The sequence below is a fragment of the Engystomops pustulosus genome, chromosome 1, assembly GCF_040894005.1.
Source record: "Engystomops pustulosus chromosome 1, aEngPut4.maternal, whole genome shotgun sequence".
Classification (NCBI taxonomy): domain Eukaryota; kingdom Metazoa; phylum Chordata; class Amphibia; order Anura; family Leptodactylidae; genus Engystomops; species Engystomops pustulosus.
In genome coordinates, this window is record NC_092411.1 from 177,062,425 (window position 1) to 177,206,603 (window position 144,179).

Genomic DNA, 144,179 nt, shown 5'->3' on the forward strand with positions numbered 1-144,179 from the left:
ACTGTGCTGTTGATATAGATGTTACAATATTGTTAGAAATTATCGTAAAGATGGTATAAATAAGAAAGGAAGAGGGGGAAAACTTACTAGTGTTTTAAGGCTCCAAATATAATGGAGGACACAGAAGAGCTACTGATAAGTCAAATAAATGAGACTCAAAACATGGTGAAGTACTCATCATGTGAGACTTTAACCCCTAGGCGCACCAGGATGTTATAGTACGTCCCCAGGGCTACATGCTAAGCACACGGGACGTGCTATAACATCCTGCTTCTGGCACCGGTTCACGAACGGGGCCGGCACCAGAAGCAGCGGCTGTCAGCTGTCTATCACAGCTGACAGCCTGCGGTAACACCAGCGATCGGAGCCAACTCCAATCGCAGGTGTTAACCTCTTACATGCCGTGGTCAAGCATGACCGCGGCGTGTAAGGGTGTTTGCGCTATGGATCGGATCCCCGCACCGCTTACCGGGGAATTCAATCCACTTCTGGGCAGCTCCGAGGACTGCCATGTGCCCCGGAGCTGCCCGGTCTCCCTGGCAGTCAGACCCCTTCCGGGTCTGACTGTAAAGTTTCTGAGCATGGGCGAGCATGCCAGACAGTTTACACTGCTCTACAATAAAATAGTATTGTAGAGCAGCGTATTGAACTTGAACCAACGATCAGAGCATCACTGGTTCAAGTTCAAGTATGCATAAGTAAAAAAAAATGAAAAACACTGAACACTACACATTAGCCCCTAAAATGTCACTTTCCCATAAAAACACTTAATAAAGTATAAAAAACACGAAAAAAAACCCCGCATATTTGGTATTGGCGCGTCCATAACAATCTGTATAATAAAACAGAATCAATACTGGACCTGCACGATAAACGCCGAAGAAAAAAAAACGCAAAAACGTTCCAAAAAAAAGATCATTTTTAATTAATACCCTATAAAAAATGCTCTAAAAAGTGATTTAAAAAATGTTATGCACTCTAAAATAAGCCCACTCAAAAGAGCAACTCTCCTTGCAAAAAATAAGCCTCTAACTAGATTTGTCAGCCGAAAAATTTAAAAGTTATGCATATGAAAAGATGGTGATGCTAAAATGACCAAGATTTTCTCCAAATTAGTTTTTATTCAGTACAATTGAATAAAATACACAAAACCTCCACATATTTGGTATCGTTGCGTCCGTGACAATCTGCATAATAAAACAGAATCATTATTAGAACCGCAAAGTGAACTCCGTGAAAAAACCCCCCAAAAAAGCTGCAAAAAAAAAGATAATTTTCAATTAATACCCTATAAAAAATGCTCTAAAGAGGGATTTAAAAAATGTTATGCACTCTAAAATAAGACCACTAAAAAGAACAATCCTTCTCGCAAAAAATAAACCCTTAAACAGATTTGTGAGGCGAAAAATAAAAAAGTTATGCATATGAAAGATGGTGATGCTAAAATTAACAACATTTTTGCCAAATTACTTTTTATTCAGCAAAAATGGGAAAAAATAAAAAAATCTATATAAAAAATGAGGTCTTTTCGTAATCATGACGACCCATAGAATAAAAATAATATACTATTTTTATGGTATGGTTAACGACCAAAAAGAAACCATAAAAATTTTCCTAAAAATTGATGATTTTCATTTCCTCCACCAACAAAGAGTTAATAAAATCTCACCAATTAGCTATAAATGCCCCAAAATTACATACCAGAAAAGTGCATCTCTTGTGGCAAAAGAAATAAGCCCCTATAGGTCCCTATGGGGCCGCGTCCTTAAGGCCAAAAGAGGCTGAGTCCCGTAGGGGTTAACTATACTGATATGGACTGGTGGGGGGCAGAAGGCTTTTTAGGAATTAGAAAAAAAGATAATTGCCTGTCACAACTGGCACAGGGGGGGGGGGTTGCACGCCTAGACCTAATTTTTGAAAAATTACAGGTTTGGGGTCTTAGTAACAGGGCCTAAACAGGGACAATATTCTGAAATATAAAAGCAAAATAAATGGAATATTCTGTAAAGGTCTTGCGAATGACATTTACCATGTGGGAATGAGAACAATAGAAACAGGAAAAAACTATGTGGTTAACTAGTACTGTAAGGTGGGCAATAAATGGTAAAGATGTTTAAGCTACTAAAACAAGAAGGTGAGGTGTTACAAGATTATATAGAAAAAAAATAAGCAAAATAGAGACAAATAAAGAGACAATAGAAAGAAATATTGCCTAGAAAAGTTAAAATAATCCCAAATTATTTTACAAATATATAAACAGTAAAACACTAAAAACTGAAAGTGTGGGACCCTCTGCAGAGGGTCATTTTGAAGTGAAATGGGGAAATGTAGAATCTATTGAATATCACCTTCTCTACTGTATTTTTCATTTTTACTTTCCCGTAATGTTATTTATTTTAACATGCCGTGTAAATGTTAAAAATTTTTTTAAAAACGCACGTGCGTCACATTCTTGTGAGCTCAGTTTTTTCGACTTTGACTGTGCACTCAAAATAACACTTCAGCTTTATTCTTTGGTTCGGTGCGATCGCGGTGATACCAAATTTATACAGGTTTTATTGTGTTTTAATACATTTTCAAAAATTAAACGAATGTGTACAAAAAAGAAAAAATATTTTTGCCATCTTCTGACGCTAATAACTTTTTAATACTTTGGTGCATGGAGAAGTTTGAGGTGTCATTTTTTGCGAAATGTGGCGACATTTTCATTGCTACTATTTTGAGGTCTGTGCGACATTTTGATCATTTTTTATTTCATTTTTTATGTGATGTAAAAAGGTGTAAAAGTCGCATTTCGGACATTTGGGGGCCATTTCCCGCCTTGGAGGTCACCGCCGCCCGTTTTTATATTTTGATAGATCGGGCATTTTGAGACGCGGCGATACCTAATATGTTTGTGATTTTTACTGTTTATTATGTTTTATATCAGTTCTAGGGAAAGGGGGATGATTTGAATTTTTAATCTTTTATTAATTTTTTTATTTTTTAAACTTTTATTTTTCTTTTTTTCCCACTATTTCTTAGACCCTCTAGGGTACATTAACCCTACATGGTCAGATCGCTCCTACCATATACTGCAATACTTCTGTATTGCAATATATGGCATTTTTGCAGGTCATTCATTACAATGAGCCACTGGCTCATTGTAACGAATCTCCAGAAGCCATGTAGCCCCGTGTCAAAAGAAGACCCGAGGCTACCATGGCAACCGATCGCCGCCCCCCAATGACGTTCGGGGCGCGCCGATCGTAAAAAATATATTTTAAACGCCGCCGGTGACTTTGCCGTCGGCAATGACAGGGTTAATAGCAGCGATCGGTGCAAGCACCGACCGCGGTAATTAGCGGTGTGGGTTTTCTGCAAAATGCAAAAAACCCCATCTTTGTATGAAGAGGACTCAGCCAGTGAGCCCTCTTCATACATCCCTTATACCTCTGCACCGTAGAGCTACGGCGCAGAGCGTTAAGGGGTTAATGCATTTTGAAATTATGGTTGTTTATTAGAGATGCTATTCTGGAGTAACTCACTGTACATAACCTTATAACACAACATCAGCAAGGGTTTATGAGGGATTGGTCCTGTCAGACTAATTTGATCAACTAGTCTAGACAGGACATATGGAAGGGGTTTTGATGTTATTTATCTGGACCTCTCCAAGAAATTTGATATAGGGACTGAGGGAAAATCTGTATATTTGGGTTACCAAATGGCTTAGTGATAAAAAAGTGAGTGCCGACATAAATTACACATTCTCGTATTTGGTTTAATTTATCGGTGGGGTGCCACAGGGGTCAGTATTGGGGCACCTGCTTTTTAGCATTTTTATTTATCACCTCATAGAAGGTTTACACAGTATAGTTTCAATATTTGCAACTAAGCACTGTAAAGTAATTAATACTTTATAATATTACAGAGGGATTTGTGGAAACTGCAGGCCTGGGCTGACAAATATCTGATGAGGTTTAATGTAGATAAATGTAAGGTAATGCATTTGGGTCAAGGAAAAGAAAATTATATTTCAGTTTGACTGATGGTAGATGTCCAGCATTAGATACCTGTTTCTTTATGTGCTAATTGGAACAGTTTTTAGTGTATAAAGAAATGGCATATTAGCTCAAATAGCTTAAATAAGCCAAAGGAGCTCAGGCTGACGTCACCTGAGCACTTGTCAGCTTCCACAGGTTTTAATTTATTCCAACTCCCCCCCTTGCTGTAAGCCTACTACTGCTCCCAGCCGAGGAGCTAGGAGCCGACCGGTGACATCAGAGCCAGGGCGTGGAGAGAGCAGGGCATGCGCACTCTCCTAGCTCCTTCTCTCTGGATTTTCAAAATCTGAAGCATGTCACTTTATGCTGTAGGTTTTCACAGGCATTGTAATTTTTTTTCCTAAGATCTTGACATCCAGTCAATTGCAAATCCCTCACATTTTTCTCACTTGAATATGTGTGCCATTTGGTATGCTGATAGGCTTGTAACCCCTTTTGAGGTTGCAGATAGTGTAAAACATAAAGTTTTATTTATATGATAAGGTTGAATATGGTCTTTTTTGGATTGTGTTTTAGAAGTCTGCCAAACCTTTCATCTGCAATCGTGTAGAACTGTAAGTTCTCAAAATGTGTTGTGAATATTTTGGGAACTAAAAATCAATAATAAGTCATACCAGGATCGTTTCAACATGTGCATGATTTGCAAACCCTCCAATAAATGTGAAACATGAGCATGCCTTCACACCAACTTGCACAGAATATATTTATTTCCTTATTAACTTGTAAATGTCATTTTTATGGTGTACAGTACATATCTATTTGTTAAAACCAGATTCTTGTCATTTATATTGCACATTGGAAGAAGTATTATATGTACCTTACTTTAGGTCCAATTCCAAGCAGACTAAGTGAAATACAATCCCGTTTCTGACCAATAATACAAGATGTTCTTGACTTGACAGGATTAATAGTCTGTTATAATTTCTTTTCCACAGGAAATTAGGCTTAAATTTATACTAAAATTTGCAGCATGTTTCTTATTCTGTTTATGATATGATATGATAGTGTTCCAATGTGTTTTGTGTGTATAAATTGTTATGAGGAAAGCATACACAGATTTTAAGATAATAAGAGCAAAGTAAAGTGTATGTATTGTGGTACTGTGAAACATGGGTAAAGATACCAATGAACAATTACCACTATACAGTTAATGTTGAGTCTATGATGTATCAATGTATCAACTTAGAATTGTAGATATTCTTTAATTTACTAGCCTTCTTTACCCCTTAGGTTATCTACATACAAATTAGACTAGTGTAAATAAGAAGGATATGATATTGATATTCTTCTCTTTTTTATGAAAAGCAACACTTAGGCTGAATACTCAGCTTTCCGAAGCCTTCAACATTTTAATGACCTGACCGCATTTGTTGTCCCAAATAAGTACAAAAGCAGCCAAAGAACCAATGCATATCACCAGGGGCGGACTGGGAATTTAAAGTGGCCCTGGAAAAAACTTTAAAAGTGGCCCCATTCTGTGGGCAGGGTCAAAACAAGTAGGTGTGACCTTGTGATGTGGGTGGAGTTACTAAACTCCATACAAACTGTTTATAGATGGTCTAAATCAGAGGTCCCCAACCTTTTTTGCACCAGGGACCGGCTTTAAGCTAGACCAGTTTTCCATGGCCTGGTGGGGGCGGGGCTTTGGTCATATGGGGTGGGGTTATGGAGGGGTGGAGCTTATAATATAAGATATCAGGGAGTGTCCGGACCAGATCCATCATATTGGTTTGGTGTAAAAATAAAGCAATGCAAAATGCATACAGCGTATCGCCATTTAGTTTAAAATGCATACAGCGTATCGCCATGTAGTATAAAATGCATGCAGCGTATCGCCATGTAGTATAAAATGCATACAGCGTATCACCATGTAGTATAAAATGCATGCAGAATACCGCCATGTAGTATAAAATGCATACAGAATACCGCCATGTAGTATAAAATGCATACAGCATACCGCCATGTAGTATAAAATGCATACAGAATACCGCCATGTAGTATAAAATGCATACAGAATACCGCCATGTAGTATAAAATGCATACAGCATACCGCCATGTAGTATAAAATGCATACAGAATACCGCCATGTAGTATAAAATGCATACAGAATACCGCCATGTAGTATAAAATGCATACAGAATACCGCCGTGTAGTATAAAATGCATACAGAATACCGCCATGCAGTATAAAATGCATACAGAATACCGCCATGTAGTATAAAATGCATACAGAATACCGCCATGTAGTATAAAATGCACACAGAATACCGCAAGCAGAACAGATGCAGAAGCGTGATAAACACGCAGAGGGATACACTAATACACAGCATACACATTGGTAGAGGTCTAGCATGCTAGAAGCCTTTGCTCAGGCATCTTCCTGGTGCAGCAGATGCACTGGGAGCAGAAAGTAGAGACTTCAGATTCTTAAAGGGCCAGCACACTACTGGAAAAAGCACAGTTTGCCAGAAAGATAGTACATGGTAGATGGTAGTAGGCTATATGTGTAATAAAGGTAAGCTCAGCCAGGCTTCATTATACATACACTGAGGGGAAAGTATTAAGACTAGCTCAGTAGTGCAGTACCTCTTCCGGTATATCCACCCTGGTGTAGGTTTCAGCTGTAACCTGGGCTTGTGACCTGCCGCAGGATATAGATAGATATATATAGATTTGTTGGACTAGGCAGGACAGCCCTATGACCTGCTTTGTCACATTGACGTTTCAAAAGATTTAACTTCTGGAAAGCTTTTACCTGTATATCCACAAAACATGATCTTGCCACATTTAAAACTGTAGATTTGGGGTACAAACTGCAACCTTATATTCTATGAAGTAGCATATGAATGATCTTTGTTGTTAAAGCATTTCCTGAAATTGATATAGAAATAAAACATTGGACTATACCACTGGCTTCTATGAAGGGAACTGAGTGCAGTTTTGCATCGTCATGCTATGACCAACTGTTGATGCTGGCAACCAAGTTAAAGAAAAGAAGAAAAACATTTTCTGTTCCCTCTAAACTTGAAAAAAAACTTTTTAAATCTAATTTTAATCTTAATTTTGTTAGTGTAGATTAAGCCTCCATGTACTTATAAAGGATATGATCTAGTGATAAGGATCTTATTGTAGACTAGTGAAGTGAAAGTATTGCTCATTTGTAATGTTTGTTTATCTTTAACATTGGTAAATAATTGTCACCTACTGAGAGAGGTCTCCAGGACAACCTGGAAATTCTGGAGAAATTTAGCACCACTTGGGCAATACCAATCAACCTAAATAAAACCAATATCATGGTGTTCCAGAGGTGAAATGTAGGAGCAGCCAGGTTTCCCTCCTTCATGCTAAACAGCTGCCCACTGACCTACCTGATCTGCCAATCAGGAAGCTTCAAGCAAGCCACCCTGGTGCTCAGAGACAAGGCCTGCAGAACCTACCATGTTATCAGGAGACAATTGTACAGACTTAAACCTCCAGTGACTGTCTGGGAATAATTTTCTGACAGCATCATATCCCCTATCCTTCTGTATGGCAGTGAGGTCGGGGGCCCACACACATACTCAGACTGGTTAAGTTAGGACTCCAGTCCAACCTTAATATTTCACCTGAAATTCTGCAAATACCTTCTTCAAGTCCATCTGAGCACCTCAAACAGGGCACTATTATTCCTGGCTCACCTACAGAACAGCAGTCCAGATTCCTTCCACCATAAAACCTGGCAGCAGCAGGGGGTCCCTGACAATCTGGGAACCCAAACCCAGCCAGACACAAACATTGACCAATCACAGAGAGACTACAGACTGGCCCTGTACCTGGAGAAACTACCGGACCCAAGAAACCCCAAAATCCTGAGCCCCTACAGATTGAGCGCTCACAACCTGGCCATGGAGTCCGGGCAGCACAGACAGACATACGTGCCCAGGGAAAGCAGACTGTGCCAACAGTGCCAGGACCAGGAGGCCACCGAGAATGAGGTTCGCTTCCTGTTACACTGCTCCAAATACTCAGCAGTGAGGGACACTCACTTCAGGAGACTCTCAAATCTCCTCCTGGGTTACAGCTCCATGGAGGAGGAAGAGAAAATCTCCATCCTGCTGGGGGAAACGGAAACCACAATGGCCTTAGCAACACAATAATTAATTGCCTACCATAGGCTAAGAGACGTGTTATATACCATGGACTGAGATATATATAATACCATGGACTATAATAACCCTCACACCCCATGTCTCCATTCATCCTGTTCCCCGTGACCATGCACCCAACCTTATTCACCACAATCCCATATTTTATAAATGCTTTGGCCATGCTAACTTGTATTTGGTCCGACCAATAAATCTTCTTTGAATTGAATTGAATAATTGTTGATGACAAAAACATTTTAGTGGTCTTGGGTGCTGCTTTGCCTATAGAACTTACAATGAAAATCTGTAAGTATTTCTTGCCTTACTTACCCTACCCTAAAAAGAAGCTGTCACTGTGACAGACCCCTTAAAATTAGAGCTTCAGTGTGATTCCACCACTAAACAGCGCTCCAAAATGTCAAACTGAAAAACTTAGTTGCAGTCACAGGGCACATGGCAAGTTTCCTCCCCATAAAACCAATATATTGGCGATTAGCCCTGATAACACTGATGTACTTATTTTAATGTTTATTTACATACTTCCAAACTCTCCCTGAAAATCAATTTTTAAAAATACATGACTCTTACTCTAGACAGTGCGGGATGGAGAAGGGAATCTAGAAATACAGAATGTCTGCACGTCAATATTCTAGAAGAATGATGAAGGAAGTTATAGCTTGGGGAGGGATGCATTTGTAATTTAGCAGGGCATAAGACTCATTATTTTGCAGCATGCAGGTCCTATTACAACAAGATGATCATTGTTCTGTTGCAACGGGAAGGGAACCATGTAATGTGTTATTTTCCTGCAGTGCAGTAATATGTACAATATAAGGGACAGATGGGTAGAAAATGAAACCTCTAGTTAAGCGATTTTACTGTTTTCATGCTAAGCAGCAAAATAAATATGTTGTTTGTGGCTAACTCATGCAGATCTTGTACTGTCCCTCAAATAAAAATGTAGAAGAGAAATATACTTTACAATCCTGCCTTACTTCAGCTGCAATTGAGAGGTACCTTGAGACTGGCACTCATTGTGGATTCCCAGGTATGTGTCTCTTATTCTTATCTATATTTCATACAGACAAAGGGGGAGATTTATCACTGCAAGGAATTGCGATTATTTTTGCACCCCCCCCCCCATGTTGGAGCTAGCAAAAGGCTAGTGTTAGCTAGGCTAACAAAGAACTGGTATCGCCTGCACCACTTTGATACAATTTCCCCAATGTTATGATATTGATGGTTACACCCTTACACACATAACTTTGGCTTATATTACTCTTTATAGACACATATGTTATATACATAAGTTACATAGGTATAAGTTATATATCATACATAAGAAATTGATGGACGTAATAGACGTAAAATAAACTTTTTCTCAACCCAGGGAAGAACAGAGCAGTTACAGTACTTAACTACAGCAGCCACTATGGCGAGACAATGCAGCTGTTACTATATCATTAAGTGCTGTTTATAAAGGGAAATGTGTCAACACTGATAACCACAGGTATCTATCAGTCTCATACACAGACTGTTAACTCTGACACAGTCTTGACACATTCAAGGAAGAACAGTAGCCAAATAGTAAATCAAGGACCACACTCTTAGTGGTAAACTGTAAAATAATTATGTTAAATAAATCCAAATCCAATAAATCATTAGATGAATACAAGGACACATAATGATTCCTTTCAACATAAATCAACGCATATTCAATGCATTTTACATTCAGATTCCCCAGTAAACAATTCTCTTTGGATTGTATATGCTTTGAACCACTTACAATTTACAATTAGGGCCTGAAGTGGCTACCCATATTCACCCATATGTACAGTTTAGAAATGGGACAGGAGAAAATGGTTCCTCACAAGGTGAATTTTGAAAAAATATATATAATCTCTTTGGTTCTCTATGCTCATACAGGTAGTGTCAAAACAGAGTCGCACAAACTGTAATGTGTTGTCTGATTCCTTATGGATTACGATTTTACCCAGAGATGTTGAATTTATAAATGTTGTCATTATATCAGTATTTGATGCCTAGGATATCTTTTGTAGAAAGGGGAGACAACCCCAACCTTTCATCTACAAAGGATGAAAAAAAAGCCAATGTCAGACATTTTGTACACCTAACACATAGTTATATTTCTCCAAAATGTATCACCTCCTTTAACACATATCTTTGCTTATCCAATAAACAGAAAAATGACATAAATGAGCTGATGGTCGCTTGCCAAAACATGATTTATTATGCTAGTGCTGGATTGGATTAGGTGGAAAGTATTCTGGAATGATTTGAAATGAGCCTAGACTGAATCTTTTAGGTGATAATGTCTACAACTCCATATCCCTACCCCCTCCCTTCCCTCTCTGCCTCCCCCCACCCTCTACTTCAAGTTAGAAACTTTTGGATGAAGAATGTGGGAGGTTTGTGCTTCTTTCTGCACCCACTAGAGGACACTCCCCCTGCCCAATTTGGGTGAAGCACTACCTTTTTTTCCTCTAGTCCCAGGGAACACAACTTTACTCCTTTCCTTTCTGTCCAGTCTCCACTAAACAAAAGAACCTCTGGACACTTTAGCACTCTCCAGGACCTGAAGGTATATATAGACATATATCTATCTTTCTTTCTCGCTTTATCTGATCGATTGAGATAGAAAAAACAATCTTACAGCTGAAATGTGTTTTAAATCATCTTCATATACAATTAGCAGATGTCTTTTTCTTAAGATAATATGAGACCCCAATTCCAGTGCATTCTACCGCCTCTAAACAATTATAGGAAGTTTAGCAACTTTTAAGCCATTCTACATACTTTTAAAGCAATGATTTCATGATATTACATATTACAGCAGGCCATTGTTCATATCCAGATGTGAGAAGCTAGCAGCAGAAGAACAGTAGGTTACTATCAGTAGAAATTTCTCCTTGGTGTGTAAGCAGTTTTAGATGTACAAATGACAATAGTGTGACAAAAATGAAACATCTGGCCACGCTTTATCCTTAAGATATGAAAAACTGTAATATATAGTGTTCTCTGTATTGTCGCTACATGAATAATTCCTGAAATACATCATGACTGGGATTTTATTCTGACCAGGATAAAATATTAATGTACTCTGTGGAACGCTTTGTTAGAGAAAGTCTGGATTTGTTCAATCTAACTCTACTCTCTCTCCTAGTATCCTGTCTTGCTGTTATATGTGCACATAGGGGGAGCAGAGACTGTGAATTATATTTCTGCATTGTTTGATCATACTCCAAGTCATGTCTTTTGTCATGTTTTGTGTTCTGTAACATATATGATATATCCTATCTACAGTAATATTTTATAGAAAATGTACTTTTATGTATCATCTCACCAAATTAGTGATCTTGCTCTCATGGTTTCATACTTGCAGTTTTACATTTCACCATTCTGTAGGTCGCTCTATTGTTCCCTTTCCTATCTCAACCACATTCAGCTGCATTCAATTCTTAAAGAAAGAAATACATTATATTGGTTTTTTTTTATTTTGGTAAGTAGGGAACATCACTGCAGTGCAGTTTAGTTCTGAATTGTTACTGTTTTATTGCTAATACCTGTTTAGCTGTGTCAATTCATACTAGTATCCCAGTTGTCTATCCGAGCAACACTTGTATAACCTTTGCTAGATTGAATGAAAGGATTTTTCTTTTCAAAAAAAGCGCGTTGTGCGTGATGGCAGCTAAGTTTAGATATTGTTGCCGTTAGCAAGTGGAAAATAGTTTCAGAGCAATCTTGGTGGGTTTAAATGAATTCTGTCTGGAAGCCCTAGATCCTTGGATATTAAAATAAAATGATCAGTGAATTAGTTTAGATAATATACAAGGAAATAGGTGAACTGTTAAAATGAGAATAGTTGTCTTATAGGAATCGCTGAATACTATTACAACATTTATGAGGTTACGTGCTGCCATTTTATACCAATTGTTCCTCCTATATAAGAATGTGTACACAGGCATGACTGTGGTATCTATCATCTGTATTACATGTTATAAATTAGATTTATATCTGTATATGATAAGCATGCTCTGTACTATACTGTGAGATGTTTGCAGTCTGGGGGAGTTAATGTGAAACATATTTGCCTTCTATGGTATTACAGTTACAGGGATTAGAATTGAAACTCTGTATATAGACCATGCATCTTGGCTTTATAATGAGAACAGCATATCATAAGATATTCAGAATGTGCAGAATAAATAGGCAGCTGCTATCTTTTTCTGGTGCAGTGTTAAGTTCTTCAATAACTTTAATGTCATATTATAGCTGGACCTAGGTTTTTGTTGGATGTAGAGTTTAAAATGCTGCCCTGACTCTGTATTCGAATAACCAGACCAGGGCTGATAAATCTACAACAGTGTTTCATATTGAGATTTAGCATGAGCATAGTTGGCAGGGTAAAGGTGAATTTATCTGTAAGGAATAGGACTTTTTTACAGTGTGTTTTGCTTGAGTACTAAAAATAAATAAAAATAATCTGTACTCACACCATACATTTTAGGTTCTGGCATATGGCTTCGACTGGTTACCCTTTTTTAATAGCAGTATGGTCTGGGTGTGGCCCTCCCTACTTCCATACTCCCCTACTGTGCAGATGGTTCCTCAAAATGTTTTCTTTGCATTGTTAATAATGGATGTCATTGTGGTATATTTGTGTTTTTTTTAATTGATCAAATGCTTACAGCATTTGAAAGTTACTTTGTATGGAATCAGAATGAAATCTCATTTGTGGCTTATTAAGATATTGCATTGGTTTAAATGACTAGAACAATTACATTTTTAAAATTTTAGTTCAGTTAAAGGAAATCAACCACTTAGTTTTGTTTTGAGCTAAAGACACGGACTCATTTTAATGCATATACAGGATCTTCTTTTCTTTAGCCACAAATTATTGTTATTCTTGAGAAAATGTAGTTTTAAAATTATGCTAATTAAGCCTGGAGCGCCAGAGGCTAAGCAAAGGCATTCAGTGCTGCTATTTTCATGCCTCCTTCTTCAACGTATAACCTCCTCTTCGCACGCCCCCAAAGTGGCTTCGCTCACTGAAGACAGTGAGCAGCTTGCTGCACTGTGCCAAACTTTCCCAGAGCTGGCTAGTGTCACCTGCCCGCGGAAAGGGTCATTAGAGGGAGGGGCGTTGAGAAGCGGAGGAAGGAGGCATGGATAATCAAGGAAAGTAGGAGCGCCAAACGGCTTTGATTAGACTCTGGTGCTCCAGGATCTCTAATTAGCATATACATTAAAAACACTGATATGTCTGCGACTTTAGCTTAAAAGTACAAAAGGCAAGTGCTTGATTTCCTTTAAATCTTTTAATTAAAAAAGTGGCGCAGTAATTCAATCGTTTTTGTTGAAGTAGAAAGGGACAACAGTATGACCTTGCCATAGGGCAGTTCCTTTTAGAGAAAAAGCCATCTTCTTTGTGTAAGCAAATAGACATCAATCAGTCTAAATGTGTACATAAAAACAGGACCACTTGTCCCAGATCATTCTCACTGGCTGAACAAAGGTACTCTAATGAACAATGTTTCTCTTTCCTCTGTTAATACACAGTCTGAGTACTATGGCAAGAATTGGGAGTACATGGAGTGGCCTCCTGTAATGTATTTTAAGATCTTCAAGGTTTTCTTTTGAATGAATGAATAAAAAAACATAGAATGCTAATTTAAAGAACTAATAATATAATTCACTTTATATCAAGTGATGGTACATAACCTATATGTTTTTTCTATATACCTACAGTATATGCAGAATTTTAAGGGGTTGTCCTTTTCCAGAAATTGTGCCTCAACCCAGGACATGCTGTGTTTGATATTACAACTCACGGCCAAAGAAGTGAAAGGGAATAAACTGCAATATCATGGCCAGTAGACATATGTGGCCCTTTTTTTGGAAGAAATCATCCATATTTTCAACCATACTTCTGAACCAGTAGTAACTATTTTAGTGTATAAAAAAATAAAAAACAAACTATATATAAATTGGGTAACATACAATACAGACGATTCACCATTTTGCTCCTTGTGATTGAACAATATTATATCTATAAAATAACCATTTTTAGGATGTTAATTGCCAGCCTGAGCTCCTGGCAGTGATTGTCTTAGCATAAATGGCTTATAAATATAACCTCTGTAAATTGGTCACTGCATCTCTAGACCTAAGCTTATCAATAGTTTCCTACAATGGTCTCATCAGTTTGAATAAACTGGGCCTGGTTGCGATCGCACCCTTGCACCCCCTCAAGTTACGCCCCTGCTGGACCTCACCACATAATCCATGTCTATGTTTTGTAATGAATCTGAATGCATCAGAAAATATGTCTCCAATTGAATCAAAGTTTGCTGCTCAAGAGGAAATTGGTGCAGCCATATAAAGGTCTGTTCAGCGTAAAATCACTTCTGTCATTACTTCCGTCAACATCTTACCAACAATATGAGGAGTAGATTTTTAGAAAGGCTAGCCTGAAAGTTAGAAATGCCTGGGTTTAAAAAACATCTGCAAAGAGTTTGTATGTTCTATACGCGTTTGCGTGGATTTTCTCCGGGTCCTCCGGTTTCCTTCCTCACTCCAAAAACATACTGGTAACTCGATTAGATTGCGAGCCCCATTAGGGACAGTGATCAATTTAGCAAGCTCTGTTTATCGCTGTGTAATCTGTGTGTGCTATATATAAATAAAGAATTTTCATTTTTATTATGCTGCTCTAGATTACAATTTGGGCATTATTTCATTAAAGTACAAGTGTAAAGTATAAAAACTTTTGCCTAACTCTGCCCTAAGCAAAAATAAGCAATTCTCTAATTTACTATAATTAGCTATCTTCAGGTGTTTAGCTGCTAGCAGAGGTTTTACATTTCCCCCCCCCCCCCTTAGGTTGATCTTCATTTGCCATGCTTTCTGGTTGCGATGGGAAACTGTATAGTACAGCTAGAGATGACAGGAGGCTTGTTGAGATGGTCTGTAGCGCCTGTAGTGATGTCATAAGCATGTGATAAGTCAGACCTGCCAATTACAAAAAGGCTGTCCTTCCTTATTTGAAAGTACTTAGTTTGATGCAAAGGACCTGCATGTCACAACCAGGAAGTGCCCACCCACATCAGAATTAGCTGAATCTGAATCAAATTTTTTACATACCAGATATATCTCAGTCTAGGAAAAATCCAGCAGCATGATACAGGTATCCTTGAATTTTTTATCAGAGGCTCTCCAGCGGTGCTAACACTAATATAACACTTATAGATGCTGAAAGGGAGGGAGATAGTTCAGGCGGACATATCTTTGGTTCTATAGTTCCTAGAACCATATTAAGATAATAATCTCATCTTTCAAATCATATCAGACTTGTGGTTCTGTGATCTGTATCTGCATCTTGATTTTCTAACTATGTATTTACCTGCCTGTATCTAACGTTCTATAGATCAAAAAATCATTGATGTGATCTGATAGATAAGATTATTATCTTTAAACCAGGTTCCAGGTACTATAGATCACTCCAACCACTAAAATTGCCTCATCTCAGGCAAAGTATGATTCTTCTCTACTCATTTTCGCAGGACTTGACATGAAGTTGCTTTTGTGTGGCATCCTTTTTTAGCATAAATAAACATGGCACTAGCTTATGATAAAAAAGCAACAAACAGCTGAACACATCACTTAAGATTAATACAACTTTCACAAAAAGAGATGTGAAGTAAAATGCATACAAAATCGTATAACATCTATTAAATTCACCTCAAACCATCCAAAAAAACTATTTAAAGGTAAAACAAAATACACAAATGTATACAAGGAAAACACATAGCTATGCAATCCCAGTAGCAGAGGCTGCCATAGTAAGATCTCTAAATCAAAGGTAGACAAATCGGCAAATGGCAAAACAAGTAATAAAAAAAATAACTAAAAGACACAAAGAAGGAAGGAACATTAGTTTAAGGAGATACCAAAGTGTGACTGATAGTGGCTTCATCAGGGTTTTAAAAAGACTGTATTCTATCTGTTATTCTTGGTTAAAATGATTTTTTGTGTTTTTTCCCTCCATATCAATATGACCTTAGTTCATTTGAGCAATCAGCATTTCTACATTATGTTAACTATCATATTTTTATTACAGCCTCTGCAGGAGTGCAACAGGACTGGAGATCTCTATGCTCAGGAATATAGTTAATCTTCCTTCATCAGATCAACTGTAACAAGCAATCCAAAAAGTAATTAGGGAGATTGGACACATCCTCAACCCATATCATCATGGGGGTGATATGGCTGGCCAAATTTATGCTGGGATGTACTGCTCTATGGTATGCGGAACAAGCTCAGAGCCAATTGGAACTTGGTGACCAGCAAGTGGATAGGTTTGCTGGCTATGAAGACAGGCAAGCACTCAGGGTGAGGAGAAGAGGACAAGACACGCTAAGGGGGTATGTTATTGATATTTTTCTATATAAATATATATTAGGAAACAATAGACTACTCATAGTAGAATGGATATATTGGAGGCCACAGTAGTGGTGAATTGACTGAAATTTAAATCTGCCGGTATTCATGGTCACGGGCCACTTTTTTTGTCAGCCCTGCACTGAAACTTTAAAAAATTAGGTTACTAACTAAGAAATAGGGCCACTGGATACTGTTCTAATTTCATAATGATCAGGCCACGATCTACAGGACATCAAAAAATTTAATTTGCTTTTAAGGATTTTATCCACATTACACAACTTTAGTGCAAAACACAGTGTGTCTAATCCAAACCCTGCTCCATAATCCACCGGATCTTTCAGTGATAGATATCCTAATATTTGGTGGCGTGGGCACATTTGCCAGCACTTTGTGCACGCAGTTCAGTTCTAGGCAAAGTCCAGACTGGTGTAAAGTGGTGCGCTTTATCCTGCGCCGGGTCACTACTCCACCGCCACCGTGTGCCTATTGCTATATCATGTATAGTACCTGCAGGCTGCAAGCTTTGAATTAGCAGACATTTGGCCAAGTTTACCAAATACCATATCAGTGATGCATATTATCATATTTGCATGTTGGTTACAATGCAATCTATGAAAGCTCTGTAAATCACACACGGACTATTGCACTTTGACTATAGAGACAAAAGAAAGCAGTCAGGTTTACACCTTTCTGAAGCCATGTCTGTTCTGTGCAGACTCCAACCCTAAAAACGTTTACAAATGCATCATACTTTTCCAGAAACTGTGCCAAATGATTTCTATTCCATAAGTATGGTTATCCCCAGCGTGGCTGTTAAAACAGTACTGCAGTATGCAGTCATTACACCTGGAAACAGTTTCATGTGTATAAAATGTATCTGCTGAACATCAGACTAGGGTGGAGCAGTGGGATAAAGTAGTCAATTTCTTTCAGTTCTTTTTAGCAGTTTTTGGATTGCTTTGCAGTCTCAAACATTAGTTTATACTTGTCTCCATCAGTCTCCATCTGCAGGATCACTGTCTATGCTGCAATTACAAAGAAGGTATTGTTAAACATACAATGTAACTCCTATAAATATAATATCAATGCTTTAATTGTACCGGAACCCAGCAGTGGCCTAATCACTTTCCTTTCTCTGGAATCATTTGAAATGGCATTTATGGTCTCTATGGTTTAAGAATATAAATAACATTTTCAGTGCAATACAATCAATGCAACAAGTAGATAAAACTACATCTGGTCATGTTTTTGCGACATGATAAAAATAAAATATCAAAACCAGACCAAAGTTGCATCCAACCGTTTAATATGTAGTATCAGTGTAGTATGCTTAGCATTTACTTCCATATGCAAACAAAAAAATACAGCAATAACAGCTATATGCTCCTCCTCTCCTCTCTCGTGGAGCTACAAACAGTCAAGGGTTGATCCAGTAAACCCAAATTGTATAACAGAAAATAAGCTCTGACCAGAGCTCTCGATTCTCTTGCTTCCGTGTGTCCTTCTTCTTCCAATATGTCACTCACAAAATAGAGTAGTTCACACTCCTCCAGCACAAATTCCTGAATCCTCCGATAGGAATATACTGCTATTCAGACCAACACTCCTGCGTTTCTCCTGTGACCTCCTCCGTTTGCAACATATGTTGCAGTGGAACGCTGGAAGAAATTCACCTGCAGATAGCATAGTACAGTTTAACACTCAGGATTTATTTATATTAAAAATATACTCACAAAAGAACAATAAAAATGTGCATGTAAAACTCCAACATGGGATGCCAGCTACACATTCTCGCACTTCCATATGCATCTATATTTACAATTTTGAAAGCTTCTAAGCTCAATTTTCTAAGCATTTCCTGCTTGTTCAGTTAGTATGCAGTATTTGTTCTAGTGGTTTGCATCCTTGGAAGTTCTTTCTTTACAGTAATGTTGATTAAGATAAATGTCTTTAACTGTATAACACTAGGAGTTGCAGACACCTGGAAATATGCAGAATTTAGCTTTTTGAAAAATTTAAGATGTCTGATAATTGTTGAAAGGAATTGAAAGGTCTTTGTAAGGCAAAGTTCACATCACTCCATCTCTGCTGTCTATTTAGCACCAGATGTAGCCAAGCGTGACACAGGGGTGGGACTCCCCTTTTAGTAGCCCCAAGACTGTTAGTATTCCTCTAATTGAGGTTTCTCCTGGAGCTGTCAGGCATGACCAGATGCTCCTATCTCTGATCATGGGTAAAACCTGAGGGCATTCAAATTTCTACCCCTATATACGTGAAAGAACAACCGTGCCTTGCAAATACAGTCTTTCGTCTTAAAGTGTTTAGACTACATTAAATGTGTTCAGACTGATTGGATGTATTAAAGAGCCCTAGACTATAGATTACATGAGTTAAGTTCATGTAAATCTGACATCTTATACAAAGCCACATGAGAGGAATACTTTCTAAAACGTGTATTTGATTAAAAAATGGTTGGTGCAAAAAACACATCAAAGTTCGTAATTCTTCTCAGCTGCTTGTCCCTTATAAGACCTTTTTCAATTGTAAAAGTAGTTTTCTAGAATGTCTATGCACAATAAGACCCCAAAAGCACAGGGACCCTAATAGTATATGGAGCCCTCATTATATATTCATGGTGCCATGGTGAGGTTTACACATTTAGTTTTAAAAGACACTGGCAGGTGTGGCGCAAGGGGCTAATGAACTGGCGCAGGACCGAAAAGGTTTAGAACTGTCTCCACATTCCAGCTTTTGCAGCTCTAAGCGCAGCAAAAATGTTGGATTCTCAAACGGTGCCCAAGTTGTGCTCCCAAAAAAAGAAAAAAAAAACACCAATGGTTACTCTTTATACATAGAAGCCGTTTCCCCAAAGTCTGGACAGAAAAAATGTTAAAAAAAAACAAGGTGTTTGTTTCTTTGGGACATGAATCCTGCAATATGTGCGAGGCTATTGTGGTATTGTAACCACAAGTACTGTGCACAGAGCTTGTCCACAGAGATTGTGATAGTTGACCTCCTCACAAGTGTAGCAAATTAGGTATTTTCATGACACATTAATGTTCTCTCAAGCAGTCACAACGTAAGTAAGCCAATGGAATGTGACCCTTTCATTGAAGGTTCACAAGAGGCTGAAATGTATTACTTAGGATGTTACAAAAGTGTTGATCAACAATGAAAAAAATGTATGGTTTATGTTTAGTGAAGTTAATATTAACGTGATGATTTCACCTAAAATTACAAATACTGCTCTGTCTTAAGCTGCCATTGTTCAATAAAATAAACATATTTAAAATGACTCCTGGACTAGCCATGAACTCCCATTATCTTCCATATGACTCATTTCTTTAAAGTAATATATCTACAATATGTTGTTATAAGGCCCATCATACAGATGCTACAAAAGTGCCTATGGCTGTATAACTTGATATCACTGGACCTCTGAGTGTCTCAATAAAGCCTCAATGCAGATGTCTTACTTTATACTGTGTTACTTTATTTTGTATTTTCTTTTACATAGAAGGCAAAGTTTTCTATATTATTATATTTTGTATTTTAGATCTAGAGATTTATATAGGTTGTCCATCAAACTACACAGATATTAAAAGTAATTGGTATATTTTAGCTTACAGTTGACTCAGTACAGTAATTACTGAGTAAAGTATTAGACTGCAAACACCAATGAGACATTGGGGGGAATTAGTTAAGACTTGTGTTTGAAACGCCAGTCTTAAAATGAATTCCACTGGGATCCACCGCCCCGATCTACTAAAAAGTTATGGTCTTGTGAAGATTTCAGCTTTAGTGTCTTCCCATTTTCCTGCCCGCCCCACTCCACAACAAACCCAAAGTGGTGTGCGGGTCTGAAAAGTTACATGACAGATAAGGCTTTGCAGATATTCCCCATTGAGTCGTGCAATGGGCTATCAGGTCTCTTTAGACATCAATCTAATAATAGCCAAAATATTGTAGACAATGTGGCTAGAGTCTAGTTCTCACATTCTTAACTTCAGATTGTTTTCATGACTTCCTTGTCAAGTTTTATTTTATTGAATTTGCCATTGGACAGTGTTTACTTTGTAAGGCACTCATCTCTTTTCTTGCTAGAATCTGCACATTCAGTAAATTATCAGAAATACCTTGTTTTACTTGGGTCTAGAGATCAAAGGCTTCCAAGGAATAGTGCAAAGAGCTGGAGTAGTTTTCTTGAATTTATGTATTTATGTTAAGTTCCAATTTACTACATGAAACACTTTCCATCCAAATAGTCTTTCTGATGTGGTTGACTCTTCTGGTGAATTTAGTGTTACTGGCATAGATTTCAGTCTGACCAATCCTTACGGTATTAGTCCAGACACATTTGTAATAAAACCTTGAAGTCTTGAAGTGTGACTTTTCTAAAAAGTTACATATTGCAAAAAATACACAGCTTTACATTACATCCCAAGAGACAGTCAATCATTTTATTTTAAAAACTTCTACACTGTGTTGGATACAAGATCAGGAGGGGCAATGCATGACTGCCCCCTCGGGCTCTAGACTAGGCATAACATGTTGTGACAGTTTCCTGGACAGCTTTTTAAATATCCAAGATCCTGAGGGTTGGTCTGAAGAAACTATTGACTTTAGATTTGAAGTAATTAGGGAAACATCTAAATAAAAGCAATGTTACATACATATACAGAATCTTTCGACTAGTTGTTTGCAGCTGCTTTGTGGTAACAAAACTACATATAAATGTCCCAATATAATTACTCACATATATTCACGTTTTAATTATATTATACAAAGGAAGGTTTTTAAATTGTCCACTTTTCATTAGGTTTCCAGCTATATGAATTGTAATTTTTGAGTCAACCCAACAGAAGTGTTCCTTCAATGCCACCACAAGAAAAATTAAGCATAACCATTTATGTTAAAACTAATAGTCTACCTGTGTTACTAGTCAATGAAGAGTAGCTTCAAAATTAGTTAGACAATCAGATTTCACTGAATGCATATACTAGGCCATTTACATGAGCATCTGCTGTTAAAGTGACATGTTTTACAGGCCCCCATTTCAGTAGAACAGCAATTAGTGCACATATTTAGAATAGTTGCATGTTCACCCCACTGCCTGCATTTACATTGTGCATTCAAGCATTCAGATATTTTTTGGCATTCTGACACTTGTTTGCTGTGTCTTCCTCTAACTTGGGTAACAAATGGCCAGATAACATAAGTATGCTGCTAACTAAATATTATCCATATTTATTATTAATTATGGACCATATAGTTAGCTCCATAAATATTTGGACACATAATGTTTTACCTGTTTACTGAAACATATTCAAGTTATAGTTACTGTATGTAATGGGCATAGACGAAAAGTCCAGACTTTCAGCTTTCATTTTATGGTATTCACTTTAAAATGGGATGAAGGGTTTAGAAGTTTCAGCTCAGTTTCACATGTGCCACTCTGCTTTCAAAGGAACCAACATTAATTGGACAATTGACTCAAAGGCTGTTTCATGAGCTGGTGTGGGCAATTCCTTCATTATGTTATTATCAACTAAGCTGATAAAAGGCCTGGTATTCTCAAACTGTGAAAACAGAAAATAAAACATCAGAGAAATTGCCGCATTATTAGTAGTGACAATATCTACAGGTTGGTGTATCCTGAGAAAGAAAGCACTGGTAAACTCATCAATGCAAAAAGACCTGGACACCCACAGAAAACAACGGCTGTTGATTATTGGAGAATAATTTCCATGATATAGGTCTTCAAAATAGCCAACCAAGTAAACAACACACACCAGGATGCAAATCTACCATAAAGAGAACCCTCGTTAAAAGTAAATACAGAGGGTTCACTGCCTGGTGAGAGCTGCTCAAAGTCAAAGGCGTGGTACAGATCATGATCCAAAGCATACCACATCATCTATAAAACACAGCAGAGATAGATTGATGGCCTGGGACATACATGGCTGCCAATGACATTGGGTCAATAGTGATTATGTCACACCATCAGAAGTAGCTGAAGACATACTGGGGTAGATTTACTAAGATTAGTGCAACTGCGGAGGGTGCCAGATTCATGATTTCTGGTACCCGTTCTTCATGAATGTGGTGCACCCAGCACAGCTCCAACAGAGTGCATCATTTTTTGTTGGTGCATCTTTAACATAGGATGTGCGACACATTTCTCTCTAGTTTGCACCGGAATGCCCATTTCAGTGTAGAAGTTTTTGTCGTTTGAAGCATAATGCAGCCGCACCACAAAAGGGCCATGGGTGACACATATGCGGTGTGGCACGTCTTAAATACATTTGCAAGCATTCTGCACTAGAAAGAATGTGCAAAGCCCGACAGAAAACAGGCACACACTCTTAGTACATGTGCCCCACTGTGTGCTCCAATCCAGCCATATTCAGCCAAATTGATTGGTCAGCGTTTCATAATACAGATGAACAATGACCCAAAACATAAAGACAAAGCAACCATGGGTTTATTAAAGCAGAAGTGGAATATTCAACCCAATTGAGTCACGTTTCACATGTTAAAGACTACACTTCAGACAGAAAGGCCATTAAACTAACGGCAACTGAAAACCAATGTAGTTAAGGCCTGGCAAAGCATTAAAAAGGAGGAAACCCCAGCATCTGGCGATGTCCATTAGTTTAAGCTAGGCATTCGTTGCCAACAAACGGTTTTAAACCATGTATTAGAAATTAACATTTTATTTGTAATTATTACATTTTTCCAATTACCTTTAAGCTCCAGAAAGAAAGGGATTGTGTTTTAAATGCTTCAGTTCATCACATTTTGATGCAATCATTTTGTTTAAAGAAATGAATTAAAGCTCAAAGTCTGGACATCAACTGTATCTGAAAAGTTTTGTTCAGAATTCATTGTGATACTGTACAGAACCAAAACTAGAATAATGTTGTCCCTGTCCAAATACTTATGGACCTACCTGTATAATCAGTATATTCGAATGTCTGAATTAACCCTTTTATGTACAGATGGATGGAATAGTAAAAGTGTCACTCGTCACCTTCCTGTCAGTCTGTTATGGTCACTTTTGTGACTCCAAATCAGTTCCATGGGGCTCTTATTGTTTCTTATTCATTTCTGCGTGTACCATTCATGAATAGGACATGCCATGTAATCTTACCATTATGGATGGAAGTTTTTACTAATAGAGGCTACAGTACATTCAGGAAATAGGAGATAAGTATTATTTGGACTGTCACTGGAAGGTCATTGTTACTTACAATATGGTTCTTTGAGGAAATTGTTGCTGATGTAGCTCAACTGTACTAGCAAAATGATAGCATCATGGCTGACATCATTGTTATTTTGTGAATTACAACAGGAGGGCTTGCACTGAGAGTACTGTGGCTCCCATTGTGTGCTATGGTAAAATTCTCAAAGGTAACCATATTACCTCCAAATCAGTATGTGACACAGCATTAAAGGGAATAATGTAATAAAACTTAAAATTAGATCATTTTGTATAAATTTTTTCACATTTCATTGGGGTGGGGTTTTGTTGACAGTATGAACATAGGATTATATTTAGTATACAGGGTTAAAAATAACTGTTAAGAAGACCTGTCAGGTTGATTTGGGACCATAAACCAACTACCTTATGGACCTGTGGTTTAGGGTCTCAAATCAACCTTTATGAGGGCTGTGGGTGGAGGAAAAGAAAAAAACAAACTTTTATACTCACCTAGATGTGAGTCCGATGAGGCACCTGACTCACATCTAAAGATCCCAAGCCGCTGCCTCCTCCTGCAGTGAGGCAAGTGAAGCCGGGACAACAACCCCGCCTCATTGCACTTGCGCTACACCTATGGTGCTTGCACAGTCAAGCCGGGATGTACAATGCCAGATTCACTACCTGAAAAGCACCGGCGCCAAAAGACTAAGAACGTTTGTGTGTATAAATTTTGAGGGGGTTTTGGCACACCATTCAAAAATCATACAGGGTGATTTGGGACACTAAATCATCGGTCCATAAGGATCTCTGGGTGGTTTAGTGTCCCAAATCGCTCTGACATGTTCCCTTTAAGATACAGGCTCAACATATTCTGAGTTTAATTCATGGTCACTGCAAAGGTGCAGGGAAGATATAGGATCTGCAGAGGTAGATCACTATTTTATGTCTTTCTGGATGTGTTTATGCAACTTTTCAGGTGCAAGGCAGAGATGTTTTCAGATGTACTCCACTGCTGTGCAACTTTTTAGGTGCAATGCATAGGCTGGGTTCACATTCTGTTTTCGTGCATACATTGTAAGGACACATCAGGGGGATTCCGACATGTCCTTGCAATGTAAGGCACAGATGTATCTCATTGTATGCTTATACAGTGGGATGTGTCGGCCGGGAACCCCTCTTCCCCCTGAATGCAGGGGGAGGAGTGTACATTGGCAATAGCCGGCGATTGGCTGCTGCCGAAGTAAGGGTTGTTTCTCAAGTGATGTCTATGTCCTAATATGTCATTGGGTCCCCTCTTGTATTCACTCAGTGGGGCCATGGAGAGGGATGCAATACGTCTTTCCATCCTGCCTTTATTGGCGGATATGACCCGATAGCGGTTAGACGTACACGTCTATCACTACATGTCAGTGTATACGCTCAGCGTACCCTTTTTCCAGATACTGCCATGCTTTTTTCCTGCCAAGTTGAACTTGTGCATGAATAGTTGTACATATGTGTGGTGCTCCTATAAAACTAGACAGAATTGTGATATATCCCCCAATATGTGACATCAGTATACAAGTTTTCTTGTATTAATTGTATAACCTTCTTTATGAAAGAGTAGGGCTTTCTCTGTAACACTGAGCATTACAATACAGACGGTCCCTTACGTAAGGACACCCGACTTACAGACAACCCCTAGTTAAAGACGGACCCCTCTGCCCATTGTGACCTCTGGTGAAGTTCTCTGGATGCTTTACTATAGTCCCAGGCTGCAATGATCAGCTGTAAGGTGTCTGTAATGAAGCTTTATTGATAATCCTATTACAGCAAAAAAAACTCCAATTGTCACTGGGGCAAAAAAAATATTTTTTGTCTGGATTTACAATTATAAAGTATACAGTTTAGACTTACATACAAATTCAACTTAAGAACAAACCTATGGAACCTATCCTGTACGTAACCGGGGGACTGCATGTATTACTTTGGAATAAGATGGATATATTAGTTAATGCCTCATTTAAAATCATTTAGCAAAACGATATTCTTTCCTCAATGCAGGTCAAAATCCTGGAGAGTTTTTTTAATAGATGGAGAGATTCAATTATAGTTTAGTAGAATGAGGTTGACCTATACGGACAAGTCTTATGGGGCAGATTTATGACAACACTGACAGTTTTGTTGTGCTTGTTTTTGCATCTAAAAAGTTGCATGCTCGTAATAACGCAGATTTTGGAGGAAGGGATGCAGACATGTAATACTTGCATAGAACTTCCATGACCAATAACAGCTGATCTCCAGGGGGTTGAATAAACTATTCTTGATCACATTAATAAGTAGATTGTTCTCTATAGCAATAATGTGGTTCTAATTCCTGGATGCAATATAAGCTTTACATCGTATCCACATCTGTTCAAAAGGAGAGAAAATATGATTACTGTATCTAGGTAAATTTGGCCCACAACCTTCTGTGAATGTATACTGATAAAGGGAAATCTGTAGGATATGCAGGACCCTCACTCCATCCTTTAGGAGTCCTGTCAGGATTTAATTTGGTTTTCTCACAAAAATCCTAATCTAAATTATATAAAACAATATATCCCAAAACTCAGCTGTTCTTCCTTTATCATAGCCTAATCTAAGATATTCTTCACCTCATGCAGAGAAACAAGCCATTTTAGAAACATGTCGCATATGGAGTGAGTTAAAATACCTATGTTCATCTTCTCCATTTATTCTTGCCCTCAGATGAATGATGACCTGTTATGATCCCTTAACAAAAAATCAAATGTCCTGTGCATAAAAATACAAAACTTCTATGTGCCTCCATATTATTTCTATAACAGCTATACAAATACATATGCTCACACAATACGTTGTGATGCAGTTGTTTCCTTGATATATTGAGTGGCAGAATAGCATACGATTTAACCTGGTTATGCAAAATGGAAGACACAAGTCTAAAAGTCTTCCTCGTTCTCTCTTGTATGCTGACTTCTTTGCAAACATTGTGCAAACATGGGGTGAACACAGTCATATGGATTTTGGATCCCTTTAGAATTCCACAATCCCACAAACAATTGTGGTTATTTTAACCGACCCTTCTTCCTTTTTCCGTGAAGATTGTGAGTATATCATTTCTAGTAATTGGCAGCGCTTACATGACTAAGGACTTTCCGAGCATATATGAATATCAGCACACGCACATTACTCAAAATGGAAATTACAGGTCTGTCTAAAACAGCTGTGTCTGGCCCTCTTCTCACATAGCTTGTGGGCATGGATGTTGAGCGCGCCCAGGCTTGCTAACTAACTTCAAAGCACATGGAAGCTTTTGGGACATGATTAGCAAAACATTTTCAAGAACAATGGATCTTAATTTGGTCCCTCTACACTAAGTATACTTAGATTAATTATTTTTCCTTCAAATTTTTTTGATTATTGAGAATTTTGTTTGCTGTTGTTTTGTATAGCTCTTTTATTTATTAGATGTGTAATATACTAGTAAATTTATGAATATACATACTGAATTGCCAAACCAATCTACAATGGGAATCTTTATTTATATTGCGCTTTGCAAATTAGAGGGGCAAATTGTTTATGAATCATGGGGGGCATATACAGTAAAATAAGACATTACGGTGCAATACCATGGTCATATGACACAATAGGAATGAAAGCCCTGCTCCTAATAGCTTACAATCTCTAATGTATGCAATGTTGTTGCTCTGTTTTTCTTCATAGATTTTTTTATATAAAAAGCCCAAACAAAAAGGCAATGGGGAGACTCTTTTTGCCTTCTCCAATAATTTTCTGGTGGAAAAAGCATATAAATGTCCCCCTCTTTGCTCTTTGCAAACTTCTCCGACCCACACGCAAATGTTGAAGAGATTGGGTGGGGAGCAGGCAGGTAGAAGGAGAGCAGGGGTGTGAACGCGCAACCCGCCACATTTACTATAGTCTCCTCTGGAAACTCGCAAAGACTATAGCAAATGGTCTACAGGTTGGAATTGGCGGAGTTTGCACTGGTATCCAGTAAGAGGCTGCAGACTCTTAATGGATTTGAGCACCAAATGCCAGTCTTAATTAATTCCCCCTAATGTTTAAAGCAAATCCTCTATCAAAATCAAGAATGATAAACAAGGGGCACTTACTAATAGATCTAGACACAGTGGTGTACAATTACCGTATATACTCGAGTATAAGCCGACCCAAGTATAAGCCGAGGCCCCTAATTTTACCACAAAAACCTTGTAAAACCTATATATTTTTTACTCGAGTATAAGCTGAGTTTGGGTTTTCAGCACATTTTTTTGTGCTAAAAAACTAGGCTTATACTCGAGTATATAAGGTAATTACCCATCACTGGAGTTAACAGAAAGTGCATTCTCCATGTATAATGCACTGTGCTGCGATTCACTAAGATCATGCGCCCGATATCCTGCATGTGTCACTTCCCCGCTCAGGTCAAGCGGAGTTCACCTTCTTCTTCCTTGTGCATTGTCTTGTGACACAATTTGAATCTTAAATCCCGCACTGAGTCCGAATCAGTCAGATCATCGTGCAGCACGCCAAACCCCCCCCCCCCCCCCATTTAAAGCATGAAAGCAAAATCCGATCACGTGCGACACAATCCCAGCGCAGACACCTGTTAAATACCTGTTAAAGCGGCGCAAATCCCGAAAAAGGTGAGCAGCGCGACCCTTAGTAAATAAGCCCCAGTGACTTTGGCTTTTTATATTTATTGTCCATGGCCTAATCAACTTTTAAAATTATTCAAATGAGCCAGAAAGATTCTTGGGAGCATTTGCAGAGCCCCTACGTGCTACAGCTGTCTCTACCTACCCCTTAACCCTGTTCTCCCAGCACTTCCCCATTCCTTTACTTGATGTAATCTCACTGCAGCATACAGCGGGAGTGTGAAAGTGCACAAAGTGCACAATGCAAAAGCCTGTGAAGCTACAGCACGGAGGGGTTCTGGTAAATTTAAAAGTTGATTTTTAGAAGGAAGAGGCCATGGATAACATACATAAGAAGATTACCACTGTCACATGAGTAGATACCCCTGGTTTATCATGCTTGATTGTCTTTAAAAGTTGAAAAGAAAATACATGGCTGCCCTATAATGTCCTCCATAAGGATATTTTCAAAACACAGTGCCGAATAATGTATCAATTATGGAACTCCATATATGTGGCTACATATATTCCTTTATATAACTCTGCCATGTGAATGAGCTCCTTAAATGGTCACTAACTTTTCAACAACTAATAATACAAGAAAAAAAACCTACGGTATATATATTCTCAAACTAAAGTTTTCCTTTCTCCATGATTTTGACTCCTATGATCTTTTCTCTCACCCTCCTAATCTACTTTTCACTCTATGGATAATGGAGGATCTACAGTGAATCACAGAAGCAAAGTTTACCCCCAGCAACTAAAAGTGCACTGCAGTCTTGCAGACAGAGAATGGCTGCTGTAAAATGAGGTCCCAGAAACAAAGTTGTACATTCTACTGTAGGCAATATTAAAGTTATATGTCTGTGTGCACCTTACTACTGTACTTGTTATACATTCCAGGCTATTTTACTTAGTAAGCATATTCTTTCTTACAGTAAGTTAGCCACTATAGTGAACGCCAACAGCATCATTTATGATCACACGAGGGAGAGAAACCTATGGATACCATCAATGAGATAAATAGCTTGTCTGAGCAGCAGGATGTTTGCAATGAAAATAGGTAAACTTCACAAGAGTCAGAGGGTAGTTTTTCTTTAGTGTGGGTTGTGTGGATGTTGATACACAGATGTTCGGCTCTGCCTGTGATATTATCGGTGTTACAAAGGAGATGTGGGTGAGAGATCAGCACCCTGTGGGTCTTTGAAGAATAATGTTATGTCCTCTGCCTGGCTTCTAGAATGTTTTGTCATAATTACTTCAAAGTGGGAAGACACAACAATTTATGTTTTATAGAAAAGTCTCATAAATATCTTAGCTCAGTAAATGCATCCATTGTTAGCAGAAAGTTACATCTGTATAAAATTATAGAAATAAGGTCTTGTAAAGGCATACTGAGGGATGGGATGATACTAGTTTTTCTAATTTTAACCCTTTTATCACTTGGCCATTTTGTGTTTTTGTGTTTCCATTTATCACTCCTAACCTGCAAAAATGTATACATTATTTATTTTTCCATGTAAAAAGCTGTGTGTGAGCTTGTTTTCTGCAAATTTTACTTCATAGTGACAGTATTTAACATTCCATGTCATGGGAAGTGGGAAAAAAATTCCAAACTCGGTAAAAATGGTGAAAAAACACATTTCACTGTGTTCACAGTAGGATTTCACAGAGATACCAAATTTATTTATGTTTTAGTACATTTAAAAAAATTAAAACCTACTGTACGAAAAACATTTCTTTCTTCACCATATTGATGCTAATAAGTTTTGCATACTTTATTGTTTGGAGCTGTGTCAGATTTCATTTTTTACAGGACTAGTTTTCTTAGTTACCATTTTGGGGACTGTATAACCTTTTCATAACTTTTTATTAATTTTTTTATATGTTGCAAAATGGCAAAAAAGTTTTGTCTATTTGGGTGCTATTTTCCATTACGGGGTTCAACACCGGGAATAATTATATTTATTATTGTTATTACATATTGATAGATCGGGAGTTTTGGGACATGGCAATACCTGACATGTTTATGATTTTAATTGTTTATTTTTATATTAGTTCTAGGGAAATGGGGTGATTTAAACTTCTAGGGTTATTTTTTTTAAACTTTTTTAATTTTATTTTTATTTTATACTATTTTTCAGACACACTAGGGTACTTTATCCCTAGGTTGTCTGATTTACCCTTCGATATTCTGCCATACTACAGCACACTTAACACTGTCTTGGTTGATTAAATCAGTGTTCTGAGAAATATCTGTATCTGTATTTCTGCTGGTTAGCTTTTAACTTTTGAAGTTGTGTTTTACCATGCAGACATTCTGGGCAGTGTGTAGGTATATATGTCCTGGCTATCATCATAGTATCATAGTTTATACGGCTGAAAAAAGACACATATCCATCAAGTTCAAACTAGGAAGGGATTGGAGGAGGAAGGGATTTATGGTAAACATAACCATCAATGTTATTTAGGTGTAAAAAGGCATCTAGCCCCTTCTTGAAGCTCTTTGCTGTCCCTGCTGTGACCAGCACCTGAGGCAGGCTATTCCACAGATTGCCAGTTCTCATAGTAAAAAAGCCCTTTCGCCTCAGGTGATTAAACCTTGATTTCTCTATTTCAATGACCAATTGAGGGTCTCTTTATGGGGCTGTTAATAAAAAAGTAATCTGATGGGTTGCTATTGGCAACACTGGCAATTAGAGTCAAAACATTGGTTGTCCTCATGAGGGCAAAACATTTTCTGCAAGCCTCTTTATTTTTTGGGTCTGCATTTACATTTACATTGTGTTTTGAAACACAATACAACAGCTGAGGAGTGGACATTTGTCTAATATTTGTCTAATTACATAGCTGTTAACATTTGAGTTTACAAAACACAATGTGATACAATTAGTTAACACAGCTTTAACATTACATTGCAAAAAGCAAATGTTAACAGCCACTGTAATCATGCAAATCTCCTCCACTGTTGCATTACATTTTTAAAATATTATGTAAATGCCACAAGTGAACTAAAGCTTTATTTAAAAAAGGAGAAATGTGAAAACAATCCAAGTATTAATTTCCCTAATGGGGATGATGGCTACCCAGAAAGTGGAAGCCTCCAAACAGTAGTTGATGTAGCAGTCCATACAATCTGGACCACAGAGGCAAAAATTTATATTCATAAAATATTCATAAATCTTTCCATCGCATTGTATCTTTGTGTAGTCTCCACACCTAGTTCTGACTTACAATGACTAATGCAAAAAAAATAAATAAATAAATAATTGAGAAGAAGCTATACTGGTGATCAATGATAAATGTATTTTACTTCACTAGAGTTTCGCTGGCTAAATATACACATGATTATATCAATTCACTCATTATAGGTCAACTCATTTTCCATATTCTTGTTGCTTACTGCATGAACTTGCTGTGTTCATCCTCTACATTATATTTTTTCATGAACAGATATATGTTTTTAAATCTATTTCTGCCTAAAACCTGGTGTGATGACCACATCTACAAGCTTCACTAAAGGTAGATGTGTTTGACAGAACTCACATGGAGCTTTTAGATTACAGCTTTATCAGCTTTGTGTTATTGCTTGTCTCGTTACCTTGTTTTATGTTTAATATATCTTTATTGGTTTAAACAGATAAGGGGGGGGGTACAAATGTTAATGGGGAAATTGATGGAACAATGGTTGTTAGATAGTTATTGGACAAATAGTTATTCTCCTCCCCAAGCACCAACAAAACTAGGTGATTGTGAGCCGCCTCTATTAAGAGTTTGTAGATTTCTAAGAGTGGTCGAGTCAGGGGAGAAGGTTGACAGAGCAGAGATTCTACGGTATCAGATCTGAACCAAATTGATGGCCGAGAGAATTAACAAATGAAGACAACTGAAAGTAGGCCATCCAAGAGATTGGAATGTCTGGGTTAAGTTGCAGGGCTTAGAGTGTAAGAGCTTTGCTTTAATACCCACCCATTGTTTCATGGTACAGTGGAATTACCAGTCAAATAAATGTAAGAGGATGGCAGATAGATGATGGATTTTTATGCCTGGGAGAGCAGCCCCGTCATGTTCTTTGGGTCTTGTAAGAGTCTGATATCCAATCCTTGATTTACTACCTCCCCAAACAACTTGCCCAAATGTGGAGCATAAGCAATGGAAAAAAAGAGCTAGGGAGAACGATAGGTAGGGCGTTTAACATTTATAAGAATTGGGGTGAGGGGCGTATATCCATTTGTAGGACATGAATGTGTCCGAACAGGGATAGGTGCTTCCTATTGTAATAATTCCCGGAGTATGGAGAGAAAAGAGATCCAAGGGAAAAACATAAACTGGAGTAAATCATCTGCATAAAGAGCTCTTACTGGGATCTTACAACAGGCCCTGACCTTGAAGAAAATAAAATGACCTGACAAGTTTATCAGTGTGTCCGGTACTTTGTAGGATAGGGATAGATTGATGGGGATGGACACTACCCTGGACTCAGTTCATGCTTTTGTAGAATTTGACCTTTTATAGAATTAGACTGTGTTTCTGGGGTACATTAAGACCACTTACATTAAGGAAGCAAAAATAGATAGGTGCCATCTCTGGTGGGTGTCGAAGGAAGAAAGAGAGAGTGAAGCAGGGGGTAGACGTAGTATAGGAAGAAATAAGTAAGGAAGAGAAAATGAAAAAAGCATAAAGAAATTATAAATGTCACAAACCTGTCCTATAACAGCGCAACCACAACCAGACATAGTGCTAGTTGTCAGACTAGGTAAGCAGTGGTGAACTAATACTGCGATGGCCCTGCCTACTGCAGATAAAACCGCCCTAACAAGGGTGATGCCACTCTCAGGAGCCCAACTAATGGACCTTGAGTGACCCTGCAAGGTGACACAGAAAAGTTTACTTTGTCTGGCAGCTGCTGGATGGTGGAGCAGACAGGTAACAGGAGTTAGACCAGTGTTCACATTAGTACACAGAGTCAAGCAAGTCTAAGACAGGGAAAGAGGTGTCACACCGGGACATACACGATACTGATGGATAAATGCCAGATACAGATACAGTCAGACAGAACCAGGTCAAAACACCAAGATGATGGCAAAGGTACAGGATCATATAGCAACAGAATGGTAACTTAATTCTGATACACAGGATAGCAAACAAGCAAAATCACTAGATAAAGCAAAGAGAAGACTGTAATAACCAGCACCCTCTGAAGGGACAGGGCAGGATATAAAGGGAGCAATGGACAATGCCTCCAGCACTGATTGGTTCAGCCATCAATCACTCAAGCTATAGCTGAACACAAAACAAGCTCAAATTCACACCTAGCTTTCCCTGAGGAAGATACTAAAAGGAAGCTGTCCATTAAGGCAGCCTAGGGTGTGGTAACAATTACAGAAGCTGGAAATCTGATCACATTCAAAGCAATTTCTGAGTTCTGACAATATCCTCAACCAGTTAGAGCACTTGGAGAAGCCATCAAGCAATAACAACTAAACACCAAAAATCAACAATGAAAGATGGAAATACCTAAATGGGAAACAAACTTTCATTATAGAGAGGATCCCCCCTATACCGGGGTTTTCCGCTGCAACTGTAATGACTGCTTAAAGAAGAACAACACAGTCACACTAATATAGGAATCATCTAGGGAACTCTGAGGGAGGCAGAAGAACTACTTCAATCTCTTGGTCCTCAATTGAAGGAGGAGAGGGCGGTGATGGATCCTCAGATACCCCTTCTTGGAGGATGTCTGTTGTATGAAGATGGGATTGTCGGCCAATCAGACACCGATACAGACGGTAGATTCAGAGCTGCCATGAAACCTGGAATATCATCCGGTGAGTGAAAAGATAAGTTTAAACCAGTGTGGCAGATAATCAAACAAAAAGGAAAACCCCCAATTATAATTTTGTGCTTGCGAAGGATCTCTAGCACAGGTTTTAGGGGTCTTCTTTAGGGGGATTTCCCTTGGAAAGTTGTCGGAATTTCATCCTGGGGCTTGGAAAGTTACTAAGGCTTGTTCTTTCAGCATATAGGAATGAACTCAGCACATAACAAGAGCTGGAATCAGCTGAAGGATGTGGAGTTAGAGAACAATGAGCCCTGTCCAATTCAAAAGGATCCATATCAACACCAAGAATCTCATTGAATATTTGCAGCAGGTTTGGAGGGTCAACATGTTTACGGAGACTCCTAACTCTCAAATTATTGTGATGTCCCTGGTTTTCTTCATCATCTTTTAGGTCAAATAGATGGTGGATTTGGTCAGTATGAGTTTTTAATACTGCTTGGAGGTCATTGAGCTCACTCTTGATTAAGTACCAGTGGTTCTGTCAGCTACAGCTTGTAAGTTAGATTGTAATGTGTTCAGTTATGACCTGTAGGCTGACTCCAATCTGGAGATGTATCCCTTCATATCTTGTCTTGTGGGTATAGCCCTAAGGTCGGACCTAATCTCAAGGAGTGGGTCTGGAGCACCAGGGTCTAGTGCTTGTATAGAAGATGATGTGGAAAGCAAGCAAGCTTGAATGGATGTTGCAGGTGTGGGAGGCAGATTGGAAGAGCACCGTTGGGTGAAAATTCCCCATCTGGTGTGCAGAGATGACCCGAGGGATAGTGGTGTCGGTGCAGCATGGGATGAGGTGTCGGCAACACTTTGTCTCTCACCTCCATGCTGCAGTGCATCCACATGTGCTGGGTACAGGGCATGGGAAAAGCAGTCTCCTGCCATGTTGTCTTAATCCAAAAAATCTGCAGGCCAGGAGGCTTCAGGGAAAAAACCTAATGCTGCTGCGGGTCATCATCAATGTCAGCAGAAGTCTTTCCTACCACCATATGAGGAGAGGTGACTGTATCTGGCTGGGTCATAGTAGCGGATTACCCCTTGCTGGTCAGGAGTTACATCCTTGCACTGCACTGCGCGTTATATAAGCATGTTGACATGTATCTTAACCATACTTAAAGAACAGCCACTGGAACTGTGTGCTTTTTCCTATATTTTTGCTAAGGCAGAGTTGATTTTATGGTGTTTGTATCATACTATATAGCATAAATTACTCCATTGTTTTTTAATATTATACTAAGAAACAGGAAACAAACCTTAAGATACACTGAAGCATAGTTGAAGACATTTGGCTTCAACTAGTGTGAAATCATCTGAATATATATAAATCACATTGAATATTGAATGACAATAAATGTTTGTAATACATTAACAATTGAACTGTAAGATTTTGAAGTTGATGTGTTGAAAGCAAGAAAAATTGGAAAGTTTAAGGAGCTCAGCGACATCTATGAGAGTCAAATTATGTTGGGTAGATTACTGGTTTAGGGCACACCTTTTACGGAATATATTCTCACATTTTGTTTGTTATTTTTTAAAGTGTCTAAAAACCCTTTTAAGGCAGGATTACTTAATAGTAATTTATAAATCTATAATCTATAAATTTCCTGCTGTTGTTTGCTAAGGAAAACCCAAACAAACATTGTGGTTACCCGCCACAAACATCAGGGTATTTCAAGTTTTTAATGAAACATTTATGAAAATATAATTTCCCCTTGACAAAGAGTTTTACATTTGCAAACACTGTAAATATCCAGAAAAACTCTAAAAGTCAAAGGTAAAAGCAGCGACGATTGCAGCACCAGAAGACTTTTTAAACTTATGAATAGACACTTCTTGTGACTCTATATGGTACTTTATGATTAATAATAATAAAAAACATTTATGAATACAGCACCATCATATTCTGCAGCACTTTACAGATCATATATAATGCAGAAATATTATTTTTTATTTAAAAAAAGCAGGATCTTCTTTATACTGTTTTGTTCATTCAAATACTAAATCTAACCAGAAAAACCTTTTGGTGCCAAATGCCAAGTCCACTAAAAGGCACAAAGCGATCTTTACAGAAATATTTTTGTATTCTGTTGTGTGGAATTTTATTTACCCTTATTGTAGGTAAATTACATCCTAAACTACCGGTACTTGAAGGTCAGCAGAGCAATAAAATTATTTCCATTTTCTTTGTAACTCTATTTTTTGCAACTATGAGGGACAATGGTTATTTTAATTCATGTTAATAGGTTTCAGCTCCATAGTCTCCTGATACATCAGAAACCTTAAATGAAAAAAATGACCATAACAGACATAATTTTACTATAAGCTGGATAATAGCACATCTGGAAGCTATTAAAACAACAATTTTTGTGGTAGTGAATGCAGCTTTATAACATTTTTCTGTGCAAAATGTCAAATGAAAACTTGTTTGGCCCAGAATTTGTTTTATTATTGAGATTTATTTATTTAGAGTGAAAAAAAAATGGACACAGGACTATTGCTTACACTTACAAATGACCATTGTAAATGGGAGATGCCAATTACGACTGGATAGTTTTATACTGCACTAGATTCAGCATCCAGCACTGACAAACATGGCGCAGCAGAACACTGGTTGTACTCTGCACTGGTGCTAAGCGACACACTGATACATCTCCTCCATTGTGCATAGACATGGAAAGAAAAGGATACATAACATTTGGTTGGTTAGAATTAGTAAAAGATGTCACTATTTAAAATGTTACTAGAAAGAAAAACTTAAAATACAAGATTTCATCTCCTCCTCCATAGTCTTGTTTAAATAGACCATGAACAATGATAGTGTTTTAGCACACAACCATTAGGTACCGTCATTTGTTGACTTTGGTCTGTATGAAGTCATGATATTGGCGAGACCTTTCCTACACCCTTTAAAGACTGTGCAGTGAAGCAGTTTTAAACACAAGAACTTTATTTTATTTCTGGCATGAAATTATGTTATGTGGCAGTATACCAACATCAACCTTCTCAGTTGTTTGTGCATTTCTCTTGGATAATACAAAGAGTTAAGGCCCCTTTAAATAATATACCATTATATTTTTTCTTTCTAGACCAAATGTTTGTGGATCTCGGTTTCACTCATACTGTTGTCCAGGGTGGAAAACGCTACCAGGCGGAAATCAGTGTATTGTCCGTAAGTATGGACTTATTGTCTTATTATTATTAAGGGGCCTATTGCGAAGTTCACTTTTAGTTAATATTGTGGTCACATCTATACTTTACATGTTACAGCTATCCAGATTTTTACTAGCATGTCTCTCCTCAGATTCACCCTTTTTATAGTTCAATAGGGTTTTGAATTGTAATAACCTGTGCCAGCTGATTTAAGTATAATGACCTAGCTCACGTGTCTGTTCCTTATCCTTTCTTACAAAAAGCATGGTGGTCCTGTATGTGTTTAAAAGTAAACCTGTCAGCAGAAATTGACCAAATAAACCACTTCCACTATGTTGTCAATCAGATCATGTTTCTTTGATTGTTTATCATGCTGGTATCATCCAGAAATTCTACTTGTAAGAAATAAGTGGTTGTATAAAGGCAAAAAGCTCAGAATGCCCTCTCTGCTGGCACTATGATCTTTTACCAGCCCTTTGGAGAGCCAGTTACTAATGTTCCAGGACACAGTAACATTAATTACAGTGTATTGGACATTCTGAGGTGGGGAGAGCTTGACTTCAGTGCTAAAATCTCCACCTCCCTGACTTTATATAAACAATTTACCTCTCATTTCAAAGTTGATTTTCTGGATGATTCCACGATGCTTCTCCATGAAAAGGAACAGGATCGGGAAGGTGTTAATCTGCTTCGCATCATACTGGTAATGGTTTATTATGTCATTTTCTGCTGACAGGTTTCCTGTAAGAAGTGGTGTGTATAAATATTGCTCGAGTTGTAATTTCTAATACTTTGGCTTCAAATGTCTGCAACACTAAAGATTTCCTTGTGTTGTTCCCTAGAGGTGTTACAAATATGCCATATGTACTTATTTATCTAGACAAAGGCCTTATATGGGAATCTTTCAGCACTGGGCCTTGGGGATGATTTCCTGTGCTTTGCTTTTGCAGGTGGTAAGATACTGTAGTTCTCTTATTACAGGAGGTCATATCAACATATGTATCCACTTTAGAGACACATTAACTTTAAGCAGCTTTATTAGATTGTAGCCTCACCCTCAGTCTGACCTTTCTGTTCCGTAATGCACATTCAGAATGAGCATTTCTAACCTCCTAAAATGGCCATATTTTAAATGCAACCTTTTGAGATATGGTATATAAATAATACTGCAATAAAACACACATATCAACCTATTTAAGTTATTTGTAATCAGAAGGGGGTTGAAACATATTCTACAGATATGAGAGAGAAGAGCGTAGTATTAATGTAATATATATATATATATATATATATATATATATATATATATAGTGCACATTTTTTATGTACCTAATTGTATAAATTGCATAAATAAGTCATAAAGTTACAAATTTGATAGGAAAAGACAAATTATGGCAAACCTTACAAATATCCACACACCTCATAAAAGCTTGATATACATGAGCAAATACAGCAGAAGCAAATCCGCAACACTGATCTCCATAATACACGAGTTCTCCATACAGAATTTCAGAGATTGATTTGCTTGTGTAACTCCCTAGTAACCATAGTGTGCATCAGTTACACCAGAGACATTACAGCTCTACTCTGTTATTTAAAATACCAGCTTCACATTTGCTGATAACTAGATACAAAATGATTTAAGTGAAAGTAGCTGCTGGAAATCTGAGGTATAACTTGAGGCTTCTGTCCCCAATGCAAGTACCAGGCCCCTATCTATAATGTATTTTTTATATGTGAAGAAAACACCTTAGGGACTTCGTCAAGGCTCCTGGGTCTAGAACCCTCTATATCCTTTCAAGTATCTTTCCTATCTTTCCTTCTGTAGAGATCTGTACAGTCATGTTTCAACTTTGTGAAGTAGTTCCCTATGCAGATTCCCTATGGCTACAGGAGCTGCTTCCCGTTTGTGTCTTAATTTTGTATGCAGCTTCACCATTGAGGAAGCGGGTATAAAGCGGCTATTGGGGTAGGCTTCCCTACACAGCCACAGTAGCCTCTGAAACTTATTTGCATATTATGCTATTAAAGTTTATTGTGCCAGCAGCTGCATACAAGATTAAGACACAAACGGGATTAGGCAATCTGCAGCACTTGAAGGTTAATTGACTTCGGCAGTGAGAAGTCTTCGATTTCGATTCTTTATTTTTCTTTTTTTTCTTTTTTTTATTCAAATTTTTATTTTCATTATACCAAAATATAAAACCATACATCTCAATAGTACATTTATAATTCAATACATCTCATTTACAAAACATGATAGCAAAAAGAGTTTTTCTCTTTTTTTCCCCCTTTTTTTGAAATTCTTTATTTTTCAATCCAAGGTTCATAAAACACAATCCATCCACACCATCGTATAGTGGGAAACCAGCCTACTTAGGCAATCTGCATTGGGAACTACTTCACAAAGTAGTTTCCCGGTGGTAGATTTCCTTTAAGGAGGAGATTTAAAGGAATACAGGAGCTAGGTAACATTTAAAGGGATCATACAGAATCTCACTTATAGGTCTTTCATTGCAAGTAAGCTTAATGTTTATTTGTAAGTTAGCAGAAACCACTGCTCTGCTCCCTGAATCATTGGGGGAGATTTATCAGAGATTTTACAGTATGCCAGTTTTCTGCCTCACAGGCCCTGAAATAATCACAATTACTAGCAAATCACCAGTTATTGAGGTTTTGTCCCCCTTAAAGCCACCTCCAAGCCAAGTGGCCGTGGAGGGCCCTGAAGGGGACAAAGTTGGTAGCAGAGTGGGCCGGTGAGAGGCATTCTTGCCTGTGCACTCTCTGTAGCCTGTAATAGCAATAGCCTCACCAAATACATCAGGAGGCCACAACCTCCTGGTATATGCGACAATGCCGTAGGGCCAGGGAATTCCCACCTGCATATGATAAATGACCCCACTAGGTTTAAGGCCAATTTTCTTAACATATTTATATAATCAATATTATTATTACATGAAATTTTGTTTTGCTAGGTTAAGGGCACATTTGTTACAAAATGTTTAATATACATTTTTAAATATGTATCCAATAGCCAAAGAGGTTAAAGTTACCCTACATAGTTACCCCTTTCCTGACAATAATAGTGCTATAACCTTTATGTTAGTGTCACCTTCCATTTAGAGGAAATGGAGCTCACAATTCTTCATATTTATACAGAACAATAGCCATGTTTGGGTCATGAATGCAGGTAAAGTTAATGGCACTAGAACATTTGCAAACATTTAATTTATAAACTTTGAATTGCATTATTGTATTGTATTATCCTTCTGTGTATGCATAAAGATGAAGTTCTTAGTGAACTATTTTGTTCACTAATAGTAAGGTTTGGCACCAGGTATATGAAAAGGGTCAGACTTTGAATTTGCTTTTGTTTCCTTCCATTTAAACCTAACATAAATAATTACATAAGCATATTAGAAATAAAAGAAATATAAATTGTCTTCTGTTTCCATTCAGCAATCTGCCGGAACTCATGTGGAGATGGATTTTGTTCACGACCTAACATGTGTACATGCTCCAATGGACAACTTTCTACAACTTGCGGAGCTGGTGCAGGTGAGTGAAGTAATAATATATGGATGAGAAATAATTTCTCATTTATATAAAGTCAGTGGGGGGCATTTATAAAGAGGTTTTTCCATTTCAGCAAATTAATGTTATTGTTTGTGTAAGGAAAATTTATAAAATTTTCTGATATACTTTCTATATCAGTAACTCATGGTTCCTCAGATTTGTGTCCACTGATAGTAAACATAGCAACTTCTTAGAGAATTACAGCAAGCAGAGATCTAGATCTGTTAGGAATTGATTCAGAACATATATTGGAAAATTGTTTAATGTTTAATTATACAAACAGTAATATTTATTAGCTGACATGGGAATATCCCTTAAGGATTTATCCACCAGTTTTCTGTAATAAGAGAGATTGCATAAATAGAAATGCATTATAATAAATGTTTAATATTTCAAGTTTTAGCTACAGCTTTCTATTGAAGTGCTAAGTTTTTGCGTACCAGGCCAACCTGACATTCACTCAAGTCTGGGATTTGATCAAATATTCAGCTCATTTAACCTCACTAATCAATTCAACACAATACTAAACAACTCTCATTTCCAACTAAAACATTTAATCTCTTTTTTCCTTGGAAACACTATCTCCCCTCTTACCCCATTTGAGATCAATTATCTTTTAAAGTATCCACAGGCTAGTGACCACATTAGTGTGATTTAATTCATGCCTCCTGTTTAGCAGCTTTCATCTGCATCCAAATAGGAATGTGTTTTAGGCTTCACTCTCCCAGATGTCCAGTAGGCCTTGATCTGGGGAAAAAACTCTAATTGTTCCCAAAATATGCTTGTTCTTCAGACTGATTTATTGATGGTACTTAGTACATGTTAGTATTGTGCATGCATTGACAGGATAATCTGCTTACTGTTTTGGAGGCTTCTCAGCAGATGAAGTTATATTGAATGCCTCTGGATCAAGATAAACTATCCTGTGCACCCTGTCTCTGACCACAATCTATACTAATATCCCCATATCTTAAAGGGCAGCACAAGGGCAGAACCTTTGATCAGTTTTAATAAAGAAATATAGATGGCATTTAAGTTGATCACAATGTCAGCTAATTGTTGAAAATTGTTATCACATATTGCAAAATATGTTTATATCCCTCTATAATGTATCCTACATCAGGACTATTTTCATTTAAAAATATGCAACCTTTATTAGTTCACATAAAAATAGAGAACTCTGGCATTTAAAACTAGTGCACTACACACAAATAACACCAAGGCGACACTGCCATGAAAAAAGGATGTATCAATTCATATTTCTAAAAGTATGTACAATGTGCAATACAGTTCATATAGCTACAGATATGTGCAATATACAGTACAATTCACATATCTACAGGTCCGTAAGTTCAATCCACAGGATATAGAACAATTTGAAGATTTCTACCTGGTTATATTACTACATGTACTAGTATTGGCTATGTAGTGGCTATTGGCTATTTTGCCAGTCATTTTGGCTAATTAAGATGGAGGTCTACTGATGTAATGCATGGTACTACTTGTGTACGTGTCGTCATCCTATTTTCCATTTTTGTTAATATGTCCCTCTATAATGATAGATCCAAATATTTACAGAAACAGTGCTGCAGTTGTAGGTATTCTTAAATAAAGTTATTGCTTGAAAAAACAGTGAATATAAAGAAAAAACTTGATCGTGATAGAAACCTGAGGCTTCCTAAACAAGTGTTAAGTTTTAACATCTTTATTCTAAAGTTCTCAAGTGTTTTCAATTAATGATGAAACAACCCAAGACCTTTCTCATTATAAGAAATGACATATGAGCTCAACACTTATGCATCCACTATGTAAATGATATTGATGTTGAATTACCTAATTGTTATAATTCATGAAGGCTAATGGGATAATTATGTTGGGTGCTTTTTATTATGTACAGTTTATATCATTTACAGATTTAGAATCATTTTGAAACCACACTACTAAACCCAAGTATAACTCAATCACATAATCCTTTCAAATAAGGGGTTGTTGTAATCTACTGTACATCACCAGGAAAAAATGAACATACACTATACAGTAATAGCAGTCATAAAAATATACAACTGCAACCTGTGCACGTAACACAAGGAATTACTGTTTTTGATATGATAAAAAAGCATATGGTTTCTCAAAATACTCTGACTCACATACAAATTCAAATTAAGAACCAACCTGAAGAATCTACCTATGGTAGCTTCTTAATTTGAATTTGTATGTAAGTCAAGAGAATATGTTGTAAGTATAATTCCAGTCACAAATTTATTTTAGTCCCTGTGACAATTGAATTTTCACAATTTTGGGTTGTCAATCAAGGATTAACAATAAAGCATCTTTGCAGACACCTTTGAGAACTCTTAGACCCTTTGCACATGAACGCGTGAAGGCTGATGCTATGCTGAACCAACATGCTATGGCCGCACAATTTTCAGCTGCTTCACAGCCCCCATAGAGCTAAAGTCCAGTAAATTATCAGCATTCAGTGGTCCGTCTGTAACTAGGAATTGTCAAGTGTCTTCGTAAGTCAGGAACTGCTTGAATAATGTAAAATGGTAAGCATGACCCCATGTCTTCATTAAAACAATGGATGACTCTAGTCTCCAAATAAGGAAGAAGTTAGAGGGTAGCCCCCTAAGTTGGCCAGAACTGTTTATATGTGGTTCTATATAAAATTAATTATTCTAACCATTTGACAAATTTAAGTAAAATAATCAAAGAATTCAGCCTTGCTCCTTTAGTTTATTTTCAGTTATTTTTTCCCTTAAGAACATAATACTTTTTTTTACAGTATCTGAAGACTTTAAATTGAATGTTGCTTATTGAAACCCGATTTTGGTCTCAGAGTCTCAACCCATTCTCCAGTCTGCACTAATTAAAAGAATGTTTCTTTTGGCATAAGGCAATAGAAGCCTTCAGGAAACAGAGAGTGTGTCTTTAGGCAGAATTCAGAGAAAATGCTCCCCCATGAGCTATCGGGAATGCTAGAAAGCAAGGCAGGAGGGATTTAGCTAATTTGTATGTCATGGATATCAGGAAAAGTCACTAACTTGTTAGTTTGGAAGAACCTACTGTACACAAAGGCAAAATAGTCAGTCCTTTATTTTGAAGTGTGCTTTTTAATCTCAAGATATCTATTTAATGGTATACTTGTATAAAACCAGTGTGATATTGACTAGTCTGACTAAATCGAAACCCTTTGTGTGCTGTAATTAGGTTCAAAATCCTTTATGACATTTTTGTTACAATTCAACACTAAGTTGAAGTTTTTCTGACGTAAGAAGCATGAAAAAAGCGAATACATTTGTAGACATACATCTGCATGTAACCAGAACTATATTAAAATGGTTATGCTAAACAAAATACCTAAACCTACTTTGCATTTCTTCGATTATTATGTATAAATATTATCTCAATCATAATGCAGGATGGTAGTTAAATAAGAGACTGCACCATTCATCAACATTAACATCATACTAGACAAAAATATAAAGCTCCATTTTACATATGGTTTTCTCCTTAATATTGTAAATAGTGTAAAATATGTTTACACTAGTGAATGCAACAGGTTATGGCCTAAAAAAGGTGAAGACTACACATTGAAATTAAAAACCACCATGACGTTACTTGGTGTGAGCCACCTGCACACACACAGCACATGGAAATAGGCCTGTATGTCAGATCGATCACATGGACTGCACGCCTTGTACAGAAGGGGAGTCCTTGCATTATACCAAAATATTATGCAAGGATTTCCTGTCTGCCAGCTGGACCTTAACCTCTTAATGATGCACACCGTAATAGTACGGCGTGCATTGGGTGTGGGTGTATAGAGAGGGCCCACGTGCTGAGCCCTCTCCATAGCCTGTAAGTCTTTGCTTCATATTGCTAGCACCGATCGCAGATGTTATCCTGCCGATCTCAAAGATGGAGGCTCCACCATCTTGGTGACGATCGTCGGTCCCTCTGACGTCATCGGGAAGCAGCGATTGGCCACCATGACAGCCTCGGGGGTTCCGAAGACCCGAGGTTATCTCGTTTTAACCATTTCATTAAAATGTGCAATTTTCACATTGCAATGAATGAGAAGGAAAATCCCAATTCCTCTGCGTTTAACCCGGTAACAGAAAATAGCTCCCAAAGTTGAAAATGGCACTTTTTTGCCATTTTGAAAAATATAAAAAATTCTATAAAAATGATAAAAGATCATACAGTCGGGAAAAATGGTAGCTCTAAAAACGTCATCAAAATTTGAAAAAAAATGACACCACCCACAGCTCTGTACATCGAAGTATGAAAAAGTTATTAGCGACAAAAGATGGCAAAATCCCCAAAAATCTTTTGTACAAGAGGTTTTAATTTTTGTAAATGTATGAAAACATTACAAAACGTATACAAATTTGGTATTCCCGTGATTGCACCGACCTAAATAATAAAGAAGACATGTCATTTGGGGCACACAGTGAAAGCCGTGAAATCCAAGCCCACAAGAATACGGCGCAAATGCATTTTTTCACATTTTCACCGCATTTGGAATTTGTTTCTGCTTTCCAGTACACAGCATGGAATATTACATACTGTCCCTATGACAGAGCTCTCTACATTTAAAAATAAAAAAGTTATAGATTTTGAAGGTAGTCAGTAAAAAAATGGAAATGAAAAAACAAAAAAGGGCCAGGTCGTTTAGGGGTTAATGCCGGAATGGTACAGTCGGTACTGTAGTCCTTTACAATATTTTTCTGCATATGAAATAAATTAGCCATGAAGGAATATATATCCTCTGCTGTTTATTTTCACCCAGCTTGCCTGGGTTTTCGACTAAGAGCTCCATTATGGTGAAGGAACAGTTTCCATAAAATACTAGTGAATCCAGAACGATACACTTGTCTGGTTTTATTTTACGGTTGTTATTATCTCATTCAAAAGGGGGAGGGTAACACATTTTTTTTTAAGACTGAGGCAATATTTTTTCATGGCCCATAAGCTGCAGAATTGCAGTAGACTGCCTGTCTACACTTTCCCTTTTATTCCCACCAGGACATGAAAATGAAATCATTAAGATTATTGTGTTTACAAGAGCTAGTTTAAAATACAAATTTGTAGGGCTGAGTTCACACAATTGTTTGTATCTATCCTTATTCACATCAGTATTAAATTGAAGTGGCAGGTCTTCTTCCTTGGAGCACACTTCCAGAGCAGTGCAGGGGGCGCCAGATTTATGAAGACCATGCACCCGTTTTGATTAATTTGGCGCACTCTGCACACTACACAAGAAAACTGTACATAGTGCAGACTGGGCTCGTTTGTGGGCCAATGTGTTTTATCTGGTGCACAGCTGAATGACCTACAGTATTTGTAGATGGCATTTTAGATCTCAAATACCGTAATTCATTTAAAAACTTCTGCTAAGAAGAACTCATTTTTGAAAAGCATCTAAATTCTCCAAATCACTGTAACAAAATGGAAATTGTGGTAAGGACATAAATTATAAGATTCTCACAACTTTAAAAATATGGAGTAAGAGTATGTCTTACTGCATGATCAATGGGATTTGAAAGGGAGTTGTTCTAAAGCCCCTATACAGGGACTGACAAGAATAACAATAATTGGTAACTTAATTGGTAACAATAATTAATAACTTTCGGTCATGATTGTTGTTTGCTGGTCTGCTGGATTTACATACAGTACATATTATATGCTTAGTTGGTAAAAATCTATTGGCAGATAGTATGAGGTTCTGGGGTAGACTCTAAACTTGGACCACCCATGTAGTATGCTGAAAGACTAAAGGATGGTTCATACAATTTATGTAGGGCACATAAGATGTGATGCTAAATACAAAGTGTAGTGGTCCATTGGCCATTTACTGGACAACTGTCTACTGTTAACCCTAGCAATTTTTCTTTTCTGAAAAAAATTAAACTAATCCCAAATTACTTGCATACCAAATTGGACTTTACAAATGTGATGGATTTGATCTAATTTAGGAATCACTCTTGGGCCCTATGCACATGAATGCAAGTGCAAACATGTTACAAACATCAGATTTTTTCCGACCCAGCTGACGGCGCATGCACCACACCCTGAATGCAAGGTTTGGAGTTTATGTGCCTCTACCAAATGACCTCTGTACATGTTCATGTGCATGAGGAATTAAATTGTTGATTAAATTAGAAATGTATATGATTCATTTCTTGCAATTTAACGTAGATTCCTAACCAAGCAATAATATGGAATAATGTGAACAAAGAAAATGGAGCAATTACATTATTAAATGATTACCACATATCTTCCTATTCAAAACTGATACATATAACCAATTTTTTTGAGTTATTATTATTATAATTATTTCACCTTACACATATGCAATTGTATTGTATCTGTTAACAGCACTTGGAGCAAAATGGGTTAAAGCAATGTGATGGCTGGATTTATTCACAATGATTCAAGAAAATTTTGGCTCAGAATATTTCCACCTACACAATCCAACTTTTTTTTAATATATATGTATTTTTTGGAACATATAAAAAGAAAGAGATTATTTTAGTCCTAGAGAAAAGTATTAAGCTGCAGCTGTACCAACAACCTGTTCCGAAAACCCTAGGGATTTTTTTTATCCTTACAAACCTTCTCTGCTTTTTCCACAAACAATTGACCCTGGGAGTTCCTAGCTGTGAAATACACTACTTCTTTACATTTTGCCTTCATCAATCTTAACCAAAATGTTTTGGGATTGAATGGCGCCTGAAGTCAGTCTACTACCAATACCAATTCTGGCTACTTTTCTTGCGATAGTATTTTTTAATCAGGTTTCCTTTTTCTCTATAAAATAACTAGTATGTATGTATAAGTATGTATAAGACACAGAGCATTTAAAATGTATTCATTAATTATTATTAAAATGTGTGAAATTATTTCAGCTCTGTGCACATGTTTGACCACACTGTCAAAATTCATCCATTTTAAAAAAGACTGCAAGTTTAAAAAATAAATCTACTGAAAACTGGAATGAGATATATGTCTGACAGGATCATAAAGGGCATGTGTAAAATATGTGCACCCAGGTAATCATATGGTGAAGGCTGATGTGAGACACATGTGTCCCCTGATTGCCCCTCCTAATAGAATGCCATCTTGAATTCTGTGAACTCTGTGGGGTAAAATTTCAGGAATGGAAATCACACATCCAGTGAACAAAAGGATTATGTGCATCTAAGAGCAGATATTTTCACGGCATAGTCTGCTGGGGGCCACAAAAGATCTTTATGACTTCTCTAGAGAATTCCTAGGATCAGGAATGAATTGTATTGCTTCTTAGGTAACTGACACTGTAATGAAATTCAGCTGTGTATACCCCCTGTGTGCTGCCTGTCTCTGGATGCCAGAAGGCCATCTAGGAGCAGGAGCTTATATCTATCCACAAGCTTCAAATAAGTTAATATGCTAAAAAATAAAGCACTGCACAGTCTATATAAGCAAACCATTTAGAAACCAAACTCCAACCCAAGACCCACTAAAAAAATTTAACATAAATACTGAAGTTTTAGTTTAGAAAATAACAACAATATTAACACATTTTGTCTTTAAAGAAAAATACAGTAGCAGAGATTTAAAGGAAACCTACCACTTGAAGTGGCAGGTTTCAGATGGAAATACCGAGCACCAGCTCAGGGTGAGCTGGTGCCGGAGCTGATTTTTGTTAGTGTTTTAAACCTTATAGCCGGCGCAGGGAGGTACGCGCGACCGTGCGCGCGGCTCTCTTTCACCTCCTATGTAGCCGCGCGCATGGTCGCGCGCATGGTAAGCACCGAGCGCCTACCTCCCTACGCTGGCTATAAAGTTTAAAAAGTGTTTTAAACCGCAATACAGCGGTTTAAAACACTAACAAAAATCAGCTCAGGGTGAGCTGGTGCTCGGTATTTCCATCTGAAACCTGCCACTTCAAGTGGTAGGTTTCCTTTAAATTATATCTTCACCGCAGACTACCCCAGCATCCCTTAGATATTCCACTAAAAATAGAGAGCTAAGAGAGGCAAGTCCTGGGATGCCTGGTAATGGAGGAGGAAGCCTGCATTCACTTATTACTAGTCAGGAGATCTCTTTACGACTTTTATCTTGCTGGGTCTGAAATGGTTAATCAGAGTTGCTGGGTTGGATTGGCTCTTATAGATGCCCTAGTTACACGGGAAAAAATGAAAGATAACAAATCAAAACAAAAAAAAAAATTAAAACGTCCCCCACTGGTCTTTTATTACCACTTTGGGTACAAACCAAGTTAAAAATCATGAACAATACATATATGTAAATATGTAAATAAAGTAATTTATACACTTATACACCCAATAAAATTGTAAAAAATCCCTATGTACACTATAAAAAAAATTGACATTTTTGCCTGTTCGCCACGGACTATCCCACACAAATAATGGTAATTTACAGTTAATTTATACATTTAAAAAATGCACGATATATTACAAAAATAAGCCTTTTTCAACCTTTTGTAAATGTACCCCCCCCCCCCCAAAAAAAAATCTAAATCCTTTAACATTTGTTAACTTTTTGACTAGACTCATGGATCCTTATTTAAGTTTTGGCCCTTAAACCATTACATATGAAAATTTTATAAAAAAGCCAGTCATTAAAGCTGTTAAAGGCCTCGTCATTAAGGGGTAGTGCATGTTGTTTTGCAAGACAGGCATTGTTTATAAGATCACTTTTAATTTATTTAACTGTTTATTATTGGTTAAATGTAAAAATTTCATTGCACCAGTTTTTTATTCCATTTACCTATCGCTTACGACAATATCAAATCCATAGTTTATTTGGATTCATATACATTTTTATTAATCAACGTATCTTTGTAGATAAATCTCTATATGCCAGTGCATTAGAGTCGTAACCCAATAAAGCTCTTATTTGGGAAAATTCTCCCATAGACAACAGTCCACAGCTCACTGGTAATGTTCTTGCCTTTCATAGTAGGGGTTTTATGGTAAATACTTCAATAATAGATTGTGTCAGCGGGGAATGCTCCCCAATATGGGGATTTACCCTGCATAATCAGGTTATAGGATTCGTGCTCTGCTAACGGAACCCTACTAGTCCAAAATCGACTTACAGTAATCTAAAGTGTACTACAGGAACCTCATCAACTGGAACCAGGGTGTGTGCAGGCAGAGAAAACTTGAGTGCAGCCCCTGGAACGTGTGTAATAGGTTCACCCTCACTTTACTATAGCATTCCGTCTATGGGGAAATTTCTTAGTGTGAGATACACTGGGATATATGTAACACAGTGTATACAATTCATTTGGAGATTTACGCTATAGAATGGATTAGGGATACTGCACACTGCTTTGTAGCCATATTCAGTACATGATCTGTTGCATGATGGTCACTCTTAGCCCCCTATCGGTCCTAGTGGCTCATAATAGGATCTAAAGGAATATCCATCAAGAATCCAAACTAGGCAACCTCTTTCAAGCACATTTGTTTCATGTCGCCTGTCCATTTCTCACCTATTTCCCCACTAACACTAATACATAATTCTTTTTTTTTTTCACCTAGTTATGAATTGCAATGTGCGCTGTATGAATGGAGGATCGTGCAATGAGGACTCATGTTCCTGTCAAAAAGGATACACTGGAACCCACTGTGGACAACGTATGTATACAGTACATATATTCTTATATTCTACGATTTCCTTTATTCTCTACTATACGAGTATTTCACAAACATTATTTCAAATGGCAATGTCTCTGGTTTGTTCTGGAATATATATTCTCATTCAGAAATATGCAAGAATTTGATTGATTTGCCTAGTTTGTTCATCACATTTATGGTCCTGTGGAATGACTTTAAATAGCTTTCACAGTTGGCACTAATGGGGAGACTATTTTAACATCCACATATCACAAGAGAAAGGATTGCTCTAGGTGGAGCTACATGTCAAGCATTCCTCTTATTTTCTATAGGGCTGCTGAAGATTGCCATTGCCACGTGCTCAATGCTACATATGAATAGTCGAATGGGACCAATTTTCTTATAAATATTGAGGATCCCAGTCAGACTCCACCAAACTGATTCTTTATTCAGTGTACACAGAGTAATATAGTACAACCCCTTTCCAATAGTCCAACACGGCTTGACATTTCAGTTCTATAACCAGTTACCTTTCTGGGACAGCACATGTCTAATGCAGATATAAGCAATTTAGTTGAGAGATTACATTTGGTAAGGACACTGGCCCAGATATATTAAACTGGCTGCATTAAGGCCGTTTGCCTCAATTTTTATATATCTGGGCCATTGAATTTATGGTTTCTGGGTACCTTCTAAAACAACCCCTTTTAGGCTAGCCTCTCATTATTCAAAAAATGTACATGTTTCTCCAAGGTAGGATGGATAACTATGGTTAGGTCATGTTTATTACTGGTCTCAGAACTATTCCATCACTAGGACATAGAAATAGTTTATGAGTTTCAGAATTACTGGGGTCAGAGTATATAACTAATATACAGTATATTATAATTAGGTAAGAAATAAGGAAATATGGTAACGGAACTTTTCTGAAAGGAAAACATCTGTTATTTATGAATTATATATATGCAACATTTTTAAGGGAATGTTAACACCTGGCAATTAAATGGATACATAGTAGGAAATGTCTGTGTAAAAGCCTATGTACCGTGCACCTGTCCCTTGTATCATGGCCCATTCCACAGAACTTATTACATGTAGCTCATATTTCCAGAGTACAGTGGCTTAAATAAATTACATTTTTGTGTAATATAAATAAATTGGTTTCCATATCTGACATTTTTTACAGCCTGCTCTCGACTAGACATATGAGCCTGTGGGGACTGAACCTGGTCATAGTGGCTTTGGATTGCAGCCAGTTTCAGGCATCTAATTAGTCTTCATCCTCATTTGATCATACTATCCAAGTCTGTTTTTTCACAGCATTTTTTTAGGTTCATCTTGGCATTAATCTGGGGTGCTGTCAAGCCTGGAATCCTTATAGAAAGGAAACCATTTGTTAAATAGTACCACAAAATAATAGGAAAGACTGCAAATTCTCATGACCAGAGACGGGAAGGGCTGGGAACATTTCCATACCAATTTCCCATGGCCAGAAACTCTGAAAATGTTTAATTTCTCACATATACACGGATCAGTACAATTTCTAGTGTTGTTTGACATTCTGCCTATGTGATAAGTTAAGTCTTACTTATGTACAATTCACAGTCAGTTTAAAGTATTTTGTCACTGTATGAATTAAAGGAATTGAGTTTGTATTATTCTACAACTTTGTAGAAAAATGTTGTAGCTTTTACTTAACTTAAATATGTTTTGCTCATAGTTTTAAAAGCAAATTAACCCACTATTTGTAGTAAATATTGTAACATATCTCAATATCAAAATTTTAATAGGAGAAATGTAAATTATACTTGGAGTTAATCATTAGTTAATCCAAAAAAATAAACTTAAGTTGAGTCTAGTCTAGCCACGTAAAACCCTTATATTCTCTTATAAGTCAAAGGATAGATATAGTATTTTGTATCCTATAGCATCTGAATCTACTTTTATTTTTCTAATGTACTTAACCCATGACACAGTTTTCTTAACTGGACAAAAGGGTACAATTTGTTTTTAAGCAAATGTCTAAAAAGGTTTGAGTTTTGTGTATAAAACAATGTATATATTGATACTTTCAAACAATTAGACAATCAGACTTTCCCTACATCATATGATGATCAACTCGTTTTATGCAGATTTGACTACCACAGATTTAACCACAATGTTAATAGATAACGTATATATTTGGCCCAGATTAATGGGTGGGCTGCAGCCACATTCAACACCAATATTTCACTTTATGTGTCATGTTGTAGAATGTTTTAATGCTATAAAACACCAAACCCCTTTAAGAAATATATCTACAATATCATAGATGTAAACAGATGTAAAGCTTATATAAACTAAAGCAACACTGAAGACTTAATTGGAATAAGAAATTAAAAAAACAATTCTTTAAAAATATTAACATATACTAAGTATAACTACGTAATCTGCCATATACCACTGGAGGTGTCTTATTTCTTTCTTTCTATTATGAAATTCTCATTAATGTTTTGTGAATGCACAAAATGTCTTTAAAAGGATTTACTTTCTTAAGCAGTATCTGGTGATTGTTTTGTTTATTCGAAATGTCATTGTACAATTATGCTATGATAAAATTAATATTACATTGTTTCATATTTTTACCGTATAGCTGTATGTGAAAACGGTTGTCAGAATGGAGGACGTTGCATTGGGCCCAACAGATGTGCCTGTGTTTACGGATTTACTGGACCTCAATGTGAAAGAGGTAATTTTTTTCATGCAGTAATGACAAATATTCTATAATGCACTATATATATATATATATATATATATATATATATATATATATATATATATATATATGTGTATGTATCTAGTCATTGGGACACATGTATCATAATTCTGGCTTTTCTTGACTTTCCTGCTGATCAGATGTAACTTAACATTTTTTCCTTATTGATACATGTGGCGTTTGGTCTGTAGTGAATTTGCAATTATTCAAAACAAAAGTCCCAAAAAGTCTCCAAAACTCGCAAACAGTCCTAAGAAAATTCCTACATCTTGTCAGGGGCAGCCATAGATTTGCGCAAAAATTTGTGACCTTTTTGCAACTTTTTAAAAAAGTCGCAACATTCACAACTGGATTAAGGTGATAACTCAGGGAACACTGCAGAAAACTAGACAATGGTGAACTTTGAAAGGCAGCTTTGGGTGCAAAAATAGTCGCATATGAGCACAAGTCTCAAAAATTAAAGAAATAGCCAAGCCAAACATGTGCCCCAAGTAATGTGCCAAAAAATAAATTACTGATTCTACAAATGTTTTGGTAAATGATCTCTAATCGAAGAGACATTAATATATTTTTCTTCAAAGAATAAACTCCAATATACATAAGAAGTGTGTCTATTATACTATACATGACTACAAGTAAAAGGGTTGACCAGAAAATCATTCAAATGTAACTGTTGGATAGACCTTTAAAACCTGATTCTTGGGGGCTAACTCTTCACGGATGTGGTTTTATTATGAATATATTGCTATTGAGATCCCAAGAACAGTAGTCATTTGATCATGGAATTTGTAAATATTTAAAATATATGCTAATAAACAATTATTGGTACACAGAAATATGGATACTAAGCCTTTTTGTGTGAGCATCTCTATTCAAAAGCTAATACAATATGGAAGTTGATAAATGTAGTGATGATCTCACGAGCTTCTCTTCATACATTGATGCAGCATGGGGCATAGTTATAAATGTCCAGAAGGGCTCTTACTTATGTAAAATAGCCTGTGGAAAAAAAAAACTATTAAATAATATTAAATGGAGAATGTGCATATACAATTTACATATACATTTTACCCTTCAGTTTATTAGCTGTTCACATCCAGAAATGTTTTTTCAAGCAGATACTTGCTTCTTCCTCAGTGGATTCTTAGTGCTCATACAGTCAAATTCGCTTACAAATATTGTCTAGCTGCTGCACATTTTTCACATAAAAGCCCCCCAAAGCACCTTGTGTGTGTCGGCCATAAAGCAATCCTTTTTACTTAAACTGTACACGAAACCATTTGCCAGTTCATTGCAATTTGACCACAACAGGATGTTAAAACCATACTGGGCAACACATTTCTGCACAAACCTTTACAGACATCTTGCACCTCTTTGTTCTTGTTTTAAAATAATTGACCCATTTAGGAATGTAACATTTCCAATATTATGGATCGTTTCTCACTCCAAGACAGGATGTCCTCATAGCTATAACAGTTTGTATATTAATGACTCATTTTCAGATGAAAACCTAAATGAGGCAAAAAATGGTGAAATGATGAGGCCCATCACAACATATGAGTGGCATTTATTTTTTAGCCTGTGAGACACGTAAAGGGAGCCTGTAATATAGGAAGTATAATCCAATTTCTAGGCTGGATGACATGCAGATGGAAGAGCTGAGCAGATAAATATATGGCTTTGTGGCAGTAATCAGTATTATTTGTCATTTATTTGTACCTTTTTATCTATGGTGAAAAGTCAAGGAGGCAGTGCTATCTATCATTGACTGCCCTACTGATAGCAGTGCCCCACGGTTCCTCAGCAAAGAAGGGCCGGAATATAAACCGATAAATGGAAAGGTATTTTGCATTTTCATGGAGACATGTTTCCTTTCACTTAAATTGCACTTAAAAGCATCAATTTATCTTTGCCTTTAAAAGCTCAGACTCAGTTCTAAAATTTGCATCCCCTTTGCCCTGTAATTCCTATAAAATTGTTAAGTGATTGCCAAAAACTCTCCACTCCATTTGATCCTTTATCCTAATGTTCTTTTCATAACTTTGTGTCCTTTATTTCACCCTATTTTTAATTTGATAATGTTGCTCTTTTCACTTGCTGCTCTGTCCACAAATATTTGACCTTAGACTGAGATCCTCAAGAGATAGAGTTGGTTCAGTTAAGGTATTTAATGGATTTTATATTTTCCATAGGGTCAAACATGTTCATTTTAACTGACAAAATACACAAAATATCTTTAAATGCAAGAAATATAACAAGCTATAGAGCTATAACTTGCTTGACATAGTATAAAATGGTTAAGTTCTGCCCTTTGGGTACTCCCAATTCATGGAAGAGACCACAAGAAAATGAGTATCAGTCTACATTGGTTCCCAGGTAGCATATATAAGACAATTTTTATAATAGAAGTAAATGGATTTGTTTTGGAGGGATGGGTAGCTGCTTCTTTCCATTTTATAATAAGTGAACTGAAGAGTACTGACAAAAATGCTTTAAATGGAAATCCTAAAATAGATAGCCATTTATGATTTTTGCTAATATAAAAAGTAAGAAAAACTACATTTGAGTACTTTTAGGTGAGGAAATAAACACACATATAAACAATACCTATTGAGAGTTATGGCTTTATTAAAACACATAAGTAACAAGTAAAAAAATGCTTTTCACATTTCTCAGTCACAAAATAAAAGCCCAAACTTACAGTTATAGAGAAAATAAGTGAAGACACAACTCTACTGACATACATTGGATTTTCATTTGTTTGTTTTTACAAGCTCTGTGCATAATTCACATCTTTTTTCTATATAGAATTTTGGTCATTTAGTTATATTGCTTTTTTTGCAATGGTTTGATGCCATGAAAATTGTACAATTGGTGGTTGACACCTATCTCTGCAAGCAGATTGATAGAATATAGGCCCCCTTATCCATGAAGGCACCACCTCCCTGACTTTGCAGTATGTAGAGCACAGAGCTTCTTTACACTAATAAATGAAAAGCATTTCTTAATCTTTGAATATAAAAATATATTAAACTATACTTATCTTCACGTTCTCTGTAACACGGTGCCTGCAGATCCGACTACACTCTTATGTATTCTCTTTAGACTGTGCACGACATTGATTATATTTTATGTAAATAAGGCAAGACTTTTGTACAGCCATTTCCAATTTCTTACATATTTTGATTAATCAAAACCTTTTCTTGGCAGCAAAAGGGTTTATAGTCCAATTTTTTGGGAATCAAAAGGCTGATACAAGCACATGTCAAGATACAGCAATTCATTAATACGAAAGGGCTGTTTGAAAAAGAGCCAAAGAAAGCATGCTGTACATATGTCTGTAGATTATACAACGTGTGTTTTTGTAGTGTTTTTGCAAACACTGCTGTTAAAATTTCTGTCTCCTCCTTCCACAACCACAACCCCTACGCAGAAAAGAAGCTGCAATGTGGTATTGTCATCAGGCAGGGCGAGAAAGAAGCCTGTTTATACAAAGCCCCCATAGGAAGGCATGTGGACACCAGCAGCTGACCTTCGGACTGTAATTCTGACTCTCAGGAAATTGATTAGTCAGTGGTCTGAAGTGTGTCTTTCCCATCTCACTGTGATATTTTCTCCCCAGGCTTGCGGTAATACCCTGCTGCTGTTTGTTACATTAGCCAAAGCATATTGACCTGCATAAACCATAGGATAAGCTAATCTCAACAGAAAGAATTTGCCTTTCTAAATGCACCATGGCGAAACTTTTCTCATCTCTTATTTAGTGGGACATTGTACTTCTGAAAACATATTGGAAAGTAAACATTAGCAATCTTTGGCTGCATAAGGAAAACCTTTCTGGGTTAGCTTCATTGTAGCTAGTTCTGCTGAATGGTGATGTGCATTCCATTGTGCTGACATCATATCTTGGGGCACGGAAAGGGGAACACTGTAGTCCATATGTTTAAATCCAAGCATACTTTTTGCTAATGGGAGGTGTAGACTAGACTTTGTGTCATCTAGCTTTAGTCCCGAGAGTGCAATAGAACTAATAGGACACAACTCATTAGTGCACAACATTGTGGAAAACACAGGCTGTAACTTTATTACTACAGATAGGCATGTTGCCCTTTTAATTTGCAACTTTACACATATGGTTTATATTTATTGCTGAATGTGTTGTCAATGATCTCTGGTAGTGAGGGTTTCTTTCATTTTTTTTTTCTTTTGGGATTTTTTAAACCCTGAAGAATGTCTTTGAGCCTTGACTTGTTTTAGGAGACAAAACAAGCTCACCAGCTGTGTATATACAAGGACTAGTGGGCCAAGCAAAACAAATCAAAATAGAGAACAGGACATGAGATGGTATTACTTGCATGTTTCTGAATGGTTCCTCTACCAATCATAGGACAAGTATGCCAGCATTTACATTATTATGCCATTTAGTTGCCCACAAGTGACGTCAACAGTATATGTTGTAATGGTCTATTGAGATATTAAATCCATATTGACCAATCATTGCTCATATTTTATTTGCATTTTATAATCAGTAAATGCTTACCCTCACAATAAAATATTTATCGACTTCTTTAACAACTCCCAAATGGCCATTATCTTTTCATGAAACATTCTCTCCTTTCACCATTTACTTGTCCCCTCTCGTGCCCTCTCCCTTCATGATAAACAATAGCAACAATATAGAGTCAATTGTTTAAATGTCAGGTTATCGGAGAATGAGTGTTTAACAGAGAACTAGTCAGTAAGAAGTCTTTTAGGTAAAAATACTGGTCAATTCATAGGCAGCTGACAATCATATCTCAGCTCATTACCCTGCAGAGGTTTGCAACATAATAGATTGCAATTAATAATAATGAGTTGGACTGGATGGGAAAACATAGTATAAACCATTAGAATGACGGATGGAGGATGAATATTATAAAAAGATGATAGATTCAAAACTGTTTAGACTACTCCATGGTGCAAATGTATGTGTATATAATAAATGATAGATTGTAAATGATGCATTGTCAGCACACAAATCTTTTATTACTGTGATACCACATGTACTGTACAATAGAAACTACACTAAAAGATATGCTTATACATATTGTGTCCCTTTGACATCTAGCATAAACAGTCACAGTACTAACAGAATTAAACGATAGACTTGTTTATTCACTATACACTCACATACACGCATACGGATTTATATCTGTTCCATATCACATTAAAGTGCTACCAAAAGAAAACAGAAAGAAGTCATTAATAACATTAACAAATGCATTACTGAGTAGTAGTTTCCATATTTTAACAAAGTTTAATTTGTATATAAACAATAAGGTTTAATAGTTTTTTTAATTCCGAGTAATCCATGATTTCCCCGAAAATATGTAAATACAGATTTCCAAGAAAACTACCATAACATTTTTCTTAGAACATATAAAAATATATGAGATAAGGCAAATCTGCACTGTTACTATCCTGGCATACAAACATACACTAAACTGTAAAACAAGCATGTGTAACAGTACAATGTAGAGTATCACATGCACGATCTAGTCCTTAGTGCATGACAATAGACCATGCTTTCATCTTTATAGGAAGTGACCAACCTTTTGCACTTTGTGCCAACTCTGCTCGTGTAAGATTACCAATAATGATCCAATTTAAATCCATCATATAATGACTTATCTCCTCTGTATCTACCATCTGGAATGTATAAATAGGTAGAATCTCTGTCATAACCTTCATGTCTTTCATCTACAGAACAAGAGTTTTTTTTCCCCTGCATGTATCTGTATAATATCTTACTGACATTCAAGTTTTTGAACCAATCGCATCAAAACTGACAAATAAACATGTAACATGAGGCTAGAATAACTATGAGATTTAGACATTGTAGTTTTATGTGTAAGATTTTAGGTTTTGGTTCTTGGCTCTTGTGTACACTCTGTGGTGGTATGGAGGTTAACCACCAGGGTACTGGCACCCAAAAAGCTTGAAAAAGCAACAATGTTGTGAGCACTGCCAGAACCATCTGTTTTGAAGCAGTTATATAGAAATTCACTGCCATCAACCTCATATCCTACTATTATGCTATTATCGATTCTGCAATATCTTCAGCATCATGAGGGGTATCTAACTGACTGCTGGTGATCAGCCACATATAGAAACCAATATGATTCTCTACTGCAAATCCTTACTGAAATGTTTATGCACAGAAAAAAATGTTCAAAAGATCAGTAACAGATGATTTTATTTCTCTTCTATTGCTGGGGGCCCATGAATGCTGATTGATCTGTCTCAGCATAAATGTAAATAGCCCTCAGTGTATTTATTTTACACTCTAGAACAAAGACATGGATAATTGCTCTTATGTCATACAGAGCTCAAATAACTCCAGGTCTGATTTCCATCAGTGACATGCCACACTTACTTCATAGTGCCCTTGCAAGTTGTCAAAGAGTGTGTTTGGACATATGGAGACACCATTATTATACATATAGAAAATAGAGACAGGAACATAACTTACAGTATATTCAGTTCCTCAGTTACTAGTGTTTTTTTTTAAGTTAAGGACCATTGTGAATTCCTCAAAACTGTCAACATGAAGAAAAATATGGGTACAAACCTATGCTTTTTGTCTTATGCCTTGAAGACGCTAACCAATAGGTATGCATAGTGAGCTACAGATGAAGTATCATGACTGGTGTGATAAACCTCCCCCTGTATTTGTTTATTTACAATGACTAAGGCATCTAGAAGATTTTATAATTAAAATACAGGGAAGATCACCATTAACTCTATCTTTAGTTTTTTTCTGAGCAATTTTAAAGGGGTTGTCCGAGAGTTCCGAAAAAAAACTATAGGTGGCCGGGAGCAGGCTGCTTAAAACAATAAAGATGTACTTACCTTCTGGTGCCCTCCGGTATCCAGCGCTGCTGTCGCTCCGGCCGGCCGTGGCCGGGTACGCCTATCCGTCCCTATACACAGCATTGTGTATGGGGGCTGGAAGGTTGTCGGGTCCGGCCGGAAGCTGAATGCAGCGCCCGGACCAGAGCAACAGCAGCGCTGGATACCGGAGGGCACCAGAAGGTAAGTACATCTTTATTGTTTTAAGCAGCCCGCTCCCAGCCACCTATAGTTTTTTCCCAAACTCGGACAACCCCTTTAAAGTGCATTTACTACATATTTACATACAAACCTGAGTTCATATAATGCAAGCATATTGCTCTGTGTACAGAATATCCTAGATAGACTATGTCTGGGCCTGTTCTGAGGATGACTGCAATGATAACGTTAAAAGATATATTAGTGATTATTGTTGAGGGTGATGGATGTGTCAGATTTTGTTCCCCCCAATCCCTTTTCACCTCATACTTTCTCAATGCTTTTAAAAAATGAGTACAACAAAGAGAAGAAGGCACAAATAATTAGTATCACAAAGTGATTACGTGTGGTCTTGGAAAAAATCAATCGAAACTGAAAGAAAATTGAAGATAACACAGAAATTTAATGCTTCTTAACCATAGGTGGTCACACTTGAACCCACACCAATGTATGTTTCAGTGGATTAAGTCTTCATGTGATGTGATCTAAGACAAACTAACAATCAAAGAAATAGCCTCTGAGCTAAGCAATGTAAATCTGAACAAGCTGGAACCTAACTGTCCATGACTAATCGACCTACCAGGACCTTAATCTTGTTTTCATGAATACTATCATAAGGTCCTGAGAGGGAGATTGGTCTTGGGCACTTATGATCACAGCCATTTTATTACCAGGAATGGCTGCTGATGTAGTAAAAGACATTTGTGAACCTGGGGCTTTACTTAACATTTCAAGAAAGCAGTGCAGAACTTTTAATGGATGTATATTGGTAAATTACCTTATATCCTGACCCCCACAGTTACACATAAATTACAAAAAAATAGGTACAATGGCCAACCCCTTTAAAGATTGATTTGGAAACATTGTAAGACAATAGACCACATGACATATTTCCGTTGCAATCAATCTTCTGTAAGAGAAAGATTCACTTCTTCTTGCATTCCTGATGATGTTTTAGTGTTAAAACACTTGAAGGATCCCAGATGTGCTAGCCTAGTGTATGCCTCAGCAGCCTAGACATGGTCACAGATTCCTATACCATAATTTCTCAATGGCATGAGCTCAGTGTTAGACACTGATTGAGGGGAGAGGGAAACTGTGAGGGAATTACTCTGCTTCTACATCTGGGATATTTTACTACCCAATTAATACAGCCCTGGGAATTGCTACCATGGTGAACTGATAGCAGGAAAGCGCAACAACCCCCCTCCCCTGTAGTTTTCTCCAGGGCTTTTCCTGCTTAGACTAACTCCTTTCCGTGAAGTTCTTATGAGACAAGAGGAACTGCATTAGTAGACATAGGACAAATGCAATGTCTAACAGCCACTTAAAATTCCTTTCTCTTGATTAAGAAAAATAAAATATATATACGAGACATACCAGCCACTTGCATTTATATCTTTTCCTATTCATTAAATTTCCAATGTTTTTGTTGGATGCTGTCCATAAGCTTTAGAAAATTCTAGTATTTAAGATTCAGTAACATAGTATCAGATAGGAGATATAACAGCTTGAAAGATATTTTCAGATGAAAGAATAGCTAAAAAATCATGCAGATGATAATAGTAAAACCTGGAATATATTAAACAAAATTCCTTCTTTTATCCCCACCTTTCTTTCTTATAAAAGCAGTTTGTTTAAATCAGCTTTCTGTCCTGTCCTTCACTGACATCTGAGAGATTAAGGAACCTGACAATGCTTCAAATGCCTTAACTATTTATGAAAAATATGCAAATATGTTTTACAGGATGGGATAAGTAAAGTCATGCCTATTTTATCTACCTTGTAAGGCAGCTCCCTTGACATCAAGCATGACCTATAAGAAGCCTTATGACATGATGCAGGGTTAAAACCAAACCATTCCAGAAGGAACAGACACCCAACTGTAGACAGCACTGTTTCAACCAGGTTGGGTCTCTTCAGTAGAGCATAGGAAACTGGTTTGGCTGTTTGAGAGACTCTTGAATAGGGTCCGGAAGTGAATTCTGCTTACGGATACTGCCAACTAAGGCAATCGGGTAGGTGTGTGGAGACTTATAGCCATGGATGCTCCACTAGGGAATACCTGGAAAATATGCAAATAAGTTTTCAAGGATAGGATAAGGAAAACCACGCCCAGTGGACAATCCATGGCTATAAGTTTCTACACACCTACATGGTGGCCTTAATTAGTAGTCTTCTTAACTATTTATGGAAAGTCAATGGATGGTATAATCTCTTTCCAGAGCTGAATGATTAAAGAAAACCTGTCACCAAAATTTTACCACCCTGACTAATAATGCCTGCTGATACAGGGTTACAAGTCCCCCCAAAGACACCTAAAATTAGCTGCTAGTGAGGCACTGTACCTTAATTACAGCCATTTTACTGAAATGCAATTTAGCTTTCCTGACTTATGTCTGTTGGCTCTGACTCTTCTCTCTCCCAGGCTGCCAGTGAATCACACCCCAATATTTTGATTGACAACTCTGTGTCTCTTCTGCCTCCTTGTTCTTAGCACCTTAGGAACACAGAAGGAAACAGGAAGCACACTGCTCCATTCCCATTGTCACTGCAGCTAAACTCCTCTTAAAATTATAAGGACCACCTCTACAACAACCTGGTGACAGAGAATGGAGCTGTCTACTTTCTCCTAGTATCAGTTGCTAAAAACAGCTGATATGTGGGAGTGCTGTATAGGATTCTCACAATCTGGTCTTGATAATATATTATAATAATAATAATCTTTATTTATATAGTGCGATTATATTCTGTAGCACTTTACAAATCATAGGGAAATTATACAAATATCTTATACAAATAAAATAAAACATTACAGAGTACAAACAGCCTTATGGAACGTAGGAGTAAGGGTCTTGCTCGCAAAAGATTACAGTCTATGAGATTCTATTTATAATTTTGTGGACCATGAGCACAAAGACTGTTGACAAACATCATTGTTTTTCTTCTTTATGTTTTAGATTACCGTACTGGACCATGTTTCACACAAATCAACAATCAAATGTGTCAAGGACAGATTAGTGGCATTGTATGCACAAAGACATTGTGCTGTGCTACTATTGGTCGTGCCTGGGGTCACCCCTGTGAGATGTGTCCTGCTCAACCACACCCATGCCGCAGGGGATTTATTCCAAATATCCGAACTGGAGCTTGCCAAGGTACCTTATTACAATACATATGCCTACTGTCTTTTTTCTCTATATTGGAGCCATTTTGTTTCTGGTATTTATTCTAAACATATAATTACAAAGTTCCTTTGTTACATGCAGATCCTTGGTGTCAATTGTTATCTTTTTTACTTGATATTTATATTTTCAAACACTCAAACTTGTGTTTTATAAATTAATTTTATATTTGGATGGGTTTAATATGGATATGAAAAATGTTAAGAGAATATTCTTTTTTGCTTGATATCATATTGTTTGTTTTGGTGTGCTGGCTCCCAAACCTCCTATTCTTTTATTTTGTAAGAATGTTTTTGTGATAATCACAGATACCCCATGTGAATATAGTGTTGATGTCTTCTGGGTGTCCTCTGCCCTTTAAGTTCCCATTATAAAAAGGTATGAAATTTGAAATAGATCCCAAGAAAACTTGACATATTGAGAGTTAGAACCGTGCATTAGGCACAAAGCAACGGAAGCCAAACTAAGGCTACATTCACACAGACGTGTGCCCGCCGTACCACAGCACGGCAGGCTCACGTCGGCTCCGGGGAGAGGAGGAGGGGGGACATGTCCTATCTTTCTCTCGGCTACGGAACGATACGTTGCCGCACATGTGGGCACCGTGCACCCATTGCCGTGTATGGGAGAAGTATATATGCTGTATATACATCGGCCGTATATACGTCCCCCATACGTTCGTGTGAATATAGCCTAAACTGAACAGAGCAGTAGTGTGAACTGAGATTTACTTTATAACATTTGAGGAAAGGAAAGTTAAACAAGTAATTTACAAGTTAATGATGGTTTTTTACCCCAAACAACACATGAAAGTTTCCCATTTACTGCCATTTTAAGTAAATCCATGTGAAACCACAAACTTTTGTGATGTCTTAGAAAATATGTAGTTAATTGCTCTACTAATCAAAGCAAATTGAGTGTTGTTTAGACTTCTCTTTCCCCCACCTACTGAGTGGCAGGAACTGGCCAATAATCACACGCCTGGAAATGTCATTTCTGTGTGACTGCGTCTAAAGGTTTTTACCCATAGACAAGAAACTAGCCAGCAAAACGTTAGATCTAAAACATGAACGCTAATGCTAGTCACCTTAAAGGGGTGTTCCCATTACAGCAAATTAATATTATTGTTTGTATTATAAAAAAGTTATACAACTTTCCAATATACTTTCTGTATCAATTCCTCATAGTTTTCTAGATCTCTGCTTGATGTCATTTAACCCCTTCACGCTCCGTGGCGGATATATCCGCCACGGAGCGCAGTGACTTAGCGCTCAGTGGCGGATATATCCGCCACGGCGCTTATGCCGGCTCGGCTATGGATCAGAGCCGAACCGGCATCGGGAAACACGGGGTGCCGGCTGTAACTAATAGCCGGCACCCCAGTGTAACACCCGCGGTCGGAGTCGGCTCCGATCGCGGGTGTGTAACCCGTTAAATGCCGCGGTCAGCACGACCGCGGCATCTAACATGTCTCTGGGGTGTCTTTCCCCCACGATCGGCCCCCCCGAACCGTTTTCGGGGGGCACCGATCGCTGCTATGGAAGTGCTGGGGTCCGATCTGGTCCCCAGCACTGCCTGCAGGCACTGCCAGTAAGATGGCGTCTGTGACGTCATCTTACTGGCATAGTGCCAGCCTATGCAAGTGCATAGGCTGACACTGATAATACTCTGCAATACATGATTATTGCAGAGTATTATCATGAACAAGCAATCAGATGATTGCTTGGTCATTTCCCATGGTGGAAAAAGTGAAAAAGTAAAAAAAAAAATGTTATTCAATAAAAAATAAAGTAATAAATCAATAAAAATGCCCATAAGCCCCATAACATATAAAGAGACATATAACCCCAAAAAAGTCTAAATCATAACAAAAACCCCACATATATAGTATCACCGCGTCCGTAACAACCCGTAGAATACAAGTAAATCATTATTGAACCCCCACGATAAACGCCGTAAAAAAAACTGCTATAAACCTTCCAAAAATTATGATTTTTAGCTATTCAATCCCACAAAAAATGCTATAAAATGTGATCAAAAAACCATGTGTACTCCGACATGATACTGGTGCAAAGTACAACATGTCCCGCAAAAAATAAGCCATCAACCAGCTCCGTAGCCAAAAAACTAACAATGTTATGCCACTTGGAAGATGGCAATGCAAAAATGATAGATTTTTCCCCACATTAGGGTTTTGTTTGACAAATTTAGTAAAACGTAAGAAAATATATTCAAGTCTGGTATCCCCATAATCGTATCGACCCATAGAATAAAGATAACATGATTATTAGTCTATACGGTGAACACCAAAAAAAAAAAGAGTAAAAAATCCAGTACAGAATTGATGCTTTTCTACTCCTGCCCTCAAAGAAAGTTCCTAAATTTTCAACAATAGGTGATACCAACCCCAAAATGGTAACAATGGAAAAAGCATCTCATCGCGCAAAAAAAATGGCATCACATGGCCCCAATAACGAAAAAGCGAAAATTTTATAGCCTTCAAAAGGGGCCAATGAGGAAACTAAAATCCTGGCAGCTGTAGGGTGCTCCTTCCCTTCTGCGTCTCGCTGTGCACCCATAACACAAGTAATGGCCACATGTGGGGGGTCTTTGTACTCAGGAGAAATTGCAGAACAAATTGTATGGTGGGTTTTCTCTTTTTATATTTTGGAAATGTGTAAATTTTAGTGCTAAATGAACGTATAACCGACAAAATTTGACCATTCTAAATTTCACCTCCATTTTGATTCAATTACTATGAAGATCTCAAGGGGTTAACAATCTTCGTAAAAGCGGTTTCTGATAGCTTGAGGGGTGCAGATTTGAAAATGGGTTGGTTATATAGGGGGTTTTGATGCTAAATATGTAAAATTTCATTTAAAACTGTATTTATCCCCAAAATAGTCAATTCTGAAAATCCGGAAAAGCGATATTCTTTTTGTAAGCCGCGTGACATCAAAATAAATTATCCAAACATTTCAGAAATTATGAAAATGTAAAGTAGACAAATGGGAAATGTTATTCAGCAACTTATTTAGGTGGTAAATCTATCTGCCTGAAAACGCAATGATTTTGAATTTCGAAAATGGCAAATTTTTAAAAAAATTTATCATATTTCCTTTTTTTTGTAAGTAAACGCAAAACTTATCAGCCAACATTTACCACTAAAATGGAGTACAACATGTGGGGAAAAAACAGTCTCGGAATCGCTTTGATAAGTAACAGTGTTCAAAAGTTATAACCATATAAAGCGACGCATGTCAGAATCCAAAAAATCGGGCTGAGCCTTAAGCTACAAAATGGCTGCGTCCTTAAGGGGTTAATAGAAAGCTTCATTGTTTATTTCCAGTGGACAGAAATCTGACCATGGTCACACAGGTGCACTCTCTGTATGATACTAACGAGCCGTGCACCTGTGTGACCATGGTCAAATTTTTGTCCACTGGAAGTAAACTCAGATATTTCTATAAAATGACAGCAAGCAGAGATCTAGATAACTATGAGGAATTGATACAGAAAGTATTTTGGAAAATTGCATAACTTTTTATAATACAATCTATAACATTAATTTGCTGAAATGGGACAACCCCTTTAAGGTATTCCTAATTCATAGTCCTTCTGTCATGTATAAAGAAACCTTGAACATAACATTAATGTTGACGCCATGCTTTTTGGACCTTTTTTTTGGCATACTTTATAGAGGAAGAGGATATTTCTAGCTACATCTTAGGAATTAATATAACCTTCCAGCAATGAAAAGGTAATTGACTTGTACCAGAATAAGTAGTGCACACGAGTATATGAGAACAGACCTATGTACGTGTAACATACAGTACCATTCATTAAAGTTGTCAATAAGGGCATCCATTTTATTGGCAGTATTGTGCAACATACCGTACCATGAGCAAGAAGTAAAAAAATAGCATGTCCTATTTTTTATGTCTATAGGAATGTCTACAGGAATGTTTAAAATACGGGTAGCATGTATGTATGTACGTGCAGTATCCAGGGAGACCACTAGTTGGAGGTGCGTCTTTCAGCCAGCCATTATTTGACAGCCCACCATGTTTTATATGGCTATGGTACAGTTATGGCACCATACATGCTTATACGGGTCCTGTAGCCAAAATACAGCTCTATATACAGAACAGGAAAAATTATGGTCTTGTGCATAAGGCTTAACTTTGTGTTGTACATACTAATATTCTGTAACTAGAAGAATAATTACTGAATCTATTAGGAGGATACTAAATTAGTCCATAAGGACTACATGTACTATTTTCCCTGTAGTTAATACTGTAAAAAGAAACATAAATAGGGACCTTAAACTTTCCATGGGTTAATCATACCAATTCCTATTTTATCACCTAATACATATTAATTGATCATACAGGTAGCATGATAGTAGTCTTCCAACTACCAGTACCTTATCAAGCTAATTTACACCTTCCAGATCACGTTTATTTCATGGTCCAGTGTGGTGTTATCATAAAAAATCAACTTTGAAGTGATTTGGGAGGTGGAGAGCTTGGCACTGAAGATCAGCTTTTCCCTCCTCTGATCTTCCTCTCAGCTGGCTACTGACATCTGTGGACACAAGGACGTAGATAACTTCAAAAAAGCTGTCCCAGGTCAGGAGAGCTTGACTTTAGTGCTGAGCTCTCTGCTTTCATGACATTATACAACTAATTCATATCATACAATACTAGAAAAGGCCTTTTGGAATGGAGCTTTCAAGTGAGTCTTAATTTTTGATTCTGGAATGGTCACAGATGATCCTGGATTATAAGCCCCTTTAGGATTATGATTAAGGGGTTTACTATTGGCAAAATTCTTACATATTTTCTATTCCTAGATATGCATCAGTCAGACATCCCCTCAATCGGAAAGGAAATAACCAATTATGTTTTCTGGCCTTTCTGACCAATCTTTGTTCTCTTTCTTGATTTTTATCCCACGATGTTTGATTTGGAAACATAGGGTATTACAACATGATGTGGTTCACTAACAGATTTAAGTTTAGCAAAGCAGTACACTTGATAATCTTAAAAAGCAGGGATGAAAGTGCTTGTTACTGATCTGGACTCTTAGATTTAGCAAATTCAAAGCACTAAAGCAGAATTATTTACCTAGCAGTTTGAGAACAGTAGGTCTGGTAGGTTTTTTGTTGGAAACTTTGCTAGGAGACTAGATAGCTACAGTATTTTAACCGTTTAGTTTTTGTTATTTAGTCTTGGGGAACCCTGATATGTCCGAAATTTGCCATTTGGCAACACATAAACAAATGCTTCTGTAGTGGCTGGAAGGTGTAACTACAGCTCAGCTACTTTTACTTTGATTGGGAACCGAAGATGCATTAATAGCACTCAGACGCTACAGGGACATGGACCCAACTGCTTCCTATTTTGTGCTCTGTTTTTGATGGCCGAAAGGTGTGGGTAGGACATTAATAGCAATTCCTGAAGAAAATCTGTAAGTACTGTAAGAGATAAATATACCTGATGACAAATAATATGAGCTCTGTATCTTTAAAATTTTTCAATTTTCCATGAGAAAAACATGAAATCTTAAAAGAAGCTCTTAGATTATGAATACCCCACATAGTACAGAAAGTCTTGAACCTACCAAAACCATGTTAATTCTGTAGTTAATGAGTACATGCTGCCTTAATTTTCTAGCGGAAGGTTACAAACAGAGAAACCTTTGTGTAAATGCAGCCAAGATTTGGCTGAGGCTGTAATCCAAAACGTAATCCTCCTGGTGTTCTCTACATCTGGTTATATTCAAGGGCTCCAAATGCACTGGTCCTCAAATCCTGTGTAAGTTTCACAATTGCATCTTTAGAGGAATAACTTATTTTTACATTAGTCTTTATATTCCCCTCAACAAGCATATTTGGCTGCAGTGAAAAATTGTATTTAGCTTTGTCTCTAGTATAAGAAGTTTAACAGACATTTACAACTAAAGATACATAAGTCTGCTCACACTATCCAAGTTTCTAAAGTTAAACCTGCCTTTAACTGTCTGCATTTATTTGGTAAGTGTGAAAAAATATAATTGTGTCTTTAGGAACAATTCTTAATGTCTCTAGGAAACAAATACAGGCTGCCCCCTACTTAAGGACACCGACTTACAGACGACCCCTTGTTATAGACGGACCCCTCTGCCCACTGTGACCTCTGGTGAAGATCTCTGAAAGTTTTATTGTAGTCCCAGGCTGCAATGATCAGCTGTAAGGTGTCTGTAATGACGTTTAATTGATAATCCTTGGTCCCACTACAGCAAAAAAAAGATAATCTCCAGTGTTTCCAATTGCCACTGGAACAAAAAAAATTGTCTGGAGCTACAATTATAAAATATACAGTTCCTACTTACATACAAATTCAACTTAAGAACAAACCTTAAGAATAAATCCTGAACGTAACCTGGGGACTGCCTGTACTCTATTACAGAATTAATAGAGGCAGTGGTTCCCTGTTCATGACATTATTCTGCAGTGAAAACATGAAAGTGTACTTTACTCTGGAAGACCTAGCAATAAAAGGAGCTTTCCTCTCCAAACATATTAATAGCCAATCCGTAAGATAGCTCATTTAAATGAGATTAGAGGGCTGATATTAGCAGCAGTATCATCACTCCGCAGAGGACATATCCCAGAGCAGTCACTGTCTAGTGGCAATTCAGAGTTACTGCAGGGTCAGTCACCAATAAGTAAATGGGAGCTGAGTCTGCAGAAAGCCTGCCAATCTTCTGCACGGGGAAAAAAACTACCTCCTTCTTCTTCACTGTAAGGGGTATTGCTGACGCAGATTGCTGCCAATCACTTCTTAATGACCTATGGATATTCTGGTGTTGTGATTGTAAACTTAATGATACTTTGAACATTCCATGGATTTACTGGAAAGTCGGTAATGCTTCATTTGCTTGTGGTAGTACTATAGTATAATTAAACACTTATTGCTGTGGCCACTCACAAATTTTAGTTGTTTGTAGCAGCAGGAATCACTTTTACCAGGTTATACTAAGATTATTCTAAGATTTTACAAAGCGAACACCTGTTGTAATGTAGTACTGTAATATTTTAGTCATTTACTCCTATTTACTTAAATTACTCTCTTAATTCCTATTATTTTAATTTTACTCAGAAATACTAGAATAATAAGGTGGATTTGTGGATCTTTTTAAACCAAATACATTTCATTCTTTGCAGATGTGGATGAATGTCAAGCTATACCTGGTCTGTGCCAAGGTGGTAACTGTATCAACACAGTGGGATCCTATGAGTGTAAATGCCCAGCTGGACACAAACAGAGTGAGACCTCACAGAAGTGTGAAGGTAACACATTTTTAGTTGAAACAGTTTTGCACTCACGTTTAGGGAGGAATGTGATTTCTGCAATAACAACACTCTGCATGTATGACACAAGTGGGCCAATTCTCCATGGTTATAAACACAAACATAAATAAATACATGTTAAACAGATTTCTTAGAACACCCATGTCTTCAAAGTGATGAAGTCATCCAAACACTTGCGTACATAAATTCACATTGTGCTGCCGTCATATAAGAATTTCAACATTATTCCTGAGGGAATGGTTTTACTGTAGGGATTATAAATCATTTTAGACTGATGCCACATGACTTGTGGGTATGCCCTTTTTCTTAACATTTCTTCGTTAAATCATTCCTTTATCATCAGCTCAGAAGACTGGGGCTGAAATTACAACAAAAACAACTATAAAAATCTATAAAGTGGACTATGGCTGGCTATACCGAAACAATTCTACTTGCCATTCCTACTTCTGATATAAGTTAACCATTGGTTCTTGCTTCTGAAAACTGCTTTTCCCATTCAATGGGAAGAAGCTATGCACAACTTAATGACTTGGCTGCTTTTCAGTGCCTGGTTGATCTAGGAAACAGAAAGTGGTATCCATGCTAGACGACCATAAAACACGTCTGTCTCACACACAAAGATTTGTCTGAATGTCTGATCTCACTACTGATTCTTTTACTGCCAATAGGGACTTACAGAATGTGCCGCTAATATGCTGTGATTTATACAGATATCCTGCAGCTGGCTTCACACCTATATACTGTAGGGATTATTGAGATTGTGGTTCTGATCCATTCTTGTCCATAAATAATAGTACTAGATTAAAAGTCTGGTTATACTTTATAAACATATATTTTATATATGATTGTATCAAAGCTTATATTATATATTTTCTTTGCAGATATTGATGAATGCAGTACAATCCCTAATGTATGTGATGGGGGAGAGTGTACCAACACTGCTGGTAGCTATGTCTGCATATGTCCTAGAGGGTTTATAACAAGCCTGGATGGGTCACGATGCATTGGTAAGTTAAATTGAAAGAAAATAATTTGGCTATTAAAGGGAAACTGTTACAGGATTTCACTAAGAAGCCTAAACACAAGTTCCCTTAGTACTATACTAACTTGTGCCCACACTGTTTTTAGCTAAAAAATGAATAGTGCCTATCCCCAGAACATGAACTTTGTAGGCATACTTGGGATCCTGCCAGAAAGAACAACGAGTTCCAAGGATGTTTTCTATCAATGCCAGTCACTGTATCTTTCACCTGATGTCTTCCTCATGGTATCCCGAGGAATCCATCTTCCCCTTCACTTTGGCTGATTATTCATGCTCTGCTCTGCAATGCCAAAGGAAATGTGTAAGAACAGACATGAGGGGAAAGACACACTGCCTCACATGAATAACACACCACTTGTGACTCGCTGCTCCTTCTGGCAGGGTGCCAGATACAAAGCCCATTTTCCAGGGATAGGAAGTATGCATTTTTTAGCTATAAGTAATGTGGACGCAAGTTAGTATAGTGCTATGGGAGTTTGTCATTAGGATTATTAGTGGATATCTGAAGATAGCTTCCCTTTAATTAAAATATTTTCTTTTTTACATATATACAGTATTTTTACACAGTACAGTATGTTTTCAGGCTGTAGATATAAAAAGCAACAAATATGAATATTATTTTGTTTTTACAGTTGAAATGTTGCATTTAAAATACAAATGTTCAGGTTTAGTTATAGTTCTCATTGTATTTAGGATCATATGTTGCTAACAATATTAGTTACTAGCACAATGGTATGACAGTTAATGAATTACATAGCCCATCTGAAAGGAACCTACATTACTCCTAAATTCCCATTGGAAATGGTCCTAATATAATTTCAGTAAACAATAGACATGTGCACAAAGTTCATAAATAGCTGCATTGTAACTTTTATGACCATAAAGACTATATAGTACATTTTCGTGTGGTAAGAGCTGTATAAAGGGCAGGTATCAGCTGTATTATACAGCTGACACCTTCCGTTAATAAATTGTGGCACCTAAACAGAGGCAGCATGTGGACGCTCTCTGTGACATCAGCGGTGTCCACAGGTTGTCATGATGGCAGGGAGTGTCTTAGAGACTCCCAAGCCTTTCATTCAGTCTGATCTCTAATGGTCCAATTGACGTGCAAAGGTATGTTGACAATAGAAAAGTCTGATAGAAATATAACCTGATCTAATATATGAGGCTCAAGCTCCTTGTGACCATGTGTAAAGTCATAGAAAAGCATTTGTCCAGGTGCTATCCATTGAATGAAAGGTTGGGTATCTCCACCATTTTATTTGACATTATTAATTAGTATTACATCTACCATTGGATAGTTTGCCTACACCAACAAAGTTGTTCAGCTGACATTCATACAAGGGACATCTTAACACTGCAGATCTATTGGAGAGCCAATGTAATAAAACATCTAATAAAGACTAAAGATTTCAAATTGTGGCAGGACATACAATGTGTCAGTTTGATCTCTTTGGGGTACATTTATCATACGTCATACTCCTCCCCTCCAACTCTGGTGTACAGTCCTGTACCATAAAAAAATCACTGGCTGTAGCAAGTGCACAGCCGCACCAGTCTACTCTGCCGCCAGCTGCTCCCCCTTTACTTGGCGTGTAGGTGGCATAATGTGCGAAATAAATTATTTCTGAGCTTTTACATCCTCATAAATCTCCCCATTTGTCTGCGGTTCTCATTACAAAGATCACAGCAATCATATCAGTAATATATATTTTCCAATATAGTTTGGAAGTTTGGAAAAAATATGTTACATGTAAACCAATTTCCCGGGCATGTCAATAAACAAATCTTCTTTGTTTTTGTATGAAACAAAACTGTGAATCTCTTGTGAAAACACAAGAGATCTCGTAAAATCTTCTTGACATTCTACTTCTGAATGGACATGTTTTTGCATGGATGGTATTTTATTTTGTTGATTATCTCTTTTAGACACTTTAATAAACTGGCTATAAATTTACATTGTATATACATTTTATTTTTTCTATTTTCAGTGTTCATCACAGGGTTCAAAAAGATAGAAACCTGTACAATACATTATATATACACGCTGTTAGGGATATGTTATTTAAAAAGTTTAACTTTTTTAAGTTGGTATGGTATTGGATATTAAATAGGATGTATGACTAAAAGCAACCAGCTGAGACTCTCTTTAATGCTTTCATGCAAGAACCATACCATTTCCATTTACTGTGTAGATTAATCCTTTGAGGCCAAATGTAATGTTATTTGCGGCATTTACAGTGTAATTACGGTAAGTGAAAAATTACAGAATTGCAGTCTTTTTTTCAAGCAGCCTCCAAAAGACAATAATAGAAAACAAACTAAACAATATATGTGCTCCAAATGGAGTTATCTAAAACACAGCTGATCTAAGGAGATTTCCAGCACTATGACTTTATTTTTGTCAATATCCATCAAAAATACATATCCGTCACAGAGTACAAAAGCCAATGGCATTTATGGTTACCAAGTTTAGTAACTATATTTTTTAATGCAACTGGGTTGAAAATTATTAATAAAAAAGGATTTAATGGTACCATGCAAGGACACAGTTAACTAACAGTATAGTATTGAGAGGCAGTTCCAAAATAAAGACAAAAAGATTACTGTATTTTCGATTCCAAACAAGTTCTCACTTCGGACTTCATAGCTTTAGGGTTTTTAGATGTGACATATAATTTCTCTACAAATGCTACAAAGGACAAATAGTTTGTAGATTTACTTTAAAAATGATTAGAAATAATTGCTGCATTTTAAGTGATTATGAAACAATTAAAGATTCCCTTTGCAATTACTTCCAATTACACTAAAAACATGTCACTGCTCAGGATGGGAGTAGGATTAATCCCGACCTTTAGCCATAGTAATTTATTGTTAAAAAAACAGGATGGAATGAGCCATTCTCACTGGGAATTATTTTTTGCGTGAGCACAAAGCTCCATCATGTCTCCTGGTTAATACAAGGACGAACCCAGCTGGGTATGACCTTGGAAGCAATTATGTTTAAAAAAATAGATTTTTCTACTCTAGCTGGACACTGAGAAAAATAATGTTGCTATAATAATACATGTATAGATATTGTATTCCCATGTATGAATATTACAGCAATTACTGAGGATGAAAGGGCTGTGCTGTGTTCAGTGAAGGGATCTCACAATACAGCTACAATCCTAGGATATAAATGTGTTTTCACAGTCCTGCTGCTACTAACAACACACAAATAGATAAGGTTAAACAAATCTACAGGACTGCTGCAGCTGTGTATGGTCAAAACTCCTAACAAATTCCCTGTAAGCATCCATAAAAGTGATTATTGGCTGCCGGTATACAGGTTTGTTAGTTTTCTCCAAAGTTTTCCATGGATATATGCTGTAAAAAGTTAATGTAATGAACCCCTTAATGCTGCAACCCTTTTCTGATTTTGTGCTTCTGTCTTAACTCTGTGACTTCCCATAGTCATTTATTTTTTCATTTATAGAGCCCCACGAGGGGTTGTTTTTTGTGGGACAAATTGTGCCTCTAAATGCAGCATAAAAATGTAATTTGCTTTTACAGCTTTCACCATGCAGCTTTTAGGCTTTATTACTTTAAAAAAAAGCTAAGCTTTGAAAGAAGTAGTCATACTAGCTATAACTAGTAACTTTTTACACTATCGTGTACAGTGTTGTGAAAGGAGTGAAAAAGGAGAAAGGCAGTGCGAGTGAAATGGAGCAGACAGCAAAACTTCTTTCTCTGATGTCTTATGTTTGATACTTTCTGAGCAAATATGAAGAAGAGGAGCTAAAAGAGAGTTTTTTTTATTTTTTATAGCATCCCTCTACCGGCATTCAAGTGACTTAGTAGCAGCTTTGCCCCTTTCAAGTGAGTGCTCTCACAAGCTCAGTGGTCCATTAAAAAAACAAATTACTCGGCTTACAGTGACTTTTATCCCACCAATCAGATATTGTTGGCATAGAGGCTATACAAATTGTAAAATTCTGCTTTATTGTATCTTGGAAACCTCAGCAGACATTTGGTATTTATGATCGCGTGAGTTAAAGTTTAGATTTAAATAGAATATTTTAATGTCATCCTGGCGATAACTTATTCTGACCCAAACTTTTCTTGTACAAAATAAACTCTTGCTTATTCAACTATCCTCAGAATAGCCAACTTTCACTAGTTATGATGACAAAATACCCTGCTGCTTTTTGAGAAAAATCATACCTGATTTAATGATGAAAATGTCCTGCCTTTTATACATCCTTTAACACTTAGTCCCTATTAAAGGCTTCCCTGTCTACAAATCCCACACCTCAGCAACAAGGGCATACCAGATGGTGACTGCATTCCATATACCTATTAAATTCCTCACATCCCTTTTGGTTTTTTCGGTCTCGTTGGACACAGTGCAGCTGCTACACAAAACTGGCGCAGACACTTTATAAATTCAGGTGCAGGCAGTTTGCATGTTCTTTTCAGTGCAAAGTCAGAAAACTGTTGCAAACACTTTAATAAGTGTGGCCATTGTGTGTGGGACATTTAAAATATGTAAAAAGTTGATTCAAATAATAAATAAATAAAATGTCTCTCTTAGTCCCTGCTACAAATATAACCACATGACCCTTACATTACAGTATTTTAGCAAAACCGTTGTGACTTCATGTGGTCAGATACATGCATGGGGGGCAGGTTGCTATTATTAAGAAGCTAAAGTACCTGAGACGATGTCACTCTGGTCACATGACATGAACTGTGATCAGTAAGGAGGAATAAGGTATGGGGAGGAATAGATGGGAGGGGCCGGCCTTACAGCACATGCCCCCTCCCCTCTCTGATGCCAAGTAATATAAGATAAAAGGTCATTTATGTGGGTGTGAGGGAAACAATTTTTAGCTAAAAGAAGGATGTCAGTCAGTTATTAGATCTCTATAGGAACCTGTCACTGGCTGTATATTTTAAAATTCCACCCAGTCATGGTCCGGTGATCGTACCTGCTAAACGGTTCCAGCCCCTTAGTGGATTTTTCTGCTATAGGAGACTATAGTAAATATAGCATTCTCAGCATCCACCCCCCTGACTGTCCCCTGCTCTGCTTCCCGTCTGCTCTCCGCCCCTTCATGCCACAGTGGCGCGCAGGTTGGAGAAGCCAGAAAATTGGCAATGAGGGGAGATGCATTTTCTTTGAAAATACTAGCAGGGAAAGCATAATGAAACTCCCCATTATGTGTACTATTCAGGAGCCTTAAGAAGCTCTTGACACTTGCATTTTGTTAAAGGCTACATGCAATTTCTAGCTATGGTCTATAAGTACATTGTTCCAATTTACAATTGTAACTTACAATTGTCTTTCCATTACGAATTCATACTCTAACATAAGGGCCCATTACATATGAGAATTGCTCGTCTAAATCTTAAATTAACCTTCCTTTTTTGCTCTCTTATAATGAAAGTAATCAGTCTCTGAGAATCATTGTGATGCCATCTTTTTTTAACAGATCAGAGGACTGGGAGCTGCTTCTCTGCATTAATTGGTGGCAGATGTGCCGGAGAACTTCCTGGTCAATACACAAAAGGACAATGTTGCTGTGACACCGGACGATGCTGGGCCTTAGGTCAAACCCCAGAGATGTGTCCAGTTAGAGGAAGCGGTAAGTCCTTTAGTTTTCATGAATTGCATGATTATGGACTAAGTCTTCAATGTGATTCTCATACATTAAGGTGTTCATATTCAAGGAAACCTACCATCAAAATCAAACGTTATAAACCAGGGACATTTACTAATAGATACAGGCACTGTTTCTATGGTAACTTTCTTTGGTAACTTTCTTTGGTAACTTTCTTTTGTCCTGTTAGCATCATAATTTTAAAAGGTGATTTTAGAATTAAGGAGGTCATTGATCACAAATATAAGAAGAAAATCCCAGTCACTGTAAGTGCCCCTCGTTTATCATGCTTTATTTGATGGTAGATTTCCTTGTAAGGAAACTGTAGCAACATACTTCATTTTACTGTTTTACATTTTGTTTTCTTACTTTTTAATTTTATATTTTTTTTATTTCCTTTGCTCATTTAGGCATAATATCTGTATAATAAATAAATACATTTTTGCACTTTAAATGTACTTGTATAAGGCAAAACTATGTAATGTTTCCACAGATGAGTACCGAAGACTTTGCATTGAAAGTCTGCCTCTAGGCCCTGCATACCCTGGAACTTATCCTGTTGGCCCTGGTGGCGTTGGGCCCGGTGGAGTTGGTCCAGGAGTTATTGGACCTGGTGGAGTTGGACCTGGTGGTTACGGCCCCATCGGGGTTGGACCTAACGGACATGGAACAATATCGGGATTACCTAGTGTGGGCACAGAAATTGGTAAGATATAAGTTTAACAGACAGGGTTAATTGATTAGAAAACCTATTTTTTGCCAATAAAACCATTTACACTATTAGACACAATGATGTATGTATTATTCCATAATAATTCTATGTTTTAGAATAATTTTAGTTAGTTCCTGCATTATTGGTAACAAACATTTGGAGGAAATTTAGCTTTAAAATAAAATGTAAATAAAGTAAATGAGTAATTAAATTGTTGATGGCAAGATTAACAAAACCAGAAAGGTTAATGTGCAAAACAGAAACAATGTCAAAAGTAGTAAATGTTGTAGTGTACAAGCATGTAAAACATTGCATCAATGCATATTAATATTTGTTTTTGGTTAACCTCAATAATTTTATTAGGTACAGCTACACTGAATCAGACTGGTGATATTTGCAAGCATTTTACCAACTTGTGCCAGAATGGACGTTGTATTCCCACACCATCTAGTTATCGATGTGAATGCAATATGGGTTATAAACAGGATAGCAGACTGGAATGTATAGGTAAGCAAAACTAAAACCAAGCAGGAAAATTGTTTGCGTAGACTCTATACAGCAAAATTTTGAAAATATATGTAAAAATGTTTAGAGTAAAAAGTTGAGCTATAGGGTCTAGAATTTTAGTCAAAGTTATAAATCATTTTTAGCCATGGTTTAGAGATCATATTACATCAACAAAATGTTTTTTATGGCATTAGAGTTAATATACTGCCTACCTACAAAGAATGATCTCATTACATAATGTACCATCTTAGTGCACTTCTTGCCTTTACTCTCTTAGTACAATAGGACAATGACTTAGGACAATGACAAAAACAAATCCTAGTACAGAAAAAAATCTGTAATATTTGTTGTCATTGTATTTTTTTGCATTTCTATGGGATACTTTGGATTCTAAATTAACCCCCTTCTACAAGAAAGCTTTTTTTTAATAAAGTTTGTATACTGAAATATTCCTATTATCTTGCTTGCCTGCAGATGTTGATGAGTGTGCCAGCAGTCCTTGCATTCATGGAGATTGTGTAAACACACAAGGATCATACCACTGTAGGTGTCATGAAGGATTCCAGAGCAACCCCACCAAACAAGCGTGTATTGGTATGTAACAGAGGAACTTTAAAGCTTGATATTTACACTGATGTACAGTATAAACACATTTTCATCTAACTAACCATCTTTTCAGATATTGATGAATGTATCATGAATGGAGTGATGTGCCGAAATGGCCGCTGTGTGAACACAGAGGGCAGCTTCCAGTGTATTTGCAATGCTGGATTTGAGACTACTCCAGATGGAAAGAATTGTGTAGGTGAGTTGGTCAATGAGCATGGGAGCTACAAAAAGCATCTATGCATTCATTTACTATTCTGTTTCTTTATCCCGGTGGATTTAGTAAATGTATGGCATGTGTGTGATAGGTGACAGATCACATTAATCCTCTTTATTTCAACTGTTAACAGTAGATACCTATTTGGTAAAAGCAAAATGTTTGGCTTGTCCTTTACTCTAGTTTATTCAGACTATTACAATAAATAAAATGTCTTATTTCATGTGAGATCTTTAATGTTGCAGCTTACAAAGTCATTAAATCATAAGATATTCCCTTACAATCCATGGATCTTTACTTGTTGTTCTAAGCTTACCTTACATATATATAAGGGCCCCTGAGGTTGCCAATAAAACAAGCAGAAATTGACATCTTACTATGAGCTGGGTTCAGTGTTATTCTAAATTACACTGTATCGTTAATGAAATTCCCAGATCCTGTAAGCTTACTTGGCTGCTGCTGCATAGATAAGATAAATATACAATACTAAGACAAATAAAAGGAAAAATAATTAAGCTTTTGTGTGGTCCATCAGCTAACACAATCTTTCCCACAGATCATGATGAGTGTGCAACAACAAATATGTGCTTAAACGGGATGTGCATCAATGAGGATGGCAGCTTTAAGTGCATCTGTAAGCCGGGTTTTGTATTGGCACCAAATGGACGCTACTGTGTTGGTAAGAAGTGACGCTACACTAGTCTTCTGTATACATTATATTTTTAGTACTTACTGTTTTATTAAAAAGCTTAGATTTTCTGTTACCGATGTAAGCACAATTTATCAGAACTCAAAGGACAGGAATGACAGGAATGGCCATGCTTAACATAAATGTAACAATAGTAATTCCTATCCTTCATCGGCACTATTCAGGGCTCTATTAGGTGAAGAGGAATCTATGAACATGTTTAACAGTGTCAAAATAGCCTGAGTGGCTTGATATCCTGTATTGTGAACATTATGTATCGGATCAGTGTCATAGTTTCATTATTTTTTACAGTTTTTGTAACCAGCTTCACTACTCCCCTGTTGTGAAAATCCATATAATATCATATAATTTGATATAAGAATAGAAGCAATTATTAGCTTTACATAAGAATGTCATTTTTATTATGTACATCCAACATGTAATGATTTTGCCACATTTCATTCTAAAACATAAAAAATATATCATATGTTTCTAGATGTGGATGAATGTCAAACACCAGGAATCTGCATGAACGGGCGTTGCATTAACACAGAGGGTTCCTTCCGTTGTGAGTGCTTGGGGGGACTTACTATTGGCGTTGATGGAAGAGTTTGTGTGGACACCCACATGCGCAGCACTTGTTATGGAGGTATTAAAAAGGGAACTTGTGCCCGTCCTTTTCCTGGTGCCGTTACCAAATCTGAATGTTGCTGTGCAAATCCTGACCATGGATTTGGTGAACCCTGCCAGCCGTGCCCTGCCAAAAACTCTGGTGAGTATAGATTGTAATTGCTGTGAAATTGTCTACTGGATTGTCTATTATCTATTGGCTTGTATATTATTAAGTTGTTGTAACTAGGCACTGGTCCGTATGGCCAGGAAGAGATGCATGAGACAGGTTCAGCTAAACTATATTGAAAACCATTAGAGTAAAATATCCCAGTGTCAAGTCATTGGCCCACATTTATCAAAAACAGTGCAAACTGCATTTGCAGTAGGTGCAGTTTGACTGTGGAATGTGCAGGGTGCATACTCCTAAAATATGGCGCCTGTTCTTCATGAATCTGGCACACCCTGCACTGCTCCAACAGAGTGCACTCACTTTTTTTGTGCACCTTTAACATAGAGCGTGCAACACAATTCTGCCAAGTTGCAGTAATAAATATGGCACGCGATCCGATGTACATGTGCATGCAGTTTGCACATTCCTTCTAGTGCAAAGTTAGACAATAATAAATGTGGATCATTGTGACTAAGCACTAGTCAATATGGCCTGGAGGAGATGCAGAAGACAAGTTCACCTATACTAAATTGAAAACAATGAAAGTAAAATATCCAAGTGTGGTTTGTGATTGAAGCAAAGGAAAAAAATAATGAAAATACCATAGACATCTTTACAAAAGGACTTTTTCCCATATCTTGCAGCTGAATTCCAGGCTCTTTGCAGCAGTGGTATTGGCATAACCGCAGATGGCAGAGGTAAGAGTCTGTGAGGTCATGTCTGACATATATAGACATTAAATGATTTAATGTTGAGGCTATTAAATTTATCTAATCATTTTTTACTTAGATATTAATGAATGTGCATTGAACTCTGAAATCTGCCCAAATGGTATTTGTGAAAACCTGCGTGGCAGCTACCGCTGTATCTGTAATGTGGGATATGAATCAGATGCAAGTGGAAAGAACTGTGTCGGTATGTTAGCTGCACTGCTTTTCAATATTTACTTTATGTTATACAATACTTATAGTATTCTGAATGGCCTTTACACATTTTAAATTTGACTTAGATGTCGATGAGTGTGCAGTGAACCGCCTGCTGTGTGACAATGGCTTGTGCCGTAACACTCCTGGAAGCTACACCTGCACGTGCCCCAAGGGTTATGTCTTTAAACCTGAATCTGAGACTTGTGAAGGTAAGAATGCATTTAAAAGATATGCAATAATCTCAGTTCCCTAGCTCTAGATTTTAAAGTAGTCATCTTATTATAAGCCATTTAACGCTCATAGCACCAATGGCTTTCCATTAAATATTTTACACCTCTTGAAATAACCTTGTTTTACTTTTAGATATCAATGAATGTGCATCCAACCCCTGTGTTAATGGTGCCTGTAGGAACAATGCTGGCTCTTTTGTGTGCGAGTGCTCATTCGGAAGCAAACTGGATTCCACTGGAACTATTTGTGTGGGTGAGTGTTATTAAGATTCCTCTGGCTTCATGGAGGTCACTGTTTAAGTCTTTAAGAAAAAAATGACATGATAGATTACAATATAAGCTATAATATTATGACATTTCCGAGCATAAACTTCCTTTTCCTTTCTTCACACAAATTATTATATGACATCAGTATGGTTAGTATAACATTTTTCATTCTTAAATTTTATATTACAAAAATGTGTATAAGTTGGAATGTATTTCTTGCTGCTTGTAAAGAATATAGCAATATATCAATTACTACAGCAAATGATTGCAGAATTCCGAAATGATCCAATGAGGTTCCTTTACATGTGTCGCTTTTTCCTTTGCACAACACAGATAGCATGAAGGGGACTTGTTGGTTGAACCTCCAAGATGGTCGATGTGAAGTCAACATCAATGGAGCCACTTTGAAATCTGAATGCTGTGCAACATTGGGTGCTGCCTGGGGAAGCCCTTGTGAACGTTGTGAAATTGGTAAGCCAATTTCTAAATATATCTTTAATAAGAGGCTCTGGAAATATTATCCATATAACTCATTTCTTTTTTACTTCAGATTCTGCATGTCCCAGAGGTTACTCTAGGAAGAAGGGTGTTGCATGTGAAGGTAAAGCTGAGTTTATTTTAAAATATTCTTTTTCATTTTTCATTCATTTGTTATCAATGTAACTTTATTGCTTGTATTAGACACTTCAGAATTTAAAAAATATATGTTTTTAATGATGGCTGTTTTATCTGATTGTAATATTTTCAGCTTTATAGAAATCATTATCATCATTGGTGGATCAATTTTGATGCACTGATCCTGCCTTTGTAAGCTCAACTTTTTGATACGCTTTTATTTAATTAGTTATTTTCTTTATTCTACAGATGTAAATGAGTGCGAAGTATTCCCAGGCGTGTGCCCTAATGGACGTTGTGTAAATTCTGCTGGTTCGTTCAAGTGCGAGTGTCCTGAAGGCCTAATTCTAGATGGGTCTGGCAGAAACTGTGTTGGTAAGTAAAAAGTGACACTATACATTAATGTATATCATGTTAATGTGATTTTAAATAACGGTAAGCAGGGAGTGCCATAAGATATGCCATAAGTATCTAATTGATGTGAGTGCTATCTCCCTCCTCCTGCCTTACTGCATTCAGACTGAGAATTAATGAAGCCACCGCTGTTTTGTCCACTCTCTTCTGAAAATAGCAGCCTGTAGAAATACCATACATGCCTAAGGTGGGAATACACCTTTAATAGAGAATGGACAAGAGACATGCTTGTGGACGAATGTCCATTCATGTACACATTCACACATTAGGCATCAATTTGCCTCAAATAGTATATTAAAAATTAGAACACATTAAAAAAAAAAAAAAAAAAAAAAATATATATATATATATATATATATATATATATATATATATATATAGTAAAAAAAGGAGAATATAGCAGCACTCAAAAAAAGAAAAATATTACTCAGGTGCACGCTCCCAGAACCGGGATCACAGTTCATCCAACGTATAGAGTAAGAAAAATGGCAGCACTCCGAGATTCAATGTGGTCAAAAACGTACTATTTTATTCCAGCATGTGCCATGCAACGTTTCAGCTCCCAAAGCCTGGAGCCTTTTTCAAGGAGTGCTGCCATTTTTCTTACTCTATATATATATATATATATATATATATATATATATATATATATATATATATATATATATGTGTGTGTGTGTAATGTGATTTAGGAAATGCTGAGAAATAAGATATCAATAGCAAGGTAAGGACAGATGCAGGAGAAAATGTAGCATTACAGGCCAGGTGATTAAAACTCCAGGTGTGTCCTACACAATATTATAAAAGTGGGCAAAATATTAAGAACATCAGGTACAGTCCAATTATCACCGAAGATGATGAAAAAAAATGATTAATCTGGAAACTGTGTGTTGCCAATTTTCCACTCAGATATACGCGTAGAACAGTGCTACATGAAGTGGGATGAGGATGAGTGCACTTCTCCCTTGCCTGGAAAATACAGAATTGATATGTGCTGCTGCACTGTGGGTGCTGCCTGGGGTATTGACTGTGAGGAGTGCCCAAAACCTGGTAGTGATGAATATAAGACCGTCTGTCCAAGGGGCCCTGGCTTTGCTAACCGAGGCGACGTTCTTTCTGGCCGTCCATTCTACAAAGGTATGTTATTTTGCCAATAGAGATCTTTCCATGAATATAATTTTATGTTGTTAAAGGAAACCAGCCATGAAGAATCTACCATCAGAGGTGTGTCTGATTCCTTCTGCCTGCCTCTGCCCTAATCTGTAATTTAATGATCCTGGAACCTAAACTCACTTGTTAAAAACTTTAATTTAGTAATATGTAAATAAACTGCAGAGAGTACTGGGGCATGGAGTAGCCTTAGCTCCCAGTGCCTGGCCAGGCTATTTACAAATATTTGGAAGGTATCAAATCCTGTTCTATTTAATCAGAAAAATCATACTGACCATCCTATTTACACATGCACTGATTTTTTTGGCCCTTTATAGATGTGAATGAATGTAAAGTATTCAACAGCCTATGTAACCATGGAACATGCCGCAACAGCATTGGAAGCTTCAGGTGTATCTGTGAGAGTGGCTTTGCTCTTGATGCCGAAGAAAGGAACTGTACAGGTAAGAAGTGTTTGAGATTTTCCTTTAATTTTGGCATACAAACTCCAAAAAAAGCATTGGCTTGCTTATGGAATGATCTATATTGTTTTCTAACTATCATTATTACAGACATTGATGAATGCCGGATTTCTCCCGATCTCTGTGGTCATGGAACTTGTGTCAATACTCCTGGAAGCTTTGAATGTGAATGCTTTGACGGTTATGAGAGTGGATTTATGATGATGAAGAATTGCATGGGTAATTATATATCCAGAAAATCATTAATATAAGAAAAGAGCTTAAAGGTGGCTGGACTGTTAGAGTAATAAATGTAACTATAACATATTGCCTCTGATTGACCTTGTGCAGCAATAATGTATGTACAACTGAGTGGGCCCACCTTAGATTTGTACTTTCCTAGTCACCATTAACTGAACTGTCCTACCCTTACCCTTCTTCTACATACAGATATCGATGAATGTGAACGAGATCCACTGCTCTGTAGAGGAGGAACCTGCATTAACACTGATGGCAGCTTTGAATGTATTTGCCCCCCAGGCCATGAGCTGACTACAGAAGGCAATGCTTGCGTTGGTATGAAAAAATCTATATATTTTTGCAATAAGAATTATAAAAAATACAAAGAATCTGAATCTGTAGGGAAGATGCATTTATTTAAGAACATGTGTGCAATTTTTGTATCCCCCAGACATAAATGAGTGTTCTTTGAGTGATAACCTATGCAGGAATGGACGGTGCGTCAACATGATTGGAACTTATCAGTGCTCATGTGATTCTGGCTTCCAGTCAACTCCTGATCGGCAGGGTTGTATGGGTGAGTAATTCATTCTGGACAATCCTGAAATCTACACGTCTCACAAGAAATATCTAGAGACATTCTGATTCCAGTCAGTTGGTTTTAATTTTCTAAGGATTCTAGAAAGTTAGCAGAATTCCCATCTTATTAGGTAAGGGAAATACCTTGTAGTAAACACCCTAAAATGAAGGTCAGAGGGAGGACATTCATTTATGTAAGAACACTATTCTTATCTTAGTAAAGAACCATAAAAATGTTTATTAACCCTTCCTTTATTAATAATATTTTAACTATACTATAACTTTGTTAGCTTAGTACCAAATTATTTTACTTTATGCAAAGGAAAGACCATATAACCAGGAAAGATTAATGGAACAATTTTAACAAAGCTCAGATTAGTTTAAGATATTGTGAAGAAGGCTTCAGCATAAGTCAAGTTCAATGTGTAAAAAGTTGAGTACTTTGTTCTCATAATACCAAGACTAAAGCAATACTATGTTACAGATATTGATGAATGCACAATCATGAATGGAGGGTGTGACACCCAATGTACCAACTCAGAAGGCAGCTATGAATGCAGCTGTAGTGAGGGATATGCTCTTATGCCGGACCAGAGATCATGTGCCGGTAAGAAACGTCTCGAATATTTGTTTGTAATTTGGAATGGTAGAATATATGTTGCTTAATACCGTGGTTACTTTTTGGTTAATTTATATGACACATGTGTGGAGCAATATATTAAATTAAGATGAAGGCTATATTAAAGCCTGTCAGAAATTCTATTTGGAGCTAACATTGCAGATTATGTCAGAATTCATGTAGAACAAATTTCAGATCTTTTTTTGTCCAACAAGATGGTGAGGAACTATAATGGAAATCCAATTATAGTCACTACCACCTATTAGAATCAGTTTGTGACCGTAATATGATGAAGCCATCTGTGTTATTTCAGGCTTTATGTGTCTTATTAAATTATTGTCACCATGGAATGTTTCCAGTTGGCCAAATGGCACATACTCAAGTTTTTGAGTGATGCCAAAAGGCCTTACTTAGAACTGCTGGACCCCAAAGCAAAGACTTGAAACTATAATGAATTATATAGTATACTGGTCTCTTTGCTTGGCAACGTTGCCATTTGGGACCCTAAGGCTAGACCCAGGTACAACTGTACTGTCTTCACCCCATCAAGCTACACCCTTGGTAATGTCGTTTGTAATAAGGGTTTACATTATTTCTAATACAGAATCACTTTTTTTGTTAATCCCTAGATATTGATGAATGTGAGGACAACCCAGACATTTGTGATGGTGGGCAATGTACCAACATTCCCGGAGAATATCGTTGCTTGTGCTTTGATGGTTTTATGGCTTCTCTGGACATGAAGACATGTATAGGTAAAGTAGTTCACTTTTGCTCCATGACCAACTAATTAGTTCTTCCTGTAGCTTACTAAAGTATTTTAGTTAATTAACACATGCTTCTTATTTTAAATAGATGTCAATGAATGTGACCTCAACCCTAACATCTGCCTACACGGAGAGTGTGAAAACACTAAAGGCTCCTTCATCTGCCACTGTCAGTTGGGTTACTTTGTGAAGAAGGGAACCACTGGATGTACAGGTATATGTTTATTCTTCTGTATGTCTTCCAGCTATGGACTGCTATTATTTGTTAGCGGTACTAATAACTTACATGTTTATGTTGCTTCAGATATTGATGAATGTGAAATAGGTGCACACAACTGTGATGTCCATGCATCTTGCATCAACGTACCTGGAAGCTTTAAGTGCAAATGCCAAACAGGTTGGGTTGGAGATGGACTTAAATGTGTTGGTAAGTAATTATATTGCTCTGTGTTATAAAATTGCTTTAAAGGCTTAGCTGTTGGCAGACAGCTTAGAGATTTAATAAGATTTCGGCTCAGAATTAATTATTGGGATAGTAAAACATATTTAATGAATCATAAAATCATTATGATCATCAGTGAGGCATCATTTGTTACACTATAGCTTATTATTGGTGTTGCCAGGTAAGATAGTTAAAGTTTACCTGTGAGCAGTAATAAGCTAAAATGTATTATTTCCATCATTTATTTGCTTACACTTCCATTTACCTTCATTTTTCTTAGATCTTGATGAATGCTCCACAGAAGACCATAATTGTAACGTAAATGCCAATTGCGTTAACACTCCTGGATCGTACCGGTGCACATGCAATGAGGGATTCAATGGGGATGGCTTCTCTTGCTCAGGTATTGTAATCAGTTTCTTTTTGTAATTCTCTAAAATCTGAATATATCACAAAACTAGACACATTATAATAATAAATGTGTGCACTTGTAAAAGACTGTACTTCAGCTTTTCTTGGAGGAATTAATTTACATAGATAGTGTTTTACATATTTTTGCACTTTTCCAAAGCATGTAAATGTAGTTTCAGAAAACACTGACTTTTTATGGATGTCATAGATTTCAGTATAGAATCCACAGCAAAATCCATGTGAATGGATTTTGTAACTACTAAGTGACACATTTTTGTATTGGAGATGCATAACCCCAGTGCAATTCTTCATAGATCCCTTCTGATACTGTAGTAGATCTGACACATGTGATATTATCACAGATCATTTCCTTTCTACTAATATCATATTTGTGTTCATTTCTTTAATATTTGTCATAGATGTGGATGAGTGTGCAGACAATGTGAATCTGTGTGATAATGGTCACTGCTTAAACGCCCCTGGAGGTTACCGCTGTGAATGTGAGATGGGTTTCACACCTACAGAGGACAGCAAGGCTTGTCAAGGTGAGAGTTACTAGTGAAAACAGTTTATGATAATGGTTTAATGCTAATATGTAAATACCATACGGCTATTGATGGCTAAATCTAGATTTAAATGATATACACATTTTCATTTCTGTATTTACTTATTTAATATAACGTTATTCTTGAAATTATTTTAATTCTTGTCATGTATCTTTCTTTTCAGATATTGATGAGTGTACATTCCAGAATATTTGTGTATTTGGCACTTGTCAGAACTTACCTGGTATGTTCCGTTGTGTCTGCGATGATGGTTATGAACTGGACAGGAGTGGAGGAAATTGTACTGGTAAGATTATCAATCCCACACTTCTAGTCATTTAGTTAAATAGTCATCGTTGACAAGAGGTAGATTGGTAAGATTGCTGCTATACACTATTTTCACAATTGTAATTGTGTTTTCCATGCACCAGAATTGGTGTGCTTACTAAATATGGAAGGAAACCTGATGCATTATTGGGGTCATATATCTCAAGTTTTTCAGTTTTTTTCTTATATTAGAGACTTTTTTTGTATCAACATTTTCTACATTTCCACTCGCCTAAAAAATCTAGCTGCGCAAGAATTTTCCAGTGTTGTGCCTGTTATATTTTTAAAATCCAGCTGTGAAATTATAAAAAAAGTCACAATTTTGAGGTAAATCTTGGTTAAAATGTTGCAAATAAAACTTTAGAAGGGGTTACAGAAGATGTTTGCGACGTTTTAATAAAAGCCCCACAGCTTCCTATGGATAAATTAAACAAGTATAAAACCTGGAATAACCAAGAAAAGACACACACAAATGTCCTAACTAAAGATAAATGACCCCTATATATTAATGTAATCATTTACATAATGAATCAAAATGAATCTGCCATTTTTGCAATGCAGCTTTTAAAACGTCATTACTGATGGCATTGTAAAAGTTTATGAAAATAATTCTATGTGTGTGTTGTCTTAAAATAATCTAAACAGCCAGTGTTAACTTCCTTTCCCTTTCTCTGTAGACGTGAATGAGTGTGCTGACCCAGTAAACTGTATCAATGGCTTGTGTGTGAACACTCCAGGAAGCTACTTATGTAACTGTCCACAGGACTTTGAGTTGAACCCCACTGGTGTGGGCTGTGTTGGTGAGTAATTATTCCTAATGACAGATATAAATATTTCTATTGTAACTGAGTGTTACAAGTTTCACTTAATGGCAATTTTTTTTCCTCTGCCATACAGATACTCGTGTCGGAAATTGCTACTTGGAAACTCTGACAAGAGGTGATGCTGGCCTTGCTTGTAGCGCAGAGATTGGAGTTGGGGTAACAAGAGCTTCTTGCTGCTGCTCCTTGGGACGTGCTTGGGGCAACCCATGTGAAAGCTGCCCCCTGGCCAACTCCAGTAAGAGAAATTTTTAGGGTATACAACTATGAAAAATAAGTAGTAAATTATGTTGAGACAAAAACATATCTGATTTATATTTCAGCTGAATACAAGACTCTGTGTCCCGGAGGAGAGGGATTTAGACCAAACCCTATAACAGTTATTTTGGAAGGTAAGATGAATGACTACCATCAGTTTGCCTCACAGTGAGATTTTTTTTTGTGTGTCAACGTCAAAATATATTTAATTCAATATGTTTATTTGTGTCCTTATTGCAGATATTGATGAATGCCAAGAACTGCCTGGTCTGTGTCAAGGTGGAAACTGCGTGAATACTTTTGGAAGCTTCCAATGCGAATGCCCACTTGGCTACTATCTGAATGAAGAAACCCGCATCTGTGAAGGTAGAATGAAATGAATATGAATAAATAGAATGAAAATGAATAATGTATAGAATATGCCCCATAACACAGACTGAAGATGAATAATAAGCATATCACATTTACTATTGCGAATAATGCATCTAAAATGTATATTGTCTCTTTCAGATATTGATGAGTGTTCTGCCCACATTGGCATCTGTGGTCCTGGTACCTGCTATAATACTTTAGGGAACTATACATGTGTTTGCCCACCAGAGTACATGCAAGTCAATGGAGGAAACAACTGCATGGGTATGTATAATCAAAAGCCACATGTAAAGCATTGGTTTTTAGCTTTGTGCTGCTTTTGCTTGCTTTATATGCACACTATGATGCCGTACAAACTATTAGAAGGTATCATTAGTTATGTTGGCTCTTATAAGCCTTTACTTATTGCTCACTGATAAAATACTTGTTCTTTATTTAAGACATGAGAAAGAGTGTATGTTATCGTAACTACAATGATACATGTGAGAATGAGCTCTCCACCAACATGACAAAGAAAATGTGCTGCTGCTCCTACAATATCGGCAAAGCCTGGAACAAGCCGTGTGAACCATGTCCTGTCCCTGCAAGTCGTAAGTATTCAATCTTCTTAAAAATAAAGTCAGACAGGATGTTTGGGATGCTTAGATTTGGGATATATGCATTTTGTTAGAAACTACAGTTAAAGATTCCTTTATATCTCCTTACATTGAGTAATGTATGTGAGTATCCCATTCAAGATTCTATTCCAATCTGATAAGAAAGGTATAATAAAATGACACTTTTTCATATGAGCTCTTTCTTCATCAGGAATAAGTTGTTTGAATAGGTAAAGCTGAGGCATAGCTGGGAGAACAACAGAGGTCTAAACCTTTTTACAACAGAGGTCCTGAATTGTGATGGAGGCATTAACAATTCTAACTTTCTCTGGGTTATTTAACTACAGAACTAGGACAGCAATCTGAACCTTTATACAAGGAAGCTGAGCTCCAGTACGCTGAATCATAATCTATTACAACTTCATGTCTGGTTTGTGTGACTACAGTGTTCATGACCTGCATATTTTTTTTTTAGCTGAATACCAAGTTCTCTGTGGAAATCAAGCACCTGGATTCATTATTGATATCCGCACTGGCAAACCTATGGGTATGAGATCAGAATTTGAGAATGAAAATCAGTCTATATGTTTGAGTCGGTTTCATAGCTGATTTCTTTGCATCTATATATTTATAATACAGATATTGATGAGTGCAGTGAAATCCCTGCAATCTGTACCAATGGAGTATGCATTAACCAGATTGGAAGCTTCCGTTGTGAATGTCCAATGGGATTCAGCTATAACAACATTCTTCTCATCTGTGAAGGTTTGCTAGGATTCTCTCTAAGATATTGCAATATTTATAACCACAGAAACAATTGTTATGAACATGTTGTTAATGTCTCTTATCTCTTAACAGATATTGATGAGTGCAGCAGTGGAGAAAACCTGTGCCAGATAAATGCAGACTGTATTAACATCCCAGGCTCATATCGCTGTGAATGTTCCAGTGGTTACAAGTTGTCCCCTAGTGGAGCTTGTGTCGGTGAGTATGGCATGTATTTATGTATACTTTAACACATTGGGACACGTTCACTAAGGGCTTTGCGCCGCATTTTTGATGGATTTTGCACCTTCTTTCAGGTGTAAACTGCCTGCAAAGGTATTTAAGAAATGTCAGCACCAGTATCGTGGCGCAGCTGCTCTAACCTCCTTGTGACACAAATTAGGGGGCATTCCGGCGCTCGGTATGACTGAGCGCCGTATTTAACATGCAAATTGTGTTGCACTCCCTATATTAAAGGCGTGCACAAAAAAGTTGGTAAACTCTGTCGGGCCAGTGCAGGGAAGCAACAGATTCATGATTTCTGTCGCACGTTAATGAATCTGTAGCATCGAGTATTATATATGGGCCGAGCACTTTTAGTGAAGTCTCCAACTTTCTAAGTAAATGTGCCCCACTATTATTTTGAATAAGTTCCTTTCCGTTATAGAGTAAATTCATATATTTTTTTTCATATAGGCCGTAATGAATGCAATGAGATTCCAAATGTCTGTAGCCATGGTACATGTGTGGATACAACTGGAAGCTACATCTGTATCTGTCACAATGGCTTTAAGGCAAGCGCAGACCAAACCATGTGCATGGGTAAGTGGTCTCCCTTCTTAAATGCTTTTATGTACATTGATTTTTCCACAAGGATTGGTCATTATATGTTCATTTATAAATTGTAGATATTGATGAGTGTGATCGTCAGCCCTGTGGCAATGGTACCTGCAAGAACACTGTTGGATCCTACAACTGCCTATGCTTCCCTGGCTTCGAACTAACTCACAATAATGACTGTATGGGTAAGGCAATTCTTATACAATATACTGTACAGAGAGTAAGAGAATAACATCTATCTATAATATACATTTAAAATGGGAAAAATAAATGTATACAGTCAGGCTTTTTAGTATATGAGAAGATCCAATTTACTTCATGATGACTGTCATCTTTTCCCCACAATTTGTTATACATATTTCGAAGTGTTTAGTAATGTTAAGTGTTTTGGCTGTTTATTTGCCAAAAGCATTCACACTACTCTGTCATGTGATTCACCAGTAGATGGCAGCAGAGCCCATAGATAATTCAATGCTAACACAAGGGTGTTTTAACCATTGCAGACATAGACGAGTGCACCTCCCTGGTGGGACAAGTTTGCAGAAATGGTCAATGCATCAACAATATAGGCTCCTTCCAATGTCTGTGCCAGGAAGGCTATGAAATAACGCCTGATGGAAAGAACTGTGTGGGTAAGTGTGTGGACATGGTAACTATTTAGAGAACCTGTGACAAGTCAGAAACTACAATTTCTTCATGCCATTCTTTTGTTCCTTACATGTCTTTCATATGAATATGAGAGTGATAGGTAAAGAACAACTTAGCATGTTTTTTCTGCTGAAGTTTTCCATCAGAAACACTGCACATTTGCAGCTGCAGAAGGAAATAAGCATTTCACTCTTCTGTCCTACAATTTTTAGCCACAACGAACAAGGAAAAGCAGTAATTCTCCAGGCCCATACATTTTTTTAATGATAAACTATTACACATTTTTGTAAGGTATTATGCAGCCAGCTCATCACACATATTTAATCACAAAGGGAAGTGGAATTAGTAAGACTTAAAAATGATATGGATTAAAAATAGTGCAAAAAAATTAAAAAGAAATGATAAAATATTGAAAAAAATAAAAATAGTCCATCTTTTTAAAAAAGGGGTCCCAATGCTCAATGACATTGTCCATGCATTGCTGTAGGTGTCAACCGTTAATATCGAAAGCCTAATATTAGTGTAGCTATGCATCACGAATATTGCATAGAAATTTAGAATCTGTCCAATAGTTTATGTTTAGGTATAGAGTTACATTTTGCATGGTTCATACTGAACAATGTGAAAATGTAATGTATCATTATATAAAAAAATATGCTAGTAATGTTAACTGTATTGTTTTTCAGATATTAATGAGTGTATTAGCCTGCCAGGAACCTGTTCTCCTGGTACTTGCCAAAATCTTGAAGGTTCCTTCCGCTGTATCTGCCCTCCAGGATACGCTGTGCAGAATGACAATTGTATTGGTGTGTATTATGTTTTTGTAACAGATTCAAATGTATAATTTGGCATGTGAGTGTTCTTTATGTAAATGTTAACATGTCTGGGTATGTTTTATTATTAAATATTTCTTCTTCAGATATTAATGAATGTGATGATGAGCCAAACATCTGTCTTTTTGGAACTTGCACTAACACTCCTGGAAGCTTCCAGTGTATTTGTCCTCCAGGATTTGTGCTATCGGATAATGGTCGTCGTTGCTTTGGTGAGTCTTGTTTCTCAAATTAAAGGCTCAGCACTGTATTCAATATTCTTTTCATATCACATCATATTTTTATGTATACCTTCAATTATACCTAAATGTGGAGCTTTGTATCCGAAATAAATATGTATTCATAAATTAATCAAGATAAAATGGAAGTACTAATGACTTGTAATAAAACCAACAGAGCCATGATCGATTTTTCATTATAAAACAGTTACTGATTTTGTTGTGTATCTCTTACTAGACACCCGCCAAAGCTTCTGCTTTACCCGATTTGATAATGGAAAATGCTCCGTCCCTAAAGCCTTCAACACCACAAAAGCAAGGTGCTGCTGTAGCACGATGCCAGGCGAGGGCTGGGGAGATCCTTGTGAGCTGTGCCCACAGGAATCAAGTGGTAAGACCCAGAGATCTCAAACGCCTTTAAAATATGTAAATGAATTTCACATGAAATATCATTCAAGTTACAAAATAAGCCATGATAGCCAAAGCATTGACTTTCATTCTAAAAATAGATAGATGATTAGAGGTTTAATATTAGGTTTAACAGTAGAAATCGCACACAAAGATTTAGAGGGACATTTACTAACAACAGTGCAAACTGCACTATATGCAGTGTCCTGTGTAGTCAGGGCCGCCATCATGGGGGGTCTAGTGGGACTGTGTTCAAGGGCCCACACATTTTCCTATCAAAAGAGGTTCCATAGGGGCTCACAGTACCCACTAATGAGTCCCTATATGAGAAAAAAATTAATGAAAAATCTGTACTCACCTTCCAGCTTCTTCTCCCCGCTCCCACGGCTCCATCTTCTGCTCTTCCAGCCCAGGCGCATCAGTATGACATGGCAGTGTTGCGGCAACATGACGTTGTATGCGCCGTGTGGACCCTAACACTGTGACGTACCGCTGCCGCAACACCGCCGCATCATAGTGATGTGCCCAGGCTGCAAGAGCAGAAGGTGGAGCCGCAAGGAGAAGACAGAGCCACAGGGCCCAGGGAGAAGATGCCGAAAGGTCAGTACAAAGGGGGCGTCTGGTAGGACATTTCATTAAAGAGGCATCTGGGGTGGACATTTGATTAAAGGAGGTGTCTCGCAGAACATTTCGTTAAAGGGGGGCATCTGGGGTGCACATTTCATTAAAGGGGGCATCTGGCAGAACATTTCATTAAAGGGGGGCATCTGCTGTGAACTGTGAGGGGGGTGACGGTGGACTGGTGGAGCTATCTATATACTGAGGGAACATGTGCTGGGGCTGTCCATATACTGAGTGGACATGTGCAGGGGCTGTCTATATACTGAGTGGGCATGTGCTGGGACTGTCTATATACTGATTGGGCATGTGTAGGGACTATCTATATACTGAGTGGGCACGTGCAGGGACTATCTGTATACACAGTGGGCACGTGCAAGGGCTATCTATATACTGAGTGAGCACTCCCGGGGCTACCTGTATACTGAGTGGGCACAAGCAAGGGTATCTATATACTGAGTGGGCGCATGCAGGGGCTATCTATATACTGAGTGGGCACGTGCAGGGGCTATCTATATACTGAGTGGGCATATGCAGGGCTTATCTATATACTGAGTGGGCATATGCAGGGCTTATCTATATACTGAGTGGGCACATACAGGGGCTTATCTATATACTGAGTGGGCACATGTAGGGGCTATCTATAAACTGAGTGGGCATGTGCAGGGGCTATCTGTATACTGAGAAGGCACGTGCAGGGGCTATATATATATTGAGTGAGCACATGCAGGGACTATCTATATACTGAGTGGGCACGTGCAGGGGCTATCTATATACTGAGTGGGAATGTGCAAGGGCTATCTATATGCTGAGTGAGCACTCCTGGGGCTACCTGTATACTGAGTGGGCATGTGTAAGGGTTATCTATATACTGAGTAGGCACATGCAGGGGCTATCTATGTACTGAGTGGGCACGTGCAGAGCTTATTTATATACTGTGTGGGCATATGCAGGGCTTATCTATATACTGAGTGGGCACGTTCATGGGGCTATGTATATACTGAGTGGGCACAGGCAGGGCTTATCTATATACTGAGTGGGCACATGCAGGGGCTATCTACATACTGAGTGGGCACGTGCAGGGGCTATCTATATACTGAGTGGGCATGTGCAGGTGCTATCTATATACTGAGTGGGCACATGCAAGGGCTCATCTATGTACTGAGTGGGCATGTGCAAGGGCAATCTATATACTGAGTGAGCACTGCAGGGGCTATCTATATACTGAGAGGGCATGTGCAGGGCTCATCTATATACTGAGTGGGCACATGCTAGGCCTATCTATATACTGAGTGGGCACGTGAAAGGCCTATCTATATACTGAGTGGGCACGTGCAGTAGAGTAGGGTCCTGTCTCGCTTATTGTAGCTCAAAAATTCTGTATAATGTTATGTATCTATGTGGGAATGGACACCGGTAGGGGGGCCCACAAAAATTCCTAGTGAGGTTTGTTATATCAGGTGAAGCAGATCTTAAGACTATTCTTTGCAGCTGAAAGCAGAAGGTTTAGATAGGGAAAAATAACTTTTTTTAAAATAAAATAATGAAGATAAATTCATTTAAACAAGTGATTATATATACATACATATTTGTGGGGGTGATGTCACTGTCATCTCTTGACATTAATTCCTGCTCTCCTTCCTTTTTATCTTTCAGTGGCATTCCAGGAACTTTGCCCATATGGTCATGGTTCTGTTCAAGACAGAACAGACACCAGAGAAGGTAGGAGATTATTATTTTGGTAGAATAAGCACATTTTACAATCAGCTTTTGGGTTAATAATGAAGCAAAACTGATCTTGCCAGATCATAAGGAATAAAGTGTATTTTAGATAGTATATATCAGAGACCTTTTCATTTTTTGTGCCTTATGTGAGTATTAGAATAACTTTTATTAAAGTATTCTAATTTTTACTAAAGTATTCTTCATATATAATGAAAATGCACCACAACAGATACTTGCATTATTCTAGGGATAGAACCAGTTCAATAATTATCTGTTTGCTGGTTCAGTTTCTAAAACCAGTGGCAAACAGCTGATATTAATGCCTAAAGTTTCAGCTCTCAATACAAATGTAGAATTATTAGCTGTCAAACGCTCATATGCTATCTGCTCATATGATAGAATTTGAAATAGTAATAAGCTGCTCTTTGTTAGATGATCGCCACTCTTAATAGAGTGAAAAATCACTCTCTATGGTGCTTATTTGTCCCTGTAGGCCTATTATAATTCTACAATGTTTTTTTAATAGGTAAGCTTTATTAAAATATCATTTTTTGCCATCTGTAGATGTTAATGAGTGTGCTGAGACCCCGGGAATTTGTGTAAATGGAATCTGTATTAATACTGATAGCTCCTTCCGCTGTGAATGTCCATTTGGATATAACCTTGACTTCACGGGAGTAAACTGCGTAGGTGAGTACACTCAAAAATGCATTTTTTATTTCATTTATTTCAATTTAAGTTATGTGAAGACCTAAGTGAAGCACGGCATAAATGCTAAATACTTCTTGTTCTATAACCTGACTTAGGACCCACCAATATAGATGTAAAGAGTACCTGATGTTTTGGGAGACTTTCATAAAAGTCTATCTCTTGTTTCTACATGAAGGGTATTTCTAACCATGTCCAAACCCTTTCTTTTAATATAGTATAAAATGATGGAGAGACATGAGGGTCATTCAGAGAATTGTCTACTTAATGTGTGATCCTTGGAATCTTACCTTCCCCATTGATTATCATACACCTAGAAGCCATATAGATGAATCACAAATTTATTCAATGTATATCCTTGTGCAATTTTCAACACATAGGATGTACCATATATTGTAAGCAACCTTCCCGACAGTTGTCTCACATACCAATCCATTTTAAATGAAGGCCAGCAAATGTTTAATCAACACAGATATGCTTGTTAAATGCTTTGGGATCAGTTGTCTGGCCAATAATGTGGCAACTCAGTACCTCTATGTTCTGGTCCAACTGGAAATACCCATATTCCCATAAATGGACAGAGGTTTACCTACTGGGACAACCCCTACAAAGGCATTAAATTAATTATCATGCACAGTTTTGGTTAGTAATTACAAAAAAGGGGACTTTTATATGTATTTATCTCTTTTTGTATTTTACACTCAATAAATCTTTTGAAACAAAACTAAATATTTTAAATTTATGCAATGGTAAATCTGTTAAGCACAACAGGCAAGTAACATTTTTTCTGGAAAGGCCTATATAGGTACATATAACTACTGTAAATATAAGGTAGAATATGTTGCACACCTGTGAGAAACAGAAAATAAAGAAATAAAGAAGAAATCCATTAACTTATTTTGCAGACACGGATGAGTGTTCCATCGGAAACCCTTGCGGCAATGGAACATGTACTAACGTGGTTGGAGGATTTGAATGTGCCTGTGATGAAGGCTTCGAACCTGGATCAATGATGACTTGTGAAGGTAACTAAATATAGTCCCATACCAAATTCCACCTTTCATTTTATTGATAGAAATATCCATAACGCCCTTCCACCTGTATGGCTAAAACCCTTATATCACGTAGAAAAGTATAGAGCTGGCTAAACTGTTTTGAGTAATGGACATTACACAGTGTCACGGTTACACCCGCGATCCTCGGTACGGATTGAGGGTGTACCCGTGCCTGCTGCCGCGGTCCCCGCTCCCCCAGCTTTCACTTACCTCTCCAGGCTCCGGCCTGCACTCTTGCTCCCAGCGTGTAGGCCGCATGCTGCTTCCATGCAGTCGCGTGCTCCTGCCACTAGAGGGAGCGCGCGCGGACTTCTCCCAGCCTTAAAGGGCCAGCGTCCTCCTTACTGGTTCTGGTATTCCAGGCTCGGCTATAAAGCCTGGCGACTCCCAGCATCCCCTGCCGGATCTTCAGCTCATTCTACTGAGGAGAAAGCCTTTTGAGCGTTTCCTGACGCCTCTGAGTTCCAGTGTTCCGAGCGTTTCCAGACGCCTCTGTGTTTTCTGCTATTCCCGGTTTCCTGTGCTCCGTGTTGTTCCCCTGTTCTGTGGCATCCCGTGGTCCTGCCTGCCTGCCTTCCCGTGGTCCTGCCTGCCTTCCCGTGGTCCTGCCTGCCTGCCTTCCCGTGGTCCTGCCTGCCTGCCTTCCCGTGGTCCTGCCTGCCTTCCCGTGGTCCTGCCTGCCTTCCCGTGGTCCTGCCTGTCTTCCCGTGGTCCTGCCTGCCTGCCTGCCTTCCCGTGGTCCTGCCTGCCTGCCTTCCCGTGGTCCTGCCTGCCTGCCTGCCTTCCCGTGGTCCTGCCTGCCTGCCTTCCCGTGGTCCTGCCTGCCTGCCTTCCCGTGGTCTTGCCTGCCTGCCTTCCCGTGGTCCTGCCTGCCTGCCTTCCCGTGGTCCTGCCTGCCTGCCTTCCCGTGGTCCTGCCTGCCTGCCTTCCCGTGGTCCTGCCTGCCATCCGTGGTCCCCTTGTCCCTACCTTGGCTGCCACCGTGGGCCTAGTCGCACCCGTGGAGCGACCTGGTGACTCCCCGCCGCAGCAAGTCCATCCCGCTTTGCGGCGGGCTCTGGTGAAGACCAGGAGTTCACTTAGACTCCGCTCCCGGGTGTGGCTAAGGTGGTTATCTCCCGCGGTGGTCCAGGGAGTCCACTCACTTAGTCCTAAGGGACTAATCCCCATAGACTGTGACACACAGGTGAATGTCCCTGTAAACTGGAAAAGATTATTAACTAACAAATACTTTTCCTACTGTTTTTCAGATATCAATGAGTGCACAAACCCCCTGCTGTGTGCTTTCCGTTGTATAAACACCTATGGCTCGTATGAATGCACATGTCCATCTGGCTACACCCTGAGAGAGGATCGGCGGATGTGCAAAGGTGCAACAATATCTTAAGAAACATTTAGCAAATTTTTATATGTTCATTTCCCATGCAGGAATTTTAAACATTTATGTAGACAGCAGCACTGGAGACTTTTTCCTCAAACTTGAAGACTGGAGGAACTTATGGGTCTACAAATCACATGGACAGCTTGCCGATTATAGTTGGCACAGTATGACATTTCATTTCCCATGTGGTGACACTTGTTAATGATAGGCAACACTGGTCTAAGTAGCTGCAATGATTAAGAGGATTGTCTAATCTGAACAACCCCCTTTTTTAATGTACAAATTACATCATCTACTAGCATTTGCTTACTCCTGCTGTTCTACATGAAATGCAACAGTCACTAAAATATAGACTACACATTTAGGTGGAGCATTGTTATTATTATGGTTTAAATCAGTTGAAATCTGATTTCTCTATTATCTCCAGTTTAGTATAGATTTAACCATGTACCTATGCATTGCAGATTTGGATGAATGTGCAGAAGGTTTACATGACTGTGAATCTAAGGGCATGATGTGCAAAAACCTCATTGGCACATTCATGTGTATTTGTCCACCTGGTATGCAGAGGCGCCCTGATGGTGAAGGATGCATGGGTGAGTCTTTAAATAATCAAGTATTGAAATGGAGTTTTCCTACCTTTTTAACATATAAAATGTACACATATAAAATGTATGTGTACATCTAACCTTTCAATACTTTGTTTGCATTATCATGTTATTATATTATGTTTGCATATTTTATGATCATACCATAATATCTTATTAAGTAGTTTGATATTTGCTTTAGTACACAGTCAACTTCCTTTTTAATGGCATACATCCTGAGTGAGACACTGCCAAGTCATGTGTTTATTCTTTGTCTGTAACAATATTTCCTGCATTATACAATAGATGAAAATGAATGTCGCACTAAGCCTGGCATTTGCTCCAATGGACGCTGTGTGAATACCATTGGAAGTTACAGATGTGATTGTAATGATGGGTTCCAGGTCAGCTCTTCTGGAACAGAATGTATTGGTGAGTAGTTATTATAATAAGCCCATATTATTACATAATAGGCTGTATCAAAATACTTTTACATATTTTGAAGATAACATTTAAATTTATCAATAAAATGTTATTAATCATATCATAATGTATAGTAGATAAATCTACTCATCCAAGGCAAAGGACGGCAAAAAAAAAAAAAAACATATTACAGTCAGAATAAGATCTCTGGATCAATATCCCATCTAAGGAACATAGTGCCCGTAACATAGGAAATGTTTTTATTGCAACAAAAGCACCAAGCCCTTCTTGAACTAATATCTCAGCCATCACAATAGGCAGCGAGTGATGCTTCCATGCTTACAAATTGATACAATTTCTATATTTCATCTCCAGATACCCGTCAAGGATCCTGCTTTACTGAAGTTCTACAGACAATGTGCCAGCTTTCATCCACTAATCGCAATATGGTTACCAAATCTGAGTGCTGCTGTAATGGAGGACGAGGCTGGGGCAACCAGTGTGAACTGTGCCCACTTCCAGGGACTACAGCTTACAAAAAGATGTGTCCACATGGTCCTGGCTTCACCACCGATGGAAGGGGTACAGATTTTTAACATTTACAAACTTATTAAGCGTTTAGTAAAGTTTAAATATGACTTTTGATGACACATCTTTTTTACCAACTTCTTTCTTTAGATATTGATGAATGCAAAGTTCTACCCAATCTATGCAAAAATGGGCAGTGCATAAACACAATTGGATCTTTCCGCTGTCATTGTAATTTAGGTTACACAACAGACTTCACCGGGACCACATGTGTTGGTAAGCCATTATGGATAACATAACTATATCATACCTATGGAAATAGTGTAGACATCAACAGAAAAGCATAAATGTATTGCATGTATAAATTCATTACATCATGCATCTTTCTGTGCAGATCTGGATGAATGTGCCCAGTCTCCCAAACCCTGCAACTTTATATGTAAAAATACAGAGGGTAGCTACCAGTGCTCATGTCCTAGAGGATATATTCTACAAGAAGATGGCAAGACATGTAAAGGTAATGTACACCTGCTACCTTTTGTAGAGTATCAACATGTGACAGGTAGTTATCACAGTTGGACAAACAAGTACATTCTGGTGACTGTACAGACACAAAAGCTCTGCCCAGACAATTACCTGACACTGCCTTAACCACCACTATCAGTGTAACCCATTATCTTTTGAACCCCTTCAACATCATTTGGGTTTAAATATAGGAGCCTTAGAAATCACCAATTATAAGGCACCAATGTTATAACTGATACATAGCAAGGGGGAACCATGTTATAGGTTTAACAGAGAAGTTCTTTCTGAACAATGAATAGACTGTCTTCTTTAAAAAAATATTGAAGTATAGTTGAGCCAGGCATAACTTTTATGTGGCAGCAATTAACCACTTATTTTATGGCAACATTACATATGATAGAGATACTATCTAAACAGTAAGTTTATATAATTACTTCACAGACTTGGATGAATGTTCAACCAAACAGCACAATTGTCAATTCCTGTGTGTTAACACTATTGGAAGCTTCAATTGCAAATGCCCTCCTGGATTTACCCAGCACCAGTCATCGTGCATTGGTAAGTGATACATTAATTAAATGCCCATGGAGTGTTTTGCGGTGAATGTTTTCTGTAAACTGTGGTGGGAGTAGATTTTAAAAAAGATTATACGGTATAGTAATAAACATAATGGGGCACATTTACTTACCCGCCCCGTTGACGCTGCGGATCCGGAATGTCCGACGAGGATTCGGAGCTGCCGCGATTCACTAAGATCATGCGTCTAATTTCCTGCATGTGTTGCTTACCCGCTGAGGTCCACCGGAGTTCACCTTCTTCTTCCCGGTGTATGTGAGTGCTGATCTTGCGACACAATTTCATTTTTAAATTCCACGGTTTGTCTAAGTCAGTCGGGTTGTCCGACGGCCACGCCCCCCGATTTATGTTGCATGAAAGCTGGTGCTGATGCACCACAATCCAATCCCGTGGGCCAAAACCCTGGGGCAATTCATTGCAAAATGGAAAAATTCGGGAAAGCCGACGGAAATGCATCCAACGGACCCTTAGTAAATGTGTCCCAATATATAACTCTGTTATGCTACAGAGCTAACTCCAAGTGTAACTATCTTTACATGCATTTATGTGTTTAATAGATGTATAATGTATGTCTAATTAGAAGCTTTCTTTTCACAGATAACAATGAGTGTAGTGCACAGCCATCATTGTGTGGAACTCGTGGCATGTGCCAAAACAGCCCTGGTAGCTTCACTTGTGAATGTCAGAAAGGCTTCTCTCTGGACAGCGCAGGAAGCAACTGTGAAGGTTAGACAAACAGTCCATCTTCTGTAGTATACACTACAGGGTTATGTTGGCACCACCACTCAGAAACTCTAGAAATGAGAACTGATGGAAAATGCATTTTACAAGTGACATAATGACCAGCATCAATGTCACTACTCATGTACATGCATGTACATACAGATTTTTTCAATGTATGTTGAAATATGAGGTTCCATCCAAGAAATTATGAAAGGGTGGTATTGGTGAATGCTGTCAGTTCTCAATCTTTTATGTATTTCAGAGACTAAGTTTCATCTTTATCTTGTAGATGTTGATGAGTGTGATGGTAATCACCGCTGTCAACATGGCTGCCAAAATGTGCTGGGCGGATATCGCTGTGGCTGTCCACAAGGTTATGTGCAACATTACCAGTGGAACCAGTGTGTAGGTAAGTAGTGAAAATAAAGGAGCATTTTCCTATATTTGTAATACTTGTTCCACAATCTCCAAATGCTTTAAAATGGTTTGATCTTTTAATGTTACTCTCTTCATCTTTCAGATGAGAATGAGTGTAGCAGCCAGTCTACCTGTGGCTCTGCCTCCTGCTATAATACTTTGGGAAGCTACAAATGTATCTGCCCCTCAGGCTTTGATTTTGACTCATCTTTTGGTGGCTGCCAAGATGTAGATGAGTGTTCAGGCTCTAGTGGAAATCCTTGCAGCTATGGTTGCTCCAATACAGATGGCGGATACCTGTGCGGTTGCCCAGGAGGATATTTCCGGGCTGGTCAAGGGTGAGAAATAATTGTTCAATAATTGGGTGATGCCTCTAAATGTTTAATAGGAGAATGAGTAATGTTAAGCTTTTCTAGTGCCTCTATCTTTTTCCTCAGACGTAAGGCAGGTGAGATATTAGGCTTCTGTAGTTGTGGTAGTATATATCTGACAAATAATGATAATAAAAATCATTACACTAACGTTCTAGATGTTTACTAATACTAGAAAATGTACCATATCAAAAATATCAAACATTTTTTTAAACATTTGGAAAATACCAACATGAAATGAGAAATTAGACGCAGGGATTTGCCTTTTTTTAGTTTCTATTAAACAACAATTATGTAAGCAAGGTTAGTATCTATGTTATATCTTCTGTCTCTCCAGGCACTGTGTGTCAGGCCTTGGATTTGGCAAAGGTGGTTACATCCCAGCTCCAATTGAAGAAGATGAGGAAAACATCCTTTCCCCCGAAAACTGTTATGAATGCAAGATCAATGGTTATCCTAAGAGAGGAAGGCAGCGGCGCAGTGCCAATGAAACTTCTGGACATGAGGTAAGAAAGAACAGAGATGAATAACAATAGTCATAATTGTGAAACTAATAGCTATCCCTAAACCATTTAACATTCTAAGTGGACCATTCTCTGTCATTCCTACTGACTAAATTGGGTGTCAGCAGTTTCCTTTTAAATTTGACATCTTTAAATGTTGGCTGGGATGACAGATGGGTGCAATGACAGACTGTTAAAGGCTCCCATAGCTTTTATTACAATCTCTATATTACAGTCAGTCTGAGACAGATTGTAATATAGAAGTATTATGCCTGCAATATACCACAATACAGTTGTATTGCAGTATATTGTATAAGTGATTGGATCCCTTAGGTTTCAAGTACCCTTTGGGGGCTGAAATAATAGTAAAAAAAAAAATTCAAGTCACCCCCACCCTTTCCCTAGGTCACACACAGTATAAAAATAAATAAACCAGTAAAATCATAAACATATTGGCCCATATTGGCACTATTTGCAGTTTGCCTGTGAAGTATGCAGATTGCTCCTGATTCATGGGCATGGTCTTCATGAATCTGGAACCCCTGCACTGCTTTGGAAGTGTGCCCCATTTTTTGGTGCACTTTGTTCATGCTGAAGGATTGTGGGGCAGTCACAATTATAGCGCATGTCAGACTGAATCGTGGCGCACTGTCCGACTAAGCACTAACACCTCCGTTTATGTGCACATTTTCTCTTTCCTGTCGGACACAGTGCAGCCGCGACACAAAACTGGCGCAGACACTTTATAAATACATGTGCAAGTGGTTTGCATGTTTATTACAGTGCAAAGTCAGACAGAAAACTGGTGCAAACACTTTAATAAATGTGGCCCATTGGGTATTCCCTTGTCCCAAAAAGTCTGATCTAGCTATACAAACAATTATTCCCAGCAGTAAACTCCATAACAGAAAATAGTGCCTAAATGTCCAAATCACCACTTTTTTGGCATTTTGCCTTCAATAAAAATTTTAATAAGAAGTGATCAAAACATTGTACAGTTTTCAGAATGGTGTAAATAAAAACATCATCCCATCTGGGAAATAATAACACCTTACACAGCTCTATACACTGAAGTATAAAAAAGTTACAGGTGTCAGAAAATAGCGATTTTTAATGCAAGGTTTTTGAAGGTACTGTACTGATCCAAACAATAAAGTAGAGGAGTCATATCGACCGCACATTGGAAGCCGTAAACATAAAGCCCATAAGAATATTGTGCAACTGTGTTTTTTAACGAATTCCACCACATTTGGAATTTTTTTTCCAGCTTCCCAGTACATGGCACAAAATATTAAATGGTGCCACTAGAAAATGCATTTTGTCTCACAGTTAACAAGCACCCATATAACAAAAAAAATGAAAATAATTTGTCTAAAAGGGGTTAAACTTACAACCACTGCAGATGCAATACTTTGTAAAGCCAGATTTATGACTTGCAATTTTTTTAAAATAATCGCAAGAAAATCACAATAGCAATTATTAAAAAGTGGCAGACACTGCTCAGAGATTTAAAAAAGGGCCAATACCACTTTAATAAATCTGACGGGCAGCAGATCTCCAAAGGCAGTGATAGAACAATCACAAGTAGACTCCATAATAATAAATTGAATTTATTAGAGATGGTTGACAATGTAGATCTTTGCACAACTAAATCCTTACAGCTTTTTTTATTCATATTTTCACATTTTTTGTTTTTCTACAGAATCATATCAGCCTGGCTAGTGTGGACATAGATGCACCACTCAAGATGAGCTTGAATATTTCCGACTTAATAAATAAGCAACATATCATGGAGCTCTTGCCAGCCTTGGTGCCACTGGAGAACCATGTTCGCTACATTATCTCTCAGGGCAATGAAGATGGTATCTTCCGCATTCATCAGAAAGATGGTTTAAGTTTTCTCTACCTTGGACGCAAGAAGGTGGTTCCAGGCTTGTATAACTTGGAGATTGCCAGCATGCCTCTATATCGTAAGAAGGACCTGCAGAAATTAGAGGATGAAAAGGACTTCAACTACCTCAGTGGTGAAATAGGCCAAGCACTGAAGATGAAAGTTCAGATTCATCTTTATTAACACTATAAGCAAACATTCCTCATGTGGCCTTCACAAGACATGAACTTTACATTTATAGAGAAAGTCTTTTTCTATCTTGTGTTTAATTAGCAAGCTTTTGTGTCAGAACCTCAGCACTAAGGCAAAAATTGATGGGAAATGTGGAATATGATTTCAGCAGTGACCAACGTCCGTATGTATTTTGGGATTTTTTTTATTTTTTATTCATAGTATTTTTTGTATAAGAAATGGGAGGGAAGTGAGATTTCAAAATAAAAGCTGACACGGTGAGAAAAAAGTACAATGGATATGATGCATTCAATGTCCAGACTGAAACCAACACATGTACACAAAGATGAAGGGTGTGTAATTCAGTTGTCTCCTATTTCAGTTCATAAACCAGGTTCCTTGTGAGAATAATGGTCATGGTTTTACCAGAAGTACAAGAGTACTATAATACTGTACATATCAATTTTGACAGTTAGCCATATAGTTTCTGAAGACTGGTAAGGGAGTTGGTTTAATACAAAGATATGCAAACGGTTACTGCAAATCCAAGCTAAATATTTTGGATTTTTTTTTTTTTTTTTTCTTACAGTTATAAGTTGATCATTTAGCTGAGCTGTTAACTTGTATTTTTCTATTGTATCATCACTGTTATAAACCATGTGTATAAATCAACTGCCAGACTGAGGCCTGTAGAACTAATGCATATCATTATCACTACAGCCACTGTTCTATTTGTTGTCTAAATTTGGGTAGCCCCCCAAAATATTTAGGTAAGATCTGGATGACAGCTGAAAAGTACAGGTAGATAAATGTTCTAATTTCACACCATGAACAGTGTGAACAATAGTCAAAACACAAATATTATATTTCAAGCAAAGCTATATCAGCAGAAAATATAAAAATAGATATATAACATAGGTTAATGTGTCACCAGATTCATGTTTGGAAACTAGCTCATATGATGGTGACTTGAGGTGCACTTTGTTTTTTATGTTTATTATTTTATTTTTTTATTTAAAAAAAAGCTATTGAAATCGCAATGATTTGTATTACATAACACCAAGAGCTAGAAAGTGTTATTTATAAGACACAAAATTATAACAAAAAATAGCAGAAAGGTACTTTGATGCTTCCAAGTGTTCCATGACACCACATTTTCTAATAGGGGAAAATATCATAGTGCCTTATTCCCAAGTCCAATAGAATTATATTTGAAATGTCTAAGAGAAGCAATAACTCCCTTTATCACTGTAGTCTTCTGACCTCAGGCTGCAAAGTGAAGGTATGGATCATAATATAATTTAATATTAATCCCCACACCAGAATATGCCTGACAAAAACATGCATGGCTAGAAAAAAATTATGAAATTATTGAGATTCAGAAGTGAAAATCATTCCAAAATAGCAGGAGATTGAACTTTTTATCTCAATCTGTGTTCTTCCTTCTACTTGACTGCTTGAAAAAAAACAGGAGGAAGAATATATGGTGCTACTTTTGACTACGTTATAAAATACACACAATACTACCTGACACTGTGCTGTATCCATCCCACAATGGTGCTTTACCCACCCATCCAATGCATAGAATGGCTCGGTTACTGCACTGTACATCCTTTTTATTTTTTGTTTAGAAAAATATTTATGTATAACCACAACTGTTGCTCATTTTGTAAGTTCATATTCCTGTAGTATATATATATATTTTTTATTTGATACATGTTTTTGTTTGTTTTTTTACTTTTTTATTTCTAACTCCCAAGGGCAGCCACTTTTCTTTAATATGTGTGAATACTGTATTGTTGCCGAAATAAAATCATAAACTTGAAAAAACATTAGCTCTGGAAATGCGAGACGTTGTGAAATAATGTTACAAGACGGTGCTACAACAAATAATTTCATTGTAAGAATCATTTTTTTCAGTCTTGTGTTGAGCCAAAAGTGTTATTTCTGGAAGAAGAAAAATGTTTTTTTTCTTTACTTCCAATATGGTCTGATGCATTGTTATATTACATTTCAAACAGTGTGCTGTATTATTATTTTTTTGTTCTGTTCATTGTTAGGCACATATGATAATTTTGTAAAACATTTCATAATTGTGTTTTTATATCAGAAGCAACAGCAACAATAAAATTATTTTGGGTAAAAATATAATTTTTGTCTTCAATCACAAATAATCTTAAACAATATATGAGTAAAAAGTCAAAAGATACATGTGCTGTATCTAATGAAAGAGACATATTCCAAGTAAAGGGTCAATTCAGTAAAAACTCGTCAGCTATTAAATATCATAAGCCAGTCAGGGTTTTTTTGGCTTGGATTCTGATGCTTCCATGTGGGGTACAGCTAACATTTTTATTCCATTTTGTTGGAGACTAACAAAAAGAAGAAATTGTAGCATTAAAGTTTAAGGTTTTTTTCCCAATGAATTTACTGTGCAGTTTGAATTTATTCCACGGGTCAGTATGGTTAAAGTTATATCAAATGTATTTTTTTAAAGTACAGCTGATCTCAGCAATTGAGGATGAAATGGAGACCGACACTCAGACTTTGGGGGTCATTTACTAAGGGTACCATTCGCGTTTTTGCGACGGGTTAACCGAATTTTTCTGTTTTGCGACGATCTTGCCTGTATTGCCCTGGGATTTGGGCACACGTGATCGGATTGTGCCGCATCGGCGCCGGCATGCACGCGATGGAAATCGAGGGGCGTGGCCGTAAAAAAAAACCTGACGGATTCGGAAAAAACGCTGCATTTTAAACGACACGCGCTTACTTTCACCCACAATGGCTTGGTGAACTTCAGTGCATTCCGATGCTCTTCAGCGCAGCAGCGACACCTGGTGGACGTCGGAGGAACTACCTTAGTGAATCCCGTCCGGACCCGAATCCACCGCAGAGAACGCGCCGCTGGATCGCGAATGGACCGGGTAAGTAAATCTGCCCCAATGCCACAGATCATCACTTTTTTTTACTGGTAAAAGGATGTGCTATGCATTTAGGTCCAGAACCTGGGCCTTCGACATTTCAACAAATTACTTAAATATACACAATAAACCATCATAAAGACTGGATACCAGGGCCATGATCTAGTCACATGGCCTTTGGTCACCGGAACACAAAAAATCTACATAAATATGTAGATTTATTCATATTCAAATGAAAAAGCACTCAGAATAAATACAAAATATCAAGCAATTTCAAACCCTTTCAATTAAAGCAAAAAAAATACTGGTTCCATTGGTGGCAGCACCATGCCATTGCCATGCACCATATAGCTCTTACCTTGCAGCATGTGTAGCATGTGGTTCATTGTAATGAATGACCTGCAAAAATGTCATATACTGCGATCTGATGATCTGACCATCTAGGGTTAATGTACCCTAGAGGGTCTAAGAAATAGTGAAAAAAAAGTTTAAAAAATGTAAAAAAATTAATAAAATTCAAGTTTAAATCACCCCCCTTTCCCTAGAACTGATATAAAATATAACAAACAGTAAAAATCACAAACATATTAGGTATTGCCGCGTCCCTAAATGCCCACTCGATCAAAATATAAAAACGGTTACGGCCGGCGGTAACCTCCGAAACGGGAAATGGCGCCCGAATGTCCGAAACGCGACTTTTACACCTTTTTACATGACATAAAAAATGTAATGAAAAGTGATCAAAATGTTGCAAAGTCCTCAAAATGGTAGCAATGAAAATGTTGGCTCATTTCGCAAAAAGTGACACCTCCCCCAGCTCCGTGCACCAAAGTTTTTCTTTTTCATACACATTTGTTTAATTTTTGAAAATGTATTAAAACGCAATAAAATCTGTATAAATTTGGTATCACCGTCATCGTACCGAACCAAAGAATAAAGTAGAGGTGTTATTTGGAGCGCAGATTGAAAGTCGTAAAAACTAACCCCACAAGAACGCGATGCACACACGTTTTTTTAAAAAGATTTCCACATTTGGAATTTTTTTCTAGCTTCCCTCTACATGGCAGGAAATAATAAATAACATCATGGGAAAGTAAAATTTGTTACGCACAAAATAAGCCTTCACACAGCTCTGTACACGTAAAATTGAAAAAGTTATGGATTTTTGAAGATGGAGAGCGAGAAATGAGTGAAAATACCCTCCGTCCTTAAAGGACACCTGTCGTCCGGTCTGTGTCACTTGTCCTGTCACCTCTTCCTGTTGGAGCAGCTCACATGGATCCCATCCCAGCCTTTATCTAGTTATTTCATACATTATTCATTGTAAAATCATCTATTCTTTATCATGTAAATGAGGCTGGTCACATGGTCAGAGGCAGTGATGTCACCCCTGTTACCCCTCCCCTCTCCTCCCCCTGGTCATGTCTGTGTGTAATGTATAGTAAAGTATGGCTAGTGTGTGTGCTGCATCCTCCTAATATGCAGGTGAGAGACACAGACATCAGCTACACATGAATCTGACATGTTCTGCTGTAACATGGCTGCCTGGAGCTGCTGTATCTCTCCTATACACACACACATGCACACACAGGCTGCAGGGGGCGTGGCCACCAGCACCAGGAAGCACATCAGTATACAGCCTCACATCATTATACAGGCTGTCAGTCATGCACTGGGGGTGTGGCTGTGCCTCCCACTCATGAATAGAGTGGACAGCTTGAATATGCTAATGCTTCATTGGACATTTCACAGGTCATTTGCATACAGCTTTAGGACCTCATTGCTTAGGTTTACAGGCATGTAGAGGGACAATTAAGGGATAGAGGCAATGCTCTCTAATGGCAGTTTATGAAAATATATTTAGTTTTGGGGGGTTATTTTGCATGACGGGTTCTCTTTAAGGGGCTAATATACAGCTGCTCCAGCCTCCTTTCACTAATAAACAGTTGTTCCAGCCTCTATTATCGAACATACAGCCCCCCAGGCTTTATTAATTAAGTATATAAAGCTGCCCCATTAATTAATCAAATACATGTAAAGCACCTTATAGTGGCCAGAAAAAATAATATACGCTAACTTACCTCAAGCACTGCACACATGTCCCACTCTCTTCTGGGGCTCGCCGCTCTTTTTCCAAAACAATCTTCAGCGCAGTGTCTAAAGTGCAGGTGAAGGATGCTGTTAATCTTGTTCTAATCCTGTTTTGCACAGTTTTTCTTTTTTGGTGCCAGGCAATCATTCTCTGAGCAACTTGATTTAGAGGAGATATGAGGTATTCTTTCTCTACAAATTACTTCTTCATTACATCTGCCTACTATTTATAATCCGCTGTGTCGCAGCAATTTTTCCATATTCTATGAAACTGGCAAAATGGTAAGTTTTTTAGTCACTTAGATTAGTGGGCACTCCTAAAAAGCTATCTACCTTTTTAAAATGCATTATGGTAATGATTGTATTTTCTTTATCTAATAATTCTAGAAAAAGAAGATTTTTTTCTTTTTTGAGGTTTTTAGAGAAGGTTAGACCCTAACTGCTAATATTTAACACAGTGACATGTCTTCCTCTCTGGTACCACGCCAGAATAAGAACAAATCATCTATGTGCCCAGTGGCGTAACGATCACAGTTGCAGAGGGTACAACACGACCAAGCCCGATGGTAGAGTTGGGCCCACAGCTGTGCCGTGTGTTGCTCTTACAAGCTGCACCCACACAGAGCACATGCGGGTGAGCTGTGGCAGTCGGGGGCCCCTCTTTCACACTCAGCCTACCTCTTACTGCTGAGCAGGAAGCTCTTTCCTCTGCTAATAAGAAAGGCTCCGCCACCAACCCAGGAGTCTCTGCAGCTTTCTGTCAGCCGCCTGTATGGTTGTATGGTAAATGCAAGCATATTTAACCCCTTACAGGCTTGGCCCTTTTCCGTTTTTGTTTCCATTTTGCATTCTCCACTTTCAAATTCTATAACTTTCTCTAACAAATTGTACTGCTTAGTGACTGTATTTAATACTCCATGCTGTATACTGGGGAGTGAGAAATTATTATTTCCTGGTCGTCCTACGGCAACACTGAATGGGTTAAGTCTCACATCCTCCTATTGGACAGAAGATAGCAATTAATTAGCAATAGAGTTTGGCAGGCTGACTCCCTATAAAATACCCCTGAGCTAATGAAAACACATGTTTTTTTCTTCTGTGGAAGTGGATAACAAGAAGTTTGGTTGAGCGTTGGCACCCTGTCCCACGGTTTGGGTGCTCCATTCCCTTGGGACCGCTGCCTGGTAGCAGCTTGCTGCATAACCCGAGTGTGTTACAGGGTCACTGCACAGCACAGGATGTCTGGCATGCTGTATGCTGATATCAGCTGTATCACCTCAGGCAAGTATCCCTTTGTTCCCCGCTGTATTCTGTTTCCCCTGCCTTACCACGCCTGCTAGGGGTGGAGTTGGGCTTGCCGGGTGTCATGGCGCTTGTTGCATTGCCTCGGCATTGCACGGGGCGGTCTGCGCGTGCGCGAGGTGGGGGCGCGGATAGATTTCTGTCGCGTCCCTTTCTAGCGCATGCGTGGTCTGCCGTTCGGGCGCCACGGCCATTGCGCATGCGCGAGTAGGAGGTCCAGTCTCGCGAGACTTCCCATTTAAACAGATATGGCACGGTGCGTGGGTAGCGCTCGCCAGGCAGCAGAGCCTACCCACGGGAATCGTAAGTGCTCACCTCCGGTGCCCTGCTGGTTCTGCTTTATGACAGTGTGATAGTGTTCCTAATGTTGTGTGTATTCCAGATGCCCTCAGGAAGAAAAAGTGCCAGAAAGAGCAGGCATAGATGTTGTACTACCTGTCACCAGCCCTTACCAGAGGATTGGGAACCAGACTTGAGTGAAGGATACACTCCACACCAGGAGGAGATGAGCTTACAGGCAGATTCCACCAGGTTTTTTTCTTGGCTTAAAACCACTATTGCTCAGGCAGTGGCTGAAACCTCTCACTCCCAATGTACAAATAGGATAAGATCATATACTGTACCATCAAACTCCCCAAGGCCCTCTAGTCACGAGGAGTATAGGTCGGAGGGTGAGGTCAGCTCAGAGGAGGAGACAGAAGCCTCTCCAGATGATTTCTATCTGTTTAACCAGTTCGTGATCTGGCAGTCGGGTCGCGCTGCATGGAGAGGGCTCACGGGCTGAGCCCTCTCCATAGCCGATAAGTCTTTGCTGCATATTGCAGCAAAGGCTTACCGCTAACACCTGCGATCGGTGCTGGCACCGATCGTGGGTGTTTTCAGTGCGATGGCTGCCGGCAGCCTCAAAAAGATAGTGGCGCATGGGCGCCGCCATCTTACCTGGGATCGCCGCTCCATGATCCGTCTCCATGGTAGCCTCGGGTCTTCCGAAGACCTATTTCGTATTAACCCCTTCATTACAATGTGCTGATACTGTAGTATGGCAGTATATGATAGGATCGATCAGACAACCTAGGGTTAAAGTACCCTAGGGAGTCTGAAAAATAGTAAAAATAAAAATTATAATAAAAAACCCTAAAATTTCAAATCACCCCCCTTTCCCTAGAACTGATATAAATATAAATAAACAGTAAAAATCATAAACACATTAGATATCGATGCGTCTGAAAATGCCTGATCTATCAAAATATGATAACGGTTTTTCAATGCGTTTAACCCCGTAACGGAAAATAGCGTAAGTCGAAAATAGCACTTTTTTGCCATTTTGAAAAATATAGAAAAATCTATAAAAAGTGATTAAAAGGTTGTACAGTCCTAAAAATGATATCATTGAAAATATTAGCAAATTTCGCAAAAAATTACACCTTCCACAGCTCCGTACACCAAAGTATAAAAAAGTTATTAGCGCCAGAAGTTGGCAAAATCAAAAAAATCATTTTTGTACAGGAGGTTTTAATTTTTGTAAATGTATGAAAACATTATAAAACCTATCCCAAATTTGGGTACCGACCCAAAGAATAAAGTAGACATGTCATTTGGGGCGCTCAGTGAAAGACGTAATATCCAAGCCCACAAGAAAATGGTGCAAATATACATTGGGTGCTACAATGTGCACATCTGTGAACTGGATACCTGTATGCACAGTTACCTGGTGGGCAAGGAACCCCAACGCGCGTTTCAACCCACCAGTCTTTCTCAAGGGGTAACGCATAACATGCTCACTAGGCATATAAATCCGATCTTGTCCAATGGGCATCCTGTGCTTGTCAGTTTAGTGAGAGCACCTGTGTTCACGGCGCATGGCCGTTTGCATGAGAACGCGATCCCGGCGGGGCCAGGTGGTGACGTCAGCGATGGGGTGTATGACACCGCATCACATGACAACAGCGCCACGCCCCCTGCCCGGAGATCGCAGACCAGAGGCAGAGCAGGCATGCGCACAACAAGAAATGCTGGATAGATACTGACAGCGTAACCAGGTGAGGGAATGAAAGGATACAATGTATTGTGTGTAAGAATAGTCAAAGATGTAATATGCTAGAGACCAATTAGCCCCACAATCTGTATAATTGGATTTTAAGCGATGTGCCCATACAGTCCTAAGACCTATAAAGATCAAGTAAGATCTTCCAACCATTCAAGGGACATATAATAAAAATGTCAACTCGGAATTGTAATCGGCTATATCAAATTAGTGTCAGCAATATGTGAGATTTGTAAGTGATGAAAGTGAATGGATGTATGGTACAAAAAAAATGAAAGCAATGGGCTGCAAAAGCAATGAAAAAGGTGATGTGTGGTGGCACAAGAGGAGGTGATGTGTGGGATGAATGAAGTGTGATGCTTGAATCGCAGTGAGTGCCGTAAAAAAGTGTGAGGGAGTGATATGCAGTAACACCAGAAAGATTAGTGTGTTGAATAAATGAGATGCGTGGGGCGTGGTGTGAAGTGAATATGAAACATCTGCATAAACTGAATAAAGACACCATCAGTTGTAATTAATAATAAATACATAATACATACAAACATATAAATACGTGAAAATACACAAGAGCATGCAGGTGAGCAATTGTGACACAAACAAGCAGTGTGCAAAAAAGTGCAACAAAATATATGAAAAATAGAAAAATTGGAAAAATGAAATCATGCAGTGATAGGTGCTCAAGTGATAATGGTGATATACTTTACCAGAGGGGAAATTATGTCCATAATCATGCATAAATCCTATAAAAGTTCTCAAGATTATAATTTTTTGGTTAGAATATGACGCATTTATAGTAATTGTGCTGATTGTCCATCCATTGCCATAGGAACAACCACATTTGTATATCCATGTTCGTACATGCATATTGCATCAACCTATACACTCACCGGCCACTTTATTAGGTATACCTGTCCAACTGCTCGTTAACACTTAATTTCTAATCAGCCAATCACATGGCGGCAACTCAGTGCATTTAGGCATGTAGACATGGTCAAGACAATCTCCTGCAGTTCAAACCAAGCATCAGTATGGGGAAGAAAGGTGATTTGAGTGCCTTTGAACGTGGCCATCTCTAGGGTTTACAGGGAATGGTCCGAAAAAGAAAAAACATCCAGTGAGTGGCAGTTCTGTGGGCGGAAATGCCTTGTTGATGCCAGAGGTCAGAGGAGAATGGGCAGACTGGTTCGAGCTGATAGAAAGGCAACAGTGACTCAAATCGCCACCCATTACAACCAAGGTAGGCAGAAGAGCATTTCTGAACGCACAGTACGTCGAACTTTGAGGCAGATGGGCTACAGCAGCAGAAGACCACACCGGGTGCCACTCCTTTCAGCTAAGAACAGGAAACTGAGGCTACAATTTGCACAAGCTCATCGAAATTGGACAGTAGAAGATTGGAAAAACGTTGCCTGGTCTGATGAGTCTCGATTTCTACTGCGACATTCGGATGGTAGGGTCAGAATTTGGCGTCAACAACATGAAAGCATGGATCCATCCTGCCTTGTATCAACGGTTCAGGCTGGTGGTGGTGGTGTCATGGTGTGGGGAATATTTTCTTGGCACTCTTTGGGCCCCTTGGTACCAATTGAGCATCGTTACAACGCCACAGCCTACCTGAGTATTGTTGCTGACCATGTCCATCCCTTTATGACCACAATGTACCCAACATCTGATGGCTACTTTCAGAAGGATAATGCGCCATGTCATAAAGCTGGAATCATCTCAGACTGGTTTCTTGAACATGACAATGAGTTCACTGTACTCAAATGGCCTCCACAGTCACCAGATCTCAATCCAATAGAGCATCTTTGGAATGTGGTGGAACGGGAGATTCGCATCATGGATGTGCAGCCGACAAATCTGCGGCAACTGTGTGATGCCATCATGTCAATATGGACCAAAATCTCTGAGGAATGCTTCCAGCACCTTGTTGAATCTATGCCACGAAGAATTGAGGCAGTTCTGAAGGCAAAAGGGGGTCCAACCCGTTACTAGCATGGTGTACCTAATAAAATGGCCGGTGAGTGTATGTGTAAATGTCAACCTCAATGGCAACGTAACATCAGGATGCATAGGCTAGGGCTATACCGCTGAAAGGTTGTGGAGATTAAAAATAAAAAGTAAAACACAATTATGATACAGGAGGGCGCATATAAAGATGGAACCATTATGTTATAAGTGTTGCAACAGGTCTATGTATCATTAAAGGAAACCTACCATTTCAAATGGTAGGTGTAAGCTGTAAACACCGAGCACCAGCTCAGGGTGAGCTGGTGCCGGTGCTTAGTTTCGTTAGTGTTAAAACCGCGGTATCGCGGTTTTAACACTTTTTAAACTTTATAGCAGAAACTGCTTCGGCGCTGCGTGCGCACGATCGTGCGCGCGCCTACATAGGAAATGCCGCAGGCGTTGCGCGCGCACGGTCGCGCGCAGCGCCGAAGCAGCTTCTGCTATAAAGTTTAAAAAGTGTTAAAATCGCGATACCGCGGTTTTAACACTAACGAAACTAAGCACCGGCACCAGCTCACTCTGAGCTGGTGCTCGGTGTTTACAGCTTACACCTACCATTTGAAATGGTAGGTTTCCTATAAAGATCCTCAACAAGATACTATACATGCCAATCGCCGAGCGTAAAAATGGTTAAGACGAGATAACAAAATGACACAGCAACAATATGACAGTTATAAAAACATCAAAAATCGAAAACTTTCTATTCAGGCTTGGTGGGCATCGGGCAGAGCTAATCTAACTAATTATAAGAACGCAGAGAAGCCAAAATTTTCATTTAGACCTAGTGGATGGACAGTTTTTAGTGTCCAGATCCATTTGGAATCTACCTCTTTTTTATTGCACCCCCTCTCATGTCCAGATTTACATGATCAATTCCTCGAACCTTTAACAGGTTAGGATCACAGGCATGATGTTTTTTTAAAATGACGAGGTATTGGTTTCAATTTGTCAAGTTGGAAGAGATCAATCGATGCCGCATTACAGATGTCATTGACATGTTCCCTTACCCTTGTGCGTAGCTCTCTGGTCGTCATCCCGATATATATTTTCGGGCAGGGGCAGCGTGCAAAGTAAACTACTCCTTTCGTGTTGCATGATATTGTCCATCGAATCTTGAACTCATGACCACCTCTAAGATCTGAGAAGGTTCGTAGCCTGTTCCATATTTTGAGCAAGATATACATCGGCCGCATGACTTACTCCCCTATTTAGGTTTGCTGCTCCCAAACACACGAGGTTGGGATGGGGCGGGACTGAGGAAACTTCATCATCATGTCTCGCAAGTTTGGAGCTCTTTTTGGAGCAGTGGCAGGATATTCAGGAATAATTTGTTTCAGGATCGGATCAGATTGTAACACCGGCCAAAATTTCTTAAGGATGCTGGTCATTGTTTCCCACTGGTTGTGGGGTCAGTATGTCTCGCTCGTCTATAGACCTTTTTAATGGATCCAGAAATCTTCGTTGTAAATCCAAGGCTTGTCTCTCAAATTGTAAATTTGTAGAGCATATCCTTCTGATCCTCAAGATCCTCAGGAATTGCATTTAGTACACGTCTGGGATGCGATGAGGAGAAATGCAGGTAAGTGTTCACTGAAGTTGTTTTCCTGTAGATCTCTGTGTGTATATGTCCGAATTGGTCACGAGTCACCGCCACATCTAAAAAATTAACTGAATTAATATCACAGTCATAAGTCAACCTGATACTACGAGAATTATGGTTAAGTTTCTTGATGAACTTCTTCAAATCAGGCTGACTACCCCTCCAAATAAACAGTATATCGTCGATGTACCGGACCCACAAGGGGATCCGGCACACCGACGTGTCATCTGAAAGAAATAGCTCCCTCTCCCACAGCCCCAGGAACAAATTGGCATATGAGGGGATGCACATGCCGCCCCCATAGCTGTTCCCTGGAGCTGCAGGTAGAGGGAGCCATTAAACGTGAAGAAGTTGTGTCCAATAATAAATTCAAGCAACGTCAAAATGAATTTCTGTTCTAGACCTGTGTAGTTAGTCATCTGAAGGAAATAGGAAGTGGCTTCCAAACCATCTTGGTGCCTGATGGAGGTGTACAGTGACTCAACGTCACATGTCACCAGGATATCGTCAGGGTCCAACTGAACTCCATCAAGACGTCGAAGGAGATCAGTTGAATCCCTCAGATACGAGGGTAAGTTCTGTACCATCGGTTGTAACAGAGAATCGGTGTATTTACAAATTGTGTCAGTTAAGTTACCTCTCCCCGAGATAATGGGTCTTCCAGGAGGAACCGAGGTGTTCTTATGAACTTTCGGGAGTAGATACAGGGTGGAGATCGTAGGGTCTTTTGTATGAAGTATTTCTGCGACTGATTTTGAAATTACATTTTCATCAACAGCTTTTGCTGTCCATCAATTGGGAGCTGAAGGAAGATAAAGGATTATATGTTAGTTTTTTGTAACATTTCGTGTCAATTGTCTGTATGCCTCCTTCACGTACATGTCTGTGGGCCAAAGTACAACGTTACCCCCTTTGTCGGCCTGTTTGATTTGGGTGTTTTCAAGTGATTTAAGTCTCTTCAGACTGGCCCTTTCTTGTTGGCATAAGTTATCTTTTGTCATCGACTGAGGGATGTTTTCGAATTCTTGTGATACTGCGAACACATCAATTGCCGAACAGGCTGAAAATGAAGGAAACCTCTGTGATTTAGGTCTAATACTTGACGGTATACTATTCAAGAAAGATCCATCTGAAGCGGAGGATTCCACAAGGGGAGAAGATATTACCTGTGTCCCAGTCGTGCTGTTCTGTTCCAGCAATAGGTCCTCTAAAATTTGGACTGCTGTGTCATCCAAAGCACCACTCAGTTGGATTTGTTCAGAGGGGTCCGTATTGGTATTAAAAAACATTCGTCTAAATAGCAGATTCCGGGCAAATAGATGTAAATCCTTTACTGCTGTAAATGCATTAAAAGAAGAAGAGGGGGCAAAAGTTAAACCTTTTGAAAGGACCTGAATGTCCACAGTGGATAATGTATGGGTAGATAAATTAATTACCTTTAGCCGGTTATGTTGTTCATTTGGTCCATCAAACCTCCTTCTTGATTGCCGTGCCGGCCCAAAATCTCTCTTGCGTTTTTGTCTGGAATAGTCCACTCACGACCTCCCCGAGCTGTCACTCATATTACTCAGTGATGACAACGAAGAGACACATGGGGAACGTTCACGACGAGCCTTTGGTTGAATCCTCTGCCATTTGTAAATCTGGTTAGAGGATCGGTCCTTTTGATCCCTCTGTAGTTTCCGAATTTTTAGATCATAAATATCTTTTTCCCATTTAGAGAAAGAAGATTCCATCTTCTCTGAGAATTTATTGGATTCCTCAGTCGAGATCAATAATTTAATAATAAATACATAATACATACAAACATATAAATACGTGAAAATACACAAGCGCATATAATACAAATACCTCCTATACATGTCATTGTTTTGCCCTATGTGTTAAACTACTGAATTCCTGTATTCCATACTTCTTGGTGTGTACAAAACTTCTATCTCTCTTGGTACTCCTGACTTTTAAGATGTTTTTATTATGGTATGTTTAAATTAAGTAATAAAGATGTTTTTCTTACTTTATTTCCGTTTCCTCATATGCTTCTTTGGGTAATATGGGCTAGTAAGTCTACCCTAGCCAGATGGATTAAAGATACAATTTCCATGTTATGATCTAGAAGGCCTTCCATCTTCTCTTAATCTGAAAGCACATTCAACGAGGTCAACAGATGCATCCTGGGCGGAAATGGCCCATATATCCTTGGATCAAATATGCAAGGCAGCAGTATGGTTGGGTCCTTCAACCTTCATCAGGCACTATAGGCTCAATGTGGGCCCTGGGGTAGGCTCAGCCTTCGGCAAGAGTGTAATTTGTTCGGCTGCCTCAAAGTAACCCGCCCCTTATGTTCTGCTGCTTTTCAAGTCCCATCCAGTGCTGCCATAGGACGACCAGGAATATCGAAATTTGCTCACCGAAATTTTGGTTTCCTGTAGTCCGTAGGCAGCACAAAGATCCCCCCCAATAAAAAGTACTTATTGCTGTATAAGAAAACATGTGTTCATTGGCTCAGGGGTATTTTATAGGGAGTCAGCCTGCCAATCTCTATTGCTAATTAATTGTTATCTTCTGTCCAATAGGAGGATGTGAGACTTAACCCATTCAGTGCTGCCTACGGACTACAGGAAACCAAAATTTCGGTGAGCAAATTTCGATATTATTATGGGGTAGAAGTAATGGCGGTGGTCACAGTTATGGTGGAAGGGGGCCCATTAGGAATTTTGCTCTGGGGCCTAGCGAACTCTAGTTTTGCCACTGTATGGACTATTTGCAGTACATGATGTTGGTAGACCATTCATTCACTGTTGGGATGTTATTTAGCAGGAGATGAGCAGTGTCTGGTTTTCTCCACACATACCGCTTAGAATTAACACCAAAAAGTTCAAACTTGATCTCATCAGACAAGAAAAACTTATTTCTAATAGCCTGGGCACACTCTCAAAAAGCCCTGACTGGTGGAAGGCTGCAGTGATAGTGAAAGATAGACTTTGTGGAACTTTCTCCAATCCCCCTACTGCATCTCTGAAGCTCAGCCACATTGATCTTGGAGTTTTTCTTTACCTATCTCACCAAGGCTTTTCTCCCACAATTGCTTAGTTTGGCTGGAGGGCCAGGTTAAGGAAGAGTTGTGGTTGTTCCAAATTTCTTCCATTTACGTATTATGGAAGCCACTGTGCTTTTAGGAACCTTGAGTGCTACAATCCTGCTCCCTTTAACATAAAAATAGTCTCTTTCTCAACTATGCAGGTTATAGGCTCTCTATTCATGTTATATGAACTGCAAAAATAGGTCTCACAGGTGAACAGGAAACAGTGGGAATCCTTGAATGCATATTTTGGTGTTTGGAGCTGGAAGAAAATGGTTGCTATCTAGAACTGTGTTTCCATTATGGTTCAGTTTGTGGATGTAAAGACATGTCTCAGGAGAAGGAGAGTATGTAAAGACAGGAGACCTCTGGAGTCAGCAAACAGTGCCACTGCCAGATTTGTGCAGGGCTACATGTTTGCCATAATCCTGGCGATACTGTGCAAAGAGGCATATGGTTAGAACACCTTTCCCATTTCAGAAACTGTGAATGATTACAATTAACATCAAGGGTTGGTAAGCATAATAATGTTCTGCTGTCTGGCTCTCTTTCAGGTGACCAGAAGCAAGATCTACCATTGAGATTTCTAGGAGGTGCACACTTAACAGGTAATACTGATAGATTTTCAGTGCTCTGGATAGAGTTTCTACACACCCTATACTTTGCAAAACATTGGGGGGGGGGCGCAAAGACTTAATTAAACCATCTAACTTGAAGGATGAGGGTATTGAATCAAGAGAATCAGATAGTAAAAGTAGTTAGAGTTGGCCCTTAATTACTGATTACCAAATTGGGCAAAATTTGGCAGGTTCTTCCAAATACTCATTTTGAGACCTGGACTTCAACAAAAACTCAAACACAACCACCGCCAGCCCGGGATGACACAAAGGAGGCTAGGAGAATGTTAATTTGTATTGCATGCATGCCTGATATCTTGCCATGTGGGCATCTGATAAACTTGGTCTTACTTTCATCTTTTACCGTATGATGTCCCACAATCAGACATACTAATCATGATGATAATAATAAACTTGATAATTTAAGAGTTATGGATATGCTCCTTGTTGCTGAGGTGTCAGGCCATAGCCTTTGAGACAGGTTTTATTGACCCAGCATCCTGGCATCTTGATTTCAGATAAGTGTGCAATTTTGGATGGGAGGGGGCATCTACCTCTCCTAATTTTGAGATATACCTATTTTTTTCACCATGGTAGAAATGATCAGACCCCAAATAGTTAAAGTACCCTTGTGAGTCTAAAAAGTAGTAAAAAAGTTTTTAAAAAGTATAATAAAACATTAAAAAAAAAACCTAAAAATTTTAATCATCGCCTCTTCCCTAGAACTGATATAAAAATAAAGAAATAAAATCATAAACATGTTAGGTATCACCGCGTCCCATAAGTGATTTTTACTGTTTATTTATATTTATATCAGTCCTAGGGAAAGGGGAGTGATTTGAATTTTTAGGTTTTTTTATCATAATTTTTTTTTAACTTTTTTTATTTTTACTTTTACTATTTTTCAGACTCCCTAGCGTACTTTAACCCTAGGTTGTCCGATCAACAGTATGGCAGTATATGTGGATTTTACTGCCCATGCATTACAATGTGCAATTAGCACATTGTAATGAATTGGTTAAAACGAAGTAGCCTTGGGTATTCGGAACACCCGAGGCTACCATGGCGATGGATCGCCGTTCCCCGCAACGATCCGCGGCAAGATGGCGTCTTTTTGAAGCCGCCAGCAGCATTGCCGGCTGCGATTGAGGTGAAAACACCTGCGATCGGTGCTAGCACCGATCGCGGGTGTTACCGGTATGCCTTTGCCGCAATATGCAGCAAAGGCTTACCGGCTATGAAGAGGGCTCGGCCCGCGAAGGGGTTAAGGATCTCATCCCTGTACCTAAAGGGCTGCATGGCCGTCCAAAGAAATTCCTCCCAACAACATTAGTAACCCCTTTAATGGAGATAACAATCCACAAGATCAGAAGTTGTGGGAGAATTTACTTAGTCAGTGCTCTTTTAAATTAACGGAATTCATAATTGATATTCGTAAGAAAAAATTAAGACTATTAAATGATTCCATAGAAGAGCTCCGCCTAAGACTGGAACCATGTAAGAATTTAGATGATTACGTGGAATTGTCCAACCAATGCCAAAAAATTGTAAAAAAAAGTAGAAAGTGAGGTCCATTTCAAAAAACAGCAAAAATACCTCAAAGTTAAAAAGGATTATGAGAACAACGCAATTTATAAATGGCAAAAAAAGTTAATAAAGCAGCAGGACCCTATTATAGCACCTACACAAGACATCATCAACACTCATAGAAAACATAGAAAAGAAGATAACAGAGGGAGAAATCAATATGGAACAAATGGGAATATGTATCACAGGAGGTTTGAAGGGAATGATCGTAGACATCAATATAGAAGTTTCGACCATAGAAATAAGTACCAGGAAAAGGAACCATTAAATAGATATAACCATAATTATCAGATGTCCCGATATGATAATCGGTACAATCCACAAAAGAAAAATGGCTATAGGCATGATGAGGGATACAAATACCAATCACAGCATAATACCCCATACAGTAGGAGATATGACACACGATACCATGAGGATAATTATAGTTACAATCCAATTACAACTACCAATAGATATGCCCCACTACAACAGGATAGGGAGCCAGCCCCCACACATCACAATCCCCCTAATGAACCAAAAAATTTTCCCCACCAACAGAGAAGAAATGGTCAAATAGTGAAAATACAGGAGTCCAGACAGGAGAACAAGTCTACACCAATAAAAAGAAAATTAGAAAAATTAGAAGAGGAGGTAAGAAAAATGGAAGTGAACGTTATGGCCCCAAAGAGACCAAAAGACAAATAGATCCCAAGGAAAAGGGGATATTCAATCTTAGTAAGAAAGTCTTGTCTACTGCACACATTAGTCTCCTTTCAAAAAGTTTGAAATACATCCCTGACAAAAAAATGAATAAATTTGATGTATACATTGATATCCAGAAATGTATAAGGTCTATCAACCTAAAAAAATATTTTCTTATGCACCCCTATCAGACTGTAACAAAAACGACAAAGTATATACACAGCGGTTTGAAAGAAAAATCTACATTTATCCCAAACCTTTCAAATAACGACTATATCAACACATTTAAACGAATCGTTACAGAGGAGTTAGAAGAGATCCCGCTATATAAGAACTCTCATCCCAATTTAACAAATGAGGAACGGAAGGCCTTAAAGGACCTTCAGAAGGACCAAACAATAGTAATAAAACCAGCTGACAAAGGGGGGGGGGGTAGTAATCATGGATATGGAATACTATATGGACGAAATGCAAAAAATTTTATCCGACACAACTACATACTATAAATTAAAGAATAATCCTACAGAGACTTACAAAAAAGAACTAATGGCCATTTTAGAAAAAGCAAAAAAAGATGGAATTATAGACGATAAAGAATATAATTTCTTAAATCCCAAATTCCCTAAAAACCAGAAGACCCCACCGGGACGGCCCATAGTAGCCGGCATTGATTCTATATCAAGCCGAGCATCAGAATATATTGACAAATTTCTCCAACCATATGTATGCAACACTGCGGCATATCTGAAGGACTCAGGGACTCTCCTAAAAATAATTAATGACATCATAGTCGATGAGGACACGATTTTATGTACCTGTGACGTTTCCTCACTTTACACGTCTATACCACACCAGAGAATAGCTGCAACGGCTGAATTTCTGAACAAAGACACTAAAGTTCCAGAAGAGCAAAAATGTTTTGTGATGGACCTCATGAAATTTGGACTATATAAAAATTATTTTTGGTTTGATGAAAAGTTTTTCCTCCAGACATCAGGAACGGCAATGGGGGCTAAATTTGCCCCCTGCTATGCTAACTTATATATGGCTACCTGGGAGGACAGATTCATTTTTAATAATAACCCTTATGAGAAATCCCTAAAACTGTACAAAAGGTATATAGATGATATCGTTATTTTATGGCAAGGCACACAAGCATCGCTAGAAGAATTTATATTGTACATTAATATGAATTATTTTAATCTTTCTTTCACCCATAGTTTTAGTCTGACTAATATTTGCTTTTTAGATCTAGAATTAATTAAGGAAGATAGTAAAATATATACAAAAACCCACTTCAAAGAGACAGATTGCAATAGCTACATAGATTTTAACAGTTGTCATTTTACCCCTTGGTTAAAAAACATTCCCAAAGGGCAGTTCAAAAGAATTAAAAGGAACTGCACTAAAGAAAAAGATTATAAGGCTCAAGCTACTCTCTTGAGAGATAGATTTTTGGAACGTAACTACAGTAGTGAGGATATAGATAAAGTACTTAAAGAAATAGAATTGGAAGATACCTTACCAAAAGTGGAAAAGAATAACAGCTATAGAAAAGCAAAAGAGAAGACGTCAGATAAATTGACCATTCCCTTCATCACCAATCATACACGGGATTCACACAAGATAAGAAGTATTATCAAAAAACACTGGTATATTCTACAGCACGATCCGGTTATAGGACACATGTTAGATGAACCAAGAGTCATTCACCGTAGATCACAAAATTTACGAGATCACATCGTTCACAGTAGTCTCAATAAAAATTCACGTATACAGGCAGTCCCCGGGTTACATACAAGATAGGGTCCGGAGGTTTGTTCTTAAGACGAATTTGTATGTAAGTCGAAACTGTATATTTTATAATTGAAGTTCTTGACAAATTTTTTTCTTTTGTCCCAGTGACAATTGGAGTTTCAAAACTTTTGTAGATAGAGCTTCAGTATAGACACCTTACAGCTGATTACTGCAGTCTGGGACTATAGTAAAGCATTCAGAGAGCTTCACGAGAGGTCACAGTGGGCAGAGGGGTCCGTCTGTAACTATGGGTCATCTGTAAGTCGGGTGTCCTTAAGTAGGGGACCGCCTGTACTAGAGAAATCGCATACAGGTTTCTATAACTGTTCAAGATGCAAAGCATGTAAAAGTATAGGTAAAATAGACACAGGGGGCACACATCACTTTTCATCTTCTGATAACCAAAAAGTATTTGATATAAAACAATTCACCACTTGTGACTCAACTAGAGTCATTTACATGATTATTTGTCCGTGCGGTTTAAAATATATCGGAAGAACGGTAAGAAAACTAAAAACACGAATAGGGGAGTACCTTAGAAATATTAAAAAAGGTAAAACTGACCATTCTCTATTTGCACACTTTATGACAAAAATCCTAAAGGTATTTCCTTCTTAGCCATAGAACACATATCCCCCCATTGGAGAGGTGAAGACACAGAGAAAAAGATTAATCAACGAGAATCATTTTGGATTTTTCAGTTATAAACACTACTCCCCTACGGCTTAAATGCCGAGTTCGAAATTAAATGTTTTCTCTAACTTTCTCTTTGACTCTATTCACACACAAGTCGTATAAAACTCCTACTGCTTAAGATATATTGAGCAAAGTATGTCATATGCCTATTGTTCACTATTTATTAATCTTGATGTTCCTTGTAATTTTGTACTTTTGTAATTTTATAATTGTAATTTTGTAATTGTTTATTTTATAAGCCATTGCACTCTGCACTGACACTTTAATGGGTTACTTTGTATCCAGTTGGACATCGCTTGTGGACACACAGCTGTTTCCTTTTTACAAATGAGCACGTTGCACATTGAGCTACAAAAATCCATTATGCATGCACGGCGGCTAGCCCTGGAAGAAGCCGCTATTGGCGAAACTCAAGTCGGGCAACTACCGCCGAATGTGCATGAGAATTCTTTTATTTAAAGATTTTTTACTTAAGGCCTTTTTAATTCCTATCATTGTGAGTATAAAATTAAAGATTACTGTCTTCAATCAAAGCTGTGCTACACTATTGCTTTGTATTTCGTTCTATATACACGTTTCTGGATCGAGGTGGAACGAAAAAGAGCGGTCGCTCGGTTCCTGAGCTGGAAGGAAAAGAGACCAACACAGCTGCTCGCTGCGTCCCGCGAGCGGACTAACTATCGCATCACAAGGAAGGATCTGCTTGAGAACGTGAGGGCTTTTATTAACCTCATTCCCACCTTACCAAAGGTACTGTTTTCACTGGCTATACCTTGACATTTACCTAGATAGTTATATGTCCAAATGATGTAGAGGCAGAGGAAAAACCTACGGATTTTTCTTTACTAGCAAGGAATATTGGACTGCCTTTCCTTTCTTTTCCTCTTTGCGCCATCATCCGCTGGACAATCACACTGAACCCCGGTTCCAATCACTGTTTAGACAGCATTAGTAACCCACTACCAAAGCGGCCATGCTCAAGGATTTTTCAGGCAGAAGATCATCAATTTATGTTGAACATGTCACTCCTAGAAGATAGCAGGTGCCCAAACTCCAAATATATAATTTAATGAGCAACTCGGCAATGTTATGATTACCTTATATACTCGAGTATAAGCCTAGTTTTTCAGCACAAAAAATGTGCTGAAAAATCCAAACTCGGCTTATACTCGAGTCAAAAAAATAAATAAATCAAAACTCACCTTTCCGGCGGCCCCCGTATATCTTCTGTGCCGCAGCCGCTGCAATAGTATTGTTGTGCTGCATGACGGGGGGGGGGGGCTATATACACTGGGACAGGGCCTGTCAGGCTATATACACTTGGGCAGGGGCTGGCAGGCTATATACACTGGGGCAGGGGCTGGCAGGCTATATACTCTGGGGCAGGGGCTGGCAGGCTATATACTCTGGGGCAGGGGCTGGCAGGCTATATACTCTGGGGCAGGGGCTGGCAGGCTATATACCCTGGGGCAGGGGATGGCTATATACTGGGGAGGCTGTGACCAATGCATTTCCCACCCTCGGCTTATACTCGAGTCAATAGGTTTTCCCAGTTTTTTTGTGGTAAAATTTGGGGCCTCGGCTTATACTCGAGTCGGCTTATACTCGAGTATATACAGTATTTGAAAATTGTGCAATCCACAGTAAATTGTATGAAGTTTCAGTCAACAAAGTTACCTTCCTCAGCCATGGATTGCAAAGCCAAGAGGAAAAGGAGTTGAATGAGAGCAGAGTAGGACAGTAAATGGACTGAAGGAGAGAATAATCAGGCAGCAGAACATTCTCCACAGCGGCTTCAAACTCTGTCACGTCTGTCACATAAGCTCAGTTTGAACCATGAAGAGCACATGGTTCCGATGTCAAATCTGCCAATCTGGGTATTCTCTAGCAAATACCAATCACCCTGCATGGTGATGGACTAAAACTTGTGGATGTCGGGAACTCATATTATTCTAATGAAGTCTGTCTCTAACATATTATTGGCCTGCTGAAGGTAATTTTGCACTGACACTGCTCATCCTGTTCCTCCTTACACAAAAGAGGGTGTTGCCCTCCTCTGGCCTCCTCTATGTGCCCTGGTGTACTAGCCTGTGTCCTTGTATCTTTTCATATCTGTGCTGACAGACACAGCAAGCCTTCCTGCCATAGCTCGCATTGATGTTCTATCTTGGATGAGCTGCATTACCTGAGCCATTTTTGTGGTTTGTAGACACCACCTCATGCTACCACTAGAGAGGAGAGCAATGACAAAATGCGAAAGTGACAAAAACAGCAACTAAAAAAGACGAGAATAGAGAAGTGGTTCATGCGCAGAATTTGCATCATAAATGGAACAAGACAGGTTGATTTAACCCCTTCACGCTCCGTGACGGATATATCCGCCATGGAGCTTTGAAGGGTTTATGAAGAGGGCTCACGGGCTGAGCCCTCTTCATACAGAGATGGGCTTTGCTGCAGGGTGTTAAACCTGTTGTTTGCCGCTCGTCGCGAACGTCATCGGGGGCGGTGTTCGGTTTCCATGGTAGCCTTGGGTCTTTGTCAGACCCGAGGCTGAATGGCTTCTGAGGATTCGTTACAATGAGCCAGTGGCTCATTGTAATGAAACATGTGCAAAAATGCCATATTCTGCAATACAGTTGTATTGCAGTATATGTTAGTAACGATCTGACCATCTAAGGTTAATGTAAAAAAAAAAAAGTTTAAAAAATGTAAAAAAATTAATAAAATATTAACAATTCAAATCACCTCCCTTTCCCTAGAACTGATATAAAATATAATAAACATTAAAAATAACAGACACATTAGGTATTTTGTCCCAAAATGGCCGATCTATCAAAATATAAAAACGGTTATTGCCGGCGGTGACCTCCGGAACGGCAAATGGCGCCCAAATGTCCGAAATGCGACTTTTATACCTTCTTGCATGACATAAAAAATGTAATAAAAATGATTAAAATGTCCCACAGTCCTCAATATGATAGCAATGAAAACGTCGGCTCATTTCGCAAAAAATGACACCTCCTCCGTGCACCAAAGTATAAAAAAGTTATTAGCATCAGAAGATGGCAAAAAAATTTTTTTCTTTTTTGTACACATTCGTTTAATTTTTGAAAATGTATTAAAACGCAATAAAACCTGTAGAAATTTGGTATCACCCTGATTATACCAAACCAAAGAATAAAGGCAGGGAATAATAAATAACATTACGGGGAAATTTGTTACAAACAAAATAAGCCCTCTCACAGCTCTGTACACGGAACAATGAAAAAGTTATGGATTTTTTAAGATAGAGAGTGAGAAATGAGCGAAAATACCCCCAGAGGCATCTAACATGTCTCTGGGGGGTCTTTCCCCCACGATCGCCCCCCCCCCGAACCGTTTTCGGGGGGCACCGATCGCTGCTATGGAAGTGCTGGGGTCCGATCTGCAGAGTATTATCATGAGCAAGCAATCAGATGATTGCTTGGTCATTTCCCATGGTGGAAAAAGTAAAAAAAAAAATGTTATTCAATAAAAAATAAAGTAATAAATCAATAAAAATGCCCATAAGCCCCATAACATATAAAGAGACATATAACCCCAAAAAGGTCTAAATCATAACAAAAACCCCACATATATAGTATCACCGCGTCCGTAACAACCCGTAGAATACAAGTAAATCATTATTGAACCCGTACGATGAATGCCGTTATAAAAAACTATTGAAAACCCACCAAAAATTAACATTTTTACCTATTCAATCTTACAAAAAATGCCATCAAAAGTGATCAAAAAAACATATGTACTCCATAATGATACTGCTGCAAAGTACAGCATGTTCCGCAAAAAACAAGCCATCAACCAGCTCCCAAGTCAAAAAAGTAAAAATGTTATGCCACTTGGAAGACGGCAATGCAAAAATGATAGATTTTTTCCTACATTACGGTTTTATTTGACAAATTTAGTAAAATGTAAGAAAATATATTCAAGTCTGGTATCCCCGTAATCGAAAATTTATAGCCTACAAAAGGGACCAAAGTGGAAACTAAAATCCTGGCAGCTGCAGGTCCCTCCTTCCATTCTGCGCCTCGCTGTGTACCCATAAAACAAGTAACGTCCACATGTGGGGGGTGTCTGCACTCGGGAGAAATTGCAGAACAAATTGTATGGTGGGTTTTCTATTTTTATCTTTTGGAAATGTGTAAATTTTAGGGCTAAATGAGCATATAACCGGAACTATTTGACCAATCTAAATTTCACCTCCATTTTGATTCAATTACTATGAAGATCTCAAGGGGTTAACAATCTTCCTAAAAGCTGTTTCTGATAGTTTGAGGGGTGCAGATTTGAAAATGGGTAGATTATATAGGGGGTTTTGATACTAAATATGTAACATTTTATTCAAAACTGTATTTATCCGCAAAAGAGTAAATTCTGAAAATACGGAAAATCGCTATTCGATTTGTAAGCCGAGCGACATCAAAATATATTATCCAGACATTTCAAAAATTCTGAAAATGTAAAGTAGACACATGGGAAATGTTATGCAGCAACTTATTTAGGTGGTAAATCTATCTGTCTGAAAATGTAATGATTTTGAATTTCAAAAAAGTGAGATTTTTCAAAAAATTCATCATTTTTTTCTTTTTTTTGTAAATAAACGCAAAACTTATCAGCCAACATTTACCACTAAAATGAAGTACAACATGTGGGGAAAAAACAATCTCAGAATCGCTTTGATAAGTAACAGTGTTCAAAAGTTATAACCATATAAAGTGACGCAAGTCAGAATCCAAAAAATGGGGCTGAGCCTTAAGCTGTAAAATGGCTGCGTCCTTAAGGGGTTAAAGAAGTGTTCTGATTAAGGCATTGACATTTCATTTAATACATTTCTTCAAGTGGATGTTATTAAAAAATTGCACCTTTGTGAAGATAATTTCCCATAAATGTACGCATGTTGTCTCCTTAGAAACGAGATAGTTGTCCTTGGATACAAACACCACTCATGGATTGATTGCACAAAGAACATTGTTTTTGCATTTGAAATGGGCAGCAGTTACTGCATGTCCCTGAGCCATCCTGTGATAGTGAACCCAGGTGGTCAGGTGCCTCTATAACGCATAACTTGCCACTGCTGGAAGAGTGCAGAAGTGGTTGTATCCAAGGACAACATTCTAATTTTTAAGAGCTACAACATGGCTACATTTATGGGAAATTATCTTCACACAGGTATATTTTTAAAAAATAAGGTATTGAGGAATGTGAATATATGGCAGCTGAACAAAATGAAATGTGAATGTCGAGATGAGAATTCCCCCTCAAGTGTTTCCTTTATTCTTTTGAGCAGTGTATGTTGAACAAATTAAAAAAAAAAGGAAGAATTTCAACCAAAAATAATTTTCTATTGACCCGTCTGACTTTCAGATTTCATTCAGTTTGCAGATTGATTTTAGAAATTCTGCAAATGCTATTGAAGGTAGTAGTTTGTTGCTGGATTTAAGCTTTTGATTTGCTTTCTTGTAAGGTTCTGTAAAGTATCTGCTGAAGACACTGAGACAGTACAGGTTTGTGTGGTCTAAGTCCAGTACAGTCCATGTATAGATGATCACAGCTTCTGAAGTCACAGGATGTCACCCTTGAACCCCTGCAGTTTGGCCCCATGCAAGAAGATCATACAAAATGTGATGAATAGAATTACATCAATAGTGAAATGTTTGGTTTGCAGAAGTTCCAAGCTACTAGTGGTAGACACTCGTGAGGTTGGTGCCCTGTAATGGTGAATGACAGTCTAGTGTGTCTTGCTCCAGGTGATTTGTAAGCAGTGGAAAAACTACAGCCATAGCAACTGTAGCTGTTACGGGGATCGCCCAAAGGGAGCCGGCAGGCTGGTTGGCTGCAAACTCTGCATTCTTTAGATGCAGAGAAAGTTGACAGCAGAGATGTAGTGTGCAGCAACTATTATGTGTAAATAACTGGCTGACTGTAGGCCACAGGTGCGATCAAGAATAAGCACTACATATTTTGCAATGCAAAATATATGGCCCTCGCCCCTTTCCCACAGCCTTTGTGTTGCGTTTCAAAATGCAACACAAACGTTGTGAACCGACTGCAGAGTTCACACTTGTGGGCCTCCCATTTCAAAGGCAAGACCTCTGGGTGGAGGTCGGGAGAGGGCAGGAATGATTCAATGGTTTGCTTGACTTCCTGCGTACAGAGGGCGTCTTTCAGTAAATAATCATTAAGGCGCCACGACCATGGTCTTCTGGCGATATAGATCTGAGAGGACAATATTCCCGTTGGTTCCCACGTTAAAGCCCTGTGTTGAATGAGGAAATTATCTATGCGACTGTAATAGTAGTGTGCTGGAGAATAGTATGTGTAGTCCCTGTACTTGGGGTGTGGGATCCGCCATATGTCCACTAGTTGAAGGTTATGGAAGTCTTTCCTGAGGGAGCTCAACTGCCGCGAAGGGATATGACTCTTCTCCGAGGAAGTGTCAATTTTAACATCTAATGGGAAATTGAAGTCCCCACCCAGAATCAGCAACCCCTCCGAGAACCCTGATAGCTCATTCAGGATTTTCCTGCAAACCGAGACTGGAGAGCGATTGGGTCGGTATATATTTGCTAACACGAAAACTTTATTGAATATTTGCAGTTTGACGAAAGCGTATCTACCTGCGTCATCCAGCAACTTGCCTAGAATCATGTGTGGAAGAAAACGGTGGACAGCCATAGACACATCCTTAGAGCGAGAATCTGGATTAGAGCTATGGAACCAGGTGTTAAAGTACCGATCCTTGACCACGGGAAATGGACAGATTTAAAATGCGTCTCCTGTAAGAAAAGAACCTTCAAACCCTGTCTATGCAGGCCATATAGGACTTGGGATCTTTTCTGAGGGAGGTTCAAAACTCAACAATTCAGAGACCCTAGCTTAATTGTCGCCATTTGGTGCAGACACCCAGAGCACTATTCAGAAGAAAGTTTTGGTTAGAAATGGAGGGAAGAAGGAGGGAGGGTCGAGGGGGGAACACTAGGAAAACACACAAGGAACTAGGCAAGTACAGGGATAGTAACAGGGGAATAAGGAACTAAGGGTGCAATGTGTAATGTGATGTAAAATGTAATCTACACACGTCCTGCCAAGTGTATTACCCCAAGTGGGAGTAACTTAACTATGGAAGAGGCCCACCCAAGGGGCCGCTGTATGTCATGAGACAGTGTTTTCAACAAACATAAAAGATTAAACCCAGCATATTAAATTGAATAACAATGAGTAACAGTATCAGTCACTCCGATAAAGGAATATAGTAAAGGATACATTCAGTAGCTAGTTCACTTCTCTGGTTATTCAGGAACTAGCTACATCAATTCTACAGATCATTAGGGGGCCATCTTCTTTTCCTTGGGCCCTCAGGATTGTTTCCCGCTCTTTTTCTGGGAGCAGGTTGGGGCCAAGGTGGGTTTCCTTGATTTGAGGGTGTTGGGAGTGTTGGTCATGCCATGATGGCAGAAGCCGTAATGTTGAGTACTGCAGCTACAGCAGAGAGGTCTGCTGGGTGCCGTATGTTATATGAAGACCTAGACTGGTGGATTTAAAGGTGCAACGGGTAAAGGAGATGTTTTGTTGGCGCAGAGAGTCCAGGAGTGAGCGTAGGGCCTTCCGCTTGAGAAGTGTCAACCTAGAGAGATCCTGGAGTAGTTGTATTTGGGTCCCTTTATATGTTTTTTGGTCGAGGTTCCTAGCTTTATTCGAAATGGCTTCTTTTACTTGGTACCGATGCACCCGGCATATGACCTCTCGCAGAGCATCTTGGGCTGTAGGACAAGCCTGAAGTGCCCTATGTGCTCTGTCTAATTCGACAGGAGTATCATCCGGAGCTTCCAGAACAGAATTGAATATGGAGCGAAGTGTCTCAGTTGAGAGGATTCCACTGATTTAGGCAGTCCTCTAATGCAGATATTATTCTGCATCCCTCTATTTTCTGCATCGTCTAATTGATCTGTCAGGAATTGTAGCTGAAAGTTATGGTCAGCAAGCAGGGCTGACTGGAAGGCAACTTGGGTCTGAAGAGTCATCTGTGATGCTTCGGTAGCGTCTACCTTGTGCCTTATTTGTTGAACTTCCTCTCTCAAAACCGCCACTTCAGCGGTGTAGGATTGTTCTAAGTGACAAATATAACATTCCATATATTCCTTAGTAGGAATCGCTTTCAGATGATTCTTAAAATTACGTAGTTCCGCTAATCCTTATATTACTTGAGAGAGGATAGAAGAATGTTGAAAATCAGAAATCAGAGACATAAAGTCAGGACGGTATGGAGAGCCCACCGGACTAAGTAATCATAGTTGCGGGGAGGCGACTGTCTCTGGAGATTGAGTAGCCATAAACCCTGTTGATGATGGAGTCGGGGAGTGATTAGATCTCCGTATGATCTGGGGTATTCCAAGGCACTCCCCCAGGAGGCCACCTCTGAAACTGCATGTGAGTTGGTGGGCACTGCATTCTCCCTTGGGGCACAGCAGAAAGATCCAAGTGCGGGCCCTCTGGGTAGGGAGTCTGGTCATCCACTGAAGTCTCAGGGTCATCAGTAGGCAATTGAGCCTCAGCCCACTCCAGGTGGTATGCCTGCCCTGTCTGAGCTGGCGCTCTAACCTCCCGCTCCCGTGAAGAATGCTGCCTCCAAGTCTGGGCCGGGTTGCTGGAGGCCTCCAGGTTTGTGCGGTCTGCCTGCTCAGCGGCCATTTTGGTCGCTCTGCTGTCCGCCACTTCTGTCAGTTCACCGGCTGAGGCCTTCCCTGTCACCCCAAGGTTATCCACCTCCTTTTTGTTGGGGATCAAGGAGGCCCCATGGGGGGCATAGATGACGCCTCCACCACACGAACAGCGGGGTGAACTGTTGGCGCCATTGCTGGGTTTCTTCCCCCCTCTCCAGCAGTCGCCCATGGGTGCAAGCGGCCATCTTGGGGTTCGCGTGCCACGCAGCTGCAGGCCGAGTCGGGTCCCGCAGTACCTCACTGTGGGGATTCGCGGTTTCGCCGAGGGTCTCCTGTGGAGACTTCACTGCCGGCGCCTCTTGGGAATCATGTCTGGTGCAGTCGGCGCCAGGCAGGGAGCCGCCATATCTGAGGCTGCCACTGCTACCAGGTTTGTAAGCTAGCAGCTGATTCCTCTCAAAGTGATGCCAACCGGGGGAGTGGAGGGTGTCTTCACCATCTTCCTTCTCTTGGGACCCATCAAGCGCGGACTGAAGTGTTGGGTTTTAATGCTAGGCGCTTTTGCGACCACAGGTGGTGCAGCAGCTCTCACACCATGCGTCTGCTCTCCTCCGTATCCAAGCCACACCCCCTATATTAATTTTAGATATTGAACCTCTAGCCAACTTTCTTTAATCAGACCAAGAAAATAAAGGCATTTCCATAGGAAATAACAAATATCCCATATCCCTATCCGCCATTGACATACTACTATCCCTTGAAAATCCAGAACAGTCACTTGAAGTGGCAATGACACAGGTATCTACCTTTGGTACCATTTCATACTACAAGCTCAACGTCAATAAGTCACAAGCTTTACCACTTCACATTTCCCCCGAATCCCTTAATTTAGCTTAGACTGGCAATCCACATCCATTTCATACCTGGGAATAAATCTTACTTTTAACTACAAATCCCTATATCAGTATAAGTACCTACCACTCATCACAACATCAATAAAGACAGAAAATTTAACTATCTTGGTTAGGTAATATAGCTCCATTCAAGATAATGTTGCTCCCAATACGTATTTTATACGTCCCCATAGACTTCTAGGGCATACGGAACTGAAGTACAGGAGAAAATAGGACATGCTCTATATTTTTATACGGCTAGTATACGGTACAGTACAGAATGGAGTTAACAACGGCAATATAAATGGTCAGACGTATTGTCCATTGAAATGAATGTGGCCGTATGTAATCCGTAAAAAAACGGTACGGTACGTCCGTGTGAATGTAGCCTAAAAACACAAGTCAGTTGGAGGACTTGGTGTTCCGGGTGCTTTGCGTTATTATCACGCTGTCCTGATGTCCTATTTCACAAATGGTTACGCCACTAAACACCCATATCCCTGGATGACTATCAAATCCTCCTTTATCGGAAAAAATTCTGCTCTTATCATCAATATTAACCCCTTAAGCAGTGGCGTAACTAGTAGAGACAGGCCCCCCTAGCAGGCTACTGCCCCCCCCTTCCCACTTATAAACATATTAGTATACTCACACATGCGAGTTACAATCACATATAAATACACTCATGTGCATATACACATACATTTGCAACATACTTACATCCAGTGTATACAGACACCATATACACATCACAAATACTGCATAAATACATCACAGTATATGTTATATACATATTATGCTGGACATGTGCAGTACAATATAGATATAATGGTGCACATCCTCCATTAATTATTGTGTCAGGTTGGATGACGGGGCCCCCTGACGCTGCAGGCCCCATAGCGGCTGCTATGACTGCTACCACTGTAGTTACGCCCCTGCCCTTAAGGACGCAGACATTGTACAGCTTAAGGCTCACTCCCATTTTTTGGATTCTGACTTGCGTCGCTTTATATAGTTAAAACTTTTGAACTCTGTTACTTATCAAAGCAATTCTGAGATTGTTTTTTCTCCACATGTTGTACTTCATTTTAGTGGTTAATGTTTTGCATTTATTTACAAAAAAAAAGAAAAAATTATGAATTTTTTAAAAAAATTGGCTATTTTTGTAATTCGAAATCATTGCGTTTTCAGGCAGATAGATTTACCACCTAAATAAGTTGCTGAATAACATTTCCCATATGTCTTCTTTACATTTTCATAATTTTTTAAATGTCTGGATAATTTATTTGGATTTCACATGGATTACAAATAGATTATCGCTTTACCGTATTTTCAGAATTGACCATTTTGGGGATAAATATGACATTTTAAATATTTAGCATTAAAACCATCCTACATAATCAACCCATTTTCAAATCTGCACCCCTCAAACTATCAGAAACAGCTTTAAGGAAGATTATTAACCCCTTGAGATCTTCATAGTAATTGAATCAAAATGGAGGTGAAATTTAGAATGGTCAAATTTTGTCGGTTATACGTTCATTTAGCCCTAAAATTTACACATTTCCAAAAGATACAAAGAGAAAACTCACCATACAATTTGTTATGCAATTTCTTCCTAGTACAGAGACCCTCCGAATGTGTCCGTTACACAGACAGGGCACAGAAAGGAAGGAGGGACCTGCAGCTGCCGGGATTTTAGTTTCCTCATTGGCCCATTTTGCAGGCTATAAAATCTTCGCTTTTTGGTTATTGGGGCCATGTGACAGCATTTTTTTTGCGGGATGAGATGCTTTTTCCAGTATTACCATTTTGGAGTTGGTATCCCCTATTGTTGAAAATTTAGGAACTTTTTTTGAAGTCAAGAGTAGAAAAGCATCAATTCTGTACTGGATTTTTTTACTTTTTGGTGTTCACAGTATAGCCTAATAATTATGTTATCTTTATTCTATGGGTCGATATGATTACGGGGATACCAGACTTGAATATTTTTTCTTATGTTTTACTAAATTTGCCAAATAAAACCCTAATGTGGGGAAAAATCTATCATTTTTGCATCGCCGTCCTCCAAGTGGCATAACATTTTTACTTTTTTGGCTACAGAGCTGGTTGATGGCTTGTTTTTTGCAGGACATGTTTGTTGTACTTTGCAACAGTATTATTCTGGAGTACGTATGTTTTGTTGATCACTTTTTATTGCATTTTTTGTGGGATTCAATAGGTGTAAATCATAATATTTTGGCGGGTTTTTAAAGTTTTTTTTTTACAGTGTTCATTGTACGGGTTCAATAATTATTTACTTTTATTGTACAGATTGTTACAGACGCGTTGATACTATATATGTGGGGTTTATGTTATGATTTAGACTTTTTTTTAGTGTTATATTTCTTTTTATGGACATTTTTATAGATTTATTACTTTATTTTTTATTGAAAAACTTCCACCATGGGACATGAACAAGCAATCATCTGATCGCTTGTTCATGATAGTACTCTGCAATACTGATGTATTGCAGGGTATTAGCAGTGTCAGCCTATGCACATGCATAGGCTGACACTATGACTTTAAGATGATGTCATAGATGCCATCTTTCAGACACTGCCACGAGGCAGCTCTGGGGTTCTGATTGGACCCCAGGGCTGCCATAGCAATGATCAGCGCCCCCCGATCATGGGGGAAAGACCCCCCAAAGGCAAGTTAAATGTGGCGGTTGCGCATTTAATGGGTTAAACACCTGCGATCTGAGCCCACTGTGACCGGTAGATTACCGCTGACACCCCGCGACCCTCGATGCTGGCTCGACTCCGGTGCAGAGCCGAACCGGCACCGCCTCCGCGCCATAGCCATATGCCGCTGACCGCTAATCGCAGGAGCCAGCGCCGTAGGGCTATGGCGCGTAGCGCTAAGAGGTTGAACCTGCGAATGCCAAATAATATGTCACCCCTAACAACGAATGCTATCAAATGCTGGACACAAATACACACTCAGGGATTTCCCTCTAGACCAAATCCCAATATTGCTAATACCAAGGGCGTTGCCCCCCTTCCGAGTTCATGAGTGGGAGACATGGAATCCCATCCATTGCTCAAAATTGGAATGGAGAGACACTTAGAGAATTCTCCAAATTAGTTAGAGATCACTCCATCCCTCGCAGTGGGCAATCCACATTCAATGAACTAATTCAGTTCTTCCAACCCCTCATTTCAGCCAGACCAAAATGTAACTTAAAGGTATGTAACTTAACTATAAGACATGTCAAATCCTTAAAGGCATTTTACAACTCAATAACTGAATGCCTAAACTTTGAAAAAATATATCTGCTGAGAAACTGGGAAGAAGAAATTGGTTGCTCCATATCCCCGGAGGAATGGACTAATTTTTTTGTACTCGCTCATAAATCTCTAAAGGACTGATCACAAGTTGAATTAACTTACAAGCTGTTTTCGCAGTGGTACTACACTCCTCACCGTCATATTTATGAAAACACTACATGTAAATTCTGGAGAAGATGCGGGGAGAGAGGCACTCTAATGCACATTTTTTGGGGATGCCCATTGTTGAAACATTACTGGACCAACATTTTCAACCTAATTTCAGAAACTACCCATATTACCATAATTAAATCTGCCCAAAAAACCTTTGTTACTGTTAGATTGTTCTTCCCCCCACATGGAAAGAAGATGTTAACATGTAAACTTTTAACAATAGCTAAGCTTCTTCTAGCCAGATCCTGGAAATCACCTTTAATCCCTACCATATCCCAATTTATAGAGTCAATGTGACCTTATTTTATGGGATGCCCCTCTCTGACAGCTTTCTTAAATACCAGAAACCCCAAGACCTCTGGTTTCCATGGCGATCCTCTAAACATGCCATAACAATAACATGACAAACTCTAAGGAACCTCATAACTGCTGCATCCACTCTACAACTATTATTATTGCATCTGTCGCCACCCCCCACCCCACCCACTTTCAAATCTCCCCAAATAGTAATGAGGTAATGCTCTATGGAATAATGTTATGTTATTGTTCTTCTAATTACCCTTGTTATTTTTTGATTAATATATTACTTGAGGAATGATATATGAAGACTACTTTGGGCCAACTCAGTTGACCCCTCAGAATACACCAATGCTATAGCACCAATCTTTGTAAAATATATTTGTATACCATACAGGCTACTGATACACCTCTGCGTAGGTGCAAATAGTATATAATACTATATAATGCCTTTATTTTTTTCTTTCTTTGTATATCTGTCTCTGACTTATTGTACCAAATAAAAAATATGTTTTACAAAAAACCTAAACTCCGAGGTAAACAACCTGCTCGTCAAACTCTGCGCAGTCTGCTGGGGTCACCCGTTCTCATGATTATGGAGCCTAGTTCAGTACATAGAGCTTCCATCTTTGATGAGGGAAAAATGCCCATCCTACGGTCAGTAGGCATCCACGTATTATGAAAGGGGACCGGGCTTTGATGTATTAATAACCAAAAGGCATATTGTCTCAGAACTGGCCATATAGTCCCCCTATCGTGCAATGGCCAATTAAATAATCAGCTGCATTATTGATAAGTTCAAACATGCTAATGACACCCTAGGGAGTGGCAGACAGTATGTTGGGCATGGACATAATGTAAACACAAGATGATTGCCTCTGCCCATTTTTACATGAACAGTCACCAATTTAATCTATGTGGAGGGCATATTGCAGAAAAATGCATATTATAAAAAAAGCCCAAAGAGCAAATGTAAGCCCATATCAGAGGGTATCCCAGATCACTGAGTATCAGGACCATTTCCATAAACCATACTAGTCTTTTTAGTGTAACATAAATCACATCCTATCTATGGAGATGCATTGTAATTGGTATAACTGGTTACTACAAGGGTAAAGTTTAACATAAGGTGAGAGCCAAATCACCGGATAGGAGGACATTATTGATTGGTCAAATTAAATCTGATTTGACACCTAAAAGAATTATGAAAATAAATTAATCCGCAATCAATCCACTCCTGGCTGGTCACAGAGGCAATGATGAATATAATAATTCTTTATTTATATAGCGCCTACAGATTACGCAGCGCTGCAAAGAAATTGCCAAATTTGTCCCTGTCCCCAAAGGGGCTCACAATCTAATCAACCTACTAGTATGTTTTGAAGTGTGTGAGGAAACCGGAGGACCCAGAGGAAACCCACGCAAACACAGAGAGAACATACAAACTCTTTGCAGATGTTGACCTGGGTGGCTTAATTGTGGCTGGTCTGATGATTCAACTTCCATCATAAGGTTGATAGAAGATGCTACTCCTCCATGATATTCGGTTCAGGCTCACTGCCCCAAAACAATGGTTCACTACCCTCTACCATTCTCATGGCAACGGTTTCTCTCAGGTATTTGGTTGGAAATAACACAGATTTTCTGCTCTCCTGGTTGCACATGTATAAGCAGGCTGGTAATGGGCAGTTCCACCTCTGGGGGCGATACGACATGCAGGGTGTTGCTGAGCAGTTTCCTATACACTGTCCTGAAAATGCTTCTTCAGAGCTGGTGCCAGTGATGTAGAAAATAGTTCACATAACAGATAAATCCTATCACAGTTCTCTGCCTCACATACTTCTGTCACTGATACAATTATCCTAGACCCCTTCAAGGCCAGCTTCCTTCTCCCCATATCACTACCATTCTGCTCTTACTATCCTCAATTGCATAACTCCTTGCTCATGCTAATCCTAATGGTTTTTCATCTGTATTGAGCTTCTTCCCTTCTCTAGAACCATTCCAAGGAAGTAATAATAAAAAAATAAATCTTTTACATAGCCATAAACAGTACAGTTTACAGTAATACATAGATACATTGTAAAACATTACAGTATTAAACAGAGTTGTTTATATCCACTAGGTTGGATTGTTGGGTGGGGGTATGGACAATATTGTATGAGGATGTGGGGAAAAATGTGTTTTCTTGTTGTTTATGATGTTGAAAACAAAATAATTACAGAAACCAGGGTGAATTGTTCTGTTTAATGGTATATATGATAAAAATGGGGCATTCAAATATATACATCTCACGGATCACCTAAAGGCCTTTATAATTACCATACACTTATTAAGATTGGTAAGAAAGAAATAAAATCAGCCAAAATACTAAATGAGACAGGTGGTAAAAGACAGCAAAACAAATCCCAAGAATGTAAATACCAAAAAATTGGTATTGGTTTTTTAGCTCTGTTTATGCAATAGAATTTAAAACAACTGGGGTAAGTGGGTGGTAAGTGTGGGTGATGCATCCTGTCATATACTAACTGGATGAATGTAGACCTGGTCCAATGTGAGCTCAATAAAATAAATGTGTACAAGGCTCGTTGCCCCTGTCTTCATAGATTCCCCGATAACTGGTATGGTGCCAAATGACGCGCAAGGCGAATGTGGTGCCAATATCTAAAAAGGGCTCTAGAACTTCGTCAGGCAATTACAGGCCTGTAAGATTGAAAGATGAATCTGGCTGCTTTATCACTAATAGATTGTTGTGGTGTAACTTTAGCTTGTTGAAGACTAGCTAATATGGAGTAACAATTTGTGTTTTCAAGGTTTACATAGTTAGAAAAACATATTCTGGAATTGTTTTTGAGGTGCATGTAGTCGCAGTGTGCATGGGATTATATACAAGTGCTAATGAGAGATCGTAGTCCAGCACCCCCCCAAGGCAGTGGACCTGCTGTCTCAGAGTAAAATTGGATTCACAAATGTGTGATTTCTCCAGTCCTGTATTTCTGTGCCGTATACTGTATATATGTGACTTTTTTCATTTATACGAAACACATATTTATACATCCCCATCGGGGCCGGATCGAGGTAGGTGGGGGCCTCTGGGCACAAAATCTGGTGGAGGCCCCCATGGAATGTAGTCCAGACAG

At 38.3% G+C, this 144,179-nt stretch overlaps 1 protein-coding gene across 1 annotated transcript; it reads left to right on the forward strand.

Moving 5' to 3' along the window:
- Window positions 1-10,680: 10,680 nt before the first annotated feature.
- LOC140067844 (fibrillin-2-like) lies at window positions 10,681-109,369 on the forward strand. Its single transcript, XM_072113953.1, has 65 exons — window positions 10,681-10,771; window positions 16,310-16,613; window positions 37,420-37,502; window positions 40,943-41,041; window positions 50,620-50,715; window positions 53,327-53,422; window positions 63,499-63,696; window positions 70,934-71,059; window positions 71,962-72,087; window positions 77,603-77,755; window positions 78,264-78,476; window positions 78,846-78,989; window positions 79,464-79,583; window positions 79,669-79,794; window positions 80,369-80,491; window positions 80,997-81,272; window positions 81,926-81,979; window positions 82,071-82,196; window positions 82,291-82,416; window positions 82,571-82,690; window positions 83,038-83,175; window positions 83,255-83,305; window positions 83,569-83,694; window positions 84,643-84,870; window positions 85,221-85,346; window positions 85,455-85,583; window positions 85,794-85,919; window positions 86,035-86,160; window positions 86,647-86,769; window positions 87,411-87,536; window positions 87,637-87,762; window positions 87,853-87,975; window positions 88,271-88,393; window positions 88,821-88,946; window positions 89,131-89,253; window positions 89,951-90,073; window positions 90,171-90,332; window positions 90,418-90,486; window positions 90,593-90,718; window positions 90,863-90,988; window positions 91,165-91,314; window positions 91,796-91,867; window positions 91,960-92,085; window positions 92,179-92,304; window positions 92,782-92,907; window positions 92,994-93,110; window positions 93,429-93,557; window positions 94,260-94,379; window positions 94,493-94,618; window positions 94,863-95,015; window positions 97,307-97,372; window positions 97,940-98,065; window positions 98,989-99,108; window positions 100,389-100,508; window positions 100,984-101,115; window positions 101,413-101,538; window positions 101,905-102,111; window positions 102,208-102,333; window positions 102,452-102,574; window positions 103,024-103,140; window positions 103,756-103,884; window positions 104,171-104,290; window positions 104,402-104,636; window positions 105,007-105,175; window positions 106,875-109,369. Exons 2-65 carry the CDS (start codon window positions 16,444-16,446, stop codon window positions 107,244-107,246), a joined length of 8,634 nt encoding a protein of 2,877 aa, XP_071970054.1. The 5' UTR covers window positions 10,681-10,771; window positions 16,310-16,443; the 3' UTR covers window positions 107,247-109,369.
- Window positions 109,370-144,179: the final 34,810 nt, after the last annotated feature.

Coding starts and splice junctions, on each gene's coding strand:
- LOC140067844 (XM_072113953.1), top strand. CDS start 16,444: ATGGGGGTGATATGGCTGGCCAAATTTATGCTGGGATGTACTGCTCTA. Junction 71,060..71,961: donor GACCTCACAGAAGTGTGAAG/GTAACACATTTT, acceptor TTTTCTTTGCAG/ATATTGATGAATGCAGTACA. Junction 92,908..92,993: donor AGACCAAACCATGTGCATGG/GTAAGTGGTCTC, acceptor TATAAATTGTAG/ATATTGATGAGTGTGATCGT.